This window comes from Balaenoptera acutorostrata, chromosome 6 (genome assembly GCF_949987535.1).
Source record: "Balaenoptera acutorostrata chromosome 6, mBalAcu1.1, whole genome shotgun sequence".
NCBI classification, from domain to species: Eukaryota; Metazoa; Chordata; class Mammalia; order Artiodactyla; family Balaenopteridae; genus Balaenoptera; species Balaenoptera acutorostrata.
The window spans coordinates 8192728-8311481 of NC_080069.1; the positions used below are offsets into that span (position 1 = coordinate 8192728).

Genomic DNA, 118754 nt, shown 5'->3' on the forward strand with positions numbered 1-118754 from the left:
AAACAAACAAACAAAAAACACACAGTAGTGATAAGTAAAACATGCTACCGATATGTCGAAACAAACAAACAAAAAAACTGCTGGTGTATTTGGTACAGATGGGACCGTGGACCTTAACCTACTTTTAAGTTTCTATTTTTTTTGCACTGATTTTATTAAAAAATTAAATCATGAGTTCGCTTCCTAATGGAGTCAGTTATGATTCGTTAGCACAGCAGTTCCTAAGCTTGAATTATCAAAGCTGGGAGCTTGCAGCCAGTTTGAGGCCCAGTCCCAGCAGTTCTGACACGTAGGTCCAGGCTGGAGCCCCAGGATCTGCATTTTTAATTACTGCCCTAACCACGCTGATGCAGACAGGTTCATCAACCCCACTTCACGAAGACCCTTTCTTTCATTTGGCTGCTTTCCTGGAGTATTACTTGCAAAAAGGATTAAAAGATAGTCCTGAAGACCTTGGGTATTTCTTCATATGAGTCCCTCGTAAATAATGCTTGTAGTTTTCCTGCCTGTGATCCTCTTGTCTTTAAAAGGAATGATTCTTTTTGTCCTCCATACACATGTCCCTTACATATTAATATATTTCTACATAGTTTTTTTGACATGGGGGAAATCACTTCCCTTTCTATGACAACAACCAGCATTGCTCTGATACTTGGCAGTTTGCAAAGCATTTTCACACATGTATCTCAGGAGCCTCAAAACGACCCTGTGAGCTGAAGAGAAACCTCATCCTCGTCCTCAGGAGGCTGAAGACGGAAGTGAAGAAACAGAAGAAACTGAACAGGGATTTGTGTCACGTCTCTGACGTGAAGCCTTGTTCTCTCAAGCTGAGGCTCACAGGTGTCCTCCCAGATGCGCGTCTGTTCACGACCTGAATTGCATTCAAAGGCACTATCCATCATCAGTGCTTTTGAGCCGCCTCTCCAATGTTTATTATGCACAACTCAGAGGTGGAATTTGTAAACAGAAGGGAGGCTTGTGCAGAGAAGCACCTCTACCAGGCTTGAGGGGGCGGGGAGACATTCGGACTGAAAAAGCTGGCTCTATTTAACGTTTGCAAACAGGAAATTGGAAAAGGTTAAAGACAGAAAGAAAAGAAAAGAATAAAAAAGGTCTTAGGTCCCTGACATTTTTTGGGTGAACTGTAATTATTGTGAGGGTCTACAGACATGGATGTCCGGCTAGAGGCACAGAGATCTAAAATTAACTTATAAAACTCTTTGTTGTAGGATTTGCCTATCACACGGGAGCATGAATACTAATGATTACTAGCACTGGGCCTAGTATTCCTTCCTACTCAAGTCTGGACACTCTGCCATGTGCTTTACATATAGTATATCTAGACCTGACAGTAGACATACTCCTTCCCGTTTTATAGATGAAGAAACTGAGGCTCAGTGAGGTCTAAAGACTTGATCAAGACCGTACACTGAGTCAGAGACTAATATTTAAAAACCAATTCTCTGGCTTCAAAATCTGGCTGCATCTACTGTGTTCCAAAGTATGTGAATTAATGAAAATGAAACACCTGTGATGACATCTGTGAAAAACATGAAAATGATTAGAAGATTATGTATAAGTAATAAGTGATAAACAAGTAAAAGTAGATTATGGTAGGATTTTAGAACACGATGCAGGTCTTAGAGATTGTAGACATAGCAGCAACAGAAAAAGAAACTAAAGTGAAGTGCTTTCAATAAATAAAGAGAAATAAAAACTAGAAAAAGAACAGGGCACAGCGACCTGTGAGACAACTGACCACATTAACTGGTCAAAAAACACGTAATTGGATTATCAGAAAAGGGATGGAAGAGAAAAAAATTTGAAAAAATGAAAGATGGAAATTCCAAATTTGATGAAAACTATAAACCCAAGGATTCAAGAAAGTCACTCAACCTCATGTATGAAGAAAACCACATCAAGTTACATCATGATCAACTTGCTGAAAACTAGTGATAAAGAAAAAATCCTAAAAGCTGCTAAAAAAGATACATTATAGTTCTAGAAAAAAAATCATAGGGGAAAATCTTTGTGATCTTGGCTTAGGCAAAAAAAAAATCTCTTAGAACATAAAAGCATGTACTATGAAAGAAAAAATGGATAAATTAGACTTTTCCAAAGTTAAAAATTTCTGCACTTTAAAAGACACTATTAAAGAAATGAATACACATGAAACCACACACAGGGGAAAATGTTTGAAAAACATATATCTGATATGAGAATATATAAATAACTTTTTCAATGCAATAAAAGAAGGCAAACATTCAACTTAACAAATACTTGAATAAAGAAGATACTATATGATTGGCAAACAAGCACATGAAAAGGCGCTCAACATTATCAATCATTAGAGAAATGGCAATTAAAATCACCATGAGATACCCCTACACACCCGCCAGAATGGCTACGATTAAAAGACCGATCATAGCAGATGTTGGCAAGGATTGGGGGACACTGCAACTCTCATACAATGTTGACGGCAAAGTGAAATGGAACAGAAACTTGGGGAAACAGTTTGGGATATTCTGGTTATTCTATGATCCAGAGATTTCATTTCTAGTTATTTATCAAAGAGCAGTGAAAACATCTGACACAAAGACTTGTGCACATACATTCATAGCAGCTTTACTCATTAGCTCCCAACTGGAAACAACCAAAAGGTCCATTAACTGATGAATGGATTTCAAAAATGCAAAGAATATATACTGTCTGATTCCATACACAGTCCTATTTCATATCCACGGGGGGATTGATTCCAAGAGCCCCCATGTTTACCAAAATCCCCCCGTTCTCAAGTCCCATAGTCCGCCCTTTGTATTTACAGGTTTTGTATCTGCGGATTCAACCAACCGCAGATGAAAATTTCGATAGAGAAGAGAGGGTACAGGTGGAAGGCAGGTAAGGAATGGCTTCTGCATCTTTCATAGTGGGAATCAATATAATTAGCCCAGAGATATATTTAAAATCAGGCACTGGTATTCTTTAAAGTTGTAAAGATAACAAAAAGGAGATTTAAAAACAAAAACTGTTATCATCGCTTATTTCTGGGTTGGGGGCAGTAAGGGCAAACTTTTTTCAGTTTAGACCCTTTGGAGCTTTCCACATTTTAAAAACAATATTCATGAATAACTTATACAGTGATAAAATCCAGTTCAGTAAATGAATGGGTAGACATATTAGTAAAAGAATAAAAGATCTAACTGACCAAAAGTGCCTGGAATACATTATTGTTAAGTGAAAGAGTTTATTGCAGAATACTTTGTATAAAATAATTGTGGAAAAGAAAAAAAAGGGAGTGTATAAATATATTTGCAAATGAAAAGAAAATGTCTGAAAGCCCTTGGTATAAATGAAACTGCTAACAGGGCAGCTTCTGGAGAGTGAAATTTGCAAGCAAAAAGATGTTACATTTTTGCTTTACATACCTCTGTGTGGTTTGGATTAAACACAGAACGATATGCTTAAATACATAATACCCTTAAATACTGTTTTTTTAAATGTGAAGTTAAAAAAAAAGAAAATAGGCAATTACCTAAAAAAATATGGGGCGTGTGCCCCTGAGCAACATTCTAAAGGATGAAAGAAGTGACAGAATTCTATCCCTTATGTGTGCAGGCCATGCTTGGAGGACCCAGCCTCCTCTGATGAATCATATTAAATATAGTTTCCTCTTTACACATGTAATTTGCTGGTAGTTATAGGAAATTCAGAAAGTAGAGAGGAAGATAAGAATTACAACACCATCATCCAGAGATAATCACTGTTAGTTAACATTCTGGTATGTAATTTTCCATTGGCATTTTTAAAAACCGCAAAATCGGGATCATTATCTACATCTTGTTCTGTGACCTGTTTTTAAGGGTGTTTCATGGCCACCTTTTCCTCTCGTTACCCATTTTGCCTGTAGCATCACATGCACGGCTGTGGGGCATCTTATCGGAAGGTTGTACAATGCTTATTTTACCCATTCCTCTGGTTACACACCAAGCTGTTTCCATTTTTTTAGTATAGAAATAATGCTGCAAAGATGTCCTTTGTTCATGTATTTTATCCTTGTTCATGTTCCCCATTAATCTTTGTTGAGGTTAAAAATCCTAGAAGTGGGATTGCTGGGCTCGAGAGTGTAACACGTTTAAGTCTTCTGATATATTTTGCCAATTGTCATTCAGGCATTTCACACAAGTGTATGTGACTATGTATTTCCCTGCACTTTCTCTAAGAAAAGTTATTATTCTCTTTATACTTACTAAGTTACTTTATTTTAAAAAGCTATCTTTTACTTTTTAATCTAATTTTTTGTTAAGCAAGTAATATACACACGTTGAAAAATCAGAAAATTCAGATCTATATAAAGAAAAAAATTAAGGTGGCTTGACATCCTACCACGTATGGAGAACCACTACGAACACTTTGGAGATGAATTTCCAGAGTTTTCACGTATGCATATACACTTAAGAGAACGGAGCCAGACTGTTTATTCAGTATTATAACGTTATTTCAGTAAACACTATGGTGTAAACTATATATACATAAGTACAGTTTGGGAACCAATATTATTAATGACATGTCATCTACAGACTTAACATTACTTTATTTAATCACTACTGCTCAAATAAGTTATTTTCAACCTTTGACTATTATAAATAAACCTGTAGTAAACATCCTTATAGAATATATGTTTAGTTGTTGGGCCAATATTTTTAAAGCTGTATTTCTAAAAGTGGAATTACTAAGTCAAAGAAGATGCACATTTTTAAGGATCTTGAGCTCTGATGCTAAATTAATTTCTGCAAAGGTAATACTGATTTACATTCTCACAGCAATGAAGAAAGCTCATTTCCCTCGTTCTTCGTCAGTAGCTTTTATCAAGTTTCAAAGAAACCTTTGCCAATCTACTAAGTGAAAAATGATAAATAACATGGCTTTAATTTTCTATTAATATTTGTCATGTATTTATCAACCACTTGTGTTTCTCATGTGATGAATTGGTTGTCCATGTCCTCTACTCATTTTTACATTGAGGTGTTTATCATTTTTCTTAATTATACATAGGACCTCTTTATACCATAAATATATTTAATTTATACATTAATTTGTCATATATATTATAAATATTTTTCTCATTTTATCTTTTGCTTTTTAATTTTGTTTGCAGTATTTATTGTGGACAAAAGATTATCATCTTTATCTAGTCAGTTTACTAATCTTTCTTACCGATCTTTGCCTTTGGTGTTCCTGCTTAGAAATACCTTCCCCAACCCAAGATTATAGATATATACACCTAGGTTAAGGTGTATATATCTATTAATTTTCACTATTAGTTTTTTCACAGTATTTTATATGCATAAAAAGCTCAGAAACAAATGTAACAACACTAACACCAAACAGATATTAATATTTTGTCACACTTACTTCAGTTCTTTTTCTTCCTCCCGCTCTCTCTTTTTATGTCACCGATACAACTAAAGCTTGATCATTATTTTCTCCTTTATTTGTCTCCAAAGTCATCATTATCTTGAAGTGAATGGGTGTTGTTACCACGTATGCTTTTGTACATTTATAACATACAAATAAACAGCCACAAGCAATATATACTTTTGTATGTTTTGCAAAAAAATGGCTTCCTAACGCACGTAACCTTTTGGAAACCGGCTTTTTTTTTTTTACCCAAACTTGTTCTTGAGATTTGTTTATTTTGCTATACAGGTCCCTAGTTCTTCGATTTTTAAAAATCTTATTCCATTAAGTGAATAAACCTCATTTTATTTGTCCATCTATTTATTTTTTACTAAGGAGCAGTTGAGTTGTCTCCACTTTTTCACGATGACAAACTGCACCGTGAGGAGCCCATGTCCCTCGTGCACACGTGTGAGCATTTCTCTGAACAACGTGGCTCTAGTGTGCTGTGAGGACCCACAGGGCCGTCGGGCGAGATCCTTCAGCTTTGTTGCGGATTCCCAAAAAAGGTCCCCAAAGTACCAACTTGTCCTCCCCCCAGCAATACCTAAGAGTTCTCATTTCCTCATATTCTTGCCAAAACTGGCGTTATGAGACATTACTTTTTATTAATCCGATGGATGATAAATGGAATATTTTTGTTTTAGTTTGTTTTTTTCTCAATTATTTTTGAGATGCTTGTTGATTTATAGGGACTTTTCCCTCTGTGTATGGCCTATTTATATCCTTTGACCATTTTGGAAAATGCAGTTTTCTTTTTTAAAAAGAACTCATTTCTTTTTAGTTGTTATTGATCTTTTTCTACTATGGAAGCTATTTAGAAATTGATGAAATTTTGCTATGGTCTGTAACCAAGATATGTACAAAAGGATTCCCTATCACATTTGAAGCCATGCGCATGAAGGCAATGGCCGAATTCCTTGAACTGGGTAAAAGAAATTTAAGAGGCAAGAGAAGTTTGTGTAACAGATTCAAGTACTGATCAACACCATCATTCAAGCACCTTGTCATGGTTTAATTCTCAGTGTTGTTTTTTCCCTCAGTGCTATGTAAATAAAAGAAAGACATGTCTTAACCAAAAAAAAAAAAAAAACTCATTTCTAAGAGGTATAAACTTCCAGTTATAAAATAAATAAGTCATGGTGATGCAATGTACAGCTCATTACTATAGTGAATAATATTGGATTGGCTACTTTTGAGATTTCCCCCTTTTGTTCAGGCTCTCAGAAGGAAAGTCACTTTGCACCAACACCAAGGAACAGTTTCAGGACTCCTGGTCCAAACTGTCAGACTGCTTTCCTGGGACAACGTAGGCTGCCAGCATATGTGGGAGAGGGCCCACCTGGGGCAGTGTGGCCCTGTGGTACTGGGCAGTGCCACGGGGAGGAGGGACCCCCTCATTCCCTGTGAGGATCCCGTTCTCCCAGATGGAGGCCTGTGAGCACAGGTCCTGGGCACGCGGTGGGGAGAGGACACCAGAGACGGGCTCTGGAGCTCGTGTGCTGGCTGGCACAGTGGGCAGCCAGAGGGAGGCCGGACAGCGAATAGCAGAGGAAATGGCCAAGCATTTCCGAGAGAGGCGAGTCTGTGCAGAGAGCAGCGATGGTGTGACGGACTTCCACAGAGGCCCAGGGCCATTCCTCGAAGGAAAGACCTCCCCAGGAGCGAGTGACTGGAGGCAGCTCCCCGAGGTTGGAAGGGCAGGGGGATGGCAGGAGGGGAGGCCCTCCGGGGGCTCGGCCTGGAGCAGAGCTGGCAGGGAGGCCGGAGGCGGTGAGGGCAGAGAGGAGGGCAGGCAAGGGAGCCGGGCTTCCTTTCAAGAAGCCACATGAACCCCTGGAGGGCTTCCAGCGGACCCACTTACCTGTTAGAAGGATCACGGCAGCTGCTGGGTGGAGATGGTGGGGCGACACCCAGAGGCAGGGTCGCCAGGTGGGAGACAGTGCAGGGGGTGCGGTGAGGGGTAATGGACGAGGGTGTGGAGATGGGGGCCGTGGAGGGAGATGGGGAGATGCCAACACAAGGTGACAACGACCTTCAGATGTGGGAGGGGCTGTCCGTGGAGGGGAAAGAGACGCCCCTCCTTCCCCCCACGCCCCGCCTCCCAGATGTCTGCGCTCAGAATTGCAACCCAGTACCCAGCAGGGACTTGACGGGTTAGTTTTTAAAAGTTGAATGTGCTGAATAAGCGCACATGAAACTGGGTGTTTGATGTCAGAAGCCAAGGTCTGCCAGGAGCACCCGCCCTCTAGAGCCTTAGCCGGAGCCTGAATTTGGAAGTGCTCTGTGCCTCGTTTAGGATAAAGTGACCCCCCCCACCCAATGCCTGTGTGAAGCCAAGGGGCTGCTCAGTGGCGGGCGGGGGCTGCCACATCCTGGGCAACTGGGAGAAATGGGAGAACTGGGATCTAGACATGATTCAACCGTCAACCCGCTGTGGACACTGCATCTTCCCCCACCCTCTCCCAGCCTTGGTTTCCCTGTCTGCAAAGTGACCTCTGAGCGGTATCCATCACTCCCACAGTCAGCCAGCATCTGCGTACGCCCGGCTTCCTCCTCCTGGGCTCAGGACTGGGCTGCTCTCGAAGCTGCTACAGGGGAAAGGTACCTCGCTGGCTTTCCGGAAGTCACTCTCAGCTGAGAGGCGCCCCTTGACTCAGGATCCAGTTGTTGGGACCTTGGGGAAGAGGACCCCACCATGTAACGGGGCCAAAGCTCTGAGTGCAGAGCGGGGGCTGTACTAGCAGCGGGCAGGGTCCCACAGGAGCGCGCTCGGCGCAGAAGGGGCGCGGCCTTCAAGAGCTGGACGGCTGCCTCCTGCCCCCAGAAGGTGCGGTTCACGCCCCGGGAAAGCGCTCTCTCAAATATGACTCGGGAAGCAGGCGGGGCACCGAGGGCCGAGGCCCAGGCTGCAACAGCGGGAGGCTCTCGGAAGCCTCGGAGGCATCTGGAGGGTCCATGATGCTTGGAGGCCGGGAGGGCCATCATGCTCACAGGGGAAAAGAGCCGGAGGAAGGGTCGGCAGAGCTCAGCGAACGAGCTGACTGCGTCACCACGTGTATTGCCACTTGGATTTCTTAGTAAACAGCTCAGACTTGAAATGGCCAGAACGAGCCCCTAGTTTTCCCCCCAAACCTGCTGGTCTCAAAGCTTTCCCATCTCTCTAAACGGCGACTTCATCTTCAAGTTGTTCACACTCTTTCTCCTACATCCCACAAACAAACCATCACTAAGTTCTGTGGGCTCAACACACAGCCAGGATTGGACCACTTCTGCTTCCACTGTTGCCATCCCAGTCTAAGCTGGGACCTTGCAGTGGTCTCCTAACCGGTCTCCTGCCCGTCTCCCTGCCCTCCCACCAGCCCGATGCTGGGAAATGTAGGTCACACCATGTCACTTCTCCCCCTAGAACCCTCCAACGGCCACCCCTCATTCAGTGTAAACTCCAGTGTCCTGTATAGCAGTTCCTCAAAAAATTAAACATAGAATTGGCATATGATTCAGCAATTCCACTTATGGGTATATACCCCAAAGAACTGAAGGCACAGACCTGAACATTTACTGTACACCAACATTCATAGCAGCATTATTCAATATGCAAAAGATGGAAACAACCTGTGTCCATTGATGGATAGATGGATGAACAAGGTGTGTATATACACACAGTGGAATAGTATTCAGCCTTACAAAGGAGGGAAATTCTGACACAGGCTACAACATGGATGACCTTGAAGGCATTATGCTAAGTGAAAGAAGTCAGACACAAAAGGACAAACACTGCATGATTCCACTTATATGAGGTCCTAGAGTAGTCAAATTCATAGAGACAGAAAGTAGAATGGTGGTTTCCAGGGGCTGGGAGGAGGGGGAATGGTGTTTAATGGTGTGTTCGTTTGCTAGGGCTGCCACTCATAAAATGAGTGGTTTAAACAACAGAAATTAATTTTTCACAGTTCTGGCGGCTAGAAGTCCAAGATCAAGGTGTCGGAAGGCTTGGTTTCTTCTGAGGCCTCCCTCTTTGGCTTGTGGGCAGCCATCTTCCTCTGCTGTCCTCACATGGTCTTCCTTCTGTGTCTGTCTGTGCCTTGATCTCTTCTTATAAGGACGCAGTCAGATTGGATTATAAAACAATAACCTTATTGAATTTAATTACCTCTTGAAAGACTATCTCCAGATACTGTCAATTCTGAGGTACTAGGGGTTAGGACTTCATCATATGAATTTTGGGGAGGAGGGGGAAGGTGGGGTACAATTCAGGCTATTTCAAACGGGGGCAGAGTTTCAGCTGGGGAAGATAAAAAACTTCTGGAGGACGATGGTGGTGATGGTTGCACGACTATGTGAAGGCACTTAATGCCTCTGAACTGTGCAGTTAAAACGGTAAATTGTATGTTATGTGTGTCCTATCACAATAAAAAAAAGTCCAGAGCCCTTACAATGGCCTCCAAGACCCCGGATCTCCACCCCTCTCTCCCCTCCTTGTTTCCTCCCACTTGCCCCCCTCTGCTCCCAGCGCCCCGACTTCCTTCCTGGGCCATATACTCGCAAACCCACTCTCACCACATGGCCTTTGCACTTGACCTTCCTCTGCCTGGAACATCCTCCCCCAGATGTTGCTCGAGTGTCACCTCATTAGCAGAGGGACCCTCCTTGACCTTTGAAAATAAAGGTGAACCCCACCAGCCCCTATCAGGCACTTCACTCTACTTCACGCCATAGTCCCGTTCACCACCTGACACTGCATAGACTTCCTAACGTGTTTAGTGTCTGTCTTCCCCTATGAGGAGAGGGCTTTGTTTTGTCCACGGATGTGACTCCGAGTCTCAGGAAGAGCGCACAGGTATTCCTGAGTGAGAGAACGGCCAGCTCCTCTTCTGACATGGCCTCCTCCCTGCGATAAAAAGACACAGTTGAGGGCTTCCCTGGTGGCGCAGTGGTTGAGAATCTGCCTGCCAATGCAGGGGACACGGGTTCGAGCCCTGGTCTGGGAAGATCCCACATGCCGCGGAGCAACTGGGCCCGTGAGCCACAATTGCTGAGCCTGCGCGTCTGGAGCCTGTGCTCCGCAACGGGAGAGGCCACGATAGTGAGAGGCCCGCGCACCGCGATGAAGAGTGGCCCCCGCTCGCCGCAACTGGAGAAAGCCCTCGCACAGAAACGAAGACCCAACACAGCCAAAAATAAATAAATAAATAAATAAATAATTAAAAAAAAAAAAGAAACAATTAAAAAAAAAAAAAGAAGAGTAGCAAACTAACTTTAAAAAAAAAAAAAAAAAAAGACACAGTTGAAGTGTCGTCAAATTCGGACCCTGCAGCAGCCCTTGCGGCTTCAGGGTTATTAAATGGTGTGCAGGATGAAGATCTCCCCCTCATTTTGGTCCACTGTCTGTTCACGTCACCTCATGGCCCAGGACTACCGTCACCACCTTTCCTGAGGTAGCAGGAAGACGAGGGACTTTAAATCACAGCGGATGCATTTCCGTCACAGCCCCGCCTCTTGTTAGCTGAACGCCCCTGTCCCCTCTGGGGCTGCTGCCCGTAGCTCGCTGGCAGCACCTCACGTGCGCAGCACTTTACTGACGCTACCAGCCAGCTGTTAATGGCAGCCGCTCCTCTCTTCCACTTTCTACAGGCTCCCCTCCGAAACTGTCAGAGAGAAAGAAGGTCTCCCTCTGGGCGAACCTGTGGGGCAGCTCATAGCCACCCCTCCTCCCCCAGGGACCCCAGTGTCCTTCCTGAAGGCCCAGCAGGATGGAGTGCTTTTCCCTGTCACGTTCCTGGAACTGGCCTGAGATTCCCAGACCCCCGTCCAAGTCCTGGAAAGGTTTCCAATGAGCCTCTGAACTTCCTGAGGTTACAGAGGGTTTAGCTATACTCTGCCAGCCTGAGAAATCAAGACCACATCCATCTTTATTCTTCCTTCCTTCCCTTCTTCCTCCCTTCCTTCCTTCCTTCCTTCCCTCCCTCCCCACCTCCCTTCTTCCCTCCCTCCACAGTTATGGAGTAAATTAAATACATGCCATTTCCTTTCTCTCCCACATCCATGGAGTTTTCTGAGTTTAGTTCCTGAGAAAATGGGAGGAGATGGAGAAGCACAAGACCTCCTAGAGTATCTGTCTCTCAGCAGACATTACTAAGTGTCTCCTGAGTGGACCAGGAAGATGCCTTGGGAGGTAAGGTTGCTAGGGCAGCAGCTGCCTTCTGCCGCAGCCCCCGGGCGAGGGAGGCCTCGACCACACAGGTTACGAGAAGCCTCACTGGGCTGTGTGGTCTGAAGTCATCCACTATGGCATTTGCCAATGTTTTTTTCTTTTTCACTGTGACCCTCGGTAAGAACACCTGCCAGATGGAACGTACCAAGGTGCACCTACATGCCCCACGCCTTGAAACAAAGGCTCATGCGATATTATTTGCCCTTACTTCAAGCAATGCACTTGAGTATTTTCTGTTCTATTGTATTTCCCTAAAAAAATTTTTTTAATTGGATAAAATACACATAACATAAAATTTACCATCTTCATTTTTAAGTGTACAGTTCAGTAACAGGAAAAATATTCACATTGCTGGGCAACCAACCTCCAGAACTTTTTCATCTTGCAAAATTGAAACGTTATACCCATTAAAGAAAAACTCCCCATTTCCCCCTCCGCCAGGCCCTGACAGCCACCGTTCTACTTTCGGTCTCTAAGAATTTGACTGCTCTAGGGACCTCATAGAAGTGGTACCATACCATGTTTGTCCTCCTGTGACGGGCTTATTTCATTTAGAATAACGTCCTCAAGGTTCATCCATGTAGTGGCATGTGTTTGAATTTCCTTCTTTTTTTTAAGGCTGAATAATATTCCACGACATGTATATGCAACAATTTATTTATCCACTCAACCATGCGGCTATTGTGAATAATGCCCCTGTGGAAATAGATATGCAAATATCTCTGAGACCCTGCTTTCTCTTCCCCTCTCAACGCCTCTCTGACTTTATCACGGCCCACGAATCACCTGTCTTCACTTCTGCTCCCTCTGCCTCGTTCTGCTGTCTTTGCAATCCCCACCTCCCGATCTGTTGACACTTCCTTTAAGATTCGGGGACCCCAGTTCTGGAGCCAACCACACAGTGTCAGCAGCAGCCCTAGCAGGGCCCAGCATGTGGACGTGCCCTGGGACCCAGGCACGCTCTGCTGGGGTTCAACACTAGAGCAAATCCAGGTGGTGGGCGTGGAGGCAGGGATCCGGTAAATTGTGTTAGAGTATGAAAATATTCTATCTGGGACTTCCCTGGTGGACCAGTGGTTAAGACTCCGCACTTCCACTGCAGGGGGCAAGCCTTCCATCCTTGGTTGGGGCACTAAGATCCCTCATGCCGCATGGCACGGCCAAAAAAAAAAAAGAAAGAAAGAAAAAGAAAAAGAAAATATCCTATCAAGGGCAAAAAAAAAAAAAAAAAAAAAAAGGGGAAAACTTTGCTTCAGTCTTTCTTGAATAATTAATTACTTTTTTGGAAAGGCAATCATGCTTTTTGCCCAGAAAACCTTGAAAGTGAATAATCTGGACTCATCTATAAGATGAGCAAAGGCAAAAAAGCCAAAAATACTTTTATGAAAGCAAGTTCCTGAATGATTTTATATTAAATAAGTTGAACTATATAACTTACTTACAATAGTGCCTTAACACATAGTAAGCACTCAATAAATGTCAGTTATTATTATACCATGGCTTGATAATATATTATTTTACAGACCCCCAAACTATCAAGAAATATTTATATTTGTTTATTTAGAAGCTTGTGTGATTTGGGGGAAGATTTTTAAGTCTCACTGAGCCTCAGTTGCTTTATCTATAAAATGGGGCTAGGGATATGTTTCCTGCTTGCCTTAAAGGATCAAATGAAAATCATTTAAATAATCTGTAAACTTTAAAGTACCATACATAATAAAAAATCTCTGTTAAGACCAAATAATAAAACCTAAAAATTTAGAACTGTCCATCTTCTAGACTATCCACATCCCTACTGGATAACTAATATGTCATCAGGTGGATTTCAGTGCAGTATTTATTTTTATTTTACTTTTTTTCAGTGCAGTGTTTAGAGTGAAGTTTTTTTTTTTAACATCTTTATTGGAGTATAATTCCTTTACAATGTTGTGTTAGGTTCTGCTGTATAACAAAGTGAATCAGCTATACGTTTACATATATCCCCATATCCCCTCCCTCCCACCCTCCCTATCCCACCCCTCTAGGTGGTCACAAAGCACCCAGCTGATCTCCCCGTGCTATGCAGCTGCTTCCCACTAGCTATCTATTTGACATTTGGTAGTGTATATATGTCAATGCTACTCTCTCACTTCGTCCCAGCTTACCCTTCCCTCTCCCCGTGTCCTCAATTCCATTCTCTACGTCTGCATCTTTATTCCTGTCCTGCCCCTAGGTTCTTCAGAACTTTTTTTTTTTTTTTTTTTAGATCCCATGTATATCCGTTAGCATACGGTATTTGTTTTTCTCTTTCTGACCTACTGAGTGAAGATTTGTACATGCTAATGATGATATTGATTAGACCACATTAAGGAATGATAATAAGTTCTGGAGAAGAGCTAAGGAAACACCCACCATGATTTTCTTGGGTGTTGGTCCCTGGGTCTGATTGAAGAACCAGTCTTCATTCATGGCGTAGCCCATCCGTCATCCTGGCACCCTGTTTCCATTACATCCCCCCCTCCCCTGGCCCACAGCACTTCTTACAGCACCAATCACAGTCTTTTGGGCTTCTGTTTAATGCCTGCCTTCTAAATTAGACTTTGTGAATGCCTCAAGGGAAGGGGCTTTTTTTTTTTCATCTTTGTATCTTCAGGACCGATCTCAGCACTTGGAACGTATTCTAATATGCAGTAGAGCTTTCTCTTCTTTTGAATGAATGAATCAATCAGAGAGAACCCAAATATAAGAAAATGCCTACTTATCCACTTCCCCCTAATATCCCACTGCCATAAAGAGTAATCAGTTTAATTTACGAGGACTATAGTAGAAAGATGCCATTTATACCAAGAGCCAGTGTTATTCTATGTACTGATTATCGATCCCTAGCCAATACTATGGGGTCAACAAGGCACATTGATCTAATGTTTAATATTGTATTACATCTAAGATGCCCAAAATGAAATAATTTACTCTTTTTTATTTCCCATATTTCAGGAAGTCTTTCGCCTTTAAGGGCTGCCAATTTTCAGGAATAATAAGTGGTTAACTTAGCAGAGATTCTCAGAGGAAGCAAGGAGACCTGAGATTGAATTTTGCCCCATCTTCTTGCCTCCAGGTACGCACGCTTGTGTTTAAGGAGATTCAGGACAGGATTACTAAGAGAGAAAGGAAATCAAACACATTGAGGAAGCCAAAGTCACTTAAGGGTGCCAAATAGTTTGTTGTTACTAAAAACATCTGTTTGAAGAGAAGAGGCCCCTTGGTATTCAGGAAATCATGGGTTGAAGTCTCCCACCCGTTGGGTTGAACTGTTGGGTTCGGTCTCTTGGATTTCAAAGTTTCTTTGGCTCCTTAAGCCTTGAGTGAAAAAATTTCCGTGTGATAAACTCAGCTCATCTCCTATGGTTAATTAACCAACCACAAATATTTCTGTGTCAGTCCAACTCCCTGGAGAGAAATGCAAGGCCAAAACATTTCCTCTTGTTGAGAACCAAGGATGGCCATAATCATGGCAGAGCCTCTTATTTGAACACATTCGCAATTGGCTTTGGTTAAAGAAGTAAAAAGAGAAGCAACTCTCCTAACCATAAGGCACTTTAGCACAATGGGTACGCACACGCAGAGCTGGCAGTGAGACAGGCTTGGGTTCGAACCCAAGGCTCCCCAGATGGGGATCGTATGGTCACCATTCCACGCCTGGACTTCCGGTACAGAGACAGAGATCTTTCCGATTCTTTTATTTCAACCCCAGACTCCCAAGAGGGGGTGGGAGGGGAGGAGAGAGAGAGAAAGAGAGGTCTGTTGTTTTTAAAAACATTTTGGGGGCCACAGCCTCCTTTGAGAATCTGACGAAACTACAGACACCTCCCCCCGCAAACACACTTATGTGCATACATGTCCAACTGTGTGCTCATTCTCAGGACCCTTCTTCCCCAAAACCCTCACAACGATTCATGGACCTCTGATTAAGAATCTTGGTTTAGACTATGGGACAAATGAGGCCAAAGCCTTGGGTTTTGTTTCCTTATGAGTCATTTCATTTCACAGAGAGGAAAGTCTGTTTTCCGGCCAAAGACCACATCAGTAACCCTGGTCAGCGAATATAGTTGCTGACAACGAGGGAGCTAGATGAGAGGATGAAAACTCAGGCCACTATCACCACGGCTTCAAATGCAAGTCCAAGTCCACCCCACTCCACCCCCAAATAAGCATTCCGTCTCCCTATATAACTGTCGTTCCTTGGACGGACTAGGAAAGAATACTCTTTGGCTGACTGATGTAGTTCAGAATGACCTTGCAAGCTACATGTTATTTTGTTTTTAATCATAGCCCTCTAGGATGTTAAAAAAAAAGGAAACTAAATGTCCAGTTTGAAATAGAGTTAACACAATGAGATATTATGCAGCTTCAAAAATGATCACTGTGAAGACATGTAGCCATGGGAAAGATGCTTATGTTAAGATGAAAAAAAGAAAGCAAGGAAAAAACCTCCAGAATCCAAAGGTCTCTGTCCCTTATGATTCCAGCAATGAGAAGCTGCATCGTATGAACCAAGACAAGCAAGTCTTGGGTAGAAATCAGAGGTTAGTGGAATTATTGATGGCTCATATCTATTTCCAAAAATTTTTTGGTATTATATGATTCTTATAGTTTTAAAGAAAGGAGGGAAATGATACATCTGTACAAAATCAGCCTATTCTTCCAAATGGCTGTGGCGGATCTCCTGCTTCTAAGTGGCCCGGCCCTTTCTGTGGCTTCCCTGTGAGCAGGTGGAGAAGGAAGGCCCCCGGCGGACCTGGTCAGAGCTCCGCAGACCTCACGGAGCACAAAACCCCAGGCTGCAACTGAAAGAGCAGAGAGAGCGCATCCTTATCCCTAGGCCTGGGTCCTCGTCATCCGAGTCTGGGCTGACAGGGAGACTGGTTCCTGCAAACAGCATGAGGAATTTCACGTCTAAATGGACGTGACCTTCTGCGTTTTAGATTCCCCCCACCCACAAGCAGAGTCGGAAGTAAAGGACACACCCAGGTGACAGACCACTCCCCTGCCAAGCTGGAAATAGACACAGGGTCCCCGCAGGGTCCGCATGGGTCCTGGGAGTTTAGCTACTCTCACAACAGCCACCAAGAGAAAATTGCCAAGGATCTTCCTGCAGTGCAACCAGCTGGGGGGCGGGGCGGGGTGGCTGGCAGCAGCTTCATCAATAAGGACTTGACCTCCTTAAGGTCACGGTCAGCACACTAGTCATTAGCATGGAGGCTCCGCAGCCCAGCTCTGACCTCAGGCCTGGCTCACGTCCCTCAGGCGAGCTCCTAACCGCCTCCCTCTCATCTCTGCAGCCCTGCAGCTGGGGGGGTTGTGAACAGCGAGAGCCGCCATCACTGCATCCTGCACATGTGGCTTTTCCTTCCCAAAGCGCTCAGCACATGCAGGGCTGCCCTCCTTCTGCAGCTCCTCCACCGAGGCTCTGCTGGCCCCTAGAGAGATGAGTGGCTACCTCGTCTGATGGCCCCGAAGCCCGTGGCAGGACCTGGGTGACAGCCCCGTCACAGACAGATCAGATAGGGGTGGGCACAGTGGGTGCACATCTGACCTCACAGAGACTCTCGTTGCTGCGCCCTCGGGGCCTTGCATGAGTCTGGCTTAGCGCACGTGGGTGTGGATGCCAGGATGTGGCACGCTGACAGCCCTGACCAGGGGCAGAGGCTGGAATAAGACATCCCAGCAGCGGCCTGCGTGGACTGACGAGGAGGATCAGATAGGCCGCCTCAAAGGCCTGATTCCCTTGAGCTCCCCACCCCCAAACTTGGACCCAACCCTGGAGAAAGGGGGAGGGTGCTGAGCTCACTGGGGGTTTTTCCACTACCCAGCAGAAACAAAGATGCTCAGACTAGATGTTCTGTTTTTGCACACTGAGTGCGGCTGAGATTCATACCCTCCCACATGGGTCCACACTCTGTCCTGGCCCCCCTGAGCCCACCAGATGTCCTTCCAGAGGCAGCAATACCTTCATCATAAACTTGCTCAACCCGTGCTGCTACCTTCTGTGGAGCTGGTGTCCTTGTCAACAATTTCAAAGGTTCCCCTTAGCGTCATTGTTCTCACAAGCAGGACATTCTTCTTCTTCTTTATTTGGGGGGGATGATAAATGAGCCAAATACTTATTCCTGAGTGTTCCCAGGCTGTGTGGCCTTGGGAAGGTAAAAGAGAATAAAGCAAGGAGACAAGCTCAGCACTGCGCTGCCCTCCCCTTAGCTTGGCAAGCGCAGCATGGGAAAGCTTCAAGGCAGTCTTAAGGCCAGACAGACAGAAGTGAAGAGTGACGAGGTCCAGCCCGAGGGCCAGGACAGTCACCGATGATCTGTGTGACCTCGTGAAAGGTACTCTGCTCTCTGGGTGTGTGGCTGGGAGTTGGCGATACAACTGGGGTGTGTACATGGGACCTGGGATGGAGACCATGCCACCCAGCTTGAAGCCCAAAGCGCTTTCTCTTAAGCTCCCTGCTGGGCTCCACAGAGCGAGCCACTAGTCAGGCCCGGGCGGAGGGGAACGGCCATAAGAAGCTCACGAGATTTTAGAGCTGGACCTTCAAGGACCCACAGGGGCTCTCCCTGGGGAGATGGGCATTTCAGGCAGAGAAGAGGATTTAGCAAAAGCTCTGCGTTGTGATGGGCACAGGGAGCCCTCAGGGACAGGACCCCTGGGCCCAGTGAGCCTGGAGGTGGACGCCAGGAGGGGAGCTGGGGAAGGAGACCCAGACTGTCTTGTCTCTGTTCTCAGGCATCGAGGAGTCAACAGAGATTTTACCCTGAGTGGTGACAGGGCCACATTTGACCTTTAGAAAGGCCTCACCGGCCACATGCAGGAGGGACTGGCGTGGAAGGGACTGGAAGCAGACAGATGAGCTCCCAGGGTGTGCAGTCATCCAGGCTGGAGTGGGGGGACCTGCGCTAAAGCGATGGAGAACTGGGGGCGCACTTGAGAAGGAGAAGTCAGTGTGATCCCCGCGCTGCCCTCACACAGGGAAGCCTGCGGGAGCTCCGGCCGTCCTCGGCCTTGGCTACGACTCCTGCTTCCCCTGCACTTCAGGGCTCCCTTGCAGGAGCAGAGTCTCCTCCCGGAGATGCCAGGGGAGCTGGCCACCTTAGCGGGAGATGGGAGGAAGGAATGGCAGGGCACCCGGGGATTTCAGACCCGTCCTCTTCTGCGGAGTGTGGAGTCAGGCCGAGGAGCACCAGCCCCCGAGGACGGGCGGGCCTGGCACCCCCATCCTCCCCTCTGACCTGCCCACAGCCCCAGTCCCAGCCCCGTGCTCCCACAAACACGCCGGGCCTGGCTCTGGGTGCGGGAGTGGTGGTGGGTGCTCTCGGCCCTCCCAAGACCCACTCGGAGCAGAAGAAGACATGTCTTGCCATCTGATGACAGAAAACATTGCGCAGTAGAAAGTAGGAAGCAGGAGAAGGACTTTGGGGAAGAGGTGCTCCAGCGACTAGATTTCTCCAGCATAGATGAGACCTGGAGATCTCTTTATGGGGCAGAATGGATTCATTCACTTCTGTTGCAAATGCAATTTGTTGTGCTGGGTGGTTTCTTGGTGTTGTTGACAAGTGTGTGTGTGTGTGTGTGTCCATGTGTACGTATGAGCCAGTGTGTCTCTGTGTGTGCTTGTGTGTCTGTGTGTGCGTCTATGTGTGCGTGTGTGTATGTGAGCACACCTACATCAACGAGCCCCTTGCCTGCAACAGATTTTCTTTTTCGTCTTTCTAGTATAAAATTCTTAAAACAGGGTCCAAAAAGGACTACCCCCCCAAACACTGCCTGCCGGCAAGGTCCAGCCTCCTGAGGCTAAAACGTCAAGGGGTCCTGTCTCAGGGGTGGGAGATGGGGGCACGCTCCCCAGTCACAGGGCCCCAGGGAGCAGCCATCACCACATGGGAAACATCTTTTGAGCACCTGCTCAGGGGAGATTGGCTAGTGGTCCCTCCCACCTGCAATGAGCTGAAAGTATTTAACCAAGAGAATTCATCAAAGACCTTAAAGATAAAACTTCTGACAACATCATACGCCTGGACAAAACCAGCTCCTGAGGCCCGTGTCTCTCTCCAGCCCTTCTCACACCTTTCCCTTCCCTTCATTGTCAAGGGCCTTTCCGATCAACAGGACGAGAAGGACCGCACGTGGTGATGGTGACCCTTTCACAGGCAGGCAGCCTCCGCGGCAGTTCTGACGGCACACAAACAGACGGGAGGAGGGCAGGGTGCACGTCACGAGAGAGTGGCTTTCTGTGCAGGCTGCAAGCAGAGGTTCCACGCGCCAGGATGAATGTGGCGGAGCCATTTGCACGGATGCAGCAAATGCCGAGTTGCACCCACCTCGGTCCACCTGCGTGTCCCGCAAGGGGCCTCGAGGAGAAAGGTGTTAAACCCTCCTGACGCCACCAAAGTGTGACCTTCCTATGAGCAAACTCTTGTGCAAGCAAATGAGATCCTCCTGAAGACCAGAAGGAGGGAGACAGTCACAGGGCCTGTCCCCTCGGCTCTGGGCCAGGAGCCTCTCTGGGGGTGTTATTTTCGCTTCCCGTTTGCGAGTTCTCGGAGGGCACTTGTCTTGGTGACAATGTGGCGTGGAGGACCCTGGGAACTCCATCTGACCAGGAGGGGAGGGTGGGAGCGGGCGCCTCTCACTGGCTGCCCAGGTGGGAGCAGCCTCAGCGGGGGTCAGGCCGCGGCAGAAATATGGGCTTGATGAGCCCCATCCCTCCTCCGCACCTGTGACAGGGCCACCGGGCCCGGTTGTCAGGAGCGACATCTGCAATCTCAGCCTTGACAGCTGGGGGCCACAGCGCTGTGTCCTGCACTGAGCCCCGGGCCCCTCTAGGAAGCGTCTCCGCCCACACTTCTAGGTGACACGAGTGGCAAAGGCCTCCCCTGCGGGGGCCACCTTGCCTCATTCTTGGAGCAGGTCCCAGGAGCACACGGAAAAGCTGCCTTCTCCCCTTGGAAGTCAAACAGAAGCCAATCCTTCCCGTGCCAGCAGCCCCAAACCTTCCTGCTTTGATGAAATCTGATGAAAGCTATAAACGATCTTTGCTCAAGACCTGTCCATTCCACAAAAGCTTGCATGCAAGTTCAGGGAGGTCACAGGCTCCATGAAACTCAGCAGGGGTCCATGATCTCCAAGACTTAGGTCGCCAGACGCAGCAACAGGTGCAGAGACACGCCTGATGTGGGGAGAGGGTCTCCATCCAGGGCCCTGCACCCCTCCTTTTTCCCTGCCACCAAGCACACAGCAGGACCACTGGGTCCCTGGGCTTCTTCTGCCAGGCTTGGGACTCAGGAGAGCCCAGGAGGCAGGTTGGTCTCTACTTGGCCCTGCTCAGCAAAGCCCAGATACAGACAAGGAGCGGCTCTGTACTTTGGCACTGAGATATTATGCCTCTCAGGCAGCCATGTGCTGGAGCCAGTTCACGCTGGTCTGTAAGAGCCAATTGTTAACTTTGGGGGTATTTGTGAGAGGTTTGTTAAGTACATTGTTATTCAAAATTAAAATGTACAAAATTAAAATTACATAAAATATAATTAAATGACGTTAAAAACGGAGGTAATACACACTCAAGCCTCATCACTTCCTAGATATTTTACTCTTGTCTCTGCTCCAGAAGTTATTTATATCAGTTGTACCTGTAGGGTGGACACAGTACAACAGTGTGCTACCTCGCCTCTTTCCAGCCTCCCAGCTCCGTGTTCAGCCAAGTCACGTTGGCGGCTTGAAATCAGCTATGGCGAGAGTGTTTACACCACAGGAATAGGCAAGGGCTACACATCTGGGGTTGATCTGTTGCGCTGATTTTCCCAACTTAAGACAGCGATGGAGAAAATGTTGATAATGTTGATTTCATCTAAAAATATTTGTAGCTGTGAATAGCACCCCCCAAAATGGGGAAAATTTTTAAAGTAATAAAAAACTATTTTCCAATTTAGTAAAGAAGTGGGTCACCATGCAGACTAACAAGTGCAGTTCCGACACGTCTTTGTGGTTTCAGTCTGATCTTACTTCTTGGCATAAATGAAAATATCAGTGAAGTTCATGTGCATCTATTGGCAACCATAGCTTGACTTTGGATACAAGGGTTTGGCAAAAGTCCACAAAAGCATTCTATGGAGAATCAATGGGCTATATGGTATTTATAAGAAAGGGTATTGTATATATTAATGTTTGTAAATTATGCATCATACATCCTTCATACCAGTAAAACTGATGATTAACTTATATGTGTGAATGTGTATATTTGCTTCCCGGAAAGCTGGTGGTTAAGCATGTGCCAGCACGTCCCTGCTCTCAGCCCTGAAGATGCCTATCTTAACCTGACACATCCCTGACAGCACTGACAGGTGCCAGGGAGTCTGCCAGACCGACCGACAGACAGACAGACGGACACCACAAAATAGAAATGGCTCTTTCTCATTAGGAAAAGGAGACTTCAGCCTTTCCCATATAGCCACCCAAATAAAATCATAAAACGGCTTATTACTTTTGGTCCTATCTTCAAATGCAATACTTTTTAATTTTAATTTTTTAATATTTATTTATTTTATTTTGCTGTGCCGGGTCTTAGCTGCGGCACGTGGGATCTTTGTTGCTGTGTTCAGGATCTTCGTTGCAGCATGTGGGATCTTTGGTTGCGGCATGCATGTGGGATCTAGTTCCCCAACCAGGGATTAAACCCGGGCCCCCTGCGTTGCGAGCACGGAGTCTTAACCACTGGACCGCCAGGGAAGTCCCCAAGTGCAATACTTTTTTTAAAAAAATGAATTTATTTTTTAAAAGTCCCATTTACTTTAGAAATGGTAGGAATAAAAAGAATCTTACCATGAAATAATTTTATATTATCTCTGTAACAATAGAGGCTAGAATAACTGTAAAAACAGACAGTTGAAACAGGCTATTTGTCTAACCATAATAGACTCACAGCTGGATATCTCACAATAGGTTGGCCCTCTTGTTAAAAAAATAAAGAAATGGCCTATGCTTTGTACACAGAAAGGGAGCTAATTCTTATTGAGTACCCTCACCATGCATCAAGCTCTTTCCAAAACACTGTCCTGTTTTTGTTTACTTATTTATTCATTTCCTGATGTTTCCAAAAAGATTTGGGGCCACTTATAAAAATAAATATGAAATAATAGGAGAGAAAAATAGACAAAGAAAATCAGACCAAAGGGTAAGTTAGGGCAGGAAAGCAAATTTGACAGGAAGGCAGGTACACAGAAATACAGACCCTGAGATGGACTCCCCAACTGCTAATATGGTTAGATGGAAATTTGGCTCTAAGTGTCCTGGAGTCTGAAGCAGCGGGTGGGAAATGACCCGTTGGAAGAGTTGGCGTCTGCTGCTCGGGCGAAGAGCGGGTCTCCTGGGTCTGGAGTCTGAGAGTAATTCTCCTGAGGCTCCTTTTAGGTTGGTGCTGAGTGCAGTGGTGGGCGGCGGTCTCAACAGCATTGCAGCAACGATGCCACAGTGAAGGGCCTGCCTTGTTTCTTACAGGAGCCTTGTGTCCTTGCCAAGCTGGGTGCCCGGGCCTGATTCAGGAATGTGGTTCCCTGAACAGCCCAGGCACTGAGATCCAGACACAAGCTCTCAGCCCAATAAGCTTGACACAGGGGGAGCACCCAAAGTACCTAGATTTCATGTTTCTCAATCTTATTAAACCCATTTCCTCTTTTGAGAAACCAAATCACACTCTCCCTTTTCAAGATTTCAAGATAAATGTTGTGCATACAAATAAATCTAAGAAGTTACAAATGTGAAATGTGCCTTTTCAAATTACAACGACTCCTTTTACATGGAGAATTGATTCTTCCATGAAGCATTGAATAGAATCTAGATGGAAATATTGTGTCCTCCTCAGCTTCAATTCACCAAAGAATTAGGGCTTTGGAGTTTAATTCTTATAACATTGTGATGTGCTATTATCAACAAATAAAGAAATGAGACTTAAGGGTGTAAGTCCCCTACTGAGATAGGTGAGGCTGGCAGTATAGTGTGAGGTCAAACAGTTGTTATTTCAGGAAGACATTTGGTGACATGCCTGAGGTCCAACAGCCAGAAAGCGGCAGGACTGAACCTTGAACTTGGGCCCTCCGTTCCACAAGCCCAGGCATGCAACCTCTCAGCTATAGGACCTCTCAGCCACGGCTGCTTTGTCTCTCTCCTATGCCCAAGTCCCTTCCCCTGCCTTGTACATACAGCACACTGAGATAAAATTAAATAATCCTTCCTAACCATCGGACTTGGTGAGTCCAAATATTTCAGGGTGGACAGATCCTTTTGGGAATCTGATGAAAGCCATAAATGCTCTTTGCGGAAGAATGCATGCGTCCACAAAGTTCAGGGAGCTCACGGATCCCGTGAAACCTAAGAGGGGTCTGTGGTCTCGAGGTCAGAACTCCTGACTTAATCCATTAAACACAGAGCTACTCATACCCGTGCAGACACACGTGAACATACTCGACCATCCCCTGCACCTGAGCGATCCTGAGAGGGTGAGCCTCTTTAAATTCTGTACCCTCGGAGCCCCACTTGCCTCACCCTGGTCCTGGCGCAGCAGCCCAGGTAACAAGGTGTGCAAAGAGGCCAGCAGGGAGTGGCCTTGACAAGGCACCTGAGATAACTTCTTTCTACCCCCATGGTTTTAGGAAGCATCAGGCCTTTGGTGAGGGGGCACCCACAAGCCACACAGTGGCCCATGGGGAGCCGAGGGGCCATGGCAGAGCCTCCGTGCGCCAATCATCTCGTTCAATTTAGTTCTCACTTCTGTACCTGGAGCTGGGTGCAACTGTTCCCGCTTTACAGAGAGCTAGGTCATTTGCTCGACCCTCCCAGATCCCCCGTAAGTGGCAGAGCCTGGTCCCAGTGCAGGATTGGCTGGCCCCAAGGCCGAGCACCTTCCTCTGGTCCACTCTGCCTTGCAGGAGCAGAACATGCTGAAGACCTAGTGACACCCCACCTCCTTCCGCAGGGGCCCCCGTTAAAGCCCCGCTATGGCCATGGTCCCGGAGTCCACTGTGACTAAGGGTGATCGTGAACTCTCACATGCTTTTCCTCCTTCCAGCTTTCTTCCTCATGTCTTAAGCTTATTTGCATTCAAGAATGTGTCCTTGTTTCTCTCCCTCAAGAACCACTCCACAGGGAATTCACCCTGCGCTGGGCACTGTTCTGGGTGCTGGGACCCAGAGGGGAGGGAGGAAGGGCCTGGTCCCTGCCCTGGAGGAGCCCAGGTCCAGAGGCGCAGCAGACCAGCAAGCAAATAGCCCTACGCCTGTGCTGGAGGCCATGGGGACACAGGGATGGGTTTGGGCACTGGTGGCAGAAGAGAAGACATTGGTGCTGATCCTGAGAATCAGGACAAGCGGGACTTGCCTGGATGAGGAAGGGGGGAGGGGCCCCAGTCAGAGGGCCCAGCAGGAGCGCGGACCCATGGAGGAGGTCCAGAAGCAGTGAGAGAGCCGGAGATATGACAGGGAAGGGACTGTAGGCCCAGTGGTAATCTCCGCTCTTCAATTTTGATCTTCATCTAAGTGATGTGATTTTCATCTAAACGCTATCTCCCCACAGCTTCATAATTCTTTCTTCTTTCTCATCTGCTTCCGCAGCGTTTCTCTAATCTGGCTGAGATATCACCTTCGAACAAGGGCACACCTGCTCTGCCGGGCCTGTGGGTTATGCGTGTATGTGTGTGTGTGTGTGTGTGTGTGTGTGTGTGTGTGTGTGTGTGTGTGTGTGTGTGTGTGTGTGTTGGGGAGGTCAGGCTTCTCTGTCTCCCTGGTACCTTTCCAAACACCTGACCCTTACAAGCAAGGATGTCGCCCCTGGTGGTCTCATCTGAATGCTGCAGATTCTAGGGCAGTGCAGGAGCTGGCTCTTCAGGAGCCCCAGTCCGGCTCTGCATCCCTCTGGAGATGCTCTGCTCACGGGAGAGCGCTGGCCAGCACAGCTCACTGCTGCTTGGCTGACCACAGATTCTGTGGGGATGGCTGAGCTCAGGATGGCAGAGTTCATCGGGTATTCCATGCCGGGTCTGGGCCCTCCCTGGCCTCCACGCTTGGCCTCCTACTTCCTCACCGGTGAGGGGCCAGTTGTGGGTAGCTAGGCATGTGCTGGGGGGCCCAGGAGCCTGAACCAGCGCAGTGAGCTCTGCTAGGAGACAGAGGTGGGGTATCGGCCCTAAGTCCCCTGACACAGAGTGAGGGCTCAAAAAATGTGTGCTGCATGAAAACATAAATGAGTCATGAGAAATACCACGCGGAGAGGGAAATAAGGAGCTTTCTGGGAGTAAGGTGGGGAGCCGGGAGAGAGGATGGCAAAAAATGCAAGAGGCTTGCTGGGTTCCAGAATGCTCAAAGAGAGAGTGGGACCCCCGGGCCATGGAAGCCAGTTTTCCTAAGCATGCTCAGGTTTTGACCATTTCTGCTCCAAGGCGGGATAAGCATAGTTTTGTTTTGTTTTGTTTTTTTAGCTTTTTACTTTGGAATAATTTTAGGTTTACAGAAAAATTACAAAGATAGGACAGAGACTTCCCATAGATCCTTCACCCAGCTTCCCCTAATGTTGGCTTCTTTCCTAACCATGGTACATTTGCCAGAACTAAGAAAGGTACATCAGTACAATGATAGTCATTAAACTCCAGACTTTATTTAGACTTCACCTATTTTTCACTAGTGACTTTGAGGTTGTTGTTGTTCCAGAATCCAATCCAGCCCAGATGTGAATTCTGGATTTAGTTGTCATGTCTCCTTCCTCTCCTCTGATGTGTGACCGTTTCCCCATCTTTACTCATTTGTCATGACCTTGACAATCTAGAAGGTCAAATAGTCTGTAGACTGTCCCTCAATTTGGGTTTGTCTGATGTTTTCTTATGACTAGACTGGGATTATGGGTTTGAGGGAAGAATAGCACACAGGTGAAGTACTTTTCTCCTTGCAGACAAAGTTACGCAATAAATACAATATGTCTTATCCCTGGAGATGTTAACCTTGACTTTGTGGCCAGGATTCTCCACTATAGTGTTACCGTTTTTCCCTTTCCATACACTCTACTAAGTCCAGTTCTCACTTAAGCTGAGGGGAATCAAGCTCCCTTCTGGGAGGGAGGAGTATCAACATATGTTATATGGAATTCTCTATAACTACAGAAGCACGGTGATAACTCTTTAGTTCATTGGCAATGTGGGCAGTTGAGGCTAAACACAGTGATAAACACAGTTAGGAAATGACTAGAAAAGTTGTCAAAATCCTAGAATTTTTAAAATCCTTTCAAAATATGTTGTCAACTGTTCTTTCCTTTTCACAGTTGGCCAGATAGATCTCTTAGCCCAAAAGGCCATCGTTAAACCTATTCCATCACCCTACCCCCAAATGTCTGAAAAATGGAAAACCTTATTTAAAAAAAAAAAACAACCCAAAATGAAACAAAAGCAACAGCCAATCGTTGACCTTGAGCCAGACACCCCCGCGCATCACCGCTGGCCTCCATCAGCTCTGCACCGTGGTACCTTTACTCTCGCTTATAGGGAGGCTCTTGCCTGGAGCCCACAGCTGCCGTGAGCGCCCACGCATCTCGCCACCACCCGCCCCAGCCTCCTCCTGTCTTTCCTCCGTGGCACATTCACCACCTTTTCCAGCTTAGAAAGCCTGAGAAGCAGAATCTACCCTGGATGGATGAACTTTTATAAATCAAAAAACTCTCTAAAACAGAAATGAACAAACAACAGGGCAATCTGTTCATAACTGTGGCTCGGATCCTAAGAATGTCTTCTCTCTCCGCCCATAACCCCCATAGTGATGTTCCTGCCCGGTCTCCCACCCACAGGCCTCCGGGCACTGTTGGCACCGTTTGAGGAAATGAGATGTTCGGGAAGGCGGAGACTGCATCTTACCTTGGCAGTGCTCAGTGGCCGCTCACCATAGCTCTGCAGGTCCCCGCGCCTTGTGGGGCAGTGTCCTTCCAGCTACAGCCAGCAGCTCGGAAGCAATCCCAAAACAGGAGCCCATCCCAGGTGTCTCAATCAGTTCAGTAGCTCGTAGCTTCCTGCTGACGATGGCAATCACCCGGCCGAGGTGGGAGGCTCCCCGGTCTGTGGTCACAGCTGCCCCCAAGGAGCCCCGCCCCTCCCGCCAAGCCCTTCAAAAGCTTCCGTGGGCTCACTGGGTCCAGGAAAAAGCCTGTGAGGCAGGACCACAAGCAGCTGGTCTTTGTCTGGGCCTGGGCCACATCGGTAACAATGCCCCTCTGCCACTGGGAAATGTTCTCATGGGGTTTTAACAACACAGATGTTGTTTTTCCTGCAGCAAGCCTGGCAGAGGCAGTAACCTCCAAGCTAACTCTGCAAGGTATTGCGCTCTGCTTTGCAGCGTTTGTCTTCAAGGCAAGAAGGAGCTTGGGCTCTGCTGCCTTGTGCCATCTGGGTGAGCAGGGTGGCCATTCTCCCAGGCTTGCTGGTTTTTTCTTGTCTTCCAGATAGTCCTGATGATACCTAGCCCATGGGATACTAAGAGCACAAATGATAGAATGAGTGAGAGGCGGCACAGAATTAGCTAATTCCCTTGTTTCTAGCACCCTAGCCAGTCCTTGATTTTGATCTCAGAGCCTCTTCAGTTGTGCTATTTCACTCAGCTATGAAAACTCAGAGGAGCAGAGAATGAAGCAGGTGATGGGGAAGGACCCTAACACCTAGAGTGGTGAGGTGCTGTCCTGTACCACACCGGCGGAGGGACCAATGGGACCAAGAGGGTTGCTGAGATGACCTCTGGAGACTTGCTGGTCCAGCCAGACATGGTGAGCCACTGGTCACCTGCTTTCTGATGCACAGACAGAAGGGAGCCAATGGGTGGCCTCCTCTCCTGCCTGTATGTCTGGGAACCTCAGTGAGGGTGCGGCAGGGATAGAATTCAGACAGGTCTGCTTCTACTCCTGCCCTGGGACCACAGTCCAGAATTTCAGCTTCCTTATGGAGTTTCTCTCCTTGGATTTTAGGACTAAGACAATAATTCTCTGTGAGCTCCTGGTAGGAAAGAGCTTTTGGACAGATGTTCATGGCATCAGCAGCGGCAACATGGAGCTCGTGGGTTCTAAGGCTCCTTGGAAACAGTCTGCTTCATTTCTCCCAAAAGGTTTTTTGTGAGAATAAATGGATTAACGTATAAAAAGTCTCTATTACAGTACTTAGCACGTAGTGAACTCCAAATAACTGGTAGCTGATGCGAATATGCCTAATCTAAGTCCCAAATCTGATCTTTTAAAAAAACTGCTTTGTCTTCTTCCATCCTTGAGAGCAAAGGGCCCAGAACAGGGCCCAGAACCAGCTGTGCTCAGTGAATCATAGGTGTTATTATTTTTGTATTCACTTCCTGACACCTGAGAGTTGGACCTAAACATTTAAACACAAGTTCAACGACTCCCAAGCTTATGATTTAAAAGTTACTATTTGAGATGAGATGATTCAGTCTTGTTATTTCAATTCAGTTAACACAACAAACTTTGGTGACTGTTCGCTCTAAGCACACACCAGAGGCCGGGGATACGGATATAATAGGCACGGCTCTCCTCTGAGGGACTCAGTCTAAGGAGCCTGGGAAGGGGTCTGGTAGACAGACAAGTATCATGGGATGTGGTAAGCGCAGCCATAGACGCCTCAACAAGGCACAGTATTAGAGCAGAGGCAGGAACAATAACTCCGTCAGTGATTATTGGGGGGTGTTACCAAGGAGACGGCTTTGAACATGGTTTATCACTAAGGATCCTGCAAATTCTCAGAGGCAGACACCTGGGTTGAGTCTTTTACTAACCAAGGGTCCAGTGATGCTGTCTGAATTACATCTAATTTTTTTTTTTAATCTGTGGGGTTTGAATCTGTGAGTTGTGAAGAACTTTTATATACTTGGACCCAAGGATATGGAGAATACAGCAGGGAGCAGGAAATCCACCTTTCTAAAGAGAAAATCCATTTCCTCAAACTCCAACTGATCTATTCAAGGTTAGGGTGAGAGGGAATGTGAGAAGTTTGCAGGGAAGGGAGTTCAGGTAAGCTGGTTTTTACATGATCTGGGAAAAAAAAAAACTTCACCTCTCTGTCCACCCCCAACAGACAGGGGTCGGAAAACAAACCGAAAATGTATTCCAGCAGCCACTCAGAAAAGAACAAGGAAATGACCTTGCTCTTGAGTTTCAGTTGTCTAAGCAGAAGTGAAAGTTACTTTCTGCCACTTTCACCCTGACAGAGTCATAGAATCCATGAAAAAGGCAGGGGGAGGTAGGGGGCGAGGCAGGGCAGAAGATGGGCAGCAGCAAGATGTGTTAGGTGAGGCTAGGGGTGTCCTTAGAAGAAACTTTTGTTAGAGAACCCTGGAGAGGGCTCCCAGGGCTGCGCTGAGATTAAACCCCAGCTCTGAAACCCCCAGCTCGGTGTTCAGCCTCGCTGGCTCCCCCATTTATTTTTGCACATTTAAAGTGATTTATGCAAAATTCGGAGCTATCCTTCTATGTGTTTGCACCAGCCTTCTGACATCAGTACATTTCTGAAAAAATCAAAAGCTGTGGGCAATAGAATATTTGAAAGGAAGAAACATTGAAATAATCCAGTCCAAGATTCACTTAGGAATGGTTGTATGAGAAGCTGGTCAATTTCCCCCTGAAAAAAACAAGTAGAAAAACCAGATAAAGTTGTTAAAACCCACCATTTAAAGGCACTGGAACATGACCAAAGGCAGAACAACAAATTGAGAAGTGTTTAATCTTGAAAAACTGCTCTTGCATCAGAATGGCCATGAGTCTGTGGTCTTCTTGCTTGGAGTTTCTATCCCTCTCTCCCACACCTTAGCTTGGGTGATGAGAACCACAGCTTTATTCGTGGGAATGATGGACTTGTTTGAGGGCTGTTAGTGAAAACCAACAGCCAGGTGGAGGTGACAGATCTGATCTGGAATGGGGAGGTGAAAACCTGCCGCTTATGGGTTAAAAGGTCATGGAATCAGTTCAAGACCAAAGTGAAAAATTGCAGCTTTTCTGGCTTGAGAATATAACTTCTGTTCAGAGTGGCCTGCAGATCACCCAGGAATGTAATGGGGGTAAATCCTGGAAGTAAGTTAAGACAGCCCCCAAAGGGCTGAAATAATAAACTCCCCACATGTCCCTCACTGACTCCTAAAATACACACGAGTCACAGAGACCAGAAAGAGTCCAGCAAAAAATGAAAACCAAAGGAAACCTAAGAACTTACTGTAGATTTGAATTTGTTCCTCCAACCATACACAGCTTGGGCAGTGGAAGGTAGAAGGCTCACATGTTCAGTGCTGCTGAGCATAACCTCTCTCCAAATTAAATAGTGCACAAATAGGGAATACCCTTAGGGAGCCAGACTAAAAAACAAAGTAAATTACTAAAAGTAAAAACTACACAGTGATATCAATGGCTGCACACCATGGAGGAGACCAACTTTGCAATTCAAGTGCAGAAAAGTTAATAAAGCAAAACACATCTTTCAGGCAAATGAAACAGAATTCAGATATAAAACAGAATTCACTGCAATGTCCAATTTTCAGCTAGAAATTACTAGACACACAAAGAAACAAGAAATTCTGACCAGAAAAAAATCAACATTATGATGCCACATGGATCCAGATGCTGGATTTAGCAGACAAAAGCTTCAAAGCAGCTCCTATAGTTATGTTCGAGAAATTAAAAGAAAATATACTCAATGAATTAAAGGAATTTATGTTAAGAATGTGTCAACAATAAGGGAATCTCAACAGAAAAATGGAAGTTGTAAAGAAGAATCAAGTGGAATTTCTAGAGTTGAAAACTACAAAAACTGAGTATTTGTTTTTCTCTTTCTGACTTACTTCACTCTGTATGACAGACTCTAGGTCCATCTACCTCACTACAAATACCTCCATTTCGTTTCTTTTTATGGCTGAGTAATATTCCATTGTATATATGTGCCACATCTTCTTTATCCATTCATCTGTCGATGGACACTTAGGTTGCTTCCACATCCTGGCTATTGTAAATAGAGCTGCAATGAACATTGTGGTACATGACTCTTTGAATTATGGTTTTCTCAGGGTATATGCCCAGTAGTGGGATTGCTGGGTCATATGGTAGTTCTATTTTTAGTTTTGGAAGGAACGTCCATACTGTTCTCCATAGTGGCTGTATCAATTTACATTCGCACCAACAGTGCAGGAGGGTTCCCTTTTCTCCACACCCTCTCCAGCATTTACTGTTTGTAGATTTGTTGATGATGGCCATTCTGACTGGTGTGAGGTGATACCTCATTGTAGTTTTGATTTGCATTTGTCTAATGATTAATGATGTTGAGCATTCTTCCATGTGTTTGTTGGCAATCTGTGTATCTTTTTTGGAGAAATGTCTATCAAGGTCTTCTGCCCATTTTTGGATTGGGTTGTTTGTTTTTTTGATATTGAGCTGCATGAGCTGCTTGTAAATTTTGGAGATTAATCCTCTGTCAGTTGCTTCATTTGCAAATATTTTCTCCCATTCTGAGGGTTGTCTTTTTGTCTTGTTTATGTTCCTCTGCTGTGCAAAGGCTTTTAAGTTTCATTAGGTTCCATTTGTTTATTTTTGTTTTTATTTCCATGAAATGACATATTTAAAGTGCTAAAAGAACTGTCACCTAAGAATTTGCTATCCAATAAAACTATCCTTTAAAAAATGGAGGTGAAAGAAATACTTTTCCAGATAAATAAAACGGAGAATTTGTTTCTATCTGACTAATACTATGGAAAAAACTAAAGGAAGTCGTTCTAACTGAAAGAAAATTATACCAGATGGTAACCAGTTGACAAAAGGAAATGAAAAGCACTGGCAATGGCAAGCATGTAAGTAAATTTAAGAATATATAATAATAAAAAAAGAATACATAATGATATATTATCTTCTCTTAACTTAACAAAAACATATGATTGCTCAAAGCAGAAATTATAACATCACACTGTGGGTTTGTAGCACATATAAATATATACGCCAATAATAGCACAAAAGAGGGGGTAGTGAGAAATGGAGCTACATTGTGCAGAGTTTCTTTTTTTTTTAATTTTATTTATTTATTTATTTTTGGCTGAGTTGGGTCTTCGTTGCTGCTCGCGGGCTTTTCTCTAGTTGAGGCAAACGAACTACTCTTCGTTGTGGTGCAAGGGCTTCTCATTGCGGTGGCTTCTCTTGTTGCAGAGCATGCGTTCTACGTGCACGGGCTTCAGTAGTTGTGGCTCGTGGGCTCAGTAGCTGTGGCTCAAGGGCTCTAGAGCACAGGCTCAGTAGTTGTGGCGCATGGGCTTAGTTGTTCCGCAGCATGTGGGATCTTCCCAGATCGGGGATCGAACCCATGTCCCCTGCATTGGCAAGTGGGTAATTAACCACTGCACCACCAGGGAAGTCCCCAGAGTTTCTTTTTGTCACCAAAAAATCAGTATTAATTTAAAGTAGATTGTGATAAATTGAAGAGGCATACTGTAATCAGTAGAGCAAACATTAAGGAAAGAAACTGAAGAAAGTTAAAAAAGTAAAGAGGAGAAGTGATCTCAGCAAGTTAGCACACTAGGAAGTCCCAATGCTTGTCCTTCACACACACATACACACACACACACACACACACACACACACACACAAACTAATAAAGAACTACACACAGATGAAATAGTATAGCACTGGCAGAGCTCTGAATGAAAGAAAGAACTTGCAGCAACTCAGTGGGGCACAAAACCCAAGGATGACTGCATAGAAAAGCGTAGGAGGCGTCTTCCTGGGATCACCCCATCCCCCAGTCTGGTACAACTCAGTGGCAAGAGGGATGCCCTCAGCAGGACCTTCCCACATGGGGGAAGGGAGATCAGGAGGACCACAGCAGCCCTTGTCACCACTGAGACACCAAAAGCTTTCACCACTGAGGACTTCCACAGGGTTTGCTGACCCTGACCCCAGCAAAAGGAGATGCTTGGAATCCATACTACGGCGTCTCCCTGGAGAAGAAGCCACTGCTGTGCTCCCTGCCTTGAAAGGAGCTGCCATTGCATCCCCCCGGGGCCAGAGCTGCCGTGTCCCCACTCCATCCTCCCCTCTCCAAAATAGCTGTACCCCTGGCCAAGACCCTAGCTCAGAAGCCACTCTGTATACACTTGACATTGGCACCACCAGCACCACAGCAAGTTCACTGTGCCCTGAACCTCAGAGCCATAGTCACTCCATGTGTGCCTGCATCTTGGACACCAGTATCATTGTCACAGCAAGCATGCCTGCACCCTGGATCTGGAGGCCACAGCCGCCCTGCACATGCCAGACCTGGTCCTATGACCACGGCACACACGACTGCACCTCAGACTCCAGTGCCACCATGGTAGTGAACATGCCTTCATGCCAAACCCAGCACCGAGAGGGATCTTCTTGACCACAACATCCTCCTGTGGGGAATAAAGAGAACCAGAGCATCCCAGCAGCCTTCTCCAAAGAGGACCCCAGCCAACTCTCACCACCACCAAAAACACCCACTGAGGGTTCAGCATGATGGATAAAATAAAGTATACTACTGTATCACAGAATTTCAGAACAATGAAGTAAAGAGAATACCCATCCACAGGCCTCCAGAGAGAAAGACAGGGGACAGAAGACCAATGACCAAAATACAATAGCTTTGGACTCCTCAAAGTAATCATGGAAGCCGGAAAATAATGGAACAATGTCTCCAAAATTCTAAGGAAAAGTTATCTCCAACTTAGAATTCTGTCTTAAGCCAAACTATTAATTAGGAATGAGAGTAGAATAAAGACATTTTGGGGCATTCAAGGTCTCAAAACATTGGTTCCATGTTGCCTTTCTCAGGAAGGGACTCGGTGATGTGCACCATTAAAACGAAAAAAGAAATCAAGGAAGAAAAAGACTTGAGATCCAAGAAAGAGAACAGCCAAGATGAGAGAGGTGAAAAAGATTCCCAAGAAAATAATGAAGAGAAATCTCAAGAAAATAACTGTGATGCAGGCTTAGGAACAACCCATGCATTTTGGAGTAGGTCAGAGGGCTCTGGGGGATTTCTTCAGGAAGGTGATACTATCATGTTGCCCAATATGTTCGAATGTATTAAGAAGAGACTTACACAACTAGGGACAACTAGCTTGGAGGGTTGAATTAATGATAAACACACAGATAATGAAGCAAATGAAAAATTAAGTCAATTATATCCAGGGAATGTTTATTATTGTGTTTGAAAAAAAAAGTATAGCATACTACATGGCTCAGCTGTGAGTAGAATTTACGTAATCATAATACAGACACTGAACACTTATAAAAATTACATGGCTCTCCTGGAGAGATGGTGAGATAAGAAGGGTGTGCTGGAGAGATTGAAAAGAGCTAAATTTGCTTCATAATAAGAAATCAAAAGGTCATGTCTGAAACTGAAAAAAATCAAGAAGTAGCAATCTAAACATGCTACTGATATCTGGCGAAATGGGGGTAAATGTCACAAGCATCTGCTGAAATTTCTGAAAGTACGGGCTCTGGGGAGCAAAAACGAGCAGGCAGCCGGCAGAGGCAAAGGAGCCCTTTTTTCATGACAAGCCTCTCTGAGTCTTCAGACTACATACATGTATGACCCTGAGAGACACTAAAACTAGATTTTTTAAAAAAGGAGAAAGAGAGAGAGAGAGAGAACAGGATGACACAGGTTATGGGGCGGGGGGTAGGGGGCGGGGGAGAACTTCTGTACTCACAGGTGGACTATTGCCCAGAAGCAAAGGGAGATTCTGGGACGGCAGCCCTGAAAAAAATCTTGAGGCAGCAAGGAAATGTGATTTTTAGCAGTCATCCAGAAGTTCACCAAACTGCAGTCTTATCCCTAATCCTTGGGAACTCCAATAGGAAAAGGACTTGTTTTTTCAGAAATAGCTCCATTCAAAACTGGAGAGGGTACAGGGCCCATCATTAAGGTTTTGAAAGTCATAACCCCTGGGCCCTAGAGGAGGTGCCTGCAGACAAAAGGCCTGGGAAGCACACAGCAATGGCTTCCAAACTTTTTTTATTGTGACCTGCAATTTACGTTACAACCCAGTACACACATGTAAATAACTAAATCCAAAGTTTCACCCCAAATTACCTATTCTTACCTTTCATTTATTCTACTGTGTTCTATTCCTATCCCTTCCCCTTTCTTCTGTGTGCTTTGTTTTATTTCATTTTTTAAATGCTGATTTTGACCTACTAAATTACTACCACTCAGACATCAAGCTTACAAAGCCCAAAACACTGGTGGGAAACATCTCGAAGGGACTTCTGTGAGTCTGGGAAGCACTGGTCCCAGAAGGGAGAGCACAGGGGCAGCTAAGAGTTAAAATCTCAGTGTTGTAAACTTGTTGGCTGTGAGATTCTAGCTGCATCACCTAACCTCCCGGGCCTCAACTTCCTTGTCTCTAAAACTAAGATAACAAAACCCAGCTCTTCAGGTTCTAGAGACGACAGGTCTGCAGAGTGCCTGGCCCTCAAAAGGCCCTCAAAGATGTTCTTTTCTTATAAGTCAAAGGCACGATGCCCCAGTAACATAGACCCTTATGAGCGAGTCCTCACGTGTCCCTGAAATAGCTTAGTGGTCGAGACCTTGGCGTCTGGAGCAAGACAGTCTGGTCAAGCCCTGCAACAGACATTTAAAGCACAGACAACTGGGGCAAGTTGCCCGACCTAGCTGGGGACGACAATAATACCTGTCTCTTAGGGTTTTGTGAGGATTCAATGAGCTGACATAGACAAAGCATTCTGAATGGTTCCTGACCCGTGAACGTCGTGTAGGCGTTTACCAGTATCACTGTGATCGTGTTGGCCGGACACATGAAACGAGTGACAGCGAGGCAGTCCCCACGGCTCCCGGGCGGGCATGAGCCTGGACGTGTGGCGTGTCCCCACGGGCACAGCTGCACTGTGGTTTGCAGTCAGAGACTACGCTGACAGCGTTAAACCTTTGCACTTCCTTCTCTTAGGATGGCCCGTTGTATCCACTGCCTCCCAGATAAAAATTGGCTGTCACAGGAAGGCTCTCCAGGCACTTGTGAGCATGCGCTCTCCCAGCCGGGAACCTCACTGCAAGTTGGTGTTTAACGGTTCCGTTCCTGGCTAAGGCCCTCCCCAAGGCCCCTGGCCTCACCCTGGAGGTGAGGAGAGCGTGGCTATGTCAGAAAAACTTAGCGCCGGTTCCACCGCTGACGAGCAGTGGCCTTGGTCAAGTGACTTCAGTCCTCTGATTTCTAATTTTCTCCTTTTCAAAATGGGGTAGCGATCTCTAGTCTGAAGTCGGGCTGTTATTAAGAATAAATGTGAACGTTTGTACAAAGCCCGACACACAGTCAGAAAGCCCGTTGCCTCTCCTTATTCTGAGTAAGAAACAGATTCAAAAACCAAGAGCCTCTATTACCATGACCTTCTCCTGCCTGTCTAAACATGGGGGCATCCCTGGGTGCGGGCTTTGCTGTTTACAAAGCATGTTTATGATCGTGATCGTACTTTGAGTTCTCAACAGACAGCCCAGCGAGAGAGAACTCCTCACCTACTTCTTACAGATACAGACATTGAGTGCCCAATCCACGCGGCTTAGCAGGGCAGCCCCAGGACTCTGGCCCCTGTCCTGCACTGACTTATTCTGTGCCTCTGGACAAATGGCTGCAGGACCCTGAGCTTCACCTACAAATTCCAGGGAATGGACTTGGTGATTTCTGAAGTCTCCTAAAGTCTGTGTATTCTGTACATCTCAGAGTTCCGTGGGTGGAATTAGTTCTTGGCTGAACTGTGTCCCTCAAAAATTCGTATGTCGAAACCCTAACATCCAGGACCTCAGAATGTGACTGTATTTGCAGATAGGGCCTTTACAGAGGTGATTAAATTAGGATAAGGTCATTAGGGTCGGCCCCAGTCTAATCTGACTGGCATCTTCATAAGAAGTGGAAATGTAGACACACAAAAAGAGACACAGGCCGTGCACATGCACAGAGGAAAGGCCACGAGGACACAGGGAGAAGGAGGCCATCTGCAAGCCAAGGAGAGAGGCCTCAGAAGGAACCAACCCTGCTAACCTCTTAATCTTGCACTTCCAGCCTCCAGAACTAAGAGAAAATAAACGTCTGTTGTTGAAGCCACTAGTCTGTTTTACTTCGTTATGGCAGCTGAGCAGACCAATGTCACTCCTGTGACATTCAACTATGGACGGCCCCAGGCTAAGCGCTGTTGAGGTTAAGTTGACCACCACCGTCTGAGTCACTAGACTAAACAGTTTGGGGCAATCTGTGGAAGATCATGGAAGTTGTTGTTTTTAGCTTTGCTTTGGTGTTTGTTTCGCTGGTTTCTATGTGCCTCCCCAGATTTCCCTTCCCTCTTCTTCTGGTAAGAGGTGTGCTGCCCGGTCACAGGGAAGGGCGATGGCTCCTGGCCATAATACCCACCTTTCTGACAACAAAGATTGGCCTGCGGAGAGGTCTGGGGCCCCAGCACGGCCAACAAGAGCACCCCTGGGGTGGCCGTGCAGATGATGGTAATGACAGCTGACTTTGATGGCACGTTGCTGGGGTCACCTACTGTTTTTAGCCCTGTACAGCTAGTATCTCCTTGAGCTCTCAGACAATTCTATGAGGTGGTTTATTTTCTCTTCCTTGAGAGGCTAAGTGACTTGCCTAAGTCACAAGGTTGTAAAAAGGCTGAGCCAGGATGGATACGCAGAGAGTCTGGCTCCGGCGCCCGTGCTCTCTGCTGAGGACACTAAGCTGGGACCACTGGTGGGTGTTTTCTCACTGCACAGAGGAGGCCTGTTTGGAGTCAGAGAGGCTGGGTCATTCGGGGTGATTGTGCCCAAAGAACAAGGCAGCAGACATGCCATATTTGAAAACCGAATGGGAGGCAATGGGATAATATTGGCCTCCTCTCTTCTCCACGGGCTTCCTCTGCCAGCACTGAGAGGGGACTGGCCCCTGGGTCCCCTCGAAGCCCCTCAGCGTGAGCTGTTCCCTGCGGGACCCTTGGGCAGGTCGTAGCTCACCTGCCCCCCGGCAAGGGTAAAGATCCCAACTCAGCCGACAGCCCCAGGTCCCTCCTTAACTGGCCTTCCTGCCCCTCGGTTGCAAAGGGAGATACTGTTACCCACCAGATAGAGTGCCCATGGGCTTTAACCACGAGCCCACGGTCTCCTATCGGGGAAGGAGCAGGTGCTCATTAGGGACCCCCATCGTTTTAGCGCAGCTGAGACAATGGCTCGCCTTCCTTGAATTGCTAAGATGTTTCTCTATCCCAGAGTTCACCGACCCTGCCTGTATCACCAGAACCCAAACCTACACTTTTCACACCTGGGCCAAGGGTGAGAGCCGCCTTGCAGAGTCTCTGGGGCACCCTTTCCCAGGGGCCAGCACCCTCTCTGTCTTCTAAAGCTCCCTCAGGAAAAGGGCTTTCCCCCGCCCCGGGAATCTCCGCACACCGGGATCCGAGGCCTCGGAGGGTCTGAACTGCTCAAAGCCAGGCCCCCAATCAAAACACCCAGCACCTCCATCTATGAGGGCTTTGGGCTGGGGCGGTGTCCGCTTGCCTCTACACAGCCACTGCCCCCTACGAAAGAGGGAAAAATGCCCGAGCAGAGAATAAGATGTCCAGAGTCACTGACACCTCAGTGGACAGTAGTCTGCGGCTGCGTCCCTACTGGTCAGCTGACTGGGAGCCAGGCTGCGGATCCAGGAGGTAACGGATGTGGATTTTGTGCTGAGAAGCGGGAACGGCCCCAGAGCCACCTGCAGAGGAAGTTTGGGGTCAGCACTGGGGTGCTCACGGCACTTGGGCGGGGATGGGGGTGTTTGAGGGCGTTTGAAAGGGGATGGGTGGGTGGGAGGTGTGTAAAGAGCCCTGGAAACCTGCGTCCACACCTCAGGAGATCTTCACCGTGTGTGAGCCCCTCTTATCTGCTCTGCAGCTCGTGCCACGCTCCGAAACGGGGTGCCTGACTATCCTCACCTCATCCCCACTGGGAGTCAACCCAGGGTCCCTGACCTCACATGTCCAAGACCAGTATCTCAATTTTCCCTCCCAGACCCACTCGTCGCCCAAATCAATGAATCAACACCACCACTGACTCTGTAGCTCCATCCAAAATGCCCAGAAGTCACCCTCTCCATCTCTTTTCCCCAGTCACAGTGGGTCCTATGTGCTCCGTTTCCACGAGATCTGGCACCTGCCCGCTCACGGCCACCCCAGCGCTCTCACCCCGCACAAGGCATCACCGGCCTGGACGGTGGCGTTCTCTGGACACTCCCCCGACCCCGGTTCTCTCCCTGAGTCACCCTGTTTTGTTTTCTGGATGGTACTTATCCGTAAGTAAAGTTACCGTGTTGATCGGTTTATCTGATGGTTACTGCCCGTCCCCTTCGTTGACTAGAATACAGGTCAGCCCCACAAGAACGGGCCTTACTGTTCTCGTCTGTCACTGCGTCCCCAGGGTCTCCAGCAGTCCTTGGCACACCGAAGGTGCTCGGTCATAGCTGCTGAATGACTGAAGAATCCTCATCTGGGTCCTACCGTCCCCATTTTCCAGGGTTCAGAGAAGGCAAGAGATCTGCTCGGGCTGCCAGCTGGCGAACAGGAACGCCAGGACTGGATCCCGGGGCCCCTGACCCACAGGCCAGTTCGCTTTCCTCTCCAGTGCGCCGCCTCCTAGAAAACGCTTCCCAGACCTCCAACCCACAAGCCCACTAATGACCGGCTTGAGCTGAGAGCAGCTGTTCCGGGAGCTTCAAACCCTGAAGGCTGAGCTGCCGCAAATCAGACTCTCTCTGTAGTTTAAAGAGAGATCAGCAACGTCTGCAGCTTGGCGACTCGGGGCCCTCCCTGGACCCCTGAGGGGCCACCCCGGCCTGCCGTGGTCACCCCTGATGGGACACGGCTGAGCCAGTGGAAGGGCTTTTGGGGCTGAGTGCCCAGGACGGTCCTGGGCCCCACGCAGGACAGTAGCAGAAGCTGAGACCAAGCCTGGTGACTCAGTGGAACCCAGAGCAGGAGCTCGAAGGCCCAGGGGGAGCAGGGAAAAGGCACAGGCTGCCTGGGTCTTTGGGGCCTCAGCCCTCCTCCCAGGCTTCCAAGAGGGGGATCGCCCCTGCTCTGCCCTCAGTACCCTCCACTTAACTCATTTCTTTCCCCAGACTCCGGTCCTGCCTCAGCCCTGCCCCACATTCCAGCTTAAAACAGTCTCCCAAACAGGACACACGGGAGTTTCTAGCCTACTCGGGGGCCTACAGCCAGAGCGGCCTAAGTTCTCGCTCACCTGCTTCAGCATTGGGAGGGACCACCTCCACACACAGGACTGAATTCCAGGCCCGGAAAGGTACGGGGTAGGGCACCTCTTGCATGGCTCTGCCCCTGCTCGGCTCACACACATTCCAGACCCCCAGGTGCAAACACCTCAGCCCCCTGGGCCTCGAGGAAAGGTGGGGCAGGTTGTGGAATTTTCCCAAGTCATAAAATGGAAAACATTTTAATGTCCCGAGCTCAGCAGCCAGGTTCCCATGCAGGCTGAGGGGCACTTAGGGAAGTGCCCACTCTCTCCTCGGCCTCTCCATCTGCAGAAAGGACAGAGCAAAGTTGACCCTTCGCTGATTTCCTGCAAAAGGAGATGGTATAATGTACTACCCTCTTTTAGTTCCTGAGAAAAGAGGATTGATCACACAGGCCCTTTAATGACAGGGGAGAGAGAGCCCCTGCTGTCTTTCTTTAAGTCAGTGTCAGGGAGGCTAGTGGTGGCCAGACCACGTCCCAGGTGAACTAAGCGAGCCACGTCGACTCGTGCCTAGGACGGGAGAGGACAGACGACCCAGCTCTCAAACTACCCACCCCATCACCAGCGGCCCATCTGGGACACTCTGGCATCCCTGGCTTAGTTTGTTGCCTTCCATTTCTTCTTTGGCAGAGGAAACTAGACACAAGGGTTTATAAGAATGTGTGCTCATTCATTCATTCATTTGTTCACTTATGCAAGCATCATTGATTAGTCACCCTCTGTGTCCCAGTCCTGTGCTGGCATTGGGAACATTTCCAGGGATGGAAATGAATAAGACACCACCCCTGACCTCGCAGGCTTGGAATCTATTAGGAGAGACAGACAACAGGTTGGTGACCTCAGGGTGAAGTGTCAAGAGTAGCATTTTGTCTCGGGTGACAGGGAAGCGTAGATGAGCGGTACTGATTCAGGTTAAAGGGGTGGTTACTGGGGAGAGGAAAGAGGGTAATAGAATCCACAATACACGTCGGGAAAGATTAGAGAATCGATGTATTCTAGGGCCTGCAAATAGGTACATCAGACCAGATTTATTAACATCTTCTCTACTCCCTTCCAACACTTAAGTAGATCATACAAGTGTAATTATCTAGCCCAGAGCCTAGTGTTTTGCAGGTACTAGATATGTTTGCATGGGCATGGTGGTATGTGAGCGGGTTTTAGAAAGCTAATGGTTCTTCTGAAGGCAAGATGTCTTTTGTAAAGACATAATGCAGAATAAGATGTTTGGGTTTTTAAAAAATATTTATTTATTTATTTATTTATTTTGGCTGCACTGGGTCTTAGTTACAGTATGCAGGATCTTTAGCTGTGGCATGTGGGATTTTTTTTTTTTTTAGTTGTAGCATGTGGACTTCTTAGTTGCGGTATCAGGGACCCAGTTCCCCAACCAGGGATTGAACCCAGGGCCCCTGCATTGGGATTAAAAGTTTGGATCACAGCTGTATTTTAAACTTGGCTTCTGCCTGATTTCTTTTGGACTCCATCTGATTTCTCTTAGACTCTGAGTCCCATAAGACTGCATTGTTTCCATAGCTGGACTTCAGGGTAAGAGGGGCCAGTTGGGCGGGCTTGGGTGGGGGGAGGATTTTATAGTTCCTCTAAGATGCTGTTCTCTCCCAACTGCCAATGCATTATTTCTCCCCCTTGGAAAACTTCAAAGATAATCCACCCCCTTCAGCGTACGAGTCCTGACTTGAAAGGATGCAGAAGTGTCCACAGGGGAAACTGGCTTGGAAAACTGAGGTCAGGTCCAAGGAGAACAGGGTGGGTCCTACAGAGAGAGAGCATAGTGAGTCTGCCTCACTCGGGGTGCGCCAAGGCGGGAGGCACTCGCCGCAGAATTCCCAGCCCCAGGCTGACCTAACCCTTCTTGTGACAGCTAAACCACCTGGCCTGCATGGACCACGGCCTTCCTGAGGGGCAGGGGGAAGAGTCAGGCTGTTAGGTGGTCCTGGCAGTGTCCTGGTCACTCCCATAGCTCATGACTCCGGGATGCCAGGCCACTGAGGAAGAATATATCCCACCGTCTCAGTCCATTCAAGCTGTTCTAAGAAAATAGCTTATAAACAATAGAACTTTATTTCTCACAGTTCTGGAGGCTGGAAGTCCAAGATCAAAGCACAAGCAGATTCGGTGTCTGGTGAGGGCCTGCATCCTGGTTCATAGCTGGTGTCTTCTTGCTCCGTCTTCATGGGGCAGAAGGAGCGAGGGAGCACTGTACGGTCTCTTTATAAAGGCACTAATCCCATTCATGAGGGCTCCACCCTCATGACCTAGTCACCTCCCAAAGGCCCCAGCTCCTAACACCATCACAGTGGGGATTAGGATTTCAACATATGAGTTTTGGGCGGGGTACGTTCAGACCATAGAACCATTCTGAATATTTTCCTTCTCTTCTCTTTTCCTCCTTTCTTCTCCTCCCCCTCCTCCCCCTCCTCCTCTTCCACTTTCTCCTCTTTCTTTTCCTCTCTCTCTCTCTCCCCCTTCCCCCTTCTCATAAGCCTATGGCATCATCACAACAACCATTTTCAAGGAGGGCTGATTCTGTTTCTAAACATTTTGATCCTATAATGAAGCATTTACCTGAAAGTGACTCACAGGGTGTTCTGCAGAAGTAATTTCTCTGTGTGTTCACCATCTGTCACCTGTCCCTTGGTTTCCCACATCCTTGAGAGCATTAGTAGGCCCATCTCAGGGTGCCTCTCCCTGTCTGCTGCCGGTTCTGTCCTTGGACCAGAAACAGTCCTAGTCATGAGATGGTAGTCAGGGTAGTGGCAGGCTGCGTCCCCGCCAGGAAGTGCCCTGAGTCTGTGCCTGAGGACTGTGGCTGAACCACAGAGTATGTTGTTCTGCTCCGTGCTCTGTCCTCTTTTCCTCGTGTCAGGTTCCAAACAGAGCTACTTCATGTTCAAGGAAGACAAACAAGGCAGCTAAGACATTCAGGAATCCTGCCAGCTTGATTGTTTCTTATTTGCTCATGCTGTGGTTTAGGCTAGAATGAGCAACACGCACGACCCTTCTCAGATGGGGCACAATCAGAGAATCAGTTGGCGCACAGATATGGTAAAAAAAAAACCATCATTTATTGGGTTCCTACTCTGTGCCAAACTTCTGTCAGGCATTTTATAGGCATTGCTTCTAATCCTCACAACGACCCATAGTGGGAGGCATTGTTACCCTTGATGTGTAGGTGAGGAAACTGAGGCTCAAAAGGGTTAGATATTTGCCCAAAGCAGCCCAACAGCAAGTGGCAGAGCCAGGATCAGACCCAAGGTTCCCAAAGCCCGAACTGGGCACTCAGTATACTTCGTCCCCTCCTGGCTGGTCAGGATGGGGTGGGAGAGAAAGTGTGTATCCCATTTGCTTCAACTTCTATGGGGACAGTCAGTTTGAGTTGATTTGGGGAGAGCAGTGAAGTATAAGGGAGATTAGGGAGGTCTGTCCTTGCAGTACAATTCTTGGAAAGGGGGTGAACATGAAGACCCACAGACTGGTTTCCCCCAGAATCCCTCCCCAGTGATGGATAACAAGCATGCCGTTATCTTTTTTGACTTGGCCCTGTTTCTGCCTCTAAAGCCCATGCTTATGGTCTAGGTCTTCTTAGTGATAGAAAGATCAACTTTATCCCTGTATGTGACAACTTCTCCTGACACCCATCCTTGGCCTCTGTATCATTAGAGATTGGCTGGTGGAAATGAAAAGAATAAAGTCATCAGCCACTAGGAGCACTGCCGAGTTCGTGAAGCAACTGGGAATCGGCCGTGCTTCCATCAGGGGCAGACTTCTGCGGCAGGCCCTAGACTTCCTCATCCTGCCTTCTGGTCCGGAGCACCTCACCCCACCCCACCCGCCAGATTAAAGCAAGGCAGAGAACAAGCAGGCGCTACCCAAGATATGGGGGTACAGCCTGGCCCGTGAGTGTCTCACCTGCTGGCTCTCACCCCAGCCTCATTGCAAACCCACAGGACTCTTTCTCTCTGTCTAGCTGGCCTTGACCTCTTGCTGACCCAGACTTGAAGTATCTGCCAGGCCCTCCCACTTTGCAGCTTCTGGTCCTGCCTTCTGCCCAGCATGATACATTCTATTCGGTGGGTGGGGAGGATCATGGAATCCTGGGTCAGGAGGTGCCAGAGCTTGAACCTCTCATTCCAGTGATTTGACAAAGGTCTAATTAGTAACAGAGCAAGGACCGGAGCCGGGATCTCCCAGTTCCTATCCAAGGCTCTTTCCATCGTTCAAAGGAGGTGAGATGATGCTTAGAAGAATCTAGAAGGCTCTCCTCTGACCATCAGGGCTGCTTCACCTCCATCATTAGTGGCATCGTTTCTGCTTTCCTTCCAGAGCTGGGAGTGCCAGGGAGGCCTCATTCCAGCTGTCACTCAAATGTGCTGGTGCTGGGCCTGGAAATACTCTGCAGCATCTTCTAGATGGTGAGTCTTACAAATGTCCATAAGATAAAAGTGCAAACTCTGCAGGACAAGCCATGGTAGAGAGGAGAGTGACCGGGTGACAAGAGTTCACACTTGCGGGCAGTGTCCTGGGCTTCTTAAACAAACCAGCAAGCCGGGCCTGTAATCAGGCCCACCCTCAATGTTCGAGAGGTCTAAAGCCAACACATAAATGGAGGCCCACGTGCCATGTGTCCAAATATTTGAGAGTTGTAAACGAAGCTAACAAACTCTTAGACAATGTTTGTTCTTTCCTGTTGCCTGGACAAACATATCTTTATAACAACCTCAAAGGCAGGTTTCAATTCCAAATCCTTGGACTCCTGGAACGCCAGGGGCAGGGAGGTGAGGTCTCAGCCCCACCCGTGGCCTTCCCCCTTTCCTTTCTGACCTGAGGGCCCTTGCGCTTATGCAGGAGAAGCCCCATCCTGAGAGTCCAACCTTCACCCACACTCCAGAGACCAGGAAAGAGGCCTGCACAGGCCCAGATGCTGGCCACTTGGGCAGGAAATTCCTGGATCCTGGATGCTTAGAGCACAGAATAGGGAAGGAATGGATTTGGAGTGGGCACGTTCTCTGGCCTCATGGCCCCCTTACCTGGAGGAGGCCCAGAGCAGGGCTCTCTAAAGCGTGGGGTCCAAGGCAGGCCCTCTTGCCCATGTATAAGGCTAGTACTACTAAAATGATTTCCATTTTACAGATGAAGTAACTATAACTAAAACTTGAGGGACGCCATACAGACACACGCCAGTCACAGAGGAGCTAGGGCTTCAACTCGAGCCTGCCGGCCTTCAGATCCCCTGCTGTGCCCCTTCCCCCAACACCGCTCTCCCCGCGGTCCAGCATCCCCTGGGAAACGCAGTGAGCCACTCCCTGCCAGGCTCTCAACAGTTCTTGCCGCTAGCAAGATGGAAACAATCTCTTTATTGGTCTCCTTTCCTCCCGTCTTGTCCCCTCATCCATCCAGGTTTTCTAAGACACAATAGCCGTGACCCTCATCCTTCTTAACCCCCTGCCTTCAGGGTCATGTTCAAAGACCTCACCTTGGCCCATCATGCCCTCTTGCACTCTTCCTCTCAGCCATGGTCAAGCCCCTTCTGGCCTGAACACACCCTTGCAAATGCTGTTCCTCTCCTGCCACGCTCCTTGTCAGGCCTCCCCGCTGCCTCTCCTAGCCAGCTCCCTCGTCCTCCTCAGCTGGGCTTAGACGGCATCTGTCACCTGCTCAACTCCAGTTCTAAGGTGGATGCTCTTTGTTCATTACTTCCTACACCAATAAACAGCAGGCACCGCACCCGATACTTAGCACCGGCTGGTACAGAGCGAGCTGCCCATAAATGCTCATTGACCCCCCTGGGCTCCCTACAGGATGGCAAGCTGGTCCCCACGTCCCTTCAGTGCTTCTGCCTGAGTCAACCTCTCCTGAGAGATAAGGGCAGCAGAGAGCCATTATCCTTGCCAACATCAATGCCTCCAAATGACAAACACTTCCTGGATCCTCTTAAAATGCCGGGTCCATGATGGAAAAGTCCCTCCCAAAGGCAGATGGTAGAAACTAGAGGACTCTGGCCGGGGACCTCGAGCTCTAATCGCTCCCTGGAGCAGGGGAGGGTGTCATCACCCGCCGTGTCTTCCGGAAATAGAGCCAAACAGAAATTTCTTCTTTCCTTCCTTCTCTCATTCAATGAATGGGGACCAAATTTTCATCACCAGGAGGGATACACAGGAGCCTCAGACAAAGGAGTTTGTCCCTGAGTAGTTTAAAAAGGCTGGTGGGAACAGGTAAGACTAATTTAGAGAGTGCTTTGTGCTGTGGGAGCTGAAGACAGCAGAGACCCATCCCAGGTGTGCATTCTTTGCATTCCCTGGGGGAAAGGCGAGTCCTTACAATGGTCTGCCAGGTCCATGGGATCTGCCAGCACCCCTGCCCTGTCACCTCCCTGGCATCATCTCCCACAACTCTCGTCACCCACCCCTCACCCCCGCACCACACTCCCGCACGAAGCACCCCTGCGCAGGCACGTCTGCCCACAAGGTGCCTTCGCATTGGCTGTTCCCTCTGCCTGGAACACCCTTCCTCCCCTCACCTCCTGACCAACTCCCTCATCTCCTTCAAATCTCTGCTCACAAGTCACCTTATTCACGAGGTCATCCCTGGCCATCGCACATGGATCGAGCGCATTGTGGTTACTGAGGCTGCCTTGCCCATTGCTTGGAGGGACCACGGGGTCAGCACGGAGCAGAACAAAGTGCCCTAGATTCGGGGTCAGACCAGCTGGCTGACTCTGAGTAAGCCCCTAACCTCTCCAAGTTCAGTGTCCTCACAGGTAAGGTAGGGAGAATAGTTCTTGAGTGCCCTATTTCACAGGACTTCTGCAGGATCAAAAGAGACAATGCCTCACTCATCTTGCCTCTTGAAGATTAAATTGGATCCATAGGACTGATCCAAAAGGCAACTTTAGAATCGGTGTGCTGTCACCAAGTCCAGACTCACTCTCCCAGGCTCGGCCCAATGTTCCCTGATCCAAAGGGCCACTGGAGGGGAAGACCTCCCAGGTGGCCCGGCTGCTCTGGGCTCCAGCCCAGCCTCACAGCACCTCCTATAAAAGATAGCTCCATTCAGAGCAAGAGACATCAGGTAGGTACCCCGAACACAGGGCCATCTTCTCTTTGTCATAGTGTTTCTTTTTTTCTTTTATTTTTTAAATAAATTTATTTATTTATTTATTTATTTAGACTGTGTTGGGTCTTCGTTTCTGTGCGAGGGCTTTCTCCAGTTGCGGCGAGTGGGGGCCACTCTTCATCACGGTGCGCGGGCCTCTCACTATCGCGGCCTCTCTTGTTGCGGAGCACAGGCTCCAGACACGCAGGCTCAGTAGTTGTGGCTCACGGACCTAGCCACTCCGCGGCATGTGGGATCTTCCCGGACCGGGGCACGAACCCGTGTCCCCTGCATTGGCAGGCGGATTCTTAACCACTGCGCCACCAGGGAAGCCCTGTCATAGTGTTTCTTGACATTGCTAATTACAAAAACTATTCGCTGCAGAAAATGTAAAAAAACTAATGCAAGTCTGTAGAGGAAATGTAAATCCTCTGTTACTGCGCCATCCAGAGAAAAACCACAGCTAATATTTGCATATACCCTCCCAATCGTTTTTCTACACATATAAAAGAATTAGATATTATTAAAATTAAAGCTTTCATCATGTCTTATTTACTTTGACATTGGATGTTCCAGTCTTATTTATTTAGCATGAGATCATTAGCATTTTCCTATGTCATCAAATTTTTGTTGAGAATGTTATTTGGATGGCTACATGCTATCCTGTGCTAGAGCACGAGCTATAACTCAGTTGACCCCGTCACATGGTTAGGCAGTAGACTTGAGACTGTTCCAGCAGAGATCAGGCTCTTCTTCCTCGTCTTGCTCATCTCTGCCTTGCCGACTCTCCTGGTCCTCATCCAGGCCTGTATGTACCAGGCAGAATGGGAAGCAGGGGGCAGAGACCCTGCCTGCCCTGGACAGGCTGCCTGTCTGCGTGAAGACAGAAGACAATGTACTCGCAAGAAGCAGGAGCTCCATGCCGAATGAGGGGCTGGGAGGGTGAAGACGGGAGAGAGCATTTCCAGATGGGGTGGGACGGCTCCACTAAGGAGACACTGGAGCATATGCCACATGCTGGGGCCGGAATACACTGGTGAGCAGCGGGGCAAACGCTGAGTATTCAGCCAGGGTTGTGTGGCCAAGGACAGCCAGCCCAGGAGGATGCTGAGTTCCCGAGTGGGACCACGTCTTCTGCCTGCAGACATGATTCCTGCCCCTCAAAGCCTACAGCCTCGGAGGCAGACAGATACTAATCAAATAGCTTCACAAATAAAGATAAAGCGACAACTGGCCCAGGAAGGAGAGGATCACCTAGGTTCCTTCAGGAGGCAGAAGTGCGGCCCGCCCCGTGCCGGAGGAGCAGGTGTAGAAGGACCTGGAAGAGCATCGGTCTGGAGAGCAGAGCGTCAAGCTAGGCCAGACCCAAGAGGTAGGCAGAGCCAGACCACACGGGCCCAGTGGCCATGCTGGGTTTTGGTCCTGGAAGGGATGGGAGCTGTTGGGGGGCTGTAAGCAGAGAGAAGCCAGGATCGGCTTTCCATGCTGCAGCGTTTGCTCTGGCTATGGAGGAAGGGCTGGCTCAGGGGAAGAGATGGGGAGGCAAGAGTGGGTGCAGGGCCGTGAGCAAGGGGCTGGTGCTGGAGCTGGGGCGAGCCCACGTGAGCCAGGGCAGTGGCACAGGGGATGGGAAGAAGTGGAAGAATTGGATCCATATTTAGGAGCTAGAGTCCAGAGGTTGGGTCAATGCTGTGACTCTCCAGAAAACCCCTGTTCGAGTACACTTGCTGGTTTAGCACCACCAGCCCGTTCGCATGAAGAGGTGCTCCCATTAGTGGGATGCCTCCTTAGACAAAGTCCTTAGCGGACGTCCTAGAGAAGAGGGAAGGAAGGAAGTGGGACAGGGCCCAGATGGGGAGTTGCAGTGAAGGACACGGGCACCAGGGGGCAGCACAAGGGTCTCAGGCACAGTGGGGGCCGAGTCCCACAGAAAACAAGGCCAGCCACCTTGGGTCACGTCACTTTGCAGTGTGTACACCTACCCTGGAAATAACGACGCCTGCCCTGCACCCCCAGTGCTGTTGTGAGCATGGCAGATGAGATAACTTTGAAGGACCCTGAAAACCCCAAGAGTCTGGGAAAAGAACTTGGCCATGTCTAGGCTGCCGCAAGAGTAAGGCAAACTTCCAGTAGTCAGCCCTGGGGGACAGAGGTCCCAGGAGGAAGCAGAACACCCCTCACCCCCTCCCTCCCCTACCCCCATCTGAACTGGAGTCCCCTGTCTGCCGTCAGAACTGATCCTAAAGGCCAAGCTGTGGTTAGTGGGGGAAACACACGGTCTGGGGCAGGCCCCCCTGGGCTACTCCCATCTGGTCTGGGAGACAGATCTGGAAGAACGTCTCTTTCTACTTCTCCTCTCTGAGCCTCAGTTTCCTCATCTGTAAGCTGGGGGTGCCCACATCTGCCCCACCGAGTGGCTGTGACGGTGTTGTGGCACGTGCTAGGCGCTCAGTATGGGCCTTGCTGCTGGCAGCTGGAACTCAAGCCGCTGGTGGGTGGAGTGTAGGCTCTCAGCCTGCCGATACCGCTGCAAGGGGGTTCTCCTGCCCCCTCCACGTAGGCAAACTGCTGACAGCGGCGAAGCCACGTGGCCACGTTTGGAGGAAAACTGCTTTGGTTTCGGTTTTCTGTGTTTTCGTTTTGCTTTGTTTTTTGTTTTTTTAAAGTCTATTTGGGTTTGGTTTCGTCTAGGGTTTGGCCATCGCGTGTGCTTTGTTTCTACTTGCCGCAGGGCGGCTGCTCTGGTTCGGGTCCTGGCCGGGAACGAGCCTCTGGAAGGGCTTTAGGACCCGGCGCGCGTCTTCTGGCCTGGCGCGTCCCCGTCCCCGGAGCCGCGGGCGGAGAGACTTGAATGAGAGGCTGGAGGGGATCGCGACTGAAAGGCTCGCGGTGGAATAGCTCCGCCGTCGCCAGGCAACCGCCCTGACGCAACGCAAAAAAAAAAAAAAAAAAAATCCCTTAAAAAAAAGAATAGTGCTGAGAATTCCCAGGAGCAAGAGAGAAAGGGAGGCAGAAGCCGGCTCAGCCTCGAAGCGGGGCCTTGGGCTGCGGACGAGCGGGGAGCCCGCGTCGAAAGGAGGAGGCGGGGACCTCGGTGACACCCCTGGATTGGGCCTCGGAGCGCCCGGGAAGGTGGGTTTGCGGCAGGGCGGGGACGATCCCAGGTCTGGGGGCCGGACCGGGGGTGATGTGTCTGTGGCCGGTGGCACTGCCAGGGGAGGGGGCTCGGGGCGCCGCAGGTCCCCAGAGCTGGCAGTGGCGGGGAGCAGCCCAGTCCGGGGCTGGGGGAGCACGGACCCCAATGCGCCCTGGAGCGGACACCGCCCCCCCCCACCAGCCCGCAGGAGATGAGGTCCTGCCTCACCCGCTCCTGGGGGCTCGCTCCCCTCAGGGGGAGTGGAACAGCTCGGCTGGACTCCCATCTCCCATATCCTGGCTGGCCCCTTCCAGGGATAAGATCTGGGTGGAGATGTGAGGTTTGAGGTCTGAAAGGGAGGAGCCCCACTCAGTCTCTCCGGGTCTACTCCCAGACCGCTGGTCACCTCCAAGCCCACCTGGTCCCCTCTGCCTACTTCAGGCTCAACGATGTGGTTATTCCTGCCCCAAGGATGCAATCCCTAACTCAGGAGAAGTGACCCAGGGCACTTGGGCCCGAGGGTGCTCTGAAAGGCTGAGGCCAGTGTGATCAGAGGGAACTGTACAGCCAGAAGGGCCCCGGGGAATGAGAGGGTCAACCCTGCGGCTGGGCACCCAGGTCACTGGGAGAAGGCGGGAAGGTCTGTGGCCCGAGGCCAGGGGGCAGGTGTCTCTGTGCACCAAGTCGGATTGGCTGTTCTGCTTTTTAAAAAATCCCTTATTGCTTGTATCTTTTTTTCATTCCCTGTCCCTCCGGAGAAGATCTGGAAGGTGGGTAGGTTCCAGGTCGGTGGATCACGGCCACTGTCTTAAACCCATAGGCGCGTTCTCCCAGATTAAGTTTCCACCAGCTCCCAGCGGTTCCTGGTGAATCCCAGGTGGAATGAGCCCAGATCCCACCAACAGGGCAATCCCCAAAGTGCCCGAGGGAGGCGTGGCTCTAAAGCAGCTTCCTTTCCGATGCCCCAGAGACAGTCCTGCCGCCCAACAGGCGGGATGGAGAGTGGAGAGCTGGGCAAAGTCCAGGGAGAGCAGAGGTGGCCTGACCGCGTCTGCAGGGTGGGAGCTTCTGCTAGCGGAGTTTTAAGGGGCCTGGCAAAGCAGCCGCAAGCTGTTCTCAGAGTGCATGACGATGAGGGCTCTTCTTTCCTGAGTGCCCTTGCCAGTCAGGCACTGCTTGAGAACCCTTCACACCCGGCGGTCATTTGATTCCCACAATCACCCTTTGAGGGAACATTATACCCCCATTTTGCCAATGGGTCTCCGAGAGATTCAGTAACTTGGTGCAGCTCATGGGGCTGGTGAAAAGAGCAGAGAGATTCAGCCAACGTGCTGACTCCTAAGGCAGTGCTCTCAAAGGAAGGCTGCTTTTGGACATCTGAGCAGAGAGGCCAGAGAGGGGGAAGAAACCAGTCAGACCCAGACCAAGAGAGCTGGGGGGCGGGGCTTGTCCTGTGACCTGGGGACATCCCTGGCACCTCGAGGGCCCTGGGGAGCCAGGAAAGCAGCCAGGCTCTGCCTTCGACCTGGCTGGCTTCAGCCCTGCTCCCCTGAAGCCGAGAGAAAGAAGGGTCCTCCCTCACCCCCCTTTTCCTCCTTGAAGACCCCCAACTTCTCATGCACTCGCTCCTGTCTTGTCCTCCCAATTACATGCATGGGTTTCCACTAAATTAACAGTCCCACCTCCGTGTCTACCCGCTTGGTCTCCTTCCAATATGGACTCTGGCAGGGAAGTAAATTAAGGCAGCGCCTAACTATTGCTGAGAGACATCCACCGAGCCCCAGGCCAGCGAGGACGAAACTGCTTGTCGGGCTCCTCACCCACACACGCAGGCGGCTTCCTTCAGGTGAATTTTGCCCGTGGACAACTCCCTCAGCCCCACAGGAGCGTCTGGAATTCCCAGAACCCTCTGGGAGCTGCGCTCTCCCCGGCAATCGCTCTTTGCCTGCCTGGGGCATAGAGCTATTTGCAAAGGTCGAAGATGAATGATAATCGGAGCAGCTTGCTCCCTGGCTTGTAGACTAGGGGGACAGAGTTCTCACTCACGAATCGGAGACCCTCTAGGATTAACCAGGATGGCTCTTAATAGGCGCACGTACCCTGGGATTTGGACTGGGGTGAGGAGAAAGGAAGGAAAGGCAAATTCTGAAGAAGACCTCGAAGAGGCGAGCATGGGCTAAACGGAGGGCAGTGGGCATGCGGACCCGGAAGGATCTGGAGGTGGGCAAGGGGTGTAGAAGGAGCTTTGCCATCGGCCTGTAGAGTTTGAGCCGCCACAGGGGGTCAAGTTGCCGACAAGAGTTAGGAAGACTGCAAATGTCAGCTTCTACGTGGCTAGGACAGCTGCCCTGGTGCATGAAAGCCCGGTGCTTCCCCACTCTGCCCCCCAGCCCCTCCACACTTGTCTCTGGAGAGGTGTGGGAGCGGAAGGAGAGAAGAGGACAGAGAAATGGAGAGGAGAAGTTACAAGTGTGCACTGCCCCACTCCCGGCTCCTTTCCTCCTGAATGCTACCCGACAGTCCCCCCCCCAGCTATGCTCGCCCATGAAAAGCTCCTTAAGGAAGGGAACGCAGAGCACAGCAGCTGGCCTCCCTGCGGGTACACCCCTCCAGGAAGGTGGGGGGGCAGCGAGCTCCCCAGCGTCAGGGGCCGCTTCACACCTGGCCCCTGCCCAGCAGCCTTGGCAGAGCCCTGGGGAGGGGTGGGGTTCAGCTTCTCCCAGGGCACAGACTGAGCTCCCACTTCTTCAAGGCCATCTCTCCAGTATGGCCAGAAATTCCCCTCGGGTATCCTGATCCACATGCGGGAGCTGGTCGTGGGTTCCCAGAGACTTTGTCATAGGGCTCATCCCTTGGGACCTGGAAGGCCCAGCCCAGAGCCGATTTCCAGGTACATAATGGGCCCAGACGGTGACCTCCACAGAGGCCACAGCTCAGAGCCCACTGAAGGCTGAGCTGTGTTTCCTCATTCCAGGAAGCCAGCAGGGCCTGAGTGTGAGCCGGGCACTTCAGCCCCAGAAGGCCAGCTGGGGTGGTCCAGGGTGATGAGTGTGCAGGAAGGTTCCAGATCAGGATCCTTGAGCGGGAGGCCCCTTCGGGCCCTGGTCGCCCCTGTCCATCATCAAGTTAAAGTGACACTATCTCCCTCGTCCTGTGAGCATTTCCATGTGCCTCACCCAGGGGACACCGCCTTACTGTACACTGTCCTACTAGTTTGGTCCAAACTCTCAGGTTCTGTTGTGTTGTTGTTTGTTTATTTGTTTGATGGCAGCCACTGACAACTTTGAGGAAGGTGAGAGCAAACCTCCCTATCAGGCCGGATGGAAATAAGCCTCAGACTGAATTCTGCCACACACCTAGACATTTTTTGAACACTGTTTATTTGCCAACGGGTCCAGCAGAGTTCAGACGGCCTGTTCTGCGGTCTCAGTGAAGTCACAGCCATCTGTCTCTCTAGGAGCCCCGACCATACCTCCCCCCGAGGTCTCACCAGATGCTTTCACTCTGCTCCTTCAAGAGTCAAGAGTGTCTCAAAATTCGTTTGGCCCGCATATCTTGAATACCTCTGTTTTCACCTAGGAGAATGCGCTTCTAACGTTTACTCTGCACATTCTCAAATGTCTGGTGCTGAGCGGTAAGAAAGACAGCCAAGCACTTCCCAGAGCCCCCTCTGCAGAAGGGACCCTACACCAGGCTGCCAGTGCCAGCCGGGGTTGGGGTGTCCCTCGTTGAATGCGGCTGGCTACAGCTGGCCCGCTGATACCACACAGAACATCTCATGTCTGTGAAGGGTTTTAAGATCAATCATTGACATCCCACCAAGGAAGCAAGACAATGGCCCTGTCCTCAAGGAGAGCAGTGTCTGATCAGAGCTGCCGACGAGAAAAGACCACTCGTGCAGCCCAGAGTCCTGGACAGACAACAGAGTGATGTCCTGCGCATTCTGGAGTGCACAGAAACGTGTGGGCTAACTTTAGTGGTTCTGCAGCCAAGGAGAGGTCCAGCCAAGTGCTGTCATGGGCAGGAGGTGACCGTCCTGTTAGAGGCCTAACTAAGAATTCACATACACTCTATCTCATCGGATCCTTCCAAGGCTTTGCAGTTGATTCCACTATGATCCCAAGGTCATAGAATTAGTAAGTCGCCGGGCTGGGCTATCAACCACGTCCACCAACACCCAGCCCTGCCCCATCCCTAACCTGCTCCGTCTCTTTCTCCGGCTCCCGATTCCTGCCCTCTGTGAAGTGTGAACCCAGGCAGCTCAGCAGCCCAGCTACGTTCAGCTCAACTGACCTGAGAAGGGAGCAGGGGCACACACCCTACTTTCTGTTCTCCCTGGGCCCCAGAGGGGGTGCAGGGCTGCACTTCGGATGAGCTGCAGACAGAGCTGGAATGGCCCCTCTCTCCCACATCCTTACGACGGGCCCTGCCCAAACACAGGGCAACTCTGAGGGCCCTCCAACCCCCTGACAGGTCAGCACGCCCAAACAGACTATGCAGGTGAGGTGACCTACATAAGTGAGTGAAACTTCTTCGGAAGTCCTTGCCAAACCATTGGGCTCTGGAACTTTCGATGCAGAGTAAAACAGAAAGCCAATCATCCCAACAGTCTCCCATTTGAGCCGGAGCTGGTTGCTTCTGTGTATTTGAAGTTGGAGCCCGTTATTCTGTGGACTCGGACAGTCCTAACTCTGCCTTGGATGGGGGCCGAGACAAATGCCAATTAGGAGGCACTTTGGCGGGGCGGACGTACCCCACGGGGGAGGATGTATGGCCCCAGCGTCTTTAGCTGTGAAATGGTGTCTGACTTTCGCTCAGCTGTGAAACGTTCCCTGTTCTTAGAGCCAGAGCACCCGCCCGAACTGCCTTCTGCTTTGATCTCTGCAAATTGCTTTAAAGGCCACTCTGTGTCTGCTTTCTCCTCCCTAATCCCGGTTGCCATGGCCTTTGGCCAGGAGAGTCCTGCGGTCACACGCAGCAGTTGGCCGGGCGGCGACAGTCTGCCTCTCCCATCCTGAGCATCTATCTGCCTTGTCAGGGTTCTCACGGAGGAGAATCTCTGCCTCGGACTCTGCATTTCCCATGGCTCATCCCCGCACTCCCCCCGTGGGACCCTCCGATTCTCAGGCACCTTTCTCCCGGCCTGTCGGGGTGGAGCAGCCCTTTCCCAGGGCCTCGCGGCCTTGGGAGGGACACGGCGGCGACGCCGGGTGACCCGGCAGGCCCCCCGCTCCTTTCAGCGAGGCAGTAAATTAGATCTGTGGCTCCTGGGAGCCAGGGCCTCTTCCCGACCCACAGGGACGCACAACTCTTTCTTGGCGGTTTTCTCAGCCACCTCTTTCACTGGGCGAAAACGATAGGGAAGTCCTCCCCATCCCCAGCCTCGCGGCAGGAGGCCCGCGCGCAGTTCTCTGCGGCAGGGAGCAGGGCCCATCAATTATTCAACGTGGACCGAGCACTTTGTGCAGAGGCCTTAACAAGTATTTTTTTAGACTCTTGTCTCACGAGGTCCCAGAGAGACAGAGCAAGGTTTCTAGACAATGGAAGCTGCACTTGGAGTCCGAAGACGCGGGTCTAAGCCCAGCCAGCTCCCCGAACAGAGCTGTGTGACCCCAGGCAAGCCTTGCAACGTCTCTGGTTTGTGATTTCTCTGAGGTCTAACTCTCAGGAAGGCCGCTCCAGCCCAGGCCATCGAAAGTGGGGAAAACGTTTGTAAACTGCAGTGTGATTTCCTAATGTTTGTGATTGCTCCTGTGATTCCAGGTGTGGACGCGGGAGCTCTGAGTGATAAGCTGAGCTGTGGCCATTAGCACAGGACGTTGCAAACCGAACTTCACCGAGAGGAACGCCTGAGAGAACGCTGGTGAGTGGGTTCCTGTGCCCCCTGCCCCCTGTGGGTGCGATTCCATGACGAGGTGACAACCCCAACGGGTGCTGTGGTCTAGGCTCTGTGCTTGTTGGGGAGGAAGGAAGTGTCAAGGCCGTTCCACCCAAACCATGCATTTCACAGGGGAGAAAAAGAGCCCTGAGGGGAAGTGAGTGGCCGCAGTCACTGGGCTGGGGGTGGGCATGGGGTCCCTGGAGCTGACGCCCCGGTCAGGGACTCCTGTTTCCCACCCGGGTTGGGCCTGTCCAAAACGGTGGCCCCATTCCCCTTCCCTAGCAGCAGTGCTGGGACTCCTGGAGCAGGCAGTGGGGGAGTGAGAATCGCAGCCCCCCGGGCCTCTCACCCCCGGTATAGAGGGCTGTAGAATGAGGTGGTGTTTGAACTAGGCGCAGAGACTCATCAAATGCAAACCTGAGGCTACGGGGAAAGGCTAAAACATCAAGTTGAGACCAGTCTCCCAAACCACCCCGGCCCCCCACTCAGACTCGCTAGAAACATTCTGACCTTGAAGCTGCAGGAGGTCTTCTACTGGGCAGGAAACCATCTGGAGGTGTGAATTTGTTCACTAGCTCACAGCACCGCCGTCCTCAGCATTTATTGAACGTCTGCTGTTTGCAGAGGCCTGTGCTCAGGACACAAAAGAGAAAGGAATGCGCTTCCCATTGAGGGGCTAGACAGTGGTCAGACACTCCCACGGTTCAAGGTCATACAGGCCAGGGTGCAGTGCGCGTGACAGAGGCCAATGCTGGAAGCAGTCAGAGAATGGCCTGGAAGGTGGGGTATCCTGGAGGGGTTTGGCCAGCCCTCAGATGAGCTTCAAAGCAGAGCTGTAGACCCAGTGAGAAGGGAGTTCCCCGAAGGGCCTGTGATGGACAAAGGGATAAAACCGACTGCCCAGAAAGTCCTCCTTCTTTCATTCATCCAATCACTCATTCACTCATCCAACAAGTTTATTGAGCACCTACTATGTGCCAGGCACTGTTCTGAGTGCTAGGATCACAGCAGTGAACAAGAGAAAGTCACTGCCCTCAGGGGACTTACATTCAACGTGTAACATCCTAGTTCTGTGAGTGAGGAGAGCTATGAAGAAAAAGGAAACAGGGACATCTCAGTGGGCTGGTCAGAGCTGGTCTCTGTGGAGGTGACGTGTGAACGGCTGCGTGAGATCAGGGAGAAAGCCAGTTGATGGAGCAAGGCATGAGGGCGGGAGCACAGCCTCAGGCTCTTAGAGGAAATGGCTGGAGTCTCACAATGGTTTGTGGCAGGAGGAATGATCCAGGCAGCAAACGGGTGGCTTCCAGGAAGTGGAAAGCGGAGGGCTCTCCTGGTGGCAGCTCGCAGCCCCTGTGGGCGTGCCCTCCCCTGAGGGGTGCATCACCGGTGCATGAGAGGAACCCAGGTACCACTCCACTTCCCTCACTAGCATCCCAGAGCACACACGCAACAATAAAGCCCCCCCGACACACACACCCCCGCCCCAGCTCAGTTTGCCCCCGCCGTGCACGCACAGTTTGTACCCAGGGCCCTGTCTCTGCACCATGCCTTCCCCCCCTCATCTCTGGCACTCCCAACACCAGCTCTGACCAAGACCTGGAATAAAGATGAGCTGGGAAAGATGATCTGTGAAGGGCCAGACCAACGGGTGTCCCCTCCTGCTTCGGTCACCATGGCAACCTCAGAGGAGGCGAGAAAACACGTTCTCTGGCAGCTCCTGGAAGCGCCCTGGTGACCGTGGGCCGCAGGGCTGTGTCCCCCAGCCTCTCAACCCCGGTCGTTAGGGCTCCCGTGAGTCTACAGAACACAGACGGGATTTCACAGCCTCCATCGGCCACCGGAGGTCAGTCCTGAGGCCCAGCCCTGCGCGCTCAGTTTAAGATAAACATCGGGGTTTTCTGATTAAACCTCAAAAAGCCTGCCTCGTCCCAGCTCCACCTCCTTGTCCCAGACCTACTGACCTGTCACCCACCTGGAACGAAGAGGGACTCGCTGCTTTAGAAAAGGAAAGCAAAAGGCTCAGGTGTGAGCCTTGGCCTGAGCCACCCTGAAAGCTTGTAAAACGCAGTGCAGACGCTGGAACCCTTCCCCCCCCCCCCCCCCCCCGGCTCTGTCCTCAGCCCGGCGGTGGCTGCAGGGTGGACGCTGCAACACCTCATTTCAAAAGAGGGGCCGCTGAGACCCAGACAGGCGAGGCGAGGCGACTCCCCAAGTCTCAGAGCTCCCGCCGGAGAGGGGCTCCGGTCCCAGAGGACAGACCTGCAGCCTGGGAAGCAGGGGTCCCCTTTGTCCTCAGCCCTGGCAGCCCCTGAGCCACTCTCAGGTCACGGCCTGTGGGTAGAAGGTGGGGATGCGTGGCCCTGCCGAGAGCTGGCAGGCGGGCCTGGCCCGGCTGAGGCCACCGTGGGTGCCGTCCCTCCCTTCCTGCAGCCCCTGCTGTCAAGACGCTGGGCGGCCCCCGAGCCCTGGGCCCGAGTCCCTCCAGTGAGCATTTGAGGCCTGGTGACACATGTAACACACCAACAGGGCGGCTCTCTTTGGGGGACTGATGGGTCGGGCTCATCAGCCGGGGGCCTGAGGCCCACAGAGGTAGAAGGCAGATGAGCTGGGGCAGCAGCAAGCGCGGCAGCGGACACAGAGCCAGCGGCCCTGCCCTCACACCCCCTGCCCTGGGGAGTGGGCCCCGCTGCTGGCTCTGTGTCCTGCGGGGACATTTCTGCAGTGAAGAGTCGGCTACGCTATGGCTGAGGCCCTCCCGGGATCTGAATTTCCTCAGCAAGGCAGGTCTGGCAGGGGTGGGGTGTCTTAAGGGTCCGTTCCTGCCTTTACCAACCCCGCCCGCACCCCCTGTGTGTTACCCACTGCTCTGCTGCTGCGGGCCAGGGCCGGGCTGCACAGCGAGCCGGGCCTCACACGCGTGTGCAAAGCAGTCTGCGCTGCGTGTATCACCAAGCCTAAACCCAGAGCGTGTCAGCTTATGCATGAGGACCCACGGGTGGCACTTCTGCTGGAAGGAGCGGCATACGTGTCAATTTATCCCTGTGGAAAACTGTTACTACATCCTCATCAAGCGTTGCCTGTAGTAGATCGTAATTTAAGAAACATATCAGGGACTTCCCTGGTGGTCCAGTGGTAAAGAATCCGCCTTCCAATGCAGGGGACGTGGGTTCCATTCCTGGTCGGGGAACTAAGATCCCACCTGCCGTGGGGCAACTAAGCCCACGCGCCACAACTGCTGAGCCCATGTGCCACAACTAGAGAGAGAAAACCCCCATGCCACAACTAGAGAGAAGCCCACGCGCCGCAACGAAGATCACGCGTGCTGCAATTAAGACCTGACGCAGCCAAAAATAAATAAATAAATATTTTTTTAAAAAAAGACAAGAAACATATCAACTATGGCTGCAGATGGACTCTTAGTAAAAGCTTCTTTGAGTCCACAATGGTCATCCGCTCCCTGGTTCTCAATTGGAGGTAGCACCCTCTAAGGGACACGTGGAGATGGGGGGACGGAGCCTCTTTTGGTATTCAGGTTGTTTTATGACACTGCTTAGCTCTCACGTCATATGCTTTGCTTCCCCAAATGAACTGTATGTTCCCCCTCATTTCAGTCAGCGCTCTTGGTTATAAGCAACAGAAAGCAGTGTTATCGTAAGGTGTACACAGAATTGGCAGGAGGTACAGACCCAAGAGAGAAAACAGGCAGAATTGGGGCAGCTCAGAAAACCGAGAGGTGAGAGGGCCCATAGTGATCTGTCTGAGACCCACTCATCGGGGCACTAGGTTTTTATTCACACAAACACCCCTGCCTGGAACACTTCTGACACCAGATGTGTGAGTTTCCCACCCCAAACAATCCTCCAGTTCTCTGCAGACACCAACTGGGTGTTCTACGATTTAACTCAATTTTGACACTATCCACGTAAAGGTAGCGTCAGATCCCACAAGTTAAGGGCTCAGTCCCACAAGACTGTCCCCCACTTCACACACCAATTGCAAGTCCCAGGTTGTCACCTGAACTTCTGACCAACTGGCTGTAAACCAGGAATTGCCCACAACCCCTTCCTCAGATTCAGTCATCTGTTACATAGCTCACAAAACTCAGGGAAGCATTTAGTACTTGTATTTACCATCCACATGAAGAGGTCCATAGGGGGAGGGATGCAGAGCTCCCGTGCCGCCTCCAGGCATGCCATCCCCCCAGCACCTCCGCGTGCTCACCAATCTGGAAGCTCTCAGAAGCCCTTCAGTTGGGGTTTTATGGAGACCTCATTGCATAGGCATGATTGATTAAATCATTGGTGGTTGGCGATTAGGTCAACCTCCAGCCCCTCTCTCCTCCCCAGAGGTCAGGGATGGGGCTGGAAGTTACAACCCTCTCATCACGGGTTGGTTCCCCTGGCAACCAGCCCCCATCCTGAGTGGTTTCCAACAGTCACCTCATTAACATAAACTCAGGTGTAGTAGAAGGGGGCCTCTTATTAATAACAGACGACACTCTTTCCACCTGAATGCCCTGGAGCTGTTTCAAGAAGTGGGAAGAAAACTGAGATACTCAAACAAAAACTACCCTTATTGCTTTCATCATGTAGAAAATTACAAGAGTTTTAGGAGCTCTGTGTCAGGAACCAGGGATGGAGACCAAATACATATTTCTTATTGTATTACAATATTACCCTCCCACAGTCCTTCAGTAAGGATGGTTTGCCTAAGATGATGCCACGTCCCCTGCACTTGACATCTTCCTCCAAGGCTCAACGTCCCTCCATCCTGGCCTCACATGCCCCAGACTCAGAATCCTGGGCCTGAGCATCTGATTGGCCAAGCTCAAGTCTCATGCTCAACTGTCAACAAATATCCACTGTGTCATTTTATGTTCTTTGTCCAACACACGCTTATGTTGGTTCCAAATGTCAGGAACCCGGTTCAAAGTAGGAGGATAGATAAAGGCTCTATAATCAAGGTCAGGTGGAACTGCTTCCCACAGGGCCCAGTTGAGGGCCTCAAGCTATCTCATCTGCTTGGCTTCGTTTGCCAGGCAGACCCTCTCCCTGTGGTGAGCAGCGGGGCCACGGCCGGCTTCTGGGTGGTTCTGACACAGCCACCCGGGGGGCTCTGATGGGCCAGTTTGAGTCATGTGGCCACCCTGAGGTGAGAGCTGTGACTTCCTCACAGGAAACAGAAATGCTCTTTCCAGGGGAGGGAGGGGACACTGGGCAGAAGTCACCTCACCTCACGATGCTGGACCTGGAGGAGGTGGCCGAGCTGTCCCTCTCCGTGTGCCAGCTCCCAGTCCTGCCACCTGATGCAGGGTCTCCTAGGGCCTGACAGCCTGTGTCCAGGCGCCCGAGGTCAGGGCAGGTCTCGTGAGGACAGGTGGGGAAGCCCAGATCCCCTCTGCCTCGCTGAGCCCATCCAGATGCGGGGGGGGGAGGCATATGTGCCCTTTGTTTGTTCATTCACGAACATTTAAAGAGAGCAGCTTGGCCCCTAAGGGCTGGGGGTTCCAGGGTGCAGAGCCTGGTCCTCGCCCTCTTGAAGCTCAGAGTCCGACAGAGGAGACCATGGAGAAAGTTCCTGGTAGAAATGCTGTGGCCTGAGAGGGCCGCTGAGCCCAGCGTTATGAGCCAGCCCAGAGCCGGACTGCAGGGTTTCGAATCCCACCTTTGCACTTAGTTCTGTGACCCCGGGCAAGCTACTCAGCCTCTCTGTGCCTCAGGTCTCCTCATCTGGGTCATGGAGACAAGAATCATATTGCCTCGTGGGGGCATTGTGAGGATTAAATGTGTTCGTGCACATTAGCTCTTAGAACAATGCCTGGAATGACCCGCTCTGAGTAAGCGTCAGCTAATATTGTTAGGATGACATAATTGTTTCCCCGATGTGGTCTCGTTGCATCCCGGGGGGGCACACACAGCTTGGGCAAGTCAAGGAAAACTTGAAGGGGAAAATCCCTGAGGACTGAGGCAGAGAAGGGAGGGAAGGGCATTCTAAGCTGAGGGAACAGCTTGTGCAATGTCACGGGGGCCGTGACAGGGCCTGGTACTCAGTGTTGGAAGGATTGCGTATCATGGAGAAGAAAGGAGAACCCCGTACAGGAAGGAGCAGGCCCGAGCCAGACGGGGAGAGAGTGGCTTCGAGTTTCTTAGGAAAACGTAGGGCCAGAGGGAGGGAGGGAGGGAGTGTCCCTTGAGAGAGGGAGGGAGAGACAGAGAGAGTGAGACAGAGAATGGGTCAGCGCATCCTTCCCTGCCCTCGGAGCCCATCTAGGAAGTGGGTTTGGAAGTTGTCCAAGTGGACGGATTAGGTCATGATGAGATGGGGTGTTGGCCGAATGACGGGGCTGCGCCCACCTGGCTCCCCCAGCAGCTGGGGGAATTAGCTCATGGCTGGCACGGCAATCTGCGTGGCAGCAACGGCGCGCCCAGAGCGAGCCAGGAGCATGTTTGGACAGCAGTCCTTGTGTGCTGCGTGGGTCCCGCGCGCTGGCACGTTGCTGCTGCAGGAAGGCGGACGTGCCCCCGGGGGTTGTCTTCTGCTTCAGGAATTTGGTGTTGCCCTGCAGCCCGGTGGCCTGCCTGGCGGGGCATGCCTGGGCCTGGTCGGATTACCATCTGGCCTTGTTTCTCCGGATGCCTCGGGCCCCAGGTCTGGCAGCATCCTGTGGCTTCCCTCCTCGGGCTCTCTGCCTCTGCCACGTCCCCAGTGAGTGTCACTTTGTCTAGGGCTTACTGTAGACCAGGCACTGTGAAGGACTCGATATTTGTCACTTTATGTAATATTCAAAATGACCTGTGAGGTTGATGTTATTATTACCCTGGGGCTGTGGCTTCGTGAGTCAGGGACCTGGGCAGCCCACAGGCTGCTTGAAAATCTTTTTTTTTTTTTAATTTATTTATTTAATTTATTTATTTTGGCCGCATTGGGTCTTTGTTGCTGCACGCGGGCTTTCTCTAGTTGCGGTGAGCGGGGGCTGCTCTTCGTTGCGGTGCACGGGCTTCTCATTGCGGTGGCTTCTCTTGTTGCGGAGCACGGGCTCTAGGCGTGCGAGCTTCAGTAGTTGTGGCTCGCGGGCTCAGTAGTTGTGGCACACGGCTCAGTAGTTGTGGCGCATGGGCTTAGTTGCTCCACGGCATGTGGGATCTTCCCGGACCAGGGCTCGAACCCATGCCCCCTGCACTGGCAGGCGGATTCTTAACTACTGCGCCACCAGGGAAACCTGAAAATCTTTTTAGTTAGTACTTTTTAACGAGGCGCCCTGATTGCATTTTGCACCAACCCCAGCAAATTGCATAGCTGGTCCTGGTTCTCCCCACTTGTCAGGAGAAGACACAGAAGCACAGAGTGGTCATGCCCAAGATCACAGAACTGGGACCCTGGGGGGCTGACCCCAAGGCCTATGCCCTCTGGAGTAGAAAAAGGCTGACCCGAGTCCCTCAACCTCGATTTTGCCATTCTCGAAATGGGGTGACCCCTCCTGCTTCTCGGGGCAGCTCTGAGGCTGGAGAGAGGACGTGCACACTCGCTAAAGCTTAGCTGATCAAGGATCAGCACCGCTGATTCTCAGCGCACTGGCCTTCCCGCCAGTGTTTCCAAGCCATCCTGACGCCTTCTGTGCAGGTCTTCTCTGAACTGATTTAGAAACCACGAATTAAAATAAGCTCCCCCCGCCCCCCCGCCCCCCGCCCCCTGCCCAGGAGGCAGCTACAAGAAAGCAGTCGTAGCTGTCCCCTCCACACTGCCCCCTACCCCGCGGCGCTGAAGGAAGGCCCTTCCTAACAGGTCCTCCCTCCCTCTGCAGGCAGGGTGCAGGTGGCGGAAAGGGGGAGGGAGACAGACATCCCAGAAGCTTCTTCTGCTCACAAATCTCAGGGCTCATCTGCGACTAGATCCTCTCCAAAAAGCTTCGCTGGAAATAACCAGCACTCCTGGTCAGTGGAGGACGCCCTGTAGGTTAAAACCACCCTGGCACACTCCAAACAGACTCTCGCACCTCAGCAAAGAGGCAGACAGAGCCTGGGAGGGGCCCCAGACTGCGGCTAATAGGTCTTTAGATTTGGAGAGATTCTTAAGAAGCCTGTGTGACGGTGAGGCCGCACAGAAGACCCCCACGAGAATACTCCAGATTTGCAGGGCATGCTAAGCCTGCAGAGGGTACATACAAACCTTAGTTCTGCCACTCCCCCAAACCTAGGAGGTTGGTATTATCACCCCCATTTTACAGGTGAGGAAACTGAGGCTCAGCAAGCCTGGCAGCACCTATGGCTGGACCATCTGATCCCAAGTCTAGTGTTTCTGTCTCAAGACCAGCGGTTCTCAACCCTGGTCGTCTCAGGTTACTTGGGGAGCTTTAAAATATGCTGATGCCTAAGTCCGGCCACAGACTTCCTGAATCAGGACCCCTGGGATGGCCATGGGACTTGTGTTTGTGGAAGTTCCTCAGGGGATTCTCATGGGTGTGGCTGGAGGCAAGAGCCAGGTTTCTGTGCCGTTGGTTGGGGTGGAAGATTTCTTCTCATTCCCGGGGCCAGGCGCAGAGCATCCCTCTGGTCAGATGCCACTGCAGGAAGGGGTTGCAGGAACCATCCAGAAAGACAGCAAGCTCAGCTCTTCTTGAGTAGCTCCAAGCCTCAGTGAGAGAGGAGCCCACAGTCTCCCTGGTGGCCCAGCCTGCCCACCATCGCCCCATGCCTGGTCCCCATCACCCCAGACAAGCAATCACAACTCTTAGTTTCAGCTTTTCTCCTCAGGCACACACAAGTCAATAAAAATCTCTTCCTTCCCTGCCTTTTCCACGCCAAGGGCGGCATCCTCTCCAGGCTGCGAATATATATTTTGTTTCATGTATGCTTTATCTTGGACATTGTTCCAGACTGACTCAGTCTTTTTCACGGCTGCACGCCCTCAGCACAGATTTTTAAAGCTCACCCTGAAAGCCAAGGGCTCCTCTCCTTGGCCCAAGTCAAATGTCTCCTACTCTGATGGTCCATCTCCACCTGCCGGACACCGTGGGATATGGAGGCTGGGAGCCCGGGGCCTAATTCTGGCTCAGAGCTACTCCTCTGCCTTGTGACTCCAAATTATGGGGCAAGGGCCTGGCTCACACCTCCTCCCGGAGGGTGGGAAGGCCAAAGCGTATCAGAAGACTGCAGCCCTGGCCGGGGAGGCGCTGCTGTGTGGGCATTTTAGGTGAATGTGAGAACCATCTTTCTAGAAGGTGAGTCATCGCCTCGCTCCGTTTAACAATCCGCCCGAGTGCAGTCGGCTCTCCCTCAGCTGCTGCAGGTTTACTTGCTTCCTCCTCTGACGAGGTGAGAGATAAGCTGCTGTTCTTGGGGAAGGAAGCTGGGCGTGTGCAGGAGGGCTTGCCCCGAAGGGCTGGAGCCTAGGACGGGGCTGTGGTGGATGGGGCGGGGCGGGGTCGGGGGGTCCCTGGACCCAAGGCTCCCCTGCGTCTGCATGGGGACCCCCTCCGCCCCTCCAGACAGCCTGCGCTCAGAGAGGCCTGAGACCGGCTCTGTCCTTGCTAATCACTGGGAGCTCTTGGGTGAGTCATTTAACCTCTGGAGACTCGGGCTCCTCGTGTGTAAAATGGGGACAAAAAGAAGTAATTACAGACTTGCAGTGAGGAGTAAATGAGATAATAGAGGTGGAAACGTTTCATAAATGGTGAGACAGTGTACAAAGTCAATACTCTTATGATTAACTTTTTTGCATGGACTTAGGGCGTTGAAGCAGCCTCTCTTCCAGTCCTGAACTAGCAGCCAGCAGCCCCGTGTCTCCCTGAGCCTCAGTGTCGCCTTCGGAGGCCGCATCGAGGGGAGGGATCAGCGCTGACATGGTTCCAATCCTTCCTGCAGGCCTCACACCAGCCAGCAGCTTCTCGCCGCCTGCCCTGCCCTGTGCGGAGGGGGCTCTGTCCCGCACCCCCTCCAGTCTTCCATCTGCCTTCACCTCCAGCGCTGACAGATCTTCTTGGCAAAGCTGCCTCCAAAGATTCCTGCTAACGCTTGTCTGTTCCTGCCTCTTGCAAAGCATGGCGCCCACAGCATCTTAAACCCAGATTGTCTGCAGCTGCTCCGGTGGACACTGCAGCTCACCCTTCCTCCCTCTGGACTCCGGGAGCTGCGCCCGTCCTAGCGATGCCCTCGGGAGCCTCGGCCCCAGCTGGATGAGACCCTTCCAGAGCAGGACCCGACCTTGCCACCCACCAAGACTCCCACGGTGCCCTCCACCACCTCCCATGTCTGGCTGCCCAGGCAGGTTCTAGCATGTCTGTGCCCCAGATCCGAGTAGAAGACGCAGCCAGCGGGGAAGAAGGGCCGGCAGGAGCAGCCCCGCCTCCCGACGACCACCTCCGGAGCCTGAAGGCCCTCACGGAGAAACTGAGGCTGGAGACCCGCAGGCCCTCCTACCTGGAATGGCAGGCCAGGCTGGAGGAGCAGACGTGGCCCTTCCCGAGGCCGGTGGCCGGGCAGCGGGGCCGCGTGGAGGAGGAGCCCTCGCTCCCCCCGGGAGCACCCAGGCGGCACCCTCCACCTAATGGGATGGCCAGCCAGGACGACGGGGCCCCGTCCACTGGCAAGCTGGAGGGCTTCGAGAGCATCGACGAAGCGATAGCCTGGCTCCGGAAGGAACTGGTAAGTAAGTGGCTGTCCCTCCAGGGAGCCCCAGAAAAGATGCCGTTCTCTCTCTGTCTCCGTCTCTGTCTCCACCCCTCTGTCTCTCCGTCTCTCCCCCATCTCTCCCCCTCCCAACTGCACATTTTCCTGTTTAGTCAGGGGTGGGCCTCATTACTGTGTGGGTATATGTGGTCCATGTGCCCGTCAGCCCCCAACCACAGGTCCTTGTGGAGAGCCTGAGCCCGTGTTTTTTATTTTTATTTTTTTGGCCACGCCTTGCAGCATGTGGGATCTTAGTACCCCGACCAGGGATGGAACCCTCATTCCCTGCATTGGAAGTGCAGAGTCTTAACCACTGGACCGCCGGGGAAGTCCCCCTGAGCCTGTGTTTTGAAGGTGTCCCCAGCCTTCCCCAATGCCACTCCTGGCCTCAGAGTCCCACGCACTCCTTCCTGGATTGTGACTGCCCCCTTCCTCTCTGAATGCCTGTCGCCCTGCCACCTGCCCAAGCTGCCGGCCGCTCCTGTGGCCCTTCATGCAGCAGCCAGCCCCGCCCCACGGCGCTGCTCTGGGCAGCGGGGCTGCGTGGGGCAAGCACAGGGCAGCGCGGGCGCTGCTGTAAGTAGCTCGGGCTCAGCCCAGCAGCACTCTGCCCACGCTGACGGGTGTACAGGGAGCTGCCCAGGGGCAGCGTGGCTGATCAGGCCCGGCGGGGGGGAAGGCTTTGGGCTGAGGCTCGGAGGCCGAGTAGGAAACTTCCCAGAAGTCAGAGCTGGGAGGGCATCCAGGTGGAATAAGTGTGAGCCCTGGGCGTGCGCTGGGAGCTGGGGCCAGCAGCTCGACCTTTTTTCTGCCCGCGGGCACGGCAGGCTCCCATCAGGGGCGTCGCTCAGCACATGAGAAGGGGGTTGGCGTGCAGAGCTGTGCGCCCGTCGCCCAGGGGAGAATCACTGGTCCTGGGCATGGTGGTGTCTCAGCAGAGCCAGCTGTGATGCTAATCATGTGCTTTCAACTCCTGCCCCACCCAGCCCATCACCTGCGGCCCAGGTCACAGCTGCCCAGTCGGGCCACTCTGGCCACAGGTGAGCCAGCAACCGAGGGCCAACCGCCTTCCAGAGCCTCCAGTAATTCCTGGTCCCACAGGGTAGGCAGAGGCCTGCCTGGTTTGCTGGGCAGAATCCTGAAAAATAAATCGCCTTTGGGGCCTGGAATTCCTTGTGAGTTAAGATAAAGAACTGGGGCCAGGAGGGCTCAGGGACTCAAGTATCTGATTAATCAGACACCTTTTTTGGTTTTAATCTTTGATGTTGAGGCTGTTTCTCAAAACACACGTCTCCACTATGTCTGTCCTGGTAACTGGAGTGTTAGTTGCTTGCAGAGAAGACGCGGCCCCTGGGGGTTCGCGCCGCGTCTCCAGACTCCCCATCGCCACTGGGTGCTCTCGGGGCGCGTAAGAGGTGAGGACGGATGGACACGAAGCTGCTCTTTAAATCCTTGAGGCTGCACTGCTTTGATTTGTTTTCATAAAGAGGAACAAAAAAATAGTCCCATCAATCAAGGATTCAGTTTGTTGGCTTTGGGTTCATTTGAGGTTTGATTGCTTCTGGGAGTGGAGGCTTTTACTTTCTAAGTAAGTTAGCATCCCGCGTGGGTCCCCGTTGGGGGTGGAAATCAGAGAAGGAGTTTCCTGGGTGTGAACCAGTAGGGCATTCTCTCAAGTTGTCGCCCACGTCCTCTGGATGAGAGCCGCCTCTCAACCCTGGCTGTATGTTACACTTACCTGGGAAGCCTTGAAACCCCCAAATCCCAGACTACACCCCAGACCAGTCAAGCCAACATCTGGGGGTGGGACCCGGTGTCAGTAGTTTTTCAAGCTATTCTCAAAGTACAGCCTGGGTTGAGAACCACTGCCATAGACCTACAGGCCGTGCTCATTTTTCTTGCCAAGCCCATTGCAAGCCAAGCAGCACGAACTGCCCCGGCCGGAGTACACTGGCTGAGGGGAGGAAGGTGGACCAGGCCAAGGGCACCCAGGGGTGACGTTTGGAGTCATACTCCACAGGCAGGCAGAGGAGTGTTAATCGTCGGGACTAACGTGGCTGCCTAAGGCTGTTGTAAATAAGTACAGGGAACATCGGCATCATTAATAATGCTTTATATTTGCATATTTCCCCCCTTTCCATGCCACTTCTCTGTGCTACCAAAGGTGGGTAATAAGCATAATAATAATAATATCAAGATTTGTTACCAATTGAGTGATTACTGTGTGCCAGGTGTTTCACATGCATGACTTACCTCTTCTGAGTGTCACATCACCTTCCTGTTGCCCCGTTTTACAGAAGAGGAAACTGAGGCTCAGAGGGGAATGTAGCAATAAGTGAGAGGGTAGAAATTTGACCAGTGGCTTGTCTGGTTGCCTCGCCCAGGCTCTTCTTAGCCACTGTACTACATAGTGTCTTCCAAAGGCCGTTGATTTTGTTCCGTGATTTCACAAAGATGTCGGCAGTCAATAGGTGGGGCAGAGGGAGAAACAAAACTGAGAGTCCAGCCCTCATGCTGTGGTCTCTTTTGTTCCTACAGCAGACCTGTGCGATTGCTGTTATGTCTCCATTATACAGATGAGTAAACTGAGATTCGTAGAGTCAGACGAACTGCCTAGAATTATATGACTAGTAAGTGGTGAACTCAGCCTTCACCTGTGAGAGTAGAGCTTTGGGGAGAAAGGCAGGGGGTGAGAGGTGTCCCTCCCACAGGGCCCCATCGGGCAGGCCTCCTCCAGCTGCAGGTAGAGAAACTCTCAGAGCAAAGACTCTCCAACTCTAATGGGAAGATTCTGATCTTGTTAAAATGAATATTCTGATCCTGCAGGTCTGGGATGGGGTCCATGATTCCGAATTTCCAACAAGCGCCAAGGTAGTGCTTGCTATACTGCTGGTATACTTTGAGAATCAAGGACTGAAAGGCAGGCAAGACTGGGGTCAGAGAACCAAGAAGGGACCTCAGAGGGAACCCCCAAGGGTCCCCAAGCCTGTGCCCTAAACCCCGTCCCTGCCGTAACTGTCCTGTGGGCTTGGGCTCAGCCAGTGGGCTCCGGGGATGAAGCTACATCATCCCACACCGAATGGTCCAAGAGCTGAATTAGTCCAGAAGACTTTAAGTCTGAGGTCAGAGCGGCCCAAATGCAGACCAGCAGGCAGGCCAGCTGAAACGTGCAGTTCTGCCCGCTTCTGAGATTAAAGAGTAACAAAGGCAACCTATAAAATCCTTTGACTGACTTGAAAACAGAGTTGAACATTGGATCAACACGCCCATGCTCCTGTTTTAAGTCTCAGTCAAAACATTAAACTTCACATCATTGTTTTCCCTAATTCGTCATCTGTTAACTCATTGACGGTGTCATTAAAAATTAACCTGTTTTTTAAAAATAGTGATTTCAAAAGTGGTTTCAAATAACCTTTGTTTTATTTTAAGCCCAGAGTCAAGTTTTCTCTATACCCAGGCAGGCTCTCTCTACCGATTTATCAGACCCGTGTGCAAATTTGTCTTTTCTCTTGATGTGGCCAAGGAAACATGAAAAATCTGTAATTCAGTCAGCTGTGTAGCTGTTTGCCCCACATGATGCCAAACTCAATTGGCTGGTAGTTCGGGCTCAGTCGTGGGTTTGTGCCCTGAACGGGTCTCTGACCATCAGGAGCTTATACCGGAGCAGTTGATGAAACCAGTGAGGTTCATGTTGTCAACGCTGACCCTCCTAGAGGCAGGCGATGTCGGGTCTGGAGGACGGGTGGTCCACCCCTATCTCCTAGGAGGTTAGCTCAAAGGCAGAGAGTGACTGCCTGAATCTTGGCTTATTTCCAAGGCCAGAGAGGGTCCTAGCAGCTCCCTCAGGGTCCACCCTTCCTCTCAGCTTTCACTGCAGGGAAAGTGCAGTCGCTCCTGACACCCCCAGGGACATGCAAGTAGAGGGTTTTCCTTCAGAGTCACACGTTGGGGGTACAAGGAAGGTGGGAATCCTTAAGCCCTGTTGGCACTGCTCCTCCAGCCAGGAAGGCTTGACCTTCATCTCCCTGTGTATTCAGGAAAGGTGTCACCATCCGGCCATGGCAGGCAGGGCTGCCGCCTCTGTGCCCGGCAGCTTCGGGCCACCTGACACCCCAGGCTGAGACCCGGCATCGTTTTCTGGGGAGACCGACTCAGAGCCTAGTGAAGTGGCCCTCTGCAACTCTGCTTGATCCAGGCTGCTCCCGCTGCCAGAGGCCACAGCCTCCAGCTTTCCACCTTCAGGGTGGCCTCACTAGGTCCAAGTGGCCTGGAGTGGGGCTGGGGCAATGCTTCAGGAAGAAGGGGTGAGCTAGAAAGGACGTGGCCCTGAAGCTGTGGGTCTCAGCCCTCTAGCTGAGCCTGAAATTCAGAACATGTCACAAACCTCTGATTGCGTTTGGCCCCAGAGCTTGCAGCCCGAGAGAAAAAGGGACACTCCCTTCTGCCTCTCTCTTTAGTCCTGCTAAAACGCTCCCCTTGCCAACCTGAAGGATAAAGAAAAGGGGGAAATCGTCTACTCGGCCTGCCTGTGCGGTGCCAAAACTAAAACCAAAACAAAACGTTCCAGCTTCCTGAGGCGTTGTCTTTGTGGCGAGAATCCGTGGACGTCAACAGATATTTTCTTTTAGCCTCATGCAGGTGTTTGATCCCCACAGACAGAGCCCCCCCCGCCAAAAAGGTGTTTATGGTTGTTAGAAAAAGGGAAAGGAAACCTGACAAGTTTTAATTTTTCTAAGGCCTGCCGTGGCAGGAGGCCCGTAGCCCTGGACCCAGCTGGCCTCTCCGGGTTAACCCTCTCTTGCCTCTGCTGCCCACTTGACAAGCACGTGACTGGTGTGTCCAGGCACAGCCCTCTGAGGCCAGTGTTATCCACTGCTACTGAATGATAGCGGCCAAATGACAGTTCAAGCTCACTGAGCATCTTCTGATGGGGATGGAGGTGAGAGGCGTGAAGGTGATAGCCACGTTCATCCCGCCCATCTGGGGGAGCATTTTATGGTCCTCAAGGCACGTTTACATACAGTATCTGAGTGAGGCGGCTTGGAGGTATTTGCTATTCCCGTTTTACAGATCGGAAGACTGAGGCTCAGAAAGATGATGGGCCTGAGAGTCAGAGAGGTTAAGTGACTTGCCCAAGGTCATATGTAAGGGTGTGGCTAAGCCAAGACACAGACCTGCATCTCCTGGCTCTGGACCCAGATCTCTTTCCTTTGTACTGGGTACAGGTGCTCACATCAAATGTTCAAGTCAGTGGGCCCACGAGTTGTCAAAAAGCCTGCATTTAAAACTCTGCTGATTTCAGAACCGGGGGGACTTCCCTGGTAGTCCAGTGGTTAAGACTCCAACCCTCCAATGCACGGGGCGCAAGTTCAATCCCTGGTCGGGGATCTAAGATCGTGGTGCGGCCAAAAAAAACCCCCAAAATCAGGCCTTGATTTTAGAACGGGACACGTGTAAGGGGTCACAGAGAGTTATTAGCAACGCCTCATAACAACCCTATGGCAGGGATGGGGGCAGCCATGCCCGGTCCATAATGAGGATAATAACTTGCTCAGAGCTACCCAGGGGGCTGCTGGCTGAGCTGGGTTTGATGCACAAGAGTTTCTAGCCCAGGTGTCACTTTGCCCGAGGCTAGGTCTTCTCCGCATAGCTGGGGCTTTCCACCCATCCACTCCTGCAGGAGGAAGACCATCTTGTTAATCTGGCCAGATACCGCCCTTTAGCGGTTACTAAAGAATTGCTAAACAAAGGGGCCCACAAAGGAAATACTCTAAAACATCAATGATCTTTATTTCTGGGAGCTGATATTATCCTTTGGACTTTTCTGTAGTTTCTGAAATTTCCAAAATAGAAATATATATGATTAGGGAGAAAAAAAGATTATAAAAGTAAAAGACAAAAGACGAGAAAGAACTAAGCTCCTCTTCTTGCCAGTGTAATTGGCACACATGCCTCCCCTCATAGCTTCCAGATTAAATAAGGCATCGGATCTCCTAGAAAAAGATAAAAAATGAGATCTGCCATTGCCAGACATCCCCCACTCGGCATTAGGTGGGAACTATTGACCAGTGGGATGAAGGTGGTTCCAAATCAGGAGATCCTGCCTGCTTTCCATCTCTTGGCCACCTTGCAATGCAGAGAAGAGGATGGGAGAGGGAAGGAGAAGACACCTGATGGCCGCACTTAACCAGAAGAGCGGCGCGAGGTGGTCCTGGGGCTGTAAGAGGCAGGCGGGCGTCCTTCGATCCAATTTGTTCGTTCAGTACGAGCAGTGTTGACAGAATGCCTGGGCTTAGGTGCTGGTGCCGGTGGGGACAGGGCCCTTGTCTTTATGGGGCCCCCCACTTTGTGGATGAGACAAACATGTAAACAGTGACACCGTGAGACAAGAGCTATGCTAGAAGAACAGTAAATATAGTCCCCAAATGCTTTGGGGTGTGAGGCCCATGTTGAGCCATCACCGAGTGCCAGGCATGGTGGACTTTGAAATTAACCAAAGGGAAGTACACATCCCTGACTTCCTTAGCAACCAAATCCGCATCTCCAAGGCTTGACATTAGCCTTCTCCTTATTCCCATTCCCATTGTCCTGTAATAATTAAAACCCGGCTCCTTGGAGGGGCACCCTCCCAGCTGTGGTAACTACCCTCCAGGCTAGTGTGTCGTGACTGCTGGATCAGGCACCCGGTGCATTGGGTAAAACCACGGCTAACTCCCAGCCCTCTGTGGAAATTCAGATGCCGTAAGGCTGGGACTTCACATGTGCCTGCAGGTGATTCAAATGTGACAGGGCCAGTAACCGGTCACAGGTGGAGTCAGCAAAGCATGCAGTTTGTAACTAGATGAGACGGTCCCGTCAAGTCCTACGTCATCCTGGCTGTGTGAGTTTAGGAAACCCCATTAGCCTGGCCCTGGGTTCTGTCATTGTAAAGCGGAGATTATACATCCTACCCGGCAGGGGGTTGTGAGGGGACAGTGGTGAGGGGACAGTGAGGAGGGCACAGAGGGCAGAGGGCACCTGCTGGGCTCCTGAGGTGGGCAGGCACTATGCACACACATCCATGTGCCTCTTCTACGGTGGCACTATTACTACCCCCATTTTATGGGTGCGGAAACTGAGGTAAAGTGACTCGCCTGTGATCAACCAGCAGAGCAGGGATTGGAGCCCAGATCTGCCAGCCTCAGAACCCCTGCTGCCCAGCCAGGGGCTCCCGAGGTCAGAAGAGGTGAAGGCGCGTCGTGGTTCACGAGGTTTTGGGCCGTCAAAACCTCAAACGTAGTTCATGAGTTGAGCAGTCAACACGCTGTCTCAACTGCTGGAACTTTGGGCTGTCGTTCTCCAGTGTTTCCCGATTCTGCACTCTTTCAGGCACTCTCCTGCCTCTGAGAAGGACGCTCGTTATCCTGACACAGAGGGTGGCACACGGGGCCTCGGGACTGTTCACGTCCGAGGTGCCCCTGGGCTGGACTGTCTGTTTCTGAGGTGTGCGTTATTTTACAGGCTCTGGACCCACCCTTGCCCCGGGGCTCCTCCAGGGGCTGAAAAGCCGGCACTGCCCCGAGGTGTCGGCCGTGTCCCCAGGCTCAGGCGTGAGCCAGACTCAGCCTCGAGCTGACAAAAGCCAGGGAAAGGCCACCGAGGCTCCCGCCAGGTGGCTAAGCCCTCGGCAGCAGGGAGATGGTTTCCAGAGCTGCACCGAGGGTCTGGCACTCGGGGGGCACTGCTCCTGGCCGCTGGCAGGGCCAGGCCAGGCCCCGAGGTGCCCAGGAGCCGGGGAGGGGCCCGAGTGGCAGGCGGCCCTGGCTTCTCTACCTCCCACGTGGCTCCCGCCCAGGGCGGGCGCCCCCCCCTCCACCCCCCGGCACAGGGACTGCGGAGGACAAAGCCTCCTCCTGCCAGAGCAACTGCTTCTCGCCGTGCTGGTTACAACTATGGACGGAGCCATCGGTGCTCGAGCAGGAAGGAACCCAAGGGGTGGTGAGCCTTCACTTTCCAGCCAGAGAGGGAGATGGGTGGAGAGGTGCTGCGAGTGTCCGCTAGCAGCTGCTGCTCGTGGGCCCCCCTGCCCGCTCTGGCCTCTCCCACGCTCCGGCCGGCGGCCCCACGTCGGTGCTGGCCACGCCGCATGGCGCTCAGCAGTCCCCGAGGTTCCCTGAGCACCCAGGGTGTGCTCAGACTCACCCCCTAGCTCTGGCACGTGAAGCGGAGCCAGGTCACGGACACCCCACGGGCACAGCAGACACCCTCCTGAGATGGGCTCTGAGTCCAGCCCAGCCCTGAGGCTGCTGTGAGGCCCCTCCCGGGATGAAGCCCAAACCATCATTCCCCCTAAGGAGGCAGGTTCCAGGGTAACGGAGTGTGAAATGACTTGGGAGAGCTAATGGCCTTGCTCACTCTTGCAGAGAACAGATTTGCTTCACTTCCTTTTGAAGGCACAGGTGGGAATCTATATATAGAAACCGCAGGTGCAGGGGCGCCTTAATCACTCATAGGAGACCTAGTTCCACAGGGCTCGCTTCCTGACTCTTGGGCAGCGAGGGTTCCTGGCTGGTTCCTGGGCTCACTCAGTGTCAGACGTGAAACTCCCAGCCCATCTATTTCCAAGCCGGGGAGCCCAGAACCCAAGAAAAGTCTAGAAGTCCCAACACAGGTGCTCCAGGGGTCTTCTGGGGGCTCCCTAAGGATGCCAGGCACCTCAGCCCTGTTCGATCACATTTGACAACGGCCCTGGCTAGAGCTGATCTCCACGCAATCCCTTAATGAAGCGCTACTCCTGCCTGCGCCGGTGGGTGCTCCCTGCAGGTGGAAGTTCAGGAGGCAACCCAGGGAGCTCACGGCAGAGCAGGAAGTGCCGGGGGGTCTCGTCTCTGTCTACTCTCTCGCCTAGAGACACCCCAGCAGGAGAGACACTCCCTGCAGTCTTGCTTGGGGCTCAGGGGGAATAGCTGTGCTGTGGGCCCCACTCCAGCAGCCTGGCACGGGGGGCACCATCCCGGGGCCAGCTGTTGCCCAGCAAGGCCCCCACTTGCTGTCCAGGTCAGCGGCAGGGAAGTTGGGGAAGTCCCCGGCCCACCCTGCGGGCCTGAACCCATCGTGTCCAAGCTGAGGACACCCCCGCCTGGGAGATGCCTCCACGGCAAATGCTGAGGTGCTTCGGCATTACTGGCTCTGTGACTCTGGACAGACCACTTGGTGACGAGATGCCAGCACTGCCCTACCATCCCAGCCGGCCATACTTGGTAGTGATAACAATGTGAAGGGCGACACAGGTGTCAGGTGTGAGCAATCACCCCCAAAGTGTGTGGGAAGCATGGGTTGGTGACTAGTTCTGCTCCAGGCAGTTGGGGAACAAAGGAGAATCACACTGTCCTCCAGAACTCCTAAACCTAGTAGAAGAGATAAGAATGTCGTATGGGAAATAAGAAAAAATAACTGACGGCTTAGCTCTGACTATGAAGAATGGATAAAGTGGAACTAATATTTGTGGAACCCCATGTCCCGGACCAAGTGTCTTATATATGTTTTATTTATTTAATTCTCAGAACAGACATTATTATTGCGCCCATTTCACAGATGAGGAAATTGAGGCTCAGGCAGCTTGAGCAACTTGCCCAGAGGGGCACCTCCAGTGAGTGGTGGTGAAGGACTTTGGACCCACAAGCCAATGCTCTGTTATTCTACTCGAGGCCTCTCCCCAGGCCTGGAGGGTAGCCTGGGTGGGAAAGTCAGGGATGGTGTCCTAGGATTGTCCCACCTGTGGAAAATCAAGACCTGGCTCTAGGAGGATTGAATTTATTCATTCATTCATTCGACCAATGCCTTTTTTTTTTTAACTTAAAAAATATATTGCTTTATTCCAACTTGTGTTTCCACCTCAGCCAATGCCTTTTGAGCACCAGGCCTGATCTCTCCTGCGTGTTTTACTGTCTGGTGAGGAGACAGGCAATGCTGTGTGTAGGTGTTGCCGTAAGAGGTATCTATGGTTGGGGTGTCACCCAGCCTGCAGGGATGGGGGGCAAGGGCTGAGCTGGGCATGTGGATGATGGCGTGGGAAGGAGTGGTTCTGGGGGAGGGGACACAGACCCAGCGTGGCTGCCACAAGGCGCCAGGGGCTCAGAATGGGAGTTCAAGGCTGGAGAGAGCAAGGGAGCCAGGAGGGCCGGCTGTACCTTTGAAAGGTTTGAAGAAGGGGAGAAACCTGGCCTCTGGCCTCTTGACTGCAGGGCTGAGTGCAGAGAGTGGGAGGGGGCCAGGGAGGCATGAAAGGATGCCGAGGTGCGGGCTGACAGGTGAAGGTGGGTGTGCTCACCTGGGCCTGTCTTTCCCGTCTCTCCCCTCTCACAGAATTCCTTTCTTGGGTGTACGGCTTCTAGGGCTCCGTCACGTCCAGGATGCAACCTTATGGGGTGGGGGGAGGTGACGAGCATCCTCTTTCCACAAAGGGGTCACATCTCCTGCCCTGGGCCACTCATCTCCTTTTAGGCTGAACTGGGACTGTCTTCATCCATTCAGGCCGCTGCAGCAAACCACCTCGGACTGGGCGGCTGATAAACCACAGACATTCAATTATCACAGTTCTGGAGGCTGGAAGTCTGGGATCAGGGTCCCAGCATGGTCAGGGGAGGGTCCTCTTCCGAGTTAAAGACTTCTCGCTGTGTCCTCACATGATGGTAAAGGGACGAGGGGACTCTCTGGGGTCTCTTTTACAAGAATAGTAATCCTATCATGAGGGCTCTACCCGCGTGACCGCATCACCTCCCAAAGGCCCACCTCCTAATACCAACACACTGGGCTTTAGGGTTTCAACATATGAATTTGAGGGGGACACAAAGATTCAGACCAAAGCAGACTAGAACCCAGAGCCTCTGGGGACAGACCTGGGGGCCTTCAGAATTCACAACCCTGTCCTTCCCAAAGGGCAGCCTCACCTGTGCAGGTGGCAGTTTGGCCTAGGACCTTCCAAGTTTGAAAACCAAAGACTTTATCACATAGTATGTAGAGCTTGACTCTTGCCATTGGGGACAGAGAGTCCCTGCTGGGGCCTGAAACACCCCCTGCTCTCTGTCCTGGCTCTGGGGCTCTGCTCCGACTTTCCCTCCCGGCAGACAATGGCTCCAGGGGCATCAGGAGAACCCAGATTCAGCCTGTACCTGCCCCAGTGCCAAGGTTGGGGCTGCAGAGCAAGCGGAGGCCGAAAAACATGTTCCAGCCTCTGCCTGAGTCAACAGCATCCCCTGGAAATCAATTCACAAACCCAGTTTGGTTTCTAGGGGGTATTTGGAAAAAAAATTTAATTTTTCCCAGCATCTGAGGTTGTCATCCAGCAGCACACCTCAGTGACAACCCTCACTTTCTTTCCTCACAGCATGACTCTGGCTGTTTCTCAGAGGCCAAACCCAAGATCAAATAATGAATCATGTTTTATCCAGGCTTCTATTTCTACACAATGCTGATTAAAACAATAACTGGACATTTAGTTGAGCTAAGTCATGAGACAGGTTATGAAAACTCTTCCCATGTTTCAAGATTAAGTCTCATAGAGAAGGGAGCATGTTCTGAGAAATGGCCTGGATTTTATACCCAGTCTCTCTTCAGCATCAATCAGAGACTAACTGTAGCTGTCGGGCTGGGATAGCTTAGATTCCAGCCTCAGAAATCGGGATTGAACAAAATGCCCTTGATCACCTTGGGATTTTTGTTTTCCTGTCTGCCTGGATACTGTCCATTCCAAGAGCTGTAAGAAGCAAATAGATCATAAGTAATGTACCATATAAACCGAACAACACTGGCCAAAGAAAAGTAAGAATTTCACCACGTAGGTCCTTTCTCTCCAGGCCTAGGCGCAGAATGTTGAAATTGGGGAGGGCCTCCCAGTTTTGAGCCTTTATTAAAAAGACTTAGACGCTGGCCCTAAAACCTGGCCCTGGTGACTCAACTATCAACATGAGTTTAATGCTCTCCCTGGCAAAGGCTCAGCTGTGGGATATGCCGATTTCGATCCCCCCCTCCCAGGGTGGCCTGTTGCCTCTGCAGGATAAAGTTACTTGTAGGATTCTCAGAGGCGCGGCCTGTCACTCCAGCAATCCTCCAGTTGCGGTATAGTATTTGGTGAAAGGGTGTGTTCCCACGGGGTGAGAAAGCACAGGCACCACGGGGGTGGAGGCTGACCCGTGGCCCTGTTGCAATAGCTGTGCTGTGGTCAGTGCTTGGCTGCAGCCAACACACGTTTGATTCTCTGAGTCAGATAAGAACGGCTCTTAGGAGAGGCTGGTTGTTTCTAAGGTGGAAGGTGAAACCCCAGGGGAGGGAAGAAGTGACTAAAGGCGGTAATCAAGCTGCTCTGCAAGAGGAAGAGGGAGATTTCTTGGGTTTTGCTTGAAGGGATAAGGGGACGTGAGGGGCGGAGAGGCTCTGAGAGTGGGGAGGGGCTAGAAAGGGAGCGTCAGGGAGGGCGGCGGTCGGGAAACTCAGGACAGAAGAATCTAAGCGTGTAAGTGGTTTGCTGTGATGTCTCTTTATCCGAGTGCCGTGGATCACTAGTGATTTCCTGGAGAATTAAAAGAGGGGCTGATCCTGCCTCTGGACTGACTGGAATAAAAACATTTGCTGGCTGCAGTAAAATGGTGCAGAGAACAGTATGGCGGTTCCTCAAAAAATTCCGCATAGTATTAGCATAGGATCCAGCAATTCCACTTCTGGGTATACTTCCAAAAGAAGTGAAAGCAGGGACTTGAACACATACTGTGCACCTGTGTTCACAGCAGCATTATTCACAAGAGCCAAGAGGTGGAAGCAGCCCAGACATCCATCCACGGATGAAAGGATAAGCCAAATGCGATGTATACGTTCAGTGGGATATAATTCAGCCTTAGAAAGGAAATTCTAACATGTGCTACAACGTGGATGAACCTTGAGGCCATTATGCTGAGTGAAATATGGTAGTCACAAAACGGTAAATACTGTACTGATTCCACTGACACGAGGTAATTGGATAGTCAAATTCACAGAGACAGAAAGTAGCATAGTGATTGCCAGGGGCTGGGGGGAGGGAAAATGGGGAGTTATTATTTAATGGAGACAGAGGTCCAATTTTGCAAGATGAAAAGAGTTCTGAAGATGGTTGGTGGTGACAGTTGCACAACAATGTAAAAGTACTTAATGCCACTGAACTGTACACTTCAAGATGGTTAAGATGGTAAAATTTTATGTTCTGTGTATTTTAACACAATTGAAAAAATCCTGGGGGAAAAAAAAGCCTCTTAGCCCTGCACATTTTGCTCAGGTTTCTTCGGGGGCTGAGAAAACTCATTTCTATATGGATTTGGCTTGATTTCAGTGGAGTTACCTCTTAAGCGGGGACTCAGTTTAGGGTTTAAGGTGTGGAGTCCCCCTTGGAAAATTCCTGTGTGGCCCACAGAGTATAATTCCTTGTAGCCCTGGAACAAACACTGTGTCTTTGAGCATCAGGTGCAATGTGGATTTACAATCATGAGTCATAACAAAATACGTCTGGCAAGCCAGTCCTAGGGGGGGCTGCTCATGCTGTGATGGGCCCTCAGGACCAAGCTTCCTGAGGAAACAGAATGATCAGCCTCTTCTGGTGATGGGCTCCAACAAGTGGAGGGACATGCATTACCTTCCCCACTGGAAGCCGTTTCCTTCCCCTTATGCAGAGGCGAACGCCTCCAAGCTCAGTGGGTGTGTGAGGCGGCTCCGCCGAGGTGGGCTTTGTCCAGCCCTAGGAACCTGGACAGATGCCTTACTATCAACCCCCCCCCCCCTTTCAGCTGACTCTGATGGGTTTTCAACACTAAATTGTTCTCTGACCTTGGACCAGACCTATTGGCCATAGAAAAATGGCCCCTTCCCCCCACCAGGCTTCCCTGCTGACCACATCTCACAGGTACTTCCAGACACCTGCTCAAAACTGAAATTCTCCAACTTAAAAGGATCTTTTCAGATTGAAGATGCAATTCCTGAGGCCAATTCCTTGGTTCACATCTGAGCCATAGGGTTCCTAGCTTTCAAAGAGATCTATCTTCAAATTACAGGATACCCCAAAGAGAAGTGGTTCAAGCCAAACTCACAGAAGACCATATTAAATAAAGCAGTGGTGTGAGCCGGCACTGACTTTCAGACAAATTGGACGCCCATCTCCTTCAGAAGGGCTTAGGCAGCACCTAGCCCAGTTCTAGGCATGGCTGGAGGCTCCAAATAAGTGAATGAATGACCAGTTGCCCTCTGGTGAGCCCGCCAGCATTGATTTGGCACTATTCTAGATCAATACAATTTCTGATTGGCAATACATTTGGGTTGTGATGCCCAAGGATTGAGAAGTAAACTAATGAACAGGACGCTATGAATTTTAACCCCGTTTTGCCATTAAATACTTTGCTGATCCCCAGGCAAGACTTTCTATCTTGGTTTTTCTCACCTATAAACTCTGAATAAAAGAGATCTGTAGAATTATATCAAAACATGGAAGAGAGAAAACAGAGCAATGAAATGCTTATTGGTGAAGTCGCTAATTTTTCTACCCCGAAATGCACTTGGTTCCAAGCCCGAATTCTTAAATGTTTAAAATGCATTTAAGACAGACATTCTTAAGAATGCAGACATTCTTAAATGTTTAAAAAATAATGTGACTGCATACCCACCACCCAACATAAGATACAAAACATCATCAATAGAGTTGAAGCCCCTGAATACCTTCCCCAATTTCAGTCCCTCCTTCCTGCCCAAAGGCAGCCATGCTCCTGAATCTGGACAAACGTAATAACCACTACGCTACAGAAATGACGCCTGAATTTGGTATTTATCATTCCCATGCAATTCTTTATACCCTTACTCCATTTATATGTATCTGTAAACAATGATACAGCTGGAAATACCTTTAAGCCAGGACTGACACGCATGTCTTCCAGAAGGATTTTGACACAGTATCTAGCTTAGCACAAAGCATTGTTTGGCAAGCACATCCTTATTTGTCATCCCACTCTCTGAGTCTTTTCACCTCCCTGAGCTGGGAATGGGCTACTCTCTCTAGGTGGACCCCAAATGGTGATGCAAGCCCTTCATTAGGTCTCCTCTTAACGGGTCTGGGCGGGACTGGGACTATGGAGCTGAAGCACCGACCCCCCACCCCTCTCCCTGGCCCAGCTCGGCGCTGACGCCTCCCCCGTCTTCCTTGCAGACGGAGATGCGGCTTCAGGACCAGCAGCTGGCCCGGCAGCTCATGCGCCTGCGCAGTGACATCCACAAGCTGAAGATCGAGCAGACCTGCGACCTCCACCGGCGGATGCTCAACGACGCCACCTACGAGCTGGAGGAGCGGGACGAGCTGTCCGACCTCTTCTGCGACGCCCCGCTCGCCTCCTCCTTCAGCCTCTCTGCGCCACTCAAGCTCATTGGGGTCACCAAGATGAACATCAACTCCCGCAGGTTTTCTCTGTGCTGAGAAGCCCTAGATGGGGCGGTGGAGCCGGAACGAGGGTTTGGGGGGTGGACGGGGGTGGGGGCGGGGCGTGGGAAGGAAGCTGAGGCCCAGCTACCCGAGTGGGTCTCCCCGGAGGTAGGGCGTCCCCAGGACCTGTGACACGTGCTCTCAGGGCCCAGCTGTGGAGCTCAGTGTCCCCATGCCTGGCCCTGGTTTAATACCCAAAGAGTCCTGCAGAAGGGCTGCTGCATCCGCTGTTCAGTGAGACCTGGGTCCCCAGGGCACACGTCTCATCCTCCCCTTAGTGACCCACATTCCTGTTTCCGGAATCACTGGTGCTATGACCTGGGAACCCAAAGGGGAACCAAAGCTGTGATTCTTGCACAAGGCTTCCCCAGGGGCACCGACCCCCAGGGGCACCGACCCCAGGGGGAGGTGATTAGATGTCAGCCGCGCCCATGTCACTGTTGCTGTCCTCTAAGTACTTGCTCAAGTTCACCCTAAGTGGGTGACTCAGCAGCCTTGACAGGGACCCACCAGCAAAGGCAGACCAAAAGGAATAACACGTGGAGCTTGGGGAAGCAGACCCCAGAGCTGCAGCCAGTGCCCGGGATGAGGTCTTCGACCTCGGCCCTACAAGCGCGGGGTACACTGTTGCCTGTGTGTGTGATCCCACCAGTGTAGCTGGGGGGCAGCAAGCACACCCGCCCTCTGCTGCCCGCTCTGGCCACATACACCAGTCCCAACCTCCAAAGAGCCCCTTTGCTGCCACGCCACAACCCTGGGGAGGGCCTAGGAGTGGATTTCCCCAGGGAGGGGGGGGGCGGCCAGCAGAGGCCTCCTGGTGGATTCCGACGGGGTCACCTCCGTCACCTCCGTGCCCTCCCCAGAAGCTCGTCCTGAGCCTCCACTGAGATTCTGTGCCTGACTTAAACAACTAATTTTAATTGAATCAGACTGTTACTAACCTGTGGTTAACTTGTCAATAACTTTGATTTTTGTCCGAATGGCGAAGCCAGTGGGTAGGTCAAGTACAGAGGTTCAGGGTTTGATTTTAGAAGATTCTCCCTCAAGACAAGTGGGAGGACCGGCAAGGTAAGGACTGAGACCTCAGCAAGTTAGGAAGTTAACCCAGTAGAAGGCCCCGTGCCGGGGGGCTGGCCTGTGACCCATCTAGCCGAGCCCTCTGCTTCATAAGGGAGTGAAGCCAGGGGAGGGGAGTGGTCTCCCTCAGGCTCCACGGCTCTTTAGCGGCTGTAGAATATTGATGTGTTAATAATAATCATTATTAATTACGCTACACAGGTCACGTATCCATGAACTTGAACTCCAAAGATGGTACTAATGCTTTGCCAAACCCACGAACTGCCAGCTGCCACTCTCCACTCACACAGCCCCGTCACCTCCCGAGTTACGATTCCCACTGCCGTCACGGTTCCATTGTCCATGTGAGGCATCCTGTTGCTCTGTCTTTCATGCTTCGTCTTCCTGTAGAATTTCACTGGGGCCCAGGCACACACACGCACACGCACCGTGACCCACACTGGGGAACGGCTGCTTTTCTCTTGTGGGCCAGGAGTGGGAGTTTGTGGATGATCGGTCCCTAGTTAGAAAAGAATTTGGTGTTTCCTTGTGACTTCCAAGAGCCGGAGGGTTTATGCTTCCTTCAAAGATGGTATTACCACGCAGCCAAGATCTGTTTTTGCTTCGACTCTGAGCGGTGGCAGAAGTCTGAGACGCAGAGCATTTGTCCGTGAAGAAGCCCTCAGTGGAAGGCTAGGCCCCCTCGGGCCAACCCCGCCTCAGGCAGGAAGGAGGGAGGTTTTCTCTAGCTAGTGAAGCCTCTCCTCAGGGGCTCTGCATGAGCACTGCCAAGTCCTCCAGAGGCGTGCCTGCCAGGCGTCCTCCAGAAGAGCCCTTGAGGTCTTGGGGTGGCAGGCCAGCCTGCACGCACGCTCACTCTTCGGAGACGCGCACATACACACACTTGAACCCACACGGGCAAGCCCATTCCACAACTGAAAAAAAAGGCCAAACTGATTACTTTTCTTTCTAGGAACCAGTCATTACAGTAACTAAAAAAAGCTGGGTCCAGCCACCGCTGAGTGATTTCCCTGAGTTTCGTCAACCCAGTTGAGTTGGAGTCAACTGGGCAATTTAGTTGCTCAGTTGACCTAATGATTCTTTGAGGTCAAGAACACTTGATGGTTTTGCAATAGGCGCACTTTTTGGAATAGGTTAGATGTCTCAGCTATTGTGCTTAGTTCACGCCAAGGGAATTTTATTTTGGGATAAGGGGGGAGGAGGAGTCGGGAAGCGACGTGCAGGGAAAAGACAGGTGTGTTTTCTTACTCACTCTCCAGTGTCTGTTAGCATCCTTATTTCCACGGTGAGCACAGACAACTAACCAAGTCAGTTCAGCTTTGTGAAGTCCCTGCCTCCTGTGGGTCAAGAGATGCCTGAGTCAGTCGCAGCCTAACCTGCGTGCCCAGCTCCCCAGGGCAGCCTTCCGGCTTTACCACGCGTATATACGATACTGTTGCGGTTTTACTCATTATCTACTCATCTCCCTGCCATCCCTCAAGGACCCCTGGGTGTAAAACTCGAAGTCTCCATGACACTGCCTAGCAGGGTGATGTCTGATGCCTTCGTGGGCTCAGCAGTGATCACAGGCCTGGGGAGCCCGGGCAAGCTTGAGATGACCTGACCCAGCCTCAGGCCTCCTCCCTGTAGCAATACCAAGTGCTATTACGTAATCGATGGACAATTTATAATTTTATTTTTTATGATTGTTAGTTTCTATATTGCTGTTAGAAAAAGTGAAATTAAAATATTTCAAAAGAATATATTTATAAAGAGGAGAAATGTGCTTCCTTTTACCTTGTTCCTGTTACAGCACACACAGGGCCAAGCACTAAATTGAAAGAGAAAGAAGCGGGAGGAGGGAGGCAGGGAGGAAAAGTCACCTGAATCACTCTCCTTCCTTTATGACACTTCCCCCAAGGAGGGCTGCTTGGTGGTGTTGCCATCAGGAGCTTCCCGGCCTGGGCTATGTGAGCTCAAGGTGTGAAATTAAGAGATGCAGGCATTCATTATTCCTGAATTTGACCAAGGCCAGAGCCAAAGCAAATCCACTCACTCTTACATTAGCCACTTCCAAAGGTGACTCTGATTGGATTCAGAATATATGGGTCAAACTCAGAGCACTGTTGGATAGCGGACCCACAGGACATGTATTTCAAATCACAATTCTATCATCCAAGTACGGGGCTTAGCATTACTGTCCTGTGCAGAGAACTCGTGTCAAACTTTTTCAACGTCTTAGGTGGCGGTGCTCAAAATGAAGCCTGCATGAGGATCACCTGGGGCACCTGCTGCAAATGCACATTCCCAGGAAATTCCTGGGCTCCACTCAGAGGTTCTGGTGTGCAGCTCTGGCACGGGGCCTAGGAATCTGTTTTTAACAAACACTCCAGGAGACTGACAGGGGTGGTCTGCAGACACTTGGAGAAACCTTTAAAGGGACAAAGCAGGCAGGGAAGGCATGTCTTGAATGGCTCCTGTCTCTCATTCCCAGGAGAAGTCCATGTCTGCAGGTCAGAGCAGGTGTTAGGAATCCCATTCTGTAGAAAGAACAGCTGGAGAGAAGCGCTCTAGCCGTTCCTTGAGATCGTATCACCTGCTTACACCAAGCGGATGAGTGACTGAGATCTGTTTCCTGCAAAGAGCTCCCCGTATGAATTGGCTGCATGGAGCACAGGTCATGAGCTGAGGGACGGATGGGCACCTGGAGATCTGCCATCACCATTGGCCATGTAGTTCAAAGGGCGCTCGAGAAGCCACTGGGCCTTTCCACCCCTGCAGATGGGACCGCACACTTTTTCAGCCCAAAGGGAAATGACTCTAATTTGGCCTCCAAACAAGTCAAATACTTTTAAGTGCCACAGAGAAGGTAAAAGGTGACAGCAGTGCCCTCCCTTGTGTGGGAGAGGGCTGCTTTTACCACGTGGTCAGGGAAGGCTTCTCTGAAAAGGTGCTCTTTCAGCTGAAACTGCAGCCATGCAAAGATCAGGAAAAAGAGTGTTCTGGAGAGAAAAACAAGGACCCAGATTCTGAGGCGGGAGGGAGTGTGGTGGGCAGTGCGGCTCGAGTGGGGTCAGCCTCGTAGGTCAGAGTAAGGAGTCTGGGTTTTACTGGGATTGTGCCAGAAGTGTTTTGAGGTCTTTGAACAGGGGAGTGATGTATGGTCTGATTTAAGTGTTAGCAAGTTCTATGTAGAAAGTATGGGGGAAGTGGGGCAGATGTGGCATCCCCCGGAGGTCAATTACAGTGGACGCGAGTGACTTGGACGCCCGTGGCAGCTATGAACAGGGTGACACACGGTCTGATTTGGGATTTACTTCGGGACCTAGTGTGGGATGTATTTTGGATACTTTGGAGGTAAAGCCAACAGGGTCCACTGGTAGCTTGGATGTGACGTGTGCAGGAAATAGAGACTAAGGATAGCCCTCTGGCCAGCGGCTGGATTGGGGGGCGGGGGGTTTACTGAGATGAGAAATTTTGAGGGGAGCCTGAGTCGGGGAGACAGGTAGCAGTAACAGTTCTGTCTCAGCCGTGTTATATTTAAATGTCCATCACACATTCAAGCAGGAAGTGAGTAGGTGGTTGGCTATAAGGACCCGGACTTCAGGAAAAGACCAACGTCAGAGGCATAAATTTAGGAGTGTGGATTTGGGTGTTTGGATGATATTAAAAAGCACCATACCTGGATAAACTCCTCTAGGAAGAAAGCGTAGGCATAGAAGAGGGGGCTAAGTACAGCATCGTGGGGACTCCAGCACCTAGGGGTGTGAGAGAGAAATAAGAACAGTCACAGGAGACTTAGAAAGACCAGCTGGTAAAGTACAAGGAAAACCAGATGAAGGGGGCATCCGGGAGCCTTAAAGAAGAAAATGGTTTCAAGGAGAAAGTCGTCAATATCAAATGCTGCTGAGAAATCGAGGAAGAGGTGGACAGAGAGATAAACAGTGTTTTCAAGCAAGATGGAGATCATCTGTCTTTTATTCCAACGGTAATAGCCCTTTCAGTCCCAGGGTAGGGACAGAAGTCCAGTTGTGTGGGTTGAGGAGAAAATGGAAAGTGAAGAAATTGACTCTTTCAAGTCAGTTTGCTATAAAGAGAGCAGAGAAATAGGAGCTGGACAAAGTCATAAAGTCAGGGAAACAATTTTTGGCTTCCTCGAAAGAGTGTATGACAAAATAAATACATAATAGAGTGGCACTGTGTATTAACAATGTATCAAATCATAATACAAATGTATAATAAAGGTGCCAGCATCTAAGACGTGCAAATGGCAATAACCTGTTAGGAAGGGAGAAACTGATGGTGCATGAGAGAGAAGAAAGTAATTGTAGCAGTGAAGTTCTTAAGGAGGAGAGAGGGGGCTGGGAGGGGAGTAAAGACACCCCTTCCACTGTAGGGAGAAGGAAGGCTGAAGATGAGTGGGTTAGGGAATCTCTGGTGGGAAGAGGAGGAGGGTCCCATTGGATCCTTCCTATTTTCTCTGTGAAATAGGAGAGTGACTTGGAGGTGGTGGAATGTTAGAGGTTTGGGAAGAAAGAAGTTTTGAAATAATTGTCTCAGCGAATGGGCATGTTCATTTATTAGGAAGGATAGTCAAGTCACCCAGCAGTGCCGGCTGCCCATTTGAGGCTTGTGGGCGTTCAGTGTGATGCAAATCCAGTGAATGTGGTTGCGTGTTTGTTTTTTTTTTCCCCTCCAGCAATGGTTAGATGCCGCAGTGCGCACACAGAGCAGGCAGACAGTGGCAAGGGGATGTGTCAGGCAGATACACGGGAGGACAAGGAAGCGAAAGTTAAAAGTGTTTTGCAAAGGAGCAACCGTGGTGTTGAACCAAGGAATCCAAACCCAGTGAGGAGGGAAGAGGGGACATGGGGACACGGGGGCGGGGGTGACAGCAGTGCTAGAGCGGTGGGGTCCATGGTTGGTGGTCTCGGTGCCATCTGGGACTCGCTGAGTGACAGGGCTGGTGGAGAAAAGCTGAACAGAAGGTGATGATCAGAGTATGGGGACAGCAGAAGTGACATTTCGGGGATGGTGCAGCTTCTTCCTTCAGAGACCCAGCCTGATGCTACCTTAGCTTCCTGGTGGCCCCAGTAAGTGTGCACCTCATGCACTGGTGACATCAGTCAAGACTGAGACCGCCCCGCCCCCTGCAGATCTCACCGGTTTTACTTAGAAAGGGGTTTTTACGCTCTGTCGACAGCATTCTCTTTGGCTTCTTGGCAAGAGCAGAGCATCTCCCCCTTCCGAATGCTCTCTGTCAGAGCCCCGAGTCTGCAGTTGTGATGGCTGGAGAAGGAGGACTGGAGGAGGACAGTAGTGTGGGCCTGCCAGGACACACAGGCCAAGGACAACCGTGGGCCTATCTGATGGGAACCGCTCAGGCACACTGAAGCTTTCAGATAAGGCTATTTTTAAATACCCTGTTCGCAGGCTCAAAGCAAACAGCGGTGGAGACAGTTAGGCAGTCTCCGAGGGGAAACTGACTCAGGAAGAGAGACCGCAAACGTTGGGGGGCTCTGGACAGCAGTCACCCACACTCACTGTGAGGATATAAGTCCGCCGGGGACATTTCCTGACTGGCAGGGACAGGTGCCGGGAGTGGGTGGAAATTCCCTGGGAGACAATCCAGTAAGGCGTGGTTCAGCTCTGCAGGACTGGAGTGTATTTATTCCCTAAACCATTCTGTCAAACAGGGAATCCCTCAATCCAATCGCTCTTCTTCCTGCCCCCTCCTCCACGTGGGGGCAACTGGAGCCTGAGAAAGGACCACTTGTCGGAGGACATCCAGGGTCCCAAGGGACTCTGCCTCCTTCCAGAAAACTCCCCTCCCCGGGGGGGCGGCCTGGGCACCACCCACTTCCCCGAGAGCCTCCCCGGGATCGGTCGCCCCTTCGGGGTGGCACAGGGCTGGGGGGCAGCACAAGGGCTCTCTGCGCTGTCCCGTTGCACCAGGCGGGGTGGGCGGGAAGTGGAATTGTTCCAGCATCCCAAGCAGGGGAGGGAGGACCTGACCCAGGGCATCCAGGCTTACGAACCACTGGAAGAGTCAGGGAACGTGATTCTCGGAGCTGTGCTGGATTCCAGGAAGCTCGGCAGGCGTCGTTTTGGGCTTCTGGCAGTTACCTGAGCAGGTATTCCCAAGAGGTCTTCTGTCGCCTGTCTGCCTTCCGCCACCACTGGGTTTTTACTCACACAAACAGCCCCACCCGGAACACTTCTGACACCAGATGTGTGACTTTCCCACCCCGAATGATCCTCCGGTTCTCTGCAGACACCAGCTGGGTGTTCTACGATTTAACTCAGTTTGACACGATCCACACACAAAATGTCGTCTCCTGTATCCCCCATCCCTGCCCACAGTGGCCTCTGAGCTCAGCTCCCTGTACCTCTCTCTAGGAAAGACAAGACTGAATGAGCCATCATAAAGATGCAGCACGGTGCCCAGGAGGTAAAAAGCAATGCTCTGCAAGCAAGGTTCTGTTAAAAGTTTCCAGCCACTTCTATTTCTAGCAGAGGAGACAGTGAGTCTCCCCGAGAAAAACCGCAGGAGCGGCTCCTTTCAGGGAAGTGGGTGAGAGGGGGTCAGCCTCCATGCCCCTGGGGGACGGGAGCCAGAGGGGCGGGTAAGCTGCATCCTTGCCAGAAGGCTTCCGAAGAAAACGACCTTGACTCCTTTACAGATTCAAAAGCACCTCTAAGGCCCAACGCCTTGCTTCTTCAGGGGATCACAGACGTGCGGGTGAGACGCGCATCCCAGGGGCTGGGACACAGGGAGGAGGTGATAGCACCCACTTTAAGGGACAAAGCAGAGCTTAAGGAGCAGCCTCTGGGAGTGATGAGTCTCAGAGAAGAAGGGAGAGGAGAGTGACTTACCCTGCTGAAATGGGGCTGGAATTAAATCACATAAAATAACAAAGGAACATGGCTTTTTATGGACCCCAAGCTGCAGGTGGGACACACCGTATGCTGTCAGAGTCGGGTGGCTTTATCACTCAGAGTACGATTTTTTTTTTCCTGTTGCAAACAAAGCAGCAGGTCCAGGAGCTGGAGTGGCTGACCAGGGTCACCGTCCGGTTGGTGCAGAGCTGGGACCGCACGGCGGTCTCCTAACTCCTCATCCTGGCTCTTCCCAACGCCCTCTCTTCCCTGGAGCCCTCCCACCTCCGAGTTCTCCCTTCCAACTACACAGAGAAGGAGGTCTGAGAAAACAAATCTGAGAAGTTCTTCCCCCTGTAAACAAAAGGTTTTTTTCAGACTTTATAATGCAGACCTATTGAGTTAAGGAAATCCTAAAGTGCCCCCTGCTGGAAAAACAGAGGAATCTACTCACAGGTGGATTGTCTTCCAGATACTGCAGCAGCGCCAATAACTTACACCTTGATATTTGCTTGTTTTCTTGGCATTTGTGTTTGTCATCACTTTCCATGTTTGCTGGAAAATTCAAAGTTCAAATGCTATTTCCACCACTCAAAAACTGAGATCTCTAGCGGGAGTACCCTGTCACAATTTAATTAAATTCTACAAATACTTTTTAATATTTACTATGTGACAAGAACTGTGCCAATTCTAGAAAAGCAAGGTGACTAGAAGCTGAAGGTCTATACAGCACTTTGGTTTCATTCATGCCATCTCAACTGAAATTCATGTTTTATGTCAGTTGTGGCACGCAATCCTTTATAAAGAAAATAAAATGGCCATTAACTTGAAAATAGTGTGATATGTTTTCAAATCTATTGTTTAATGTGGTGTTTTCATTCTCATTTTTAAAAGCTACAGCTCCTAATTAATGAAGCCATTTTCCCCATTACAACTGAAAACTGAGAAACCCTTACATCTTTCTATCACCAGCTCGCTCCTATCAAAACGCCTGGACTGGTCCAGATTTCCCCCTTGTTGGCCTTGCTGCATTTCAAAGCTCTAGCAGTCTTTCTCAGCTTGCAGCTAAAATCTGGCTTTCTCTTCAAGAGGGAAATACTTTCTAAGATAGTAACTCAAGTAATTCAGTTTGCCTCTTCAACCCCACCGCCTGCTGTTCATCTCTCTCTGTCTTTCCTCCCATGAGTCAGAAACAATATGACTGCATTCACGAAATGTTCTCCGTTCCTTATAGTATAACTTTCCGCATGACTAACTGTCCTTAGTTGGTGTGTCTCAATTCATTTTATTTTTACAGTCTTGCTTGCTTATTTTTTTCTGCCTCTCTGGGTTGCTCCCCTCTCTAAGTGACCACCTTCCTTTCTAACAACCAGTTCATCTTCACCTTAATTATCCCTGGCAGCATACCCAGATATAAATTTATAACCACAGCAGGTGGTTGCAAAGTGCAGGACAGTCACTTCCCATGGCCTGACTCACTGGCGCCCTCTGCTGGTGCTCCTTCCAATCGGCTGTGAATAAGGCAAGTCACCTGCAAATCAAGACTTGGCCCTTCCAGGCGTGGCCGACCTCAAAGTGTTCTTGGTGTGAAGACATCACACCTGGATCTCAGTTAAAAAAAAAAAAACAAAAAAAAAACAGCTTATAAAACATTAGAGATAGCAGATGACAAGAGAAGACCTGAGCACACCAAGTCCAAGAGAGGAGCCGGAAGGTACGGGAGGTAAACCAAGTGAGACTGTGCAAGTCTTTCCCTTCTCTAGACTTGTCTATTTGAAAAAATCCCTGAATAATTAGAAACTAAGCAACATACTATTAAATAACCCACAAGTCAAAAAAGAAATCATAATGGAAATTAGAAAATATTTTAAGCCAATTGAAATGGATAAATAATATATCAAAATTTATGATATTCTGGCTAATGCAATAATTAGAGGGAAATTTGCTTTAAATACTTATATTAGAAGGAAACAAAAATATAAAATAAATATTCTAATCACTTACCTTAGTAACTTAGAAAAAGAGCAAATTAAGCTAGAAGTAAGCAGAGGGAAGAAAAGAGAAAATACCAGCCCCCAAATCAATTAAATAGAAACAGAAAAACAATGAAGAAAATCAATGATACTGAAAGTAAATTAACTGAAAGGAAATTGAATTCTTAATTAAAAGCCTTCCTATAAAGAAAACTCCAGACACACCTGGTCTCACCAGTGAATTCTATCAAATATTTAGAGGGAAAAATAATATAAATTCTCTGCAAACTCTCAGAAAATAAAGGAAAACACACTTTCCCATTCATTTCATAAAATCTTCATTACTCTGATACCAAAACCAGACAAAGACATTATAAAAAAGAAAGAAAATATTATCTCTCATTGAAAAAAAAATACTAGCAAATTCAGTTTAGCAATATACAGAAAGCAAGATTTATCCCAGCTATTCGAGGTTGGTTAAGATTCAAAAATCAATTAATGTCACCATAACAGGATAATTGAAGAAAAAAAAGATCATCTCCACAGACGCAGAAAAAACATTTGAAAAGTTTCTATTCCCATTGATGTTACAAACTATTAGCAAACTAAGAATAGAACACTTCTTCAAACTGATAAAGAAATATTTGAAAAATCTAGAGCTAACATCATACTTCATGGCAAAAACAGAATGCTTTCATCCCCAGTTTGGGGACAAAGCAAGGATGCTGACTGCCATGGCCTCTTTTCCTCAGTGAACTGGGTATCCTGGCCTATGCAGTGAGGCAAAAAACATAAATAAAAGGCAGAAAGATTGGAAAGTAAAAAGTGAAACTGTCTTTATTGCAAACTGCATGATCACATATATGGAAAACCCTAAGGAACCTACAAAAAAAGCTATTAGAACTAATAAGTGAGATAAATAATGTCTCAGGTTACAAAGTCAATATTAAAAAATCAATTGTATTTCCATATACTCGCAATTAGAAGTTGAAATTTTTTAAAATTAGCTTCCATCCAAAAACATGAATAATTAAGTATAAATTTTAAAAATTTGGGGTAAGACCTATTCCCTGAGAAATATAAATATAAAACATTATTGAGAGAAACCAAAGAGACCCCAAATAAATGGAGACATATATACCATTTTAATGGGTTGGAAGACTCAGTCTCCTTACCCAATCCATAGATATAACACAACTCCAGTCAAATTCCCACTAGGCTTTCCTGTAGAAATCAACAAGTTGATTCTAAAATTTGCATGGAAATAGAAAGGACCTGGAAGAGCCAAAATAAACTTGGAAAGAAATACGAAGTTAGAGGACTTCACTTTCTGACTTCAAGACATTATGCAGGGACAGGAATCCAGACAGTAGAGTACTGGCATAAGGATAGACATAGAGATCAATGGACAGAACAGAGGGGACAGAAATAGACCCCCGCACATATGGTTAATTGATTTTCAACAACTTGCCAAGATAATTCAGTGGGGGAAAATATAGCCTTTTCAATAAAGTGTTGAACTGGATGCTCATATTATTCATAAAGAGAAAAAGTGAACCCTAGCTTCACTCCACAACATACACAAAAATTAACCCGAAATGAATCACAGACCTAATATAAAAACTAAAATCATAAAACTTCTAAAAGAAAACATAGGTGGAAATCTTTATGACCGTGGGGTAAGCAAAGATTTTTTAGATAAAAAACACAAAAAGCCCAAACCAAAAAAAAATTGATAAATTGGACTTCATCAAAACGTAAAACTTCTGCTCTTTGAGAGATATTGCTAATGGAACGGTAAACCCTGGACTGGGAGAAAATATTCTCAATACATACGACTGATAAAGAACTTTGTAGGACTTCCCCGGTGGCGCAGTGGTTAAGAATCCGCCTGCTAATGCAGGGAACACGGGTTCGAGCCCTGGTCCCGGAAGATCCCACATGCCATGGAGCAACTAAGCCCGTGCGCCACAACTACTGAGCCTGTGCGCTAGAGCCCACGAGCCACAACTACTGAGCCCACGTGCCACAACTACTGAAGCCCGTGTGCCCAGAGCCCGTGCTCCGCAACAAGAGAAGCAACCACAATGAGAAGCCCCCGCACCGCAACAAAGAGTAGCCCTTGCTCACCGCAACTAGAGAAAGCCCACGCGCAGCAACAAAGACCCAAAACAGCCAAAAATAAAAATTAATTAATTAATTTAAAAAAAAAAAGAACTTTGTATTCAGAAAATAAAAAGGCTTCTTACAACTCAATAATAAAAAGACAACCTACTTTTTTTAATGGGCAAAAAATTTGAACACACCCTTCACAGAAAAAGAAAAATACAAATGGCCAATAAGCACATGAAAAGATGCTCAACATCATCAGTCATCAGGGAAGTAAAAACTAAAACCACAGTGGTACACCACTTCACACCCATGAGAATGACTAAAATTAAAACGACTAGTAACACCACGTATTGGTGATGTGGAGCAAACTCATGTATTGCTGATGGAATTGTAAATGGTACAGTCAACTTTGCAAAACATTTTGGGGATTTCTTATATGGTTGAACATATACTTACCATAGGACCTAGCAATTCTAAGGTATTTATCCAAGAGAAATGGAAACAGATGTACACACACAGACTCATCTATGAATGTTTACAGCAGCTTTATTCATAATAGTCAAAAACTGGGGAAAAACCTAAAATGTCCTTTAGTAGGTGAATGGATAAAAAAAATTGTGGTATATTTATACAATAGCATAAATATTCCTACTCAGCATAAAAAGGAATGAACTACTGATACGTACAATAACATAGATGGATCTTGAAAATACTGAGCAAAATAAGTGAAATACAAAAGAATAGGTGTACAATTCCATTTACATAAAGCTAGCCAAAAGTCTTATTTAATTCATGGTGACAGAAAGCAGATCAGTTGTTACCTGGGGCAGGAGTGGGGATTTACTGGGGGTGAGGCCTAGGGAACTTTGGGGGGTAATAAGGAATATTCTGTGTCTTGAATGTGGTTGTATGAATATATAAATTTGTCAAAGCTCATCAGAATGGGTTTTGGATGCTAATAAATTATACCTGAGGAAATTACACCTCAATAAAGTTGATTAAAAAAACACCTAAGCAATCTGGGAAAAAATAAGGCTTAGAAAACACTAACATAACAGATGAAAAGGAAAATCACGACTTTATGGAGTCCTAGAGATGGGGACCAGAAGACACAAGAGGTAAAGCAAGTGAGATTCTGTGAAACACCTTTCCCTCCCCTGGCCTCAGTTACACCCATGGTACAGTGGACAGGATCCTGTGTGCTGTCCCTTGTAACTTCAGTTGGTTATTTCTCTGAATCAATTGCCGGCCGGGCCTACACACAGTTATAACCATCATTACAGAGAGCCTTTCATATCCGCACTGGATTTTATGGTCTGTGGCCAGACCTCTTCACAATCCTCACAGCCACTCTTGACTTAGATACTATTGTGGTCTCCATTACTACAGAAAAGGAGACTGAGGCTCAGAAAAACCAGGGATTTTTTAAAGATCACACGGAAAATGATAGACCTGAGATTCAAGTCCAAGTGCCAAGGAACTCTGTTTTCCAAACTCTCTCACCTCCCTATCCTCTTGTCCCCCAGGAAAAGTAACTCAGTTATTATGTAATTAATTGAAATCACCATGAGCAATAACGTATCAGTAACAACAGTACCAGATCTAGGAAGTAGAACTAGGGTGTAACATTCATTTTCTGGCTCAGACCGGTCCACACGTGTTTCTCAAAAGACGGAATGACTATAACGGCTGATTGTTGTGTTTAATGATGCTTTGCTTATTAGTATCTCAATTCAACAAATACTCTGTGGGGAAGGCATTGTTAGGAGCGGGGCATTCAGAAAGGATTAAGGCGTAGTCCTGGCCTTCCCAGAACTTAAAAGCCAGTGTTACACCCTGATCAGCTCAGGACTGTTTTCTCCCCTGTGTGATCCTAACACCAACTGTTACCTCCTACCGAAATCCCATCAGCTCCCACGTGACTCACAGAATGGGCGCCAGATGGGGCCACCATGTCCGGATTGTCTGTTTTCCAAGAAGTATTAACCGCATTTTCCAAAGTCAAATGGAGGGATCTGACAAGGGCACTGGGGCCCACAGTAGGAAAGAGCAATTTAAATCAGACCTAGCTTGCGGGATCTATAACACAGCACTGTTCTGAATAGGGCTGTAAGCCTCCAGCCTGACAGCCCCAAGCTACTTGAGAACTGGTAAAGTTGCCTTAGAGTTTTCAGATGCTTTTTAACATAACTGTCAAATATGATAAGTCAAGCAAACATAGATTGGTTTTTCTTTTTTTTTGTCTTTCCTTGCATATTTTTAAACAGGTCTTTTACGTATTATAGCAAATACCTCAAATTATAAACATTTCTCTGGGAAAGAGGTGGTATAGGATGGGGCACTTCCGTGATAAGCACCATTCCCTTTATTTATGTCCTGCCTTTTGAGGGCAGTGGAAGGAAAGCAGAGACTGTTATTCCTGTTTTCCATGATGAGAAACTCCACTGTGAAGCACCCCTTGGTTTTGTGCATCTCAATCCTTTTTAAAGTTTTGACGTATGCATGCTTCCTTCTCTGATGCCCCCATCACACACATTCATTTGAAAAATTAAAGTGAACTACACCTACCTTTTTTCATGTCGTAACATGTAAAATTAACTTTCGCTGCACTTTCTGTATGTGGAACACATAAGGAGCAGAAAGGGTGACACGAACCTGATTTTTGGCTTCCTCAGGCACCTGTTGGCCCCTATGGGACGCTTCCTTGTTCATAGCACACAGAATAAGCCTAGCCTGCGTCTCACGGTCAAGTGCAGCAAACGTCAACCCGTAAAATACTTTCTCCAGTTGTGTCAACCTGGTCAGGACTGGGGTGTCCCGTGGTGGTAGGGATTTGTATAAGTTTTTAAATTTTATTTTATTCTGGCCACACTGCGCCGGATGTGGGATCTTAGTTCCCCAACCAGGGATCAAACCACTTCTTACTACCCCTGAAGTGGAAGCACGGAGTCTTAACCTTCCCTGGACCACCAGGGAAGTCCCTGTATAACTTTTAAACACAAAATTGTTCAATTTTAAAAAAACTTTTATTGAAGTAGAGTTGATTTACGATGTTGTGTTAATTTCTGCTGTACAGCAAAGTCACTCAGTTATACACATATATATTCTTTTCCATATTCTTTAAAAAAAAAAATCCCTCTGTACGTGAACGTTGTCCTCAATGATGTAAGATCCATGAAAGGCAGGGTCTTTATCTTTTTAGCTCCATGCTTTATTCCTAGCGGTTAAGACAATGCCTGGCACACAGGTGTCCTATAAATACTTGTTGCATGAATGACGAGTAAGCGTTCCCTGTCCACACGTGACTGTCCACTGAGCCCCTGTATCAGTTCTTTCACGTGTCCCTGCTCATGTTTATGGGCTGAAGCCCCCTCCCAACTTATCAACTGAAACTCAGCTGCAGCCTCTCCTCCATGAAATGAGCTCCCCGTGCAGCTGTGATCTGAAAATAGTGAACAGCAGGAAGGATCATGTAAATCAAATCAACAAAAATACAGTCTATTTCATATTGAAATAAACTAAATTACAGAGCTACTACCATGACTTATCAAGGGATAGAAATGATTGAGAAAATAAATCAATAAACCATTCTAGCAGTTTCCAAATCACGTATTGATCTTTTAAAGTTTTTGCCATGGTTTTTTATTTTTTTGGCTGGCTAGCTATCACCTGCTAGATGAAACCATAATTGCCTGAACCATAATTTGACTTAGAGAATCACATCAGGCTCTCAACAACGTTCCACATTCGGTTGATATTTGGTAGGTGACTTTCGTCTTAAGTAAATGTCTCTTAGCATCAATGCTTTAGTTTTTGGTGCTGAATCTTCTACTGAACTAAGGAATTTCACTAAAGAATTTCTTAGCCCTTATAGTCCTGTTTGATATTTCTATTTATTTAATATTTCTGTTACCAACTAAGTCATAAAAATGTTCATTGGAATGTCCTATTAAAGAATTGGTTTAATTTTATCAACTTATGTTCACCTGCAACCCACGAAGCTTTGTGAACATCAATCAGCCATATGGAAGGAACTTAAAATCCGTTATGGTTTTTACTTTTCTCATCAAACATGCATCTATATGTAATTTATTTAAAAATTAATAATTTGTCTCTTGTACTTGATATTTTATTTTAAATTCTTTATTTTTTCTCATATATTTATATATGATATATATCTTCATTATTTCCTCATTCTCAATATCTTCTGCTTCTTTCTTGTTTTCTGTATTTAGATTTATAAGTGTAATGACTATCATTCATCAAAATAATCTATCAGCTTTAATAACTGAAATATTTCTTTCTTGTAAAACAAAACAAAGTTTTGAGGTCTGTTAGAATATTACTTACTTAAACCAAGTCTCTAATTTAAAAATTTTTTCTGGGACTTCCCTGGTGGTCCAGTGGTTAAGACTCCACGCTCCCAATGCAAGGGGCTCAGGTTCTATCCCTTGTCAGGGAACTAGATCCCGCGTGCCACAACTAAAGACCCCCGCATGCCACAACTAAAGATCTCGCATGCCTGAGCTAAAAGATCCCACATGCTGCAACTACAGATTCCTTATGCCGCAACTAAAAAAGATCCTGCCTGCCGCAACGAAGATGCCGCAGCAGCAACTAAGACCCAGTTCAGCCAAATAAATAAATAAATATTAAAAAAATAAAAAGACTCCACCCATCCAATGCAGGGGGCACGGTTCGATCCCTGGTCGGGGAAGTAAGATCCCGCATGCCACGCGGTGCAGCCAAAAAAATATATATTTTTTTCCAAACATTTACCTACTCCCATTTCAGTTTCCTGCTCTATAGGAATTGGGTAATTTTCACATTTAGATCTAAAGTCCTCAACTATCTAAGCCCCAAACTCCTTTCCCTCTGTAGATAGTCTAATCACCAAGCAATACTCAGAATCACAGAGCCAGGCCATCTGTACCCATGGCCCTTGCTACGGGCACTGTGATAATGGACCAGTGCTAGGTGCCCAGCACCTGGATGTGCTAGCCCTGGGCCTGGTTGCCCTCAGATCCGTTCCTCATCCTTTCCCTGCTCTGCTGTATGTTGAAGGGGCAACCTGCAGCCTGCAAGCCCCCTTCTCAGTGAGGTCTCCAATGGGAGGCACCGGTGGGGACGGAAAGGCAGGAGGAGAAGAGAAGCCAGGGTATTCCTCTCATCCCTCTCATCCCTCTCTCCCTCCGCCAGCATCTCCAACAGCATCTCCATCTTGTCTGCAGTTCCAGCACTGCCGTACAGGCCCTCTGTGGCCCAGGTTCTCCCAGGGCACCCCAGCCCCTGGCTCTGGTACTCACCATCGCCTCCTTCTCTCTCTCAGCCCAGGGATGGAGGGCCTTCTCACCGCTCCTGGACTTGCATTGTCCCTGGTTGATTCCTGAGCCTCTCCATCCCCTGGGGAACCAATTTCCTGCATTAAATCTCCTTTGCTACCTAGATACGTTTTCCTGGTTAACCTTTGGCTGATGTGTTGCAGTTTCAACGTCTGGTAATAACATCCCATGGGGAGGCTCTGCCCCTTCCCCTAGTGGCCTTGGGTTCTCCTTTCAACACCTCCCACGGCTTGGGTCTGCCTGCTGCCAGCTCTTCCCAGCTCTGCTTTCAGCCAACATCTTGTTTGTGGCCTGAAATTGCGTATGGAGGGAGCATTTAGTCGTGGAAATCTGCAAACACCACAAATCCTGCTCACCCTGCCCATCCCCACTCCACCGAGGGCCAGCTGTTGAACATTCACCAGCACGCCACTGGTGGAGATCTGGGTGAGATCTGCAGGGGACACTTGTCCATTAACTGCTGGCAGAGCAGGGGGCTTCTCTGCAGAGGTGGGTTTCCAGCTCACCCCACCTCGCCTAAGAGGAGAACTGGCCCCTGCATGAAGACAGCTGTACGTCCCCAGAGAGCCTGGCTAACTGCTGTCTCTGGAGCAGGGCTGGCACTAGGGTGATGGGGGGAGGAACTCACCTTGGGTACAAAATTTTAGGGGGCATCGGGGAAACTCAGCAATCAAGACAACTAGTATTTTCAATGCAATATTATTAAAGATCAAAATTAATGCCCCCCACCAAGCCCCATGATGAACAAAATATCAAAATTTTAAGGAAAGACAGGGTTGGACAAGGCTGAGATTACGGTGAGATGAGGAAGGTAAGTCATGCAAGATTCATCTTGGTTAGATTTTGATAGTTTGTTCACATGGATTTTTTTTGCATTAATTTTGATTTTTTAAAAGGTTCATGACTTTGCGTTTGGCAATGATTTCTTGGCTATGACACCAAAAACACAGACAACAAAAGAAAAATAGATAAATTAGAGGTCATCAAAACTGAAAATTTTGTGTGTCCAAGGACACTATCAACAGATTAAAAAGGCAAGCAGAATGGGAGAAAATATTTGCAAATTACATATTTGATAAGGGATTAATATCCAGAATATTTAAAGAGCTCCTAAAACTCAACAACAAAAAACCCAACAACCCAATTTAAAAATGAGCAAGTGAACAAATGAGCAAATGAGCAACTATACTCCAATAAAAATTAATCAAAAATAATAAAAAATAAAAATGAGCAAAGGACTTGAATGGATTTTTCTGCAAGAAGATATACAAATGGCCAATAAGCACACGAAAAGATGCTCAACATCACTAATCATTAGAAAAATGCAAATGAAAACTGCAGGTGAGGTGTACCACCTCACACCCATGAGGATGACTATTATTTAAAAAAAAAAAGAGAAATAATAAGTGTTGGAGAGGATGTGGAGAAATTGGGACTCATGCATTGCTAGTGAGAACATAACATAGTGCAGCTTCTGTAGAAAACAGTATGGTGGTTCCTCAAAAATTTTAAAATAGAACTACCATATGATCCAGCAATTGCATTTCTGCGTATATAACTAAAAGAATTTAAAGCAGGGACTCAGAAAGATATTTGTATACTCAGCATTATTTATAAGGGCTACAATGAGAAGTAACCCAGGTGTCCATTGATGGATGAACAGATAAACAAAATGTGGTCTATCCATACAATGAATATTATTCAGCCTTAAAAAAGGAAAGAAATTTTAGCACAGGCTACAACATGGATGAACCTTGAAGAAAGTATACTAGGTGAAATAAGCCAGACACAAAAGTACAAATACTGTGTGATTCCACTTTTATGAGGTACCTAGAAGAGTCAAATTCATAGATACAGAAAGTAGAATGGGGGTTGCCAGGGGCTGGGAGGAGGGAAGAATGGGGGATTATAGTTTATAGTTTATAGTTTATAGGAGAGAGTTTCAGTTTTGCAAGACGAAAAAACCTAGAAATGGATGGTGGTGACAGTTGCACAACAATGTGAATGTACCTAATGCCAATGAACTGTACGCTTAAAAATGGTTAAGATGGCAAATTTCATGTTATGTGTATTCTACCAAAATTTTTTTTTAATTAGGAGAACAAAGCAAGGTGCAAACCAGTATGCAATCAGTTACTTTTATGGTAAAAAGGGGGGGAGGGGTTAGACTCTAGTACTTTATTTGCTTGGATATGCATTTTTAAAGCTCTGGAAAGATGCATAAGAAACTAAAAATAAACTTTACCTTGGAGGGGTAGGGTGGGAACTGGGCAGATAGAGGGCAAGGGTCGGTGTGACATTTGTCATGTATCTTTTCTAAGAATTTCTAATTTTATACAAACAGGTCTCAGAAATTCCCAGCTGCTTATGGGAAAGCAGAAATCAGATTCGAGTGTTGCCTAATGGCCACATGGCCGCCTCTGAATGATAACTCTTTCTGGCGGGGTTTACCTTGACCTGCCATTGATCGGTGCCTTGTTATCGGTCTTATCTCACCTGAAACCCAGCATGAACCCTCACACCAACCAGCAGAGCATTTTCCTCTGGAAACAGTCCAGCTCCCTTGAGAGCAGTGGACCCTGAGGGCATTGGGACCCTTCCCTCTGGGGGCAGGTCCATCTTTCTGCTGGGCTTTCTGTCACGTCCATGGATATTCTTTCATTGGTGATCCTGCACTGGCCAGACCTGCTTGCCAAGCTCTCTGTCCAGCAGGAAGACTCAAGGGCGCTCCCTCCTAGGTTTACTGAGGGGTGACCACTCTGGGCACAGTCGGGGGACCTGAGGACAGACACCTGTGGGGTGGGCTCCCCCTTCGCCCTTCACCTCTCCTCTATCCTCCTTTGCTCAGGGAGCCCTGGCCCCGAATCTATTCCCCCCGCCGCTGCCCACCTCCCCTGGGCCTGCCCCTCCAGTCCTGCCCTCCCCCCAACCCCATGCAGGAGCCCTGCCCCTTAGCCCCATGCTGCAGTCAGACACACATAGGTTTGAATTCTGGCTCTGCTACTTACGAGCTGTGTGACCCTGGGGAAGGTAGTTAACCTACCTGAGCCTCGGTATCCTCCTGGGTAAAATAGGGACACGAAGAAAGACATAGGGACATGTGCGGTCTCCTGCTGGGAGGCCGTGGTCCACACCGGCTTCTGGTGCCGGCCTGGTTCTGCCTCTTGAGCTGGTTGGTGGCCACACAGGACTTTGCTTTATAATTATTTATTAAACTGTACATTTTTATTTTATGCACTTTCCTATATATATGTTCTATCATACAGTTTCCAAAAAAAAAAAAAAAAAAGCTTTTTAAAAAAGTAAACCTATAGAAAAAATATCAGGGGCTAAATAAAGGCTAGTTTACTTACCCCCCCAGTCCCCATTGCCAATACCATTTCAGTTCTCTCCTTTCTCAAAAATCCTTTTGATTCTCAATTATCACAAACCCCTTTCCCTTCCCACCCAAGCTCCTAAAATGACTGCTCTGAACCTGTCCCTCCACTTCTCTCTCCCTGTGTCCTTCCCATGAGCCACCGTGGGTGTCGGGCTGTGCCCTGACAGATCTGATCGCCCACCACGTTTCTGAGGGGCTGGACCACTTCTAGCTGCCAGGGCCATGGGCAGGGTCTCCTTCCCCACTGCAGGGAACCTCACCTCCCAACATAAGTCAGCCTCATCCTGGCGCACAAGGCACGCCCCAGGTACAATCCCAGGTGTGAAGTTCTGCAAATGGTCCAAAGCAGTGTCACCTGTCCTTGCACCGGAATTATCTGGGAGTAATTCACCCACTTGAGGAAAGACACCCCTTCCTCAGCCCCACCCCTGAAGAATCTGCCAGGAAGAAAGCTCCAGAAAGAGAATTCTTATCCACCAAGCATCTACTACATGCCAGGCACTTCTCATACACCAGCCTATGTAATTCGTCTCCCAGTCCTAGTGCTGTGATGGTCCTCGTTTTGCAGGTGAGGAAACTGAGGCACAGAGGAGGTGAGTAACTTGCAGTGGGTCACGTGGGCGGGACGGTGGAGACAGGATTTGAAACCATGACTGTGGGGCTCCTTTGGCCATGCCCTTCCTGAGACCACTCTTTTCCATACATTGCTAACTTAGTTTCTGGTAGTTTCTCCAAAACATTCATGTGCACGCAAATTACCTGGGCTCTTGTTAATTCTGACTCGCAGGTCTGGGGTGGGGCCTGAGACTCTGCATTTCTAACAAGCTCCCAGGGATGGTGTTGCGGTCCATGGACCTCACTTTGAGTAGCAAGACAGGAGAAGTGAGCATAAATGTGACCCAGGGAGTCACTGGGGTCTCCCTACTTTAAGGGTGAGTCAGCTAAGGTGGATGGACTGAATGTTTGGGTCTCCCCAAAATTCATATGTTGAATCCTAACCTGAGATGTGATGGGATGAGGAGGTGGGGCCTCTGGGAGGTGATTAGGTTAAGAGGATGGAGCCCTCATGAGGGGGATTAGTGCCCTTATAAAAGAGACCCCAGAGGGATCCCTTGCCTTCACCCTGTGAGGACACAGCGAGAAGATGGCCGTCCCTGAACCAGGAAGCAGGGCCTCACCAGACACCAAATCTGCCAGCACCTTGATCTCGAACTTCCAGCCTCTAGAACTGTGAGAAATAAACACCTATCGTTTAAGACACCCAGCCTATCACATTCTGTTATAGCAGCTTCAACGGACTAACACAGGACAGGGAAACGGATGATCTGCCCTCAGTAGTAGGTCCTCAGCCTGGAGGTCCCCTCACCATACCGCCCAATCAGACACAAAGCCCAGACCTCTGCCTCCTTATCACAAGGACTTGGGACCTTATCATTATATTTGTGATGGTGACCTGTGATCAGTGATCTTTGATGATATTACTACTATGACTCATTGAAGGCTCAGGTGATGGCTAGCATTTTTTAGCAATAAAGTTTCTTTTCATCAAGGTACGTAAATTGTTTTTTAGATATGATGCTATTGCACACTTAATAGACTACAATATAGTATAAACATAACTTTCATATGTACTGGGAAACCAAAAAATTCGTGTGACTCGCTTTACTGCGATAATCGCTCTATTGTGGTGGTCTGGACCAGAAGCCGCAACATCTCTGAGGTCACCTGTATCAGTGTCTCCCCACCTTTTCACCTGTGGCATACAGAGAAGGTGATAGAACTCGTGCCCCGTGCTGGAGCACAGGAGACGGTGCTGCCACTGGGGCAAAGCCGTCGCCCGAGGGTCCCCACGGGCCAAGGGCATCAGGGTCTCTGCACACTTGTGTTGTATCCACAGCACCCAGAGAGAAGCCCTGGGGGGAGATTCTTAGACTCCCCTTCAGGATGCTCATTTCCCACACATTCTATTGATGCTCTGCTCATGTGTTCTGTTCACAGTCACATCTGCAGATTAGTTCGGGGTTCAGGTTGTTCTCTGACCAGAGGTGGGTACCCGGTGACCCCCCGGTGACCCCTGCTCCCTGGGACTCGGCCTGTTAGATCTGATCCCAAGTTGCTGGGTCGCATCCACGGCACCTGCCCCCATCCCGTCAAAACTGGTGCTACCCTTTCTGACCTAGTTATTTGGTCTCATTTCCCAACAACAACCAGCGTGGCCTCCTTCCCTCCCTCTTGTGAAATTAGTTGCACAAAGAATGAGAAGTTGGGGCCTTTCATGTCTCTAAGTTCCTTAGGTATGATTTCTGCCACAAATCACTCCTGCAAACTGGCCCAGCCAGCCTGACGCGCTTTCCAGAATGCACAGTCCACACTTCTCGGCAGATGCCTTTCGAGTCTTAACCACGTGCAGAACTTGCTTCTTTCTTCCGGGGCTGCACGGCAGGAACGCTGGTGCGGCATCCTTGCAAATCTCCATCGTATGACGTGGAGCTGGCACAGAGCTGGAGGCCTCGGCCGCTTTGACGGCGCACAGAATTCCCGAGCCTGCACACGCTCAGCTGAGCGCCGTCTCTGCTCCACCTGTGCAGCCTGCCCCGTCACAAGCCAGGGACATTTGCCAAGCGCAGGTGCAGAGCTTCCTGCCCAGGGATATGATGCTGTACCCCTGCACACGGCTCTGGTTTCTGGAAGCACAGGCCCTGCCAGGGTTCCCGCCAGTGAGAATGAAACGTCCACGGGGCCGAGATTTGAAGAACGGTGGATCTTACTTGACAACAGACCCCAGAGGACCCTAGACAGGGAAGAGTTGCTGCCCTTGGATCCACTGACCCACATAAGTACTGCGGGGCCTCGGGAGGAGGGAGGATGAGGAGAGACGTCAAAGGGGCCTGTTGAGATGAGGCTGAACACACCTGGCACCTCAGCGACAAGGTGGCATCCACCCCCCTTTCCAGGAGCACCACCAACTTCACAGGCCCCGGCAGTGTTGACCCTGGCAGGACGGGCGGATGCTATCAGCTCGCAAGGTCTGAGCCAAAGGGGCCTGTCAAGATGAGGGCCAAACACACCTGCTGCCTCAGCGACAATGTGGCATCCAACCCCCTCTCCAGGAGCACTGCCAGCTTCACGTGCCCCGGCAGTGTTGACCCTGGCAGGACGGGCGGATGCTATCAGCTCGCAAGGTCTGAGCTTCAAGGCAAGGGCAGAGCGGCTGATAAGCAAAGTAGGGCCTGAGAACTGCGCCAGGCACAGGCACACGACCTACCGTGCTATTCTCTGGCCGACCACAACTGGGGCTTTGGAGGATTGCCCAGCTCAGGCCTGATACCGCCGGCGGGGCTGGGGGGTGGGGCAAAGACGGCCAGCCCAGTCCCCAAATGTGCCCCCAAACGTGAGCTGTCTGCATTTTCCTCCAAACGTACACGTGAGGATCCCCTCACACCATGGTTCTTTACTCTTTGGGGTAGGGGGGGACCCTTTGAGAATCTGATAAAAGCCAGCACCTTTTGCCCTGAAAAATGTAGCATCTAATGTAAGGCTGAGAGTTTGGTTTTCCATCCCTCTGAAACCTGGTTGATAGATAGATGGGAGGATGGGAAAGCTACTTGGAGTGTGGGGAGAGAAGCTGCCTCTGAGGCCCCAGAGGAAGGGAGGGGAACAGGGAGAAGTGTTAGCTAAGGTTAAACCCTGAGGTGAAAGAAAAGACGGGCAGCACCGTCTCTCAGAGATGGCTGATGGAGTAAAGGATGCCAGATCCCAAATGGGTGGAGTCAGATTAGCAGAGCATCTTCAGTGGTCCCGACCTGATCACCTGGCCAGGGAGAAATCCAGCAGGAGCCCAAGAACGTAATTCATGGGAGGCTTTGGGAGTAAACTGCAAGTCTCTCCTCACCCTCATGATATAACACATCATGATGAATTCAGGGTGCTGGACAACCGTCAAACTTGGTCATTGTGGGAGACTCCCAGTCCCTGCCCCCTGGTGGTCACTTTTCTGGGGAACCCCTCCCCTTGGGTGTAAGCAAGACCTTGCCTCTAACCAATAGAATATGGCAAAGATGATGGAATGTCCCTTCCTTGGTTGGGTTATGTTATGTAAGACTCTGTCCTGCTAGCAGATTCACTCTAGAAACTCTCCTTGCTGGCCGAATGAATTAAGTGACCATGATGGGACAGCCCACGTGGCAAGAAACTTCCAGAAGCTTCTAGGAGCTAGGACTGACTTCTAGGAGCTGAGGGCAACTGCCAGCCAACAGCCACAAAACACCAGGGCCCTCAGTGATATAACCACCAGGAAACGAATCCTGCCAGCCACCTGAGTGAGCTTAGAAGCAGTTCTTCCCCAGGAAAGCATCCAGATGAGAACCCAGCCCTGGACCACATCTTGATTCAGCCACATCCTAAACAGAATCCTGCTTAGGATCGCCTAGGATAATACCTGATCCACAGAAACTATGAGATGCTTAATGTGTGTTGTTTTAAGCCACGCTGTTTGCTACACAGCAATAGATAACACAGCCATGGAGCGAGAAAGTAGCTCAACGGCTTTCTCGATCTGTGCTGTGGTCAGGAGTGTCCGTATTGGTAGACAAAAGCACAGAGGTTCCAGGACAGGGATAAGTGGTTTCTCCATTTCATCTCAGGAATCACCGTGTTTGTTTTAAGTTTAGCTTTTATAAAGTCCTGCACATTATGCTGGAAGAGGTATTCCTTTTATTCTGTGAATTCATTCTATAGCTAAACCTTATCCCTGGAAACTGTTACTGTGAGCCATCACCTAGACTTCAGAAGACTCATATTTGCTTAATTATTTTTTTTATTGGAGTATAGTTGCTTTACAATGCTGTGTCAGTTTCTTCTGTACAGCAGAGTGAATCAGCCATACGTATACATATATCCCCTCTTTTTTGGATTTCCTTCCCATTAGGTCACCACAGAGCACCAAGTAGAGTTCCCTGTGCTATACAACAGGTTCTCATTAGTTATCTATTTTATACATAGTAGTGTATATATGTCAATCCTAATCTCCCAATTCATCCCACACAACCCCCCTCCCTGCTTCCCCCTTGGTATCTGTACATTGTTCTCTATGTCTGTGTCTCTATTTCTGCTTTGCAAATAAGATCATCTATACTATTTGTCTAGATTCCACATATATGAGTTAATGTACAATATTTGTTTTTCTCTTTCTGACTTACTTCACTCTGTATGGCAGTCTCTAAGTCCATCCACGTGTCTGCAAATGACACAATTCCGTTCCTTTTTATTGCTGAGTAATATTCCATTGTATATATGTGCCACATCTTCTTTATCCATTCCTCTATTGATGGACACTTAGGTTGCTTCCACGTCCTGGCTATTGTAAATAGTGCTGCAATGAACATTGGGGTGCATGTATCTTTTTGAATTATGGTTTTCTCTGGGTATATGCCCAGGAGTGAGATTGCCGGGTCATATGGTAATTCTATTTTTAGTTTTTTAAGGAACCTCCATACTGTTCTCCATAGCAGCTGTATCAATTTACATTCCCACCAACAGTGTAAGAGGCTTCCCTTTTCTCCACACCCTCTCCAGCATTTATTGTTTGTAGATTTTTTGATGATGGCCATTCTGACCGTGTGAGGTGATACCTCATTGTAGTTTTGATTTGCATTTCTCTTACAATTAGTGATGTTGAACATCTTTTCATTTGTTTGTTGGCCATCTGTATATCTTCTTTGGAGAAGTGCCTATTTAGGTCTTCTGCCCATTTTTGAATTGGTTTGTTTTTTTGATATTGAGCTGCATGAGCTGTTCGTATATTTTGGAGATTAATCCTTTGTCAGTTGCTTCATTTGCAAATATTTTTTCCCATTCTTTTTGGGTTGTCTTTTTGTCTTGTTTATGGTTTCCTTTGCTGTGCAAAAGCTTTTTTTTTTTTTTTTTTTAAATATTTTTTATTTATTTATTTATTTATTTATTTACTTATGGCTGTGTTGGGTCTTCGTTTCTGTGCGAGGGCTTCCTCCCGTTGTGGCAAGTGGGGGCCATTCTTCATCGCGGTGCGCGGGCCTCTCACTATCGCGGCCTCCCTTGTTGCGGAGCACAGGCTCCAGACGCGCAGGCTCAGTAATTGTGGCTCACGGGCCCAGTTGCTCCGTGGCATGTGGGATCTTCCCGGACCAGGGCTCGAACCCGTGTCCCCTGCATTGGCAGGCAGACTCTCAACCGCTGCGCCACCAGGGAAGCCCGCAAAAGCTTTTAAGTTTCATTATGTCCCACATGTTTATTTTTGTTTTTATTTCCATTACTCTAGGAGGTGGGTCAAAAAGGATCTTGCCACAATATATGTCAGAGTGTTCTGCCTATGTTTTCCTCCAAGAGTTTTATAGTGTCTGGCCTTACATATAGGTCTTTAATCCATTTTGAGTTTATTTTTGTGTATGGTGTTAGGGAGTGTTCTAATTTCATTCATTTACATGTAGCTGTCCAGTTTTCCCAGCACCACTTACTGAAGAGACTGTCTTTTCTCCACTGTACAGTCTTGCCTCCTTTGTCATAGATTAGGTGACCATAGGTGCGTGGGTTTATCTCTTGGCTTTCTATCCTGTTCCATTGATCTATATTTCTGTTTTTGTGCCAGTAGCATACTGTTTTGATTACTGTAGCTTGTAGTATAGTCTGAAGTCAGGGAGCCTGATTCCTCCAGCTTATTTTTTAAGTTATGAAGTCAGTCTGGGTTCCCTAATATTTGTTGTAAAAAATGATAGCAAAACAGCACTCACTAAAGTGAGTATTAAAATATAAAATAAAGGACATTATTTATTAATGCAAAGGAATCTTCCCAGGGAGTCATAAATTGTCTTTAAACAGAAGTGTTGAAAACAGTTTCCATACAATTATACAAACTACCGGATGACCAAAATTCAATATGAACAGGGACAGTTTTTTAATCTTTTACTAAAACAGAAAGATTCTAAAAAATCATTTCTCCCCTTCAAACAGAATCCCATCTGTTTCAAGACTGAATAAATATGTCAGCACAGCAGTTCATTTCCAGAGTTTAGTAAACATTGCAAACTTAGTATCAGAGCATATGGGAGATATTTAGCAAAAATTTTCCCCCAAAACTCAATGACTTAAGGAGAAAATGAGAAATTTTCATACTGTTGCCATATATATATTCTACCTATTTCACTGACTGGAAATCCACACTTCAGCTTTACATATTCTTCAGCAAGACAACCAAATAATTTTGCTTTAATATGAATGTGCTGAATAATTTTAAGGAAACTATTTTTTAATTTAGGTATTTTGATAATAGTTTATTTAAAGGAGAAAAAGGAACAGAAATAGATTCATCTTCCATTAGAACCTTAATGTCTCACCAGTGAAGTGAGGAAACAGACTGCCACGATCAGCTCTAATGAGCAAAACTGCACAAGAGAAGGAAAATGTGGCAGGTGGGTGGGAAGGGGGCCCGTGGGAATGGGCAGTTCCTGAGCACAGCTGTGGGTTTGTGGCAGTTGGTTTTTTCTTTCTTTCTTTTTTTTTTTTTTATAATTTTTATTGGAGTCTAGCTGATTTACAATGTTGTGTTAGTTTCTGCTGTACAGCAAAGTGAATCAGTTATACATATACATCTATCCACTCTTTTTTAGATTCTTTTCCCTATAGACCATTACAGAGTATTGAGTAGAGTTCCCTGTGCTATATAGGAGGTCCTTATTACTTATCTATTTTATATATAGTAGTGTGTGTATGTCAATCCCAATCTCCCAATTTATCCCTCCCCCAGTTTGCCCCCCAGCCGGTCTTCTTATACTTCATAATTTACATGTTTACAGATATCCTTTCAAATGTACCCAATGTTACTTTTGCAGAAAACATTTAACTATGGGCATGTGTCTAGTCCCTCGACTAAAACCACAGCTTTGGAAGGCGGGGAAGCAGCAGCCCTGCAGGGCCAGGTTCACACCATTTCTCACGGGTGAGGAAGTGGAGACCCAAGACAGGAAGTGACTTGGTCCAGATCCACAACCGGGGGGCAAAGCGACAGCCAGAATTCATTTCTCCTCCAGGTGCAAAGCTTCTTCCCCAGATCAAACCTCCCTCTAAAACCAGACTTTCTGGGACTTCCCTGGCGGTCCAGGGGTTAAGACTGTGCCCTTCTGATACAGGGGGCGCGGGTTCGATCCTTGCTTGGGGAACTAAGATCCCATATGCTGCGTGGCCAAAAAATAAAAATTAAATAAAATCAGATTTTCACACTTTTGTACTTGTTTGGAAGACGTGTAATTTCCAGCGTGCCAGACAGGCTCATGTTCAAATACAAAATTGTCATCAGGGAAAGAATGGGGATGACAGTTAAAGCGTCATTGGGTATTTGCTAGGCAATTGGTCTCCTTTGGGTTGTTAGATCGTGATTCCTGGCAGATCTAGTGCTGTCTGCAGGCGTCAGTGCAGGGGGCAGGAGGGGCATAGACACCTCCCACCATAGACAAGTGAGTGTCTGTGAACAGCACCTGCTGAGTGATGCTGGGTACACAGGCCTCCCTCCTGCCATCTTCCACTTGCATTTAAGTGTCTATTCATTATCAATTCAACATGATACTTGATGACTTTGTGAAGAAATTGGTATAGTGGATCTGCATATCCTGATAATGCTGGATGATTCTTTTCAGATAATGAACGTTTCAAAATGAAAAGATTCAAGAGGATTATTTTGTCGTATTAATTTGGAATAGAATATAAATCATGAACATCAACAATTAAAACCTAGTAATAATGAAGTAAGGACACAGAAAATGATGGTCGGTCCACTTCTAAAGCAGCTGCTCTGTCTTAGTAATAGCCTCCCAATTGTAAACCCAATTGAAGAAACATGAGACATTTATTCTATGTAGCTCTTTTCATAAAAACATTTGGGTAAATACAATAGCACTATGTTCTGAGTTTGTGGTATGATTCAATACATTTTTATTATGGTAGGAAAAAAGGGATATTAAGGAACTTAGTTATTTGTATATAAATAAATTACAAATTTATTTTGTAATTCCCAAAAAGTGTCCTTCAAATTCCCAAAAAGTGACTTTGGTTCTTTCAGACAATAAAAGTTTACCATACTTGCAGTGATGTCCTTTGCAGCACTGCTTGTAATAGTAAAAGACTGAAAAGAGTGTAAATGTCCATCATCAGAGAATCAGTTAAGTATATGTTTGTACATCCATACAATGAAAAGTAATGCAGCTTTTAAAATAAATGAGGAAAATTCAAATGAACCCACAGTTTAGTCTCATAGGTTGTTAATGAGAAAGGCATGACATACATACACGCTATATATATATTTTTTAATTTTATATATTTTTTATCTATTTTATTTTATTTTTATATATATTTATTTTATATATATATATATATATATATATATATATATATATATATATAAATCTGAATATGCAACTATGTAACCAGTCACGATCACCTCCAGAGAGGTCCACCGGGAGACATTACTTTTCACTATGTTTACCCATTCATGCTGCTTGAATATTGTGAAATGATCACCATAGTAAGTCTAGTTAACCTCTGAAAATTTTTAAAAACTAAAAACTAAAAAAAAAAAAAAAAAAAAAGGTAGATACCTAAAATGGAACCTCAACTTCTATGGTTATCAGCTAATACTGAAAAAAACTACGCAGTATATATGTTTTCTCTTTTTTGGAAAATTTCTGGTTTCATGTTGACACATAACCTGCTCTAAAATAATTAGTGGATGACCAATTGTCCGTAAATTATTCTAAAAACAATGAAAGCTCCTTGTCTTCTTATTCCAGCCTCTTCCTTTCTAAATTTGGAAGGTGCTGGTGTCATCAAGGCCAGGCCTCCCACTGGCTGTCTCCCATTCTACCCACACCCTTGGTGGCCATTCCCAGCCCTTTGCAGTAGCCTCACCCTCCAAAATACCCAAATAGTTGCAACTTCATTAATGGGAAATTGAAATTTTACCTAACATTTTGTGGAACAAAAGGGATGGGTCACCTCAGGGACCATAAGCCTAACGTGACTTAACCCCCTGTTGGGCTGCCCCCTGCAGGCCTACAAGGCCTGCACGTGCCCAGCTTCAAGATCAAAGAAAGAGCCCAGAGTCAGTAAGAGAGACATGAGTGGTTTAATGGATGGGGGAGCTTACACGTCTGAAGCAAGGTCCTGGAGCGACACCCCACTGTGTGCATCGGATGGGCGGGCAGGACATGGTGGCAGTCTTCGCTCCTGGGGCAGGGCAGGGGTGGGGGGTGGGAGATTGCCAGTTATAGGGGGATTGACGCCAGGTGGGCTCATTAGTTACCAGGGAAACTAGCAGAGGGGCACGCCCCTCACAGCCCCTTAGGTAAGAACAATCACTAGCTGGGGTCTGGGGCAAGGACATAGGAAGGTCAGTCATGTGCATAGGGTGTAGGTGAAGCAGGCACCGGTCGGGCAGGGGATGTACAGAGAGCAGTATGACCACACAGCCCCCATTAGACAACCTGCTCTTTCCCTGAAGTTCTCTCCCGGCAGTTCACATCTCCTCTCCTCCTCCCCCGGTGTACACATCCTATCACCCTCAGCAACTCATCTAGCGCCCACTGGATCTGTTAACCCACCAGCAATGCAAAAGGCAGGTGGTGAGCCCAACAGTGGCCCAGCTGCAGGGCTCCCCCTGGCCCCGCCGCGTACAAATGCAGCCCCATCTCGATATGTGCGCTCAGACTCACATGTTCTTCACAAACATCTTTGAAATCAGGCTCCATTGCACAACCGCTATCGACCAGGGGGCAATTGGAATAGCGTCAGTATCACCTACATGAGCACCATCAAAAACAGCATCAAACCTGCAGGGTGGGCGTCAGCTTTTCAAACCCTAGGAACCAGAGTCGTAGTTTTGGGGTGAGTCCGGTACATTTAGCCACATTCCTGAAGCAGGTGTTAAAAGTAGACTAACTTGATATCCTTGTAAAGCTGGTTTATAGCACCAATGATTTTTAGTTTTTATAAATTCTTTTCAGAAATGCTCTCATCCACACACTTATTGGCACAGAGAATAACACTAAGCAACTAAGCCCGTGTGTCACAACTACCGAGCCTGCGCTCTAGAGCCCACAAACCACAACTACTGAGCCTGCATGCCACAACTGCTGAAGCCGTGCACCTAGAGCCCATGCTCCGCAACAAGAGAAGCCACCGCAATGAGAAGCCTGCACACTGCAACGAAGAGTAGCTCTTGCTCGTTGCAACTAGAGAAAGCCCGCACACGGCGACAGAGACCCAACGCAGACAAAAATAAATTAATTAATTAAAAAAAACAACCAGATTTGCTAACGCTCCCTGAGATCATAAAGCTACAATTTCAAGTGTTGGGTGTCACCACTTAAAAGCACTGAAAGCAACACCGTAGGTGATGTGTAGCAATCACAGGATGGATTTTGAATGCCCTGGTGTTATGCGCAGGGGTCCTTGTGGTCTGGGATAAAATTTCCATTAACATCATCACACAATGGATGAAAAGAATGCTGCATCTCAAACAAATTGGAAGAAAAGATCGTTTGCTCTTGATTTGTTAGGTGACTACAAAAGGCAACGTTCAACAGTGAATTTGAAGTGTGCGTAACACTCATGAAACATGAAGGTAATGGGGGAAAAGCTCATTTCTTGGTTTATAGATGAACAAATTTGAAACACATAGCTAATGTTAAAAGCAGGTATTTTACCATCTCATCTGCAACCCTAAAAGTTAAATGTTTAAGTTGGGCAGAAAGAAAGCTTTTGGGAGGATCTTCCTTCACGTTGGAAGAAGAGGCATTGTCTGTTCAATTTAGTCTCAGTATAGTCAAGCATACATGATATTAAAACCATAAAAATTGACGAGATCATTCTATTTTCAAAAAAGCAAGTACCCTAATTTATCTTAATGAAATGTGATTAAAAAACAGAATTACTATCTCATGGGTGGCTTATGGAACCAATGCACTGACGTTGGAGGCAGTTACCGTTAGATTAGTCTGAGATTAGTACCTTTCTTACATTAATTCAAATCTATTTCAATTAGAATCTTAAGGTTATCCAGCAAAAAATAAAGTTTATATTCCCAAACTTTTTAAAAAAAACAAACTTTTAAATACATGTAAACTATATCTTACTAAGTAAATATGTACCAAGGGCTGCTGATAGTAGAGCAGAATTTCATCATCAATTAATTCAACACTCTCAATAGGAATGTGACTATGTAAAATTAAGAGGCAAGGAAAGTGTTTATACCTTTTGACTTAGTAGGCATACGTCTGGGTTTCTAAGTAAAGCAATTAAATAGTGGAATGACTGCATAATTATGATATTCCACTCAATGAATTATTACACAGCTATTTTTAAATGGTAAATATCAACACTATATTTAAGTTACTTGTAACACGTATGAGAAGACTGAATGGGAATATTAAAAAAATAGCTAGTATGTCAGGCAGCAAAAATTGCAAGTGACTCTTCCAAAACTTTCAGCAGTGTTGTCTTAGCACTACTTCTATAGTAAAAAAAAAAAAATTTGACTATCTAATACCATGTTATATAAGCATACGGGGAAAAACATAGGCACACACTATACTGTTTAACATCAGTTATTGACTGGGTTTAGAGAAGACAACTTTTTTCATTATGTATCTTTTAATTTTTAAATTCTTAATAGAAACATTTTTAAATAAAAAAAATTTTTAATGCCTCTTGAGAACACTCATGCCCTTACCATAAAATACAATAACAAATTGGCATCTGGCCTATATGAGTTAAAAAAAAATAGTATTAGCACCCATCCCCTTCTACAGTAAGTATCCTAAACGGTGCAATAGTATTCATTGCCCAGAGCCTGCTTCTTGATTTTAAACAGTGCACCTTGATGGCAGCCATGGGCTGTGCTGTTTGTGGAGTGACACAAAGGCGCTTCATGGCAATGTCACATAGAAAACACACCAGCAGATCTAGTAACCACACTGGTAGCCTGTAGAAATCTTCAAGGTGAAAAACATCAGAGCAAGGTCAACCTTTGTATTCTTTATTTAAAAATCAAAAAACTATTTTTGTGATGCAACCCACACTTTCCCCTTCCAAGTAGCTTTTCAGATCACTTTCAAATTAACAATAAAAAACCCTTTCTCCCAACAGAAAGGAAAGCTTTTATAGTAAAGTATTGAGTCATCTCCTGGGATCCCAAGATATGCGCCCGATATTGAGTATCTGGATAGAAAGGGCAACTCTAATTTTAGTCTTAAAGTGCAAAGCTGTCAGTGACTAAGAATCACCTATGTAATTTGAAGGATTCATTTGTTCTTTTATGCTTCTTTGAGGTTCTCCCGGAGGTGCATTTATAGATTTAGAAGGATTAAAGGAAGCCATTCTAGAACAAATCCCTCCAGAGGGCCCCAATTACAAGGTCATCCAAGGAACCTGGTGGAAATTCTGGAAGACTAGGGTCTAAGGGACAAAGGGTCATTCAATTCAGTTGCTTCTTCCCTTCACATGGAAGGAATTAATTTCTGTTCCTTTAAGATAACTGAGAATAAATTAAGAGAACTTAAGAACTGTTTTTCAAACTGAACAATTAGAAATATTGTTTCTAATGAGCTTCAAAACCAAATTATCTACTCAAGTATTCATAACAGCATTTATTCCTAAAAACTAAAAAAAGTGTAAATAACCTAAACATCCCTCACCTGATGAACTGACAATGTCGTATTCACACAACGGAACACTGTTTAGCGATGAAATAAAGCATTGACACATGCTACGACATGGATGAACCTTGAAAACATTATGCTAAATTAAAGAACCCAGTCACAAAAGACCACATATTGTATGATTCCACTTATGTGAAATATCCAGAACAGGCAAATCCATAGACACAGAAAGTAAATTAGTAGTGGCGTAGGCTGGGGAAGGTTTTTTTGTGAGATGCTGAAATGGCCTAAGATTAGATTATAGTCACAGTTGCACGATTCTGAATATGCTGCAAAATCACCAAACTGCGATCTTTAAATGAGTGAATTTTACGGTATGTGAAACATATCTCAATAAAGTTGTAAAAAAAAAAAAAAAGACCTTAACACTAGCTGTTCGGTTTTAGCAAATAAAACGTACAAATGTAAGCTTAATTATACTAAGTAGGGAAGGAAACTGTATCAACATAACTATTAAATAATTATCTAGAAGTTCAAATCTAATTATGTCTCAAAAGAAAAAACTTCACGCTTCTACCCAGCAGTTACAAGTTCCAAATACATAACACTGTCATCAAGCAGATAGTAGAAATGCCTTTTAATCCTTGACAGCTGTGTCCGTGAGATCCATGATTAGTTAACCGGAGTTTCACTTTCCAGTGATTTCAGGGGCAGCACATCCTGAGGTAGCTGGAGAAAGTAAGTCTATATATTTAGACAGTAACTGCTTCAGAGGGTTAGCTTACTTTTCTGAAGGGTCATCTAAGAGTGTATAGAAAGGCTGTAGTAAGGAAGCTCTCTTTAGAAAATCGCGTTTGGAATTGGTCTAAATTAGGGGGCCGAAGCTGGAAGAGAATAACCAGTGGTCCTTCGAGATTGCCATCTCTATCAATTGAGTCCACCTGAAGGGGTGGAGCCCAGGAACCTGTATATTGAGACAAGCTCCTCCGGAGGCTGACATGGCAGGTAAGGGACCACAGTCCCAGTCACCACCCCTCAGCTCACCAACAGGAAGGCAATCAAAGTAAGAGGTGCTCCCCTTTA

At 48.8% G+C, this 118754-nt stretch overlaps 1 protein-coding gene across 1 annotated transcript; it reads left to right on the forward strand.

The window, feature by feature from the left end:
• The first annotated feature begins 50739 nt into the window (after window positions 1-50739).
• On the forward strand, window positions 50740-86068 carry FAM167A (family with sequence similarity 167 member A). Its single transcript, XM_007192685.2, has 4 exons — window positions 50740-51239; window positions 57007-57106; window positions 66985-67764; window positions 82982-86068. The coding sequence occupies exons 3-4, from the start codon at window positions 67396-67398 to the stop codon at window positions 83243-83245; spliced, it is 633 nt and encodes a 210-aa protein (XP_007192747.1). The 5' UTR covers window positions 50740-51239; window positions 57007-57106; window positions 66985-67395; the 3' UTR covers window positions 83246-86068.
• The last annotated feature ends 32686 nt before the right edge of the window (window positions 86069-118754 follow it).

Excerpts from the sequence above, each read along its gene's own strand:
- FAM167A (XM_007192685.2), top strand. The coding sequence starts at position 67,396 with ATGTCTGTGCCCCAGATCCGAGTAGAAGACGCAGCCAGCGGGGAAGAA. Across the intron at positions 67,765-82,981 it reads CCTGGCTCCGGAAGGAACTG|ACGGAGATGCGGCTTCAGGA; the intron begins GTAAGTAAGTGG and ends TCTTCCTTGCAG.